At 48.4% G+C, this 118,511-nt stretch overlaps 2 protein-coding genes across 2 annotated transcripts; one reads left to right on the top strand and one right to left on the bottom strand.

The window, feature by feature from the left end:
* Positions 1-10,612: 10,612 nt before the first annotated feature.
* Positions 10,613-113,933, bottom strand: LOC119397270 (intraflagellar transport protein 88 homolog). Its single transcript, XM_049416509.1, has 23 exons — positions 113,925-113,933; positions 110,981-111,098; positions 102,405-102,486; positions 100,833-100,923; positions 99,679-99,783; positions 98,455-98,557; positions 97,603-97,717; positions 93,693-93,942; positions 93,253-93,323; positions 90,631-90,717; positions 87,704-87,803; positions 87,502-87,588; positions 86,251-86,320; positions 84,916-85,032; positions 44,302-44,410; positions 41,092-41,130; positions 32,958-33,069; positions 31,775-31,890; positions 31,094-31,212; positions 26,911-27,017; positions 18,396-18,474; positions 16,240-16,365; positions 10,613-11,198 (listed from the first exon to the last, which is right to left on the bottom strand). The coding sequence occupies exons 1-23, from the start codon at positions 113,931-113,933 to the stop codon at positions 11,074-11,076; spliced, it is 2,337 nt and encodes a 778-aa protein (XP_049272466.1). The 3' UTR covers positions 10,613-11,073.
* On the top strand, positions 75,992-76,615 carry LOC125758970 (SOSS complex subunit B2-like). The gene has a single exon (XM_049416771.1). The coding sequence runs from the start codon at positions 75,992-75,994 to the stop codon at positions 76,613-76,615; it is 624 nt and encodes a 207-aa protein (XP_049272728.1).
* Positions 113,934-118,511: the final 4,578 nt, after the last annotated feature.

The following is a 118,511-nucleotide window of genomic DNA, read 5'->3' as shown; positions in this document are numbered from 1 at the left end:
AAAAAAAAAAACATTGCAACGTATCGTCATATCTACAGAGAGCGCTGTTTGCGTAAGGTGCTCGTTCATTTGCGCTACTGCACTTATTCTCACCCCTCAGTGGTGAACAAATTGTGCAGGTGAAGTTTGCGTAAACTTTGTCCCGAAATGGCCAGCACTATTCGGCAAAAAAACGTTAAATAAAACTAAATTGAAAAAGAAAACGCAAGACCAGCACGGAACATAGAGCGCAGTCAGATTGAAAGTTGGAGGAGCAGCCCTTCAAGAACCCGTTGTAAACATTATTTGGGCAACTAGTGCAAGTACACTTCCAAGTACCCACTACGTCGTAAACCACCACAATTTTGCGATGTAGGGAAGTACCGACTATGCCATTATTGATTCTGCGGTAAAGCGAGATACCCACTATGCATCTCCAAAGCACTAGGTGCGCTTTGCTGATGAGGTGGCTGATGACGATGAAGAATCATGGTTGACCGTTTTGTAATGAGTGGGAATCATTAAACCACCCTCTCGTTGCGTAGTTCGCATTGTGTGACATCTGTTGCTGTGTTACTCTTCTACCACTCCATATTACGTCTGTGAACGTAGAGGAAGTACTAACGTGAAGCAAGAACTGTTACCGCCGCTCGCCGCAGGTCGCGCTGCAATGTTTTGGAGGCCTCGCGATTGTGGAAGATTGTTCTGTTACGATTACGCGCAGGGCTCGAGTAAGCTAGTTTATCAAAGAGCTAACACAAGCACCAGCATGACGGTGGAAGCTTTGATAAGGCACGCGTAAAAGACGACCCTCTTCACAGACAAGCCGTTGGTGCAGCCGTGTGCCTCATTCATGGCGGACCCATGAATGAGGGGAGACTTACACGACTGTCACGCTCACCTCGCCCCCCCCCCCCCAAACGTCGAGCATACACTGGTCCAACTCGGGGATGGCCACTTAGTTCGTATTCGGAAAACTAAACGTAGCAAGCGGTGGAGGTTTGGTTGCTACATTGATCGGTGATCAGTGGACCGTTTGCCACGAAGTTGAATAACGTGAAGAATAATTTCAGGGCTTGGAAGGCCCCGAAATCCACACAGCTAGGGGTAACCTAGTTACGTCAGTGCAAATCTTCACAGCAAGAGTCACCATTAACAACCGGAGTTCTCCAGCGAGCTTCGTAGTCCTACAGCAATGTTCTAGAGCAGTGGTTCTCAGCCATGGATGTGTCGGGGACCCCTTGTGGACAGGTGGAAGTGATGGGGGAGCCCTTGCAGCGGAGGGGAGGGAGGGGGGGGTACGTAGGTAAATTAACACAACTGGAGCGTGAAACAGGTGTCTTTTATTGCTACCAAAAACATCAAACAAACGTGCCACATCACTTCATTTTGGACATCAATACGTGGCACAGTCGCGCTTAAAGAGAGTTGCATATCTGCAGCCACATTCAACCTGTTTCGGTATTTACTTTTCAAGTATGCAAGTCTGGAAAAAGCATGCTCGCATGCATACGTCATAGAAAACTGTAACAGAAGCTTTACAGCAATCTCAACGAGAAGGGGGAACATTTCTGCATTCCCCAACCAAAATGCCTCAAGGATCACAGTGGCAAACTTTGCCTTCATCACTGTGTTTTCCTGGAGCTCCATCAGCTCATTTTCAGCTTCGACACATTCATATGTAAAGCAAGCTACGTCAGCCTCAAAAGGGGCCACAAGCCATGTGTCTGGGGCAGATTCTGGGAAGTAGTCCTTAATGTGGCACCTTAATGTGCTCAGATGGGCCGTGATTGTGGCTCTGTCACTTCCAGATACTGCCCCAGAGCCTACAAGTCCACCGAGCAGCTTAAATGAAGAATAGTCGCCTCTGTTCACCCGGCTCAACCAACTTTGAAGCTTTTTACAAAAGCCTCTCACCTTGTCCCCAGAAGAGACAACATTAGTGCCCATCCCCTGCATGCTGCTGTTAAGATGGTTCAGGTGCTCAAACAGGTCACACAGATAAGCAAACTTTGCCACAAAAGAAGAGTCCTGAAAAGGATCTCCGAGTGCCCTATCTTCTGCCAAAAAAGACTCAGCTCCTCTCTGAACACCCTTGCGAGCACTTTTCCGCGCGACAGCCAATGCACCTCGGTGTGCAGGAGCAGGTGTTGGTGCTCGGCACCCATCTCCTCGCACAGTACCTTGAAGAGGCGACTGGCCTTAGGCTTTGCCTTTACACTGTTCACGACTTTGACAACATGTTGCATAACACTCGCAAGCTCTGGACTCAACTCCTTTGATGCCAAAGCTTCCCTATGAAGCTTACAGTGTGTGAACGCTTTCTTAACGAGTCCTAAAAAACCTACAGAGTTTCCAACCATGGATCGAACGCCGTCGGTGCACACAGCTACACACATCTCCCAACGAAGACCGACGAAGCGGAGCGCGGCTTTGGTTAGGAAGAAGGCTGTTGCTAGGGTTACGTCCAGACGTAACTGTAGTCACCGCTTCCCTAGATTTCTTCCTGTTGAAGAGCAAGGAAAAATCTAGGGACTTTAGTTCGGATGTGGTTTTCCACACACGTGAGTACATTATTCTTCTGTTGCTCAGTGAAGGCCCTCTGCGCCCTTCGGGCGCGGAAAACTAATCGTGGCTTCGCCCTCGCTTCGCGAGTGCGGCCATTGAGCGATAGCGAAATGGCCGGTTGGCAGGGTCACGGTCACGCGCTACTGGCCGCTGTCGCGGCCACGCGCTGTTTAGCCCGCGCGCCTGCCCTGAAGGGGCAGGCGGAGGCGCACGTAACCCACGAGCCGCGTCGCGCTTCTCTGGCAACAGACTTCAGCAACACCTGAGACAAAAAAAAAGTTACCAGCAGCGAGGTTCGAACCAACGCCCTCGAAGTTCCGAGCACGACACGCTAGCCACTGCGCCACTGGGGCCAATCGGTTCGGTAGGTCTAACGGGCTGTATTTCTATCGTCACGCTGGACGTAACTTTTAAAGGCCAACTCCGGCGATTTTTTGGCCATGTCAAAGTAATGGTGCTTTTATGTTCCTGAGACGCTCCTGTTACGGTTCCGATAGCAGAAATACTCGGCAAATTGGAGAATAATTTTAAATAAGCAAAAAAGCGCAACACCGAAACCGAAACCCAACCGAGTGTACTGTCTACGTATGACGTAGACGTTGTTACGACCGAACCGGAAGTCGTGCAAGGCATGCCGGTCACGCCGGCGCGGAGTATGAAAACTGTGACAGCCAGGACGACCAGCGAAGCGCCAGCCAAACCAACGCTGTCTGTCGCCTTGTGCACAGCAGACGCTCGCTGTAGCGGCCTAAGCGCCGAAGTTAGCGGTTCCCTCGGCTGCGTCACTTCCGCCGCCTTGCCAATACTGACGTCACAGACGCAATGTTGCCAATAATTGTGGGAAGCCAGGAGGGCGTTTGCAGACAATATTTAAAATTCATTTGCAAACAATCTTCGCATGTCTCAAGCCTGTAATTTGGCATAAATGACAGAAACGTGCAAAGGAACGTACCCAGCGAATTTCACTGAGATCCATCGACCTCGAAAAATCGCCGGAGTTGGCCTTTAAGACTCGTTATTCTTACGTCCAGACGTAACTGCAACGGTCCTACTGTTGCGTCTAGACGTAACGCTAGACACTTCCTAGGAAGAAAGACCACACGACAGAAAAGACGCTGACTTGCAACTTAGATTATTCTAAAAAAACTTCACACCAAGAAAGCTTCTGCGCAGGCGCATTCGCAACAGCCACTGTCACAAAAAATTGCCGAATCGCCGCCGCCGCCATATCGGAGCCCGTCCTAGTCACCGGCCTTGATAAGAAGTTTCGTGATGTTCCGTTACCGCCGGGACATGCGGTAACAGTCTAAGACATCTTTAAGGAGGTTAAATATGATGAGTTTAAGCAATTAACTGCTGTGAAGGAAGCTTGTCTCCTTCATCTGAATCTGGTCCGCCTCAAGAATCTCTCTTTTGCGCCTTCCATTTGCTCTACTCATAATGTCTGCCTCCTCCAAAAGCGTTTAGCACCCGCACTTCCTGCAAGGTGCGCCCCATCATTCGGAGCCATCAGCGTAGTCGCGTGCTCTTTTAATCTGCCAACAAGATATCGGCCGGTTTGGCCGATGTAAACGTTACCATCACTGAGGGGGATTTTATATACCACTTCCGTATCACAAGGAACAAATCGCTCGCTGATTTCTTGGTTTGTTCACCGGCCAGAGCACACAAACGGGAAAGCTTAAAGGGTGCCGTGAAGACGAGGTTTACGCCGTGCTTTATTCCTACCCTCTTAAGGTTGTGTGAAATGGTGTTAATGTAGGGCATCATAACATACTTGTTAGGACTCTGTTGTGGTGAAACGGAAGGTGAACCACCCTTCTCTTTATGAAGGGAAGATGCAATGGCAACAAGCAAGATGGAAGGGAAACCCGAAGCTAAAACAATACTCGGAAAGGCTGCCGCTCCGGCGTCCCATGTAATTACGTCATCGACACCATCTTGAAATTTTGACTAGTTCGGCGGCTGCTTAAAAGGGCAGTAACTGAAGGCGCAAGTGGCGCTAGGGTCGATGGAGGTTCAAAATTAAAGCAGCCAATGGCAGCCTGCCGGGCCCGCCGCCGCGCCGACAAAGCCGTGCGCCCGGTGCCGGCCGCGCACATGCCGCGACGCGCACACGCCTCAGCGTACCCGCCTCGGCGTCATCCACGACTTCGGTCACGCTTCTTCTTTGTGGCTCCCAGCCCCACAAGAATGCCACACCTGTGGTGTTGATCGCAGTGGGGATCATTCAAGAATTATTACCCCAAGAATTAGCAATTTTGGTTTTGTTCCCGAGGTGCTAGGGGAAATTGACGACGCCAGGGCCGAAAGGGTTAAAGACGGCAGAGACGCGGCACAGAACAAAATTTTCATAGAGGAGACTCGTGCTTACCTTCGCAGAAGGCTGACGCGATTGGCACCCAGCAGCTGCCTGCATGGCGCCCTTCGCCACTCTACCAGAGAACATCGACTCTACCGACTCTACCACTCTGCGCGGGGCGCATGCAGCGTTTACACAACCGTTCCGTTCCAGCCGGTTTAGAGGCTGGGGAGACGCACGACGCTAGGGAAGGAACATAGGTGCGCAGCGGAGCTGGGAGCGAAAAGTACCTATAGCCTTTGTTCCCTATCGCGGCGCGCTGCGGCGCTGCAGTCAACCGGCTGGGCGGGTGAGGTTCCGTAAATGCGCTGCCGCGACGCCAGTTTTGAATTCCTCGAAAGTTCCGTTGTAGCACGAAGCGAGTGTTGAGCGTGGGCACCAGGCTAGCCGTGCAGGTAGGTTATGCTTGAGGGACACCTGCAAGTCTCCCGTTGAGGTTGGCGGGTCACTGTTCCTTCTTGAGACTTATCGGAGTGGTCGTTATGGTCAGCCGTGCTCCGCCGCCGCCATATCGGAGCCCGTCCTAGTCGCCGGCCTTGATAAGAATTTTCGTGATGTTCCGTTACATTAAGCGAGCATTGGCCGGCGTGTGCACTTTTTGCGGTGTTTGCGTGTTGTGCGCTCTTGCCGCAATGATGGTTAACGGCACGCACCATTCGTACATCATGCAACGGTGCACGGATACTTCAAGACCGGCCGAGTTCCGCAAGATACTTCCATGCTCCGAAAAACTAAAGGTGAGCATGCGGCTTGCTTTCGCAGCCACACATATACGAGGTGCAGCTGGACAACAGTTATTGCTTTTAAATATGGCTGAATCGTGAAGAGCACAGTGTTGCAGTTAATATCACGGTTCCTAGAAGCAGTGAAATTAAAGCACTTGAGAGTCATAGTTTAACTCTTGCATCTTTGACATGACATCGTGAACGAAGTGCGTTTTGCTTTTTTTGGCCTGTTTATCACTCGCCATCGTTTAAGTAGGCGTTTCCGAGACTCGATGTATCGCAGCTTGCATTGAGCCGAGACGAGGAAACTACGTTTGCGTGATGCGATTGCGTAATTTGTATCGTTGCAATTTCCAGTTTTCAATTGCTTTATTTCAGGACGGAAACGTTTTCGGAGTATTCTAGAAGGCAAGAACTGATGCGTTTGCCCATGGAGGCGTTAACAGTTGTGGTATCTGCTCTCCGCGCGCCAAGTCTCGATCCGCAACTCAAGTAGACCAGCTTTCTATCCTGCCCCCAGTGCTTTTTCTCGGTGCTTGAATATGCTATGTACTTACGGCTGAAGAAGTACTCTTCGTGTTTATGTATTATCTCTGTAATTACCTATGGAAAAACCGCTCTAAGAATTCATGTGTAGGCATGAGACTTGTCCTATATGCGGAATTTTACTGTTTGTGTTTATCACAAGGAAGTGCTCAGTGTATGTACCCGGCATGACGTCCTCCCTTCAGTGACGTTATATTCAGCTAGGCATTGTTTTCGCGGTGAAAGAAAAGCTGCGTGTAGGCTAATACCCTTGTTACACAGGCAAGCTAACCGCAGTTGCGACCAACCACGGTGAACCGCGTTGAACCACGGTTAGCGCCAACCACGGTTCGCCGATGTTACACGGCGCACAAGCGACCTCGGTTAAAGCGGACTTGCTTTGGCGTGAAGGCTCTGCGTCTGGCGGCAGTCCGGCGTTCAACTCGGCTGTTGTTGCCGCGTCCACTTTCGCATTCCTTGAGGTGATCCGCTAATTGTTTTCCCAAAGTCTAATCAGTCTTTCTGTGGTTCGTGCAGTCCAATTCGTTCGTTTTTCACGAACGCTCGCGGCGTACGTCCTCCATGGAGGCCGTCATTTTCTCGGTTAGCCGCGAAACCGAGGTCGCCAAGCTCGGTTTGGTACAACCGCAGTTAGCGGCATAACCGCGGTTTCGCATACCGTGTAACATAAGAGAACCGCGGTTACGCGTAACCGCTGTTACACTAACCGAGGTTTAGGCTGTCCGTGTAAAAAGGGTATTATTTCACCTGGTCGTTGAGTAATGCGCTTTTCTACGAGTGTTATGTGCTGCTGCATAAACTGCCCATTGCATGCATCTCGTTGCCACCAACTAACTCTCAAGTAGTGTTCAAGTACCATATAATGTGTATTTATCTTTTCAGGGCAATGTGCTACTTACTCTGTTAAATATGATCTTTTTCATTTTGTTAATGTAGTGCATGTGTCCAGCATTTCATGTATACTTGTGCAACATCTGAGCGAATATGTAACTGGTTGTTTTGCGTTTCGTATCAGTACAACGGCTAATAAGTATATCATTGCATTATTATTTCATATTTAGATATTTTGCGCTTCTTTATGTTTTTGCCATGAACTGACATTTGCATGAAAATTTGCGCTAAACTGAAAAGGACAACACAAAGAAGGAACACTTCAACAGATCGAGCGCACACTACCAACTGTTTTTATTGAACGTAGAGTTTTGGTTAAATAGGGAAACCCGAACTGCGCAGACGCCCCGTGGCTGCGCATAGCTGCACAGACACATCGAGGAACATCACGTGCTAACGCACCTTATTTATCAAAAAAGACACTTCTGCACCGTAGAGCGATACCGAGGCCTCACTCACACAGCTATCTCTTTTCCCGTTAATGAAGAACGCTTCCAAAACCTCCCGAGCACACGTGTTTTTGCTATGTCCCAGTATCTTAGTCTGTTGGAATCGTGCTTCGCATCCACAGGCAGCGCAGTGAGCTGGCAAATTCGCCACTTCTTTATTTTTGATCGACAGCTGGTGTTCACGTGCGCGGTCATTTACGCAGCGGCTTGTTTGGCCCACATAAGACCTGCCGCAGGAAAGCGGAATCTCGTACACCACTCCTACATCGCATTGCACAACCAGGTTGGCATGCTTTTTGCTACAAAGGCTACCGCGCTCTTCGCCGCTCGAAATGCGCGCGCACAGCTTCGAAAGCTTCTTAGGCGCAGAGAACACCATGCCAACTGTCTGCGCAGTTCGGGTTTCCCTAATTAACCGATGCTCTACGTTGAATAAAAACAGTTGGTAGTGTGCGCTCGATCTGTTGCAATGTTCCTTCTTTGTGTTGTCCTTTTCTAGTTTAGCGCAAATTTTCCTCCATAGTATGAACCAACTAGCCCCTCAAGACGTCCTGAGCACTGACATGTCTTTAAACTTCATGATTATCTCTCATCAGAGGCTCCTCTGCACTTTGTTCGGTATTGCACCAAATGAAGATCGTGTTCCTTATATCGCGGTGTATACGTCAAAGGGCCTACACATTTCAATGTGTCTGATTTTTTTAATTTGTAATTTCGAAACTTTACAATGAACTTTTGTGTTGCTTAGTCATGCACAGACTGTGCATTCTTTCCTCCTGGTCTTCTCCTGAACTTGTATCGTGACCCATTAGACGTAAATCTTCAGTTTCGGAAACAGAGAAATAAAAAGAGGTCACAGAAATGTTATAGGTGGATTCATTCTTTATGCTCTAGCACATGCTGGCAAACAGGAATGCGCGGCCAAGCACAGCACGCGTGCGAGCGCACGCGAAAAAAAAAAAAGAAAAAGGCGCGTGGAGTGGGAGAGTGAGCAGCGAGCGGCTGTTGTTACTGCTGCCCCGACGACGTAGGCAACGTAATCGCTACGTAATCGCCGCCATTGCCCGGCGTTCATCCGCAAGGGCCGCAATTCAGTAGGGCTCTTGGCGCGCTCGGCGCTAGCGTCGGCGGATCGTTTGAATTTGGCGTCCCTATGGGAGGTATACGAAGAGACACACCCTTCGCTAAAAGGCGTGAAATCTGGAAGTCGAAGCTATGGCTGGCTTTATGAGTGCATGACTTGGTCAGCGCCGAGTTGAGGCATGAGGATGCAATCCCCATTTTCACTAGTTTAGTATGAGATGAATCAAATGGTAAAATGGCTTTCTTTGACCGCGGTTTATACTCCCAGCAAATATGGGCGTCACAATAGGCCGATGCCTTAATGATAGATTAAGAGAGCATGCGACTACGCTGATGGCTCAGAACGACGGGGCGCACCTTCCTGCGCATTGCAGGGGCCCTTCGCTACGGCGTCTCTCATAGTGATATCGTGGTTTTGGGACATAAAAAAATTCGACAGATCCCACGTACCGTGGGAATCGATGTTATGCGAAGCATGCAGGGGATGGTGACTGTGGCGTAATTTTTCACATTGAGCGAAACGTTACGGAATGACGCTAGAGAAATGTGGTACTGGTATACGCACACTCATGTGTTGAAAGGTTGCATATGTATTAGATAACCAGTTGATTACAGCTGCGTAACGATGCCAACAGCAACATGGGTGTTACCAACACCAGACGCGGTAAGCTGATATGTAGTGCTTATATTATTCAATACTAGATAGTGCGAATCCGAACAAGACAAAGAAGGAACACATATGCGCAGGACAGGCGTTACTCGCAACTAAGCTTTATTCAGGAAAGTTTCCGAGTGGCACGCGCAGGCGCACTGCACACATGTTACAGTTGCAGTTGCTACAGTTGTTATGCCTATACTTGTCCGTTATGACGGAGAAGGTACGCACGCACAGGGAAGAAACACACGCACGCACGCACGAACCCGTGTGTATGTGTGGAAGGGGTTCTTGACAGTTCTTGAACAAGGTCATCATTACCGTGATGAGTGAGCTCCAGCAGCTGGTATTGGTATTCGGATCCGTTAATGATCGCGGCTACGATGCGTCTAAGCCCAGTGAACTGCGAGGTATAGGACAGCTGGTGGAAATCCTGGATGCCTCTCACGATGAAATGATCTATGATGCCTCCTGTCCTGGACGTGGCAGCGAGGTCTTTTGATGCCCTGTCCACATACAAGCCGTCTTTCACGCAGTATAAGGACCAGGCGTTGTTGGGTCTTGATAAAGTAATGTAGAAGTCACCGGTAATGATGGGAGGCCTGGTTTTCTCGGCAGATTTATTGTAGGAGGCATTGATCTTGGTTTTTGCGTAATCCACGTGGTGCACGTTGCGGGCCACGTGGACGAGTGGATGGTAGTTGAGCGTCTTCCATGACTGTTCTGTCTACAGCTTCCTCACTTTCCTTGCGTTCGCCGCGGTGGTGTAGCGGTTACGGTGCTCGGCTGCTGACCCAAAGGTCGTGAGTTCGATCCCGGCCGTGGCGGTCGAGCTTCGATGGAGGCAAAATGCTAGATGCCCGTGTACACTCTGTGATCTCGGTACACGTTAAAAAATACCAGATGGTCAAAATTTCCGCAACCCTTCGCTACGGCGTCTCTCATAATGATGTCGTGGTTTTGGGACATAAAACCCCAACAATTAATCGTATCATTTTCCTTGCGTGTCGGTGTATGTGTGTTCGCGGTTGCTGTGTTGGTTGAGACTCTGTATCACCTGTGGCACATACCCGAAAAACATGAACTCTGGTATGCGGGTATGTGCCACACGTGACTGAGAGGAAGGGTTTCGTGACGTACGCGACAGGTATTTTGCGTTATTCCCGTCATGACCAGTGGATCGTGTTCGTCATACACTGATCCCCTGCTATGCCAATTTTGGTATACTACAAGTTATCGAGACGACCTGGAGAGCGCCCAGACGTAGGCGGCTAGATAGATAGATAGATAGATAGATAGATAGAAACGGCCAAAGTGCCTGAGGTTCGCTAAGAAATGCTTTGCATTTAATACTTCTTCATAACGTCATGCTCTTGATGTTCTCACAAATGATGTCACGTTAAAAGATTACGTGCTACTTGATGCCCGCTGGCAAACAAAGAGTGTTCCACACTCGTCGTCATGGCTACGAGCGGCCCTGACTAAAACTCGGACGTTTCCATGCTAATAAATACCCGATGAAGTGGACGAGAAAACGACCGCCCCCGTAGCACAATTGGTAGAGCGTCGGGCTCGTTATCGGAAGGTTGCAGGTTCGGTCTCTGCCGACAACAAGTTTCCTTTTCGTCCACTTTACATTCTTCACATCTATATAAAAGTTACTACAATACACTCAAACAGACAGTACAATTAACGTCCCCTTTACCTTCCTTGGCTTAATTATATGTTAGTTTTTATTAGGGTGCATCAAACAGAGAAACGAGTCCTCAAAATTCCCATTTTTCATTCACCCTTTGTAAGCAATTCTACATCAGTTCATTCGGGCAGCATGTCATCGCCGAGTTCCTCATTGTCAAAGTCGTCCTCTACTTGGTTCCTTGTCCTCGCTGCTGTGCGGGGTCTCTCCTCCAAGGGGCCGAGGGGGTCTTCATACGAGGCGTCTGCAATAATTAATAGGTTGGTCGATTGCACTTCATTGCACGAACAAAGAATGTTTGTTCTGAGATTGCATAACAGAAGGTATAATAGTGAAAGAAAGAAAGAACGTGGCTACCGACTGTTCGATCGTCTCTGTTCTTTGCAGTGAAGTACGCATCTTGTAGCTAATGATGATAACAGGGGGGATCGAGGAAACGGGAGATGGGAGCTCGCGTAACATGAATTTATCCCACACCACTAGATTCTAGAACCTTGTTATCCCGAATTTTTACCTGCACCTCCTAATCTTTTTCTTTCCCTATCAGGTAACCAGTGATTTGCTCCATGTACCACTATCGATTCAGTCGGTTACGGTATCACCAACCGCATCTTCCGCTCACTGCCTGTTCCTTTACCCCACTGTTCATTTTTATTTAACCTTCAACAAGGATACCTCCCTTACCGGTCTCTTAGCGTTGTGTTAATTACCTTTCAAGTAGCACCTAATCGTCTTTTTTGTTCTTTATGGCGCGAAAGCTACCGCTAGATAGTCTTCTTTTGCGAACTGTAGCGCAGGCTATAGACTCCACAACCTCCATTTTGGTCTTGCAAAACATGTAATTATAACTAAACCATCCCAATACTTGCACACACCGTGATTGTCCCCTAAGATTGTTTTCACGCACATCTATTCACAGTAAAATGACAGAGATATTAAGAGGAAACTATTTTACTCTTCTATAGCGGGCGCATTTGCTTGTGCTTGACGACACAAAACAGTTATACATTAAAACCAAAAATTAAATATAATCGCATTCTGTTTTGGCAGTACATTCGTCAGACTTGCTGGTACATTTCCGGAGAAGGAAAAATGGTGAATTTTAGCAGAATATTTCGAGAAGTGCGTGGCATCTTCTTGAATATCCTTAAGGAATGTACAAAAAGAAAAATAGCAAGCGTGTCCTGGAAAGCGTACACATAAACTATCCCGCCTGCTTTAAATCCCACTCACGCGGGATTTTACTACATCGTGCACTGCGTAACATTTATGGATTGTAGGGGCCACCATTTTTTACAGGGGTCTGCTGTTACGGTGGAACGAACCACGATGATAGCATGCGGCTAGTGTTTATGGCATGCTTTCCGTTTGTGTTCGCTCGCCATCATTTGTGAAGTTACTAAACGCGCTTTTCCTTTGATAACAGGGGGCAACTAGTGCCATGATTATGCATGCTTACTCGAAATCACGCTTAGCATAAGAGAAAGCCGTGCTAGTTGGTAGGTACTCATGTTGAAAAGACAGGGCGTGCAAACAAGGCACAATAGAGAAGTGAAGACAATCTTGTGTTTCTGTTTACTGACCGTATCTTTTTAAGATAATAATATAAATAAACCACTGCCTACTATACTAATGGCCCACCCAGCGAGCAGAACATCGGGATGCATGTGCTAGCTCATCTTTCTGCTGTTACGAACTCTTTGGCGCTTAAATTACCCCTTCGCACAGCTGCTTTATATTCTTTTGGGCGCCACGTATACAGTAAGGCCACTCGAACGCCGCGCTACTCCTGTCGCCAATATTCGCGCCGGCAAGCGCCAGTATAGAGGCTAGCAAAAGTGATTTAACTGAGTAAAATTTTTCGTAGCAGTGCACTGCAGTGCTCAGTGAAGCACCTGCGAGGAAAACTGATCAAGGTACTTATTACATAGAAGTCTGTAATGAATTTCCTTCGCCCAGCCACAGTGGTCTAGTAGTTATGGCGCTCGACTGCTGACCCGAAGGTCGCGGGATCGAATCCCGGCCGCGGCGGCTGCATTTTCGATGGAGGCGAAAATGTTGGAGGCCCGTGTACTTAGATTTAGGTGCACGTTAAAGAACCCCAGGTGGTCGAAATTTCCGGAGCCCTCCACTACGGCGTCTCTCATAATCATATCGTGGTTTTGGGACGTTAAACCCCAGATATTATTATTACTACATGTGAGTCTTCGCGCTACTGCCAAAATTATGTACTACCAACTTATCCATCAGTCTGCCCTTTTGGGCATGTATACGTTTGGCATCGTACATTCTAGCGTTATAGCTAGAATGTGCCCACGGAAGGTAACTCAACTACTCGCTTTGGGCGGACAGTCTAATCAGAACATTCGAAAACGCACCAACACTGATTTTTGGGCGATTTGGTTTTCCATAGCAAGGACAGGACAGAGGGAGGCGATGACAACACATCATCACCTCCCTTCTTCATTGTTTGCGCGCGCTTAAATGTTCTGCATTCGAAAACACCCCGAAAAGCTTTCAATGCACTCTGGCGTGGCATGAGCCTAGTTATAGCACTTGTATGCGCTTTGGCCACTGAAATAAGCTTACAAAAAAGCCACAGTTTCGCCGCAACGGCGAAGCAATGAATGCGACAGCAACAAATTGGAATGTAACGCGAAGAAACAGAAAGCAGCTCGAAATTGCCAGCGCGTCGCTCAAGCCCAAAGAACGCACGAAAAGAACACACAAAGGACGAGCGCGAACTATCATACGTCACATCTCGACACATGAAGCGCGCTGCTCAGACATGAAGCAGGACGGACAAAACGAACGCACAGGTACACACAAGACGAGCGCGAACTAACAACTGTCACAGTTACTTATTTCTGTTTGAACAGCGCTCCTTTCGCAAACGCGGCCGCTGCAGCGAGCGAAGTGACGTTCGTACGCACGCTCTGTAACTTCAGCGTGGACATCGCGGTGAAAGAACAAGACATACACCCCCCCCCCCCCCATTCCTCGACATAAGCGCGCTTGCAGGCGACCACGCCCTCTAGGGCGAAGAGTATCGGCATATCAGGAGCGGGGCGACGACCTTTAAAGCGCGCCCCGCGCGCACTTCGCGTCACCTCGTTGGTGACCAAGAAAGCTTGCTGAAGTAAATGATGTATATAAATAGCTCGCCGTTAGCATGATGAAATGCGGTATTTCTCATGGCCTAGCCGTTTAACGCCGCGAGCTGCGCAGCGAGAGGTCGCCCGTTCGATTCCTCGCTTCGGAAAGAGTTTTTCTGAATTATGTTTCTTTGTGGCTTATATATATATTGTGGGAACCACAGCCACCGCCTATCTCAAGATAGCGCCTCTTGCTGCGCACTGTAGGTGCACGTGGCCCAGCTGCGCGGTTTAAAAGGGGCAGTCTGCACGCTGCCCTGGGGAGAGGTGCCTTGGCTGCCAGGAAGGACGTATGTTCCCACCCGAGCTGGCCGATAGCTGCTGCCGGAAGTCAGACACCTCATCAAACACGAAAATTTACCAGCATCCCGCGTCGGCGTCCACACAAGTGATGCAAAAACTCATCATCACGTGATGACATCACCATATGACGCCACCATGACGTCACAGATCCCCAAAATATGTGACGTCACCGTGACGTTACGTGATGTCGCATGATGACGTCATCACAAGCATCTCAGCTTGGTCAACGGTGGGCCGGATACAGAGGCAGTGCAAAACCAGGTGAGGTGCCTCCGATCACGGAGGCAATGCCAAACCACATTAGGTGCAGGAAGCTTTCGGAGGGTGGCATCGTAGGTGCGATACGTCGATTGGGAAGAAAAAGAAGGTGGCTTTCACCTTCCAGTCGTCCTAGGTGTGTGCATAAAGGGACCCTATGAGTTTTTTTTCTGAACGCTGCCCTCAATTTATAAAGAAAAAGTTAAGTGTTCGGACGTCAGATGGATCGGATATGATATACCCCCGCTAAATATACTACGCGCGTATCAACATTTTAGATGTGAAGCATCTTATAGCGGAGTTCAATCCGGTGGTGGTGGTGGTGGTAGTGGTGGTGTGCGGCGTGACCACCCTTACTGCGCATGCGCAAACCTTCTCCACTTCCCCTCTCCACTCCATCTCTCCCCTTTCCCTCTCCACATAACATCTTCCTTTCCCTTTCCCTCTTCCCTTTCCCCCTCTCTCCCCATCTCGCCTCCCCTCCTCTTCCCCCTCTCCACTCCTCTCCCCTCCCATCTCGTCTCCCCTCCTCTTCCCCCACACCCTGCCCCTCTCTCCTCCCTCTTTCCCCTTCTCCCCTCCCCCTCTCCACATCGCCTCTCCCCTTCCCCCTCCCCCATCCCCTTTCCCCTCCCCTCTCCATTTCTCCTCTCCATCCCCCTCTCCCCTTTCCCCCTCACCACTCCACCTCTGAAACGCGGGCTCTACATGCCGAAACACTGCTTCGCGTCGCCTCATGGTCCCCTTTAGCGGGAGATGGCGTGATTTTTTTTTAGCATTTCATGCCTCGTTCGAGCAGCAACTGTGAACTTTAAGTATAAGAGCGCGGTCGCAATTATTGGCGGCAGCCTGGCGCGCGCGCTGTCTCGGCAGGCATCAGCAGACGGCTCGTACACCCTTCTACGCGCTGCCTCTCAACGCGAAGAGACTCAGCGAAAACCGCTTCTCTCCCTGGAGCGTCCGTATGCTCTCACACCAGCGTTCTGTAGAGTGGCGCGAGATTAGATGCAAAATGTGTTAGCTGCCGACCTTACTTCATAGACCATTAGTACAATTGGTTGCTATCGCATTGATAGCTTCGCCATTGAGCTGGAACTGCAATTTTTTTTAGTTTCGTTCCGGTAGTCAAATGAGTGCTCGTGTTGTCAATGCTGTGTGCTGTTTCAATACCAACAGCCTATCAGTATTATTTCTACCTGCTTTCGCAGTACTTTTCTTATTTTCCGCAAGTCCACGCATTAAACAAATTTCAATGACAGCCCCGACGCCCGATCTACTAGCGACAGGCACCGCCTACGTATGACTAAGGGAAACAATCTAACATTTTCTCACACCGACTGCTTTTGGTGCTGGCCGTTCAGAGCAACGCAAATGTAAAAGGCATTGCTGCAGATCATTTGACATCTTGCGAGCTTCTATCACCGCACAATGAGCTGGTAAATCAATATACGTAAACGGCGCTCCCTCTGCACCATTACAGCAGTGGTTATCGGAATGGAGTAAGACGAAAGGAACTGCTTCAGAAATGAGCCAAATAATTAACTAAATATGTCATTAACTCTTGCATACCTATATCCCTACGTGAAGCCTGGTACGTTTCTTCCGCTTCCACCAGTGGTATCTTGGCACGAGCTCTGCCGCTGGTAGTGGATGCTCGAGCTTTTGTCACCGCAGGCTCCGACTGGACGCTAGTACCTGGTGATGAAACCAAGGACAAATCAGAGGAAAGGTCCAATGAGAGGACAGAGCTGGTGGTAGTGCCTGCCGGCTCTCTATGTCTAGCCTATGAAATGGAGAGTTTGCTTATTGGGCTCTTACACAACAGTCCGGCAGGTATATTAAGCGCTCTGTTTTCTTTTACATTCCAACAGTGCGGCGAATCCCCAATACTTCCACAAAACGTTGCGTGTGGGCAGGCGAAGGGACACCCGACGACGAAGTATCACATAAATTGCAGTCAAAACATAAACTTCATCGCACAGCTAGCTATTACCATCGCTTTTTACACGTCCGTGTTTATAGTTTTAAATATTCTAAAGCCGTAAAACGAGTATAGTATGTATTTTGTTTTGTTTTTTCCTTTAGGAGAATACGCGAACGAGATTCGTAAATTTAATCATTGCTTGCAACGCTACTGCACTTGCTCTCCATGCAGTTTCCAGGACACTGTGGAGAGATATGTGTAATGTTAACAGAGACTGACATGCTCCGTTTTTTGAATATCAGCCAAACCATCAAAAGAGACGGTGTAAACTTCCCAAGAGTTCCCTTCTATTACTCTGAAGTTTATTACCTGTGCACAAAACCTGTTATTTGTCACGGCTCGCGTGGTGTCTTTCCTGTCCCATGAAATTCCCTCAAAGCACTAGAACATGGATATTCGTGTACCTAAATGATCGATTACGGCGTTCATCTGTTCCCCATACTATACGCCAGTATATGAAGCTAAGCCGCTTTTCCTTGAGGACGCCAATAATTTTCCCAGATGCGTTCCCCGTTTTCTATGAACAAATCGCAGCAGAATAAGGAGGCTACAATAGCTAAAGACAACATCAATACGCTTGCCAAGAAAATACTATCATGTGCTCGTGACGCTGAAGTACACGAACTCAGGCCGGAAAAGAGGTAGCTCTTTATAGGACGGATATCTGCCCAGAAAAAAGAAGCACCATTCACAAGACAACGATAGCGGAAAGTACAGTAGTCGATGGTATACTAATGTGATAATCGTCGTAGCGTATCATCTTTTGTACATGAATGAAAAAAAAATTCCGGCGTTATCACTGAGGCTCGCATTAGCGCTAGAATAAACTCGACTACTCGCTCTAGCAACTGAAGGTTATTGGAGCATCCAGCATGAATTTCGAACTTGGACCATTTGACGTATGATATCGCACCATCGAGTTATGGAACACTTCCTTTCGCGACAAAGCAACTGACAAGCAGCTGTCACATGTGGCCCCTTGTTTGATTATATCTATTATCTCTCCCATGCTTCTATCTTTACGGCGGCTGATTATGCGGCAATCTGAAAATACTGGTTAGCAACCACAGTCACTGCAGTGTATCAAACGGTGCCCGTGTGTCGATAGGTGCAAAACCAGCCATCAAACAATTTTCACTAAATGCAGCGTGGGGGTGGTTTTTATACAATTACCACGCCTTGCAGGAACGTTTACATCGGCCAGATGGGGCGTGCTCCAATGAACGCCTCTAAAAACACGCTTACAATGTACGATCGGGCACAGCGGCAATCTGGTTTTGCGTGCGAAAAAATGCGACGGTTGCGACCCTTTATTTCACCCCACCAGTATCCTAAGCAGGGGGAGGTCAAAGACTGGGCGCGAACTCCTTGAGCCGTACCATATCAAAAAGAATGGCCAGGTTTGTTTCAGTGAACCTTCTGCGCTTATGACAGAAAAAGATTGGCTCTTTCTACCAGGGCGTGGATAACTACCAAGCAGCCGATAAGTCTCTGGCTATAGCTTGAGCGCTCGTGGATGCGCCAATAAATCGGCAGTAAATCCGGCGACGGTGTGTGAGTAAATATGCCTCCTTCTTCAGCCTTGTTTTGGGTATTCACTGGTTTTGCTTGTATCTGAATATGAACCAACTGGCCCAGATTTCAACAATTATAAAGAGGCAGTAGTGAGTGAGCAACGTTGGCTTCATATCCCCCCAATCTAAACCAGCGCGCCCATATTATACTGCAGACATTTGCTTACTGCTGCTGGCAGAACCATCCCTGGATAGGCGGCCGCTGCTTCGATGACTGCCGCTCCTGCTTCCACTGCTGCTTGTGCGCTGTAAAGCACGAATGATGCGGCACTTGTCAGCATAAGGTTACTCTTATTCGAGAAAGTACTGCACTTTCTGTATAGTACGATCATTCACGCTAAAAGTTTGAAGAAATAGAATGTTTAAAAAAATTAAAGCCAGTTCTACGAACGTAAAATCTGAGTAAATAGCGGAGCTGACAGGCAAGCGCCACCACTTGGCGAGCGCAGATTGAGGTCTTTGCTCAGCTTCTTTCTTTTATCCTTCTTTCTTTGTTTATCTCGCTTTATATTGCTCCTAGCTCCTCGTTTCCCCTCCTCCTAACCTTCCTGTCATTCCTCCTTACCCTCAGCTCTCTTGCCCACCCTTTCCTGTGCTATACTGTACTTAGCTATGCTATAGTTTACCCTCTCCCCTGCTCCTAAACTCCTCCTAGGCCTCCTCCTCAACCTTACGTCAGTCCTCGCGCGCACTAGCATTTTCCCATTCCCTCGCTAAACTATACAAGGCTATGCCATGCCTTACCCTCTCCCCTCTTTCTTTGCTCCCTCTTTACCTCGCCCTCATTTCCCCTTCCATCCCCTTGTTATACGATAATATGCATGGCTATACTAAGCTAAGAGCTGCTTCGCACATGCTCACTTTCTCACCTTCTCCTTTCCCTCCTCCTCGCCCTTACATCAGTAATCACTATTTACTTCCCTTTCTCATTGCTTTGCTATACTGTACTATACAAGGCTATACCATGGCTTACCTTCTCTCCTCCTCCTTTCCTTCCTTCTCACCTCACTCTCACTACCATTTCCCGCTTTCTTGCTATACCGTTGTATCCATGGCTATGCTATGCACTTTGCTGAACTATTGTCACGTAGTTGTGACGGTGAACAAGGCTGCAGCAAGGCTTGGAAACACGGAACTCTTTCTTTGGCGAACTTGCACCCTGAAAATTATAAGTCAATGTACAAGCACTTCACGCTGTACACTGACAGCGGCGAGAACAGCCGTCGGTTGTTGAGTGATCTCATGAGCAGGAAGGCGCGTTGGCATTTTTACATGTGGCATCGAAGATTCCAACCTTTTCGTTGGTGGCCGCGTTAGTCCCAAAATAAACTCCGCCATTCACGTTGCGCGCTAGAACTTCTTAGAACAGTTTAAAATAATCAGGAATTTCGACATGCCGGCGCGGCGCGCGAAAGCCAGTGGTTACGCGTGTAACATGTCGGTTACATGAAAATCAAAAAAAGAAGCGCGCGTGGCACTAAGGGAACCCGAACTCAAGTTTGTGCGCGACGCTCGCCCGGCCGAGCAATGCGTTGCTGGGGATAGACGCTGCCGGCGCGTAGGCGTTTATGCGTGTGGCATTGAAGATTCCAGCCTTATCGTTGGTGGTCGCGTTAGTTCCACAATCAACTGTACTGTTCGCCTTGCGCACTAAAGCTTATCAGAACAATCTAAAATAATGGAGAATGTTCGACATTCCGGCACGCCGCGTACAAGGCAGTGATTACACGTGTGACGGGTCGGTTACATGAAAATAAGAAAAGAAATATGGCGTGGCATTGCCCCCCCCCCCCCCCCTGAAGAAACATCATCCCGATGCTGCAAAAGAATACGAATTCGAAGTAAGAAAAGTATACATGAATATAGGGAAAGCACAAAAACAGGCGGAAAAATAAAGCTCTAAAATTTTGCTAGCGCACAAAGAATGACTCAATGTGCATTTCATGCACGACCTCAGGTCGTGCCCCGCTCCACTGAGAGTTCGTCAATCGGGAAAACCCGAGTAGGATAGCGCGCCAAGATGTCGAAGTGCCCCGTACGGTCCGAAGTATCGTCCAAGAAGCTTCTCGCTAAGTAGCGTCGGCGTATCGGCGTGCAGACCCACACACGTTCGATGGGTTGGTATTCCATCTGACGTCATCGAAGACTGCAGTGACGGCTGTCGATCATCTGCTGGTTCTTGATAGGCAGGCGGGCGAGCTGACGAGCTTCTTCAGTGCGTTGCAAATAAGCGGCGACGTCGAAATTTTCTTCATTGGTGGCACTTGGCAGCTTCCATATAGACCAGAACACAGCGAATTCCATGCGCATCGCCATATTTGCATCGCGCGTCGCACCATCTATCGCACACGCGACGAAACAACATGCGCGGGCTGCCACGCCAGCAGACGCTACACAGAGCGAACGTGAAACTCCCGAAACTCAGCCCGTCGGAGAGCGTGTTTCGCATCTTTTCTAGCCTGGACATTTTCGCTGATTTTAATGGAACATCAAGAACATCTTGCTCATGCAAGTCCACAATGTATACAGTACGTGCGGAGTGGGCTGCGGAAGCAACCTCGTCAGATACGTACGTACGCTGTTACATTTGTAATAAAACGCTCTCGCAGTAGTACGCGTGAATCGTAATTGCAGTGCAGCTCGCGAGAGAGTGAAACGATGTTTTGTGGCCCCATATTACAAGTTGTCCACAAAGTTTTGTGAAAGCTCATCATTTCAGCATGCATCGCGTAATAATTAGAGTATACGCTTTACGGGTAGTTTCGCGGAACGTAATTTTTGTTTCACGAGCGCTCTTACAATAATGCGTCTTGCTCACAAAAGCGTGCTATCAGAGAGTATAACCTGCAGTATCGTTCAGCGATCCCTTTTGGAAGCTACCTGCGCGATTTTATTCTTGTAACGATGGTGCTTTACAAGCGAAACCGCGCTACTCTTAATTAAGCCGGTTAGCTACGCCTGCGACGTGAAGGACACTGGCGCGAGTACTGTTCACTTACGTGCCAATATATGTATTATGTGCAGCTGGGTGCCTCGTGCCCAGATAAATTTGGGGACATCAAACACTGAAATGAAAACACGAAATTCTGGCGAGCTGTTGAGGAGCACCGTGCCATTTACTACCTTTTGAAGACGAAATCTCGAAGGCGTGGATGCCACCAAAAGCACTAAAGCTTAATACTACGTTGAAAGTGGCAAAGCATGCTGATTGTTTGTGCTTGAAAGCACTACGTTGCACTAGATTTTCGTCAAAGGAAACGCTCAAAGGTACGAAGTGCACCCCCACACGAAGCTCGCGTCTGCCTTCAACCCAGCTGCGTGTCATGCAAATTACGTTCGCAAAATGAAATAGGTGGGCATCACACTGCAGAATACACGCAGTTAGTGTACTTACTCGCGCATTTTCACTCGGCTCCTAGTTTTTCTGCTTGAATCACGGTTATCCATTCGCGGCGAAGCTGAAAACACCGCACCGGCACTATTTCCGTGGCGCGTCGTATACGTCGCAGACAACGCTAATATCCTCTTGTTGCGCTGCTTGTTTTGACGTCCAAAGACGACGCAGTAGTGCCCAGATCAGCTCTTATACGCTGAAGCGGCGTGAACGGGTACTTTTTCGCACTTTAAGGCCTCTGAACTGCAGCTTGCCCTGTTTACTTGGTGCAGCCCGGGCGCGCTTTGGCAACCCCGGTCAGCCCGGCGTCTGGGTGCGAGAGTATCCGCTCGGCTCGCCAGCAGCCTGGGTGCGAGACAGGCGTGCTCTGGTGTATACCAGCTTGAACGGCGTCATATGCGTTGTTTCTTGCACTGCCGCATTTTAGGCGAAAGTCACATGAGGAAGAATTTCGTCCCAAGTATTGCGTTCGAAATCGACGTATATTGCCAGCATGCTGGCTAGGGTTTTATTCAGATGCTCGGTGAGTCCATTCGTCTGCGGGTGGTACGCAATTTTCCTTCGGTGAGCTGTCTTGCGGTATTTCATAATTGCTTCGGATAGGTATGCCGTAAAAAGGGTACCCCTGTTGGTGGTAAGGACTTCTAGGGAGCCGTAATGTAGTAGGATGTTCTGGACGAAGAACTTCGCTACCTCATACGCACTACCTTTGGCAGGGCCATGGTTTTGGAGTAGCTGGTGAGGTATTCCATAGCTACGATGACCCACTTGTTGCCGGACGATTACGTCTGAAATGGCGGCAGCACGTCCATCCCGATCAGCTGGAAGGCTGAGCGAGGTGGATCGAATGACTGAAGAAATCCCGCTGGTCTTGTCGCGGCGGTGTCTAGCGTCGCTGAGAGTCCCAGCATGTTCTCACCAGGGTTGCCACTGACTTTCGAGTAAATGTCGCCAAACGACGATCAAAAAGTCGCCAAATGTCGCCATTTTTTTACAAATTTCGCCAAAAAAGTAGCCATTCTAGATATGTGCGGCATACCCAGTAATAAAAATTTACACTCACGTATAGCCCCGTAGAATACAGTACCATCCAAAACCCTTAAATTATATTGACGTTTCTCGATGCCAGTCGTATCGCCAGCTTCACCATGGGAGTGCATGGTGCTGCTTCTCCGACTAGCCGCAAGATGTGCGTGGTGGCTCAAGGGTAAATGAACGAAACGCTCATGGTATCCTTCCATCCCTGTCCTCTCGTTTCAAAGCTAAAAGTGTGGTATAAACCTTGGGGGAAAACCGTGAAAGCATTATTTGTAGACAGCTTTACGTACCCTTATATGAATTAAAAGGATTAAAAGGTTTATTGAAGGTAACGCGACAGAATTCTTACAGGTTCGAACCGATCATTAGTGAGTCTTACACCTTTTCAGTGTGAACTAATATGATACCGGACATCACCGATCCTTTCTTATAGTTACTTATATCTACACGCGTCAATCCGATGCGTTATTGCTGTATAACAATGTAAAATGGTATATAGCAATTGTTTTTATTGCACACGCTCACCGAGAACAGTGAAAAACGCCTCAATAAATAATTTTTATTGCAGAAATAGCCGCGTATCCGCCTCTCTTCGCTATTCCAAAACAGTCTTTGCGAGCTGAACTGGGGGTACTGCAACATTGAATAAGTCGCCAAGCTATTCAGAGCAGTTGGAGCTTTGGCGGAACAAATGGTCGGAACATGCGGCCAACCCGTCGTCTTGCCCCTTCAGATGCGAAACTTCAGATAAGCTTAAAGCACCTAAAGCCATAAACCTATAGTCAATCACTGCCCCCTCGGGGTATGCAAGGCAGTCCGCTGACTTTCATTTTGCTAGAATGTCGCTGGGGGACGTTCCAGTACCTCCTGCATCTAGATGGCATCCCGAACTAAGGATCCCACTCACTGATCTTATTTTCACAGAACATCAAATAAACGTTTTATTATCTCTCTAGATGAATTGAGGAGGTACACACGAGTTACAGGACGGACATACCGAATGACGCGTAATGTGCACATTCTACTCGTCGGTCTAAAACCAAGAAAAATACTGAGAATGTTGCCACTCATTCGTTGGGAAGACACTGAGCTTAGGATTCAAAACCCGGTGGAGACCTAAGCCGAAAATCGCCAAAAATTCGCCATGTCACCATTCATAATTTAGGTCGCCACGGGCCTCTCAAATTCGCCAATTCGGCGAAAAGTAGCCATCATTGGCAACCCTGGTTCTCACGGAACGAGCGACGTCGGTGGTAAGGCACGGACAGTAGTACTTGTGTTCTCGCGAGCGTGCGGGAACAGCCGAGGTGCCCAGTCGCTTCGTCGTGCAGGGCCCGCATAACTTCTGGTCGCAGTGACGAAGGTACAACAACGAGGCAGTTGGCTCGGGCAGGCGAGAAGTTGTTCTAAAGGAAGACGCCGTTTCCCAAGATAAATGACGCCAGTCCTCGAATATCTTCGGAACTGCTTGAATATCTTCGGAACTGCGGTGATCTTGCGCTCGAGGTATTTCACAAGGACCCTGAGTTCTGGGTCGGCTCGCTGTTGTTCAGCGAAGTCGTCAGTACGTATGGCATCCAAGAAGCAGTCATCGTCCTGGTCGTGCTGCGGCGGCGCATCGACGGAGGCGCGAGACGGACAGTCGGCATCACAGTGGTTTCGTCCGGACTTGTAAATGACGGTAATGCCGAATTCTTAGTGTCAAACTCCACTGTGCGAGGTGACATTAACGGTCCTTGGTGATAGCTAGCCAACGCAAAGCGTGGTGGTCGCTCACAACATTGAAGGGCCTGTCGTAGTGGTGGAGCCGAAACTTCAATGTAGCCCAAATGATGGAAAAGCACTCCTTTTCTGTTGTGAAATAGTTGGCTTGCGCCTTGGATAGCGACCGCCTAGCATAACTGATAACATCTTGAATGCATCAAACACGCAAAAGAACGATGACGAACAAAACAAACGACAGAACACGGCGCGTTTCTTTTTTTTTCGTCGTTCTTTCACGCGTTTTATGCATAAAGATGGAATCGTCCCCCCCCCCCCCCCAAACTTGCCCAGTTACACGTTCTAATGCATAACTGATAATCTTTTTTTGACCTTCCTTCCGTTGTACATTTACGGCGCAGGGATTTGGCCGAACAACAGCGAAGCTATCCGGAACTGACAAGTCCGGCGGAGTACTTGGAAGGCACGACCCCCGTTGCCCCGAAGATATTCAGGTGAAGATTGACGTCTTTTTTCTTGGAAAGCGACGTTCCCTTAAAGAAGAACTTCTCGCCGGTCCAAGCCAACTAGCCTGTCTTTGTACCTTCGGCGCTGCGACCAGAAATGCTGCAGGCCCTACATGATGACCCGACAGCTGGCCATCTAAGTTTTGGTCGCACGCTCGCAATAATACAAGAAAAGTGCAACTGGTCACGCCTTACCGCCGACGTCGCTATTTACGTGAGGACATGCCGGGACAGTCAGCCACGCAAAACAGCGCCGAGAAGGCTAGCAGGATTTCTGCAGTCAGTGGAACCACCTCGCCGACCCTTCCAGCAGATCGGGATGGACTTTTTGGGGCCATTTCCGGCGTCTACGTTCGGCAACAAGTAGCTCGTCATAGCTACGGACTACCTCACCCATCACACCTTAACCAGGGCCCAGCAAAAACGTAGTGCCGCCAATGTAGCAAATTCATCCCTTACTACTCAGGTAGCGAGTCCTTCATCGAGAACATCCTATTGCGTCACGGCGCCCCAGAAGACCTGATCACTGACATCGGTACGGATTTTACGGCTGACCTAACGCAAGCGATTTTGAGATACAGCCAGAGAGCTCAACAAACGAAAACTGCCAACCATACGCAGACGACTGGCCTCACCGAGCGTCTGAATAAAACCCTCGCCCGTAGGCTGATAATGAACGTCGACATTGAACGTAATAGTTGGGACGCCATCCTTCCGTAGAGGTTTCCAAAGCAATGTCGAGCGGCGCCACTGCTCTTTTCGCAACTGAGGGCATCCACGGTCACTATCTATCTATCTATCTATCTATCTATCTATCTATCTATCTATCTATCTATCTATCTATCTATCTATCTATCTATCTATCTATCTATCTATCTATCTATCTATCTATCTATCTATCTATCTATCTATCTATCTGTCTGTCTGTCTGTCTGTCTGTCTGTCTGTCTGTCTGTCTGTCTGTCTGTCTGTCTGTCTGTCTGTCTGTCTGTCTGTCTGTCTGTCTGTCTGTCTATCTATCTATCTATCTATCTATCTATCTATCTATCTATCTATCTATCTATCTATCTATCTATCTATCTATCTATCTATCTATCTATCTATCTATCTATCTATCTATCTATCTATCTATCTATCTATCTATCTATCTATCTATCTATCTATCTATCTATCTATCTATCTATCTATCTATCTATCTATCTATCTATCTATCTATCTATCTATCTATCTATCTATCTATCTATCTATCATCTCTGCCTGCCTGGCTGGCTGGCTGCCTACGTCGTTGTTCTGTCGCGGTCGTTTCGCTCTCTGCGAAACACAAAATATGCGTGGCATGAATAGAGTGCATGAGGGTCATAAAGAACAGACCACGACATGAATTAATGACACGCACTGCGTTAGCGTCACGTCATAAATGACAGGATGTCTTCGTGATGCAATGTTGGTCATTTCATTATCTTGATATAGACTAAAGTGAGTATCACATGATTGGTCTTTATGACAAACATCGATGACAGGTAATTACATGGAGAGAATAACATGCATGTCATTCATTAAGGCATAAATCATAAAAATGACAGCACGTATGCGTCAGGCAGAGAAGTTCAGTGGAAGATGGAAGCTTTAAGCGATGAAAAAATCCACGCCATCTCCACGAAGTGAATGCTGATGAGTGAGGCGCAGCTCCAACGCTAACTAGCGCGCGCGCCGAGTGTGCAGCGAAGCCCGGGAGTGCAGTAAAGCCCGAGTGCAGGTGTGTGCAGCGCCATCTAGCGGGCACCCTTTGAATTATAACACAGCCGCGCCTCTAGCGGGAGCAATGAGAACTAGCGTACACGGCGCGAGGGACCTAGCCGCGGCCAGAGGAGCTTCGCCTCTAAAACTCATTGACGACGGTGTGTTGCTGGAGCATCCTTTTGGAGAAGTGTTCTCGACTTCTTCAAGGCAGCTTGCCGAAACGTTGGCTCCAGCGACACCTCGTGTTCAAGGATGTACATGCATCAGGAATTTCTTTCTCACCTGCTCCTTCATCTCCTTCGCCTTCTCAGCCTTCTTCAGCTTTGCCGCATAGTCTGCAGATTCGCTCAGGCCGAGATCGTTAGTCAGTCTCACCAGAAAGCGCAGGCCTGCGCAATGCATAAGTCATAGATAGTACATCCATGGTTTCAAAAAGCTCTATTTAAAAAATGTTACAAAGAAGCAATTCCTAAATACGTCCATAATTTTAGTTTTGAAACATACACAGTGCTTTACCGTTGTTTAAAACGAAATAAGTGCATTCACATCCGTTGCGATCGCTCTTCAAAACTGTTTCATAAGACCACCGTCTATCTTGGTCCGTGCGCGCGCTTCTCAAAGGCACCACACCGTGTACGTCTTAAATTATGAACACCTGAGCCTGGTCAAAAGGACTAAATTAGGCAGTATTATAACGTCAGCGAAACTTGTAGCCCCGTTGCCGAGAAGTCATGCTTCACGATTGTTTTCCTTGCCGAAACACCATGCTTGTTCGGCCAATATTTCCTATTTACTTCTATAAATGCTAGTTGTTCAATGCAATTTTTGTTTTGCCAGCAGTGAAACAATTCAAGTCATCTCAATGCTAACATGTACCTCGCTATGACGCACTGCTATTGTTAAATTTAATTATGGAAAGGGTAGCGCTTGTGAACTTGAACTAAAGGTAGGCACACGGATACACAAACGCCTTTCTTAAGAGGGTAGCGAATTGGGCGAGTTGGAAAATGCTCATGATGGTTAGCGCAAACGGTACACGGACGAAAAGAAGAAAAAACGACGACACAAGCGCTTGTGCCGTCGTTTTTTTTCTTCTTTTCGCCCGCGTTCCGTTTGCACTAACCATCATGGGCCTTTCTGAACTTCAAAGACAGGAACGAAGAAGACACGTCAGACACGGACAAGCGCACACTCGCAACTAAATTTTATTCTTCCGAAAGCTTAGCTTAAGAACCCTCAAGCATGCGCGCAACACCACAAAAGCAAAATCAATCTCTCAAACCACCGCTTGATCAAAATCTATCCACCGAAAACTATATTCATTTTGATAAAGAATTACTGAAGGAACGCTGACACAAAGATCGCCAGCTTTCTGTATGTACATAGCCTCAGCCAATTCTCTTGCCATCATGTCTTTGTTTTTCTGCAAAATACACACGTTGCCCAGTAGTGGTTTACACGTGCAAGCCTTACACTGATGTGGAAAATGAGATCCGGTCCCATTCCTTACAGACAGGGCATGCTCTGCTAGTCGGTCATTAATACATCTGCCAGTCTGGCCGATGTACTACATCCGGCCGCAACTCAAAGGAATCTTATAAATAACACCAGCTGAACATTCCATAAGGCGCGTCTTCGTGTGTTCTTTCCCACACCCAGGACTCTTATCAGACGACACACGAGCACAAATACAAGAGAGTTTTTCATCGATAGTGCGTCCATGGTTTCACAACGCTTCACATAAAAAAGAAGAGACGGAGAAACAATTTGCAACTACGTCTATAATTTCAGTTTTAAACATACAGAGTGCTTTTTTGTTGTCAAAAAACGAAATAAGTGCATTCACATCTGTGCTTGAGGGTTCTTAAGCTAAGCTTTCGGAAGTATAAAATTTAGTTGCGAGTGTGCGCTTGTCCGTGTCTCACGTGTCTTCTTCGTTCCTGTCTTAACATTTGCGCCATCAAATGAAGTTCAGCTATGCACCAACTAGCCCGACAGCAAACGTTATTAATAATGGGCCTTCCTTAAGTCCGCGTTCACAAGCGCTACCCTTTTCAAAATGAATTTCCAACTCGCCCAAGAAACAGCACTGTTATTTATATTTATAATTAACCATTTGCCTCCCATTGACGAGTATAGTCGTTATCACATCTTGTATTAAAATGACCGATGACGACTATACTCGTCACAGTTCTGCTTCTTGACGCCGGGTGGCCATTCTTCTTCATAGTGTACCATTTACGTCACGGCTTGTATTGCCGCCTCCGATACTGCCACATGAAGCGTGGCTACCTCCTCGAAACGAGGCAATGAGTGAGCGCGTAAAAAGAAGTTCTAAATTAGTGCTCGTCAGACGACAGCTCTCTAGAGTTTTCTGCGGATACAGAAAGTGATGCGTTCTCGTCCGAGGATTCTGGGCACGGCGATTATGTAGATGAACCTGAGGGCCTTTCAGCTGCCCTTCAGTAGTTCCCCATCCACGTGTCAAATCCACCTTCTGTGTTAGGAGCTATGGATAATTAACCACTATAAACAAGTGAAATACAGGAACGCCATTGAACTGCGATAGCGGTGCCATTTTATTAAAGAAAAAATCTTTACAAATTTAGCGGAAAACAGACTACCGGTAAATTCGGTACAATATTCTTTTTCCACGGTTGACACTGGATATGGCTGATGCACAGAGCAACCAGGACACGGTAGCTGCAATTCAATAATGTGTAAAGCACTATTGCGATATCGTGAACGTGATCTTCAGCCTATAATATGTCTACAGCCACACAAAGGCCTTGCCCAATGATCACGATCTCACCGTATCCTGCGCGAGCTGATCGCATTTTAAGCCTGTAAATTTGTTAACTTAGTCGCTCCACTTAACCCCTTCCTGTCGTAGGCCGCCTTTCCCATTTCCACGGGCGCATGACCCTTAGCCAGGAACCACATGGTGCAGATCGTAGATAAATATATCAGCTGTGGTGGTGATGCTTATCTGACGTTGATTGTGGTTGCAGTGTTGGTTGTCCGCATTATAGCAATGTAATAAGCATTACAGATTTATTCTTATGACTCAGCAAGGTAGTAAAAGGAGAATAGTGTAATGTTGGACAAAGCAGCATCATTTCCCACATGGGTAGCTTTTGCGTAGTCTTTGTTTAATACATACAAGTATGAGCTCTTTAGTGTACATTATAGCATAAGACTTAATCGTGACGGCGTGTGTGATGCTTTAAATCCAGTATTTTGGTAATTTATTTCAGGTTAGTTTTGCCACTACGGGAGAGCTCACAGGCGTTTAGAGTACTAGTTGCGTCAGCCGCCATTTTCATGTGCTCCAATAGAAAACCAGCGAGGACATATGCACCTTAAGAAAACCGGCGGCGTCACACTTGTTGTGGAACATCAAATACAGCGTGCCTACCATACCAGTGTCGTGTTTGGACCGATACATCCCAAGAATAAAATCTTTGCTTCATCCTACAGCGTGCCATCTCTTGACATATACCTCATCGGGGCCCATGTCCGCAGCACACGATTAACCTAAAAATATTCAAAACTAAAAATTTTCAGCTAATCTTAACGCTAAATTTAACATTAGAGAATGCAGCCGTCTAATGGAAAAGAAACTAGGAAAACACCACAGTTACGCTTAAAGGCAAAGCAATGACTGCGATACGAACAAACTATATCGTTATACGAAGTAAAGCTACCACCTAGCACTTCTGAGTCCGATCTCGCGTAACTCAACAAAATGCTCGTGTAAGGGAATACGGCCGCTCCAGGGACAGAAGCGGTTTTCATGGTGTCAGTAGTACTCTGAACGCGAAGTAAGCGCTGAGAGCACAGCAAACTTACGAGACATTTCGTGATGCCTATCGACATAGCGCGCGCGAAAGCGACCGCGCCCATCCAGCGACGTAGCCCCCACTCCTCCCCTACGTCCCTTCATGCTCCTTACGAACGACGGGCTGATCGTTTCCTCTCTGCTTGATTAGGAATTGAGCGCAAGCCTTCGTGCGGCAGAGGCGGCCGGCTCGTTTCAACTCCGCTTCAGCCGCGTACGCCGCAAGCGCTCGCGAGCTTTTACTCGCGGGTAGAACATACGGTGTGCTGGGTGATGTTATCAATGTGAACATTATACGGAAAATAATATCTACGGGAACCGCAACGGCGACGCCAACGGCAAAAACCTGTCGAGACTGTCTGTATAATTGCTATCGTACGAAAAAGCATTGGGAATTGGGCCTTGCTTGTGCTAGAACACAATATGGCATGCCTGATGTTGGCATGCCTGATGACCTGCGTGTATTGCATTCTTGTGAGTGTTTTCGTCTGCGCCGTCCATCGAAGAATACATCGAAGACCCTGCCACCACACCAAGCGATAGGTCCTGTCTCACAGTGTTGTGACTCGAAAGTTCTTACAAAAAGTACACAACGGGAAAGGTTTTGCGCACTGCACTACGTACATTCGACGTTCTCTGGAAACCTCCGATGCAAGCTCCTGTAGGTGGCGAGTGCTTTCTGGTAGTTCCCACTCTTGTTATGGCAACTGGCCACCAGAAGAGGCCACTTAACCTGGCTGGGCCTGAAAAACAAGTCAAGCGATAAACAACATACACAACCCCTTGATCGAGTGGTTTCTGCGTCGTAATGAAATGGGCTAGAGAAACAAATGCAAGTTCATTTTCGGTAGTTTTGAAACTACGATAACCATAAAATGCGAAGAAATTTCTCAATGCACAAAGTATCTAAAAAAACAATAATATTGCGCTCCGCACAGCGTGGAACGCGATATTATTGTTTCTATTTAGATATTTTAATTGCACTCCGCAAACAAAAAGTCCGCGCTCCGCAGAGCATCCTGTGTAAAAGAGGACGTGTTCCGACGACCATCCGAGTACCGGCGGCCGACTGTAACCCTGCCATCACTGTAAGTTGCTTGTACTTTGACTGTTCATTTCCTGGGCACACATTCACCTAATAAAGAGTTTCGTCTGAAACAGTCTGACTGCCGCCTTTTTCACCGTCACCACCATGTGAAAATATATTTCCTTGGTATAGTGGGCAAATATATAAGTGATAGCGTGGAAACGCAGCAGCCCTGTGAACGGCATGGTTGAATATAGAAGCTTGAGCAGTTCACGTACTGAATAATTGCCGCCTTTTCGAAGTACTTGATGGCCTTCTCGTAAAGCTGAGATTCGATGTAGTATGCCCCCAGCCAGTCGATGATGTCGATGTTCGATGGGAAGTATCTGTAAGACTGAAAACAAAGGATATCTCAATCTGTGGCTCCTGTGCATGCGCGCATGATCGCTAAGAGCCTCTTGACACCCCCCCCCCCCCCTTCCTAGCTACGCCTAAGACTGTCGGCTTGGTATTCCAGCGATTCACGAGGAAGTAACTTCACTGAGCCCACTCGAAACAAGGAACGTGCATATTCCCTTGCGTTTAGCGGTGGTTGCTTCCGTGTTTCTATTACTTTCTGCAATCATGCTCGTAGATAACAAAACGAACCTCTTTACACGTTCACCAAGAGTTCCTACTGCGACGAACAGTAAATTTCACGACGCGCTGACTTCCCCTCTGGTCACGCGATCGTCTGTAGAATGCATTCATATCCTTCCCGTAAATTCACAATGCGCAACTAACAACGAGAGGCGCCGTAATGGAGTGCTTTGTATAATGTCAACCACGTGTGGTTCTTTAAGGTGCGCTGACGTTGCACTGTACACGGGCCTCTAGCATTGCCCCTTCATCGAAATGCGACCGCCGCGGTCGGGATCGAACCCACCTTTCGGGTCAACTGCCGAGCATCGTAGCCACTGCGCCACCGCGCCGGCCGTGTATACAGGGAGGGATAATATTATAAAATACTAAAGTACCGACCCTCGCGGTACCGTACGAAAAGTGAAGCGCTCCCCGCATAAGCCAAACTTGGAAACGTTGACGATAGAATTAGCGGCTTCAGGAAGGCGTGATGAAAGAGAATGCAAGCGCAAACGTCGTGATGGATCTTAGCAGTGACAGTCACTGGTATTCCTCATGCGCAGGCAAGAACACGGGGTAATTCGTGGAAATAGATTTTCAGTCTGTTGTTCTGCTTCTACGAGAACGTGTTTCGACCTCACGCGACGTCGCAGATGCATTGTTATCTTGGCAAGATCTATACTTATATAACGCAAAGAACCCTTGCATCTCATTTTGAAAAAACAGAACCAGAGCAGGCCCCTAATTTCAATCATAGTCGATTATTTTACCGCAGTACTTTGGCAAATGTCTCTATTATGTTCGCTATGAATGAGACCTCATCCATCGCGCTATACTCACGTCCGACTGGTATTGGAAAGCTAACTGCTTCTCCCCTTGCGAGTCGTAAATGTCTCCAATCTTCGACAGCAGATTTGGGTCTGTAGGCACTAACGTCGCCAACTGCTGGTACCTGCAACAATAGATTCTATAAAAGTGCATTCGATCCATTACAAAGGTCGACGCGCTAGACGAGAAGAGGTTGTTTACTTTCGCGTTTACAAAGACATGCTCTAAGTTGAAGCCAAGAAATATGATATCCCATCCTATCAGCATCAAACAGTTTTCGCACTAGCGGTAGACGATTGATTCGGCACAGTGCAGGCTGTAAACTCAATTCATATACCATTAGCACAACTGGCGGAGGAGAAAGCTGTCGTTTAGGCCATAGCAGCATCCCCTTACACACCTAATACATCCTGAGCTACTCCAAGTCAGCCACACGTAACTTGGCGCAATGCAGCATTCCCCTAACCCACAGCGAATTCTTACATCGAAGCCAATGCCGAGCTTTTACCACATCATCTGCACTCCGGCGCATGTCTCCCTACAGGAAACTAAGGCAGCTCACACTGCTGCGGCCACACGTTTTTTCAACGCTGTCTTGGGCTCAAATGGTAACAGAATCACTACACCCTTCTTCTGGCTACGCACTCTCCAGCCCCCGAATAAAAGTAACCTAATCCGATCTATTACACGCCTAACTATCATATACTTGTCGTACCTTTCCTCTGCGGTGTATACGAGTAAGTGCACATTTTGCTCCCGTCGTGAGTCCGTCCTACGCGCACACCCACGCGTCATGTGAATTACGCGGTAGGCAGCGGCGCTGCCCCATCCTGTACATGGCTCCAATGGCAGAATAACATTGCCCCGATCGTCGTATTTTCTATGTTAGTTAAAGCGTGCGAGTAAAGCCGAAGATTGCGTCTCAAAGGGCGAGGAAATGCGCTGGCCATCTTTCGTTGCACGGAAGGCGCATAAGGAGTGGGGGATGAGTGCTGTAAAGCAGGAGCTCTTCACAGCACTAATCCGCAACCCACCCAAGACCGTTGCAGAATTCCTCTCTGAGGCACCGGCAATCGAAAAGACACTGGACATTCGTAACCGGGAATACAATCGTCCTTCCCCGCTACACGTCATCGAAATCCAGGGGCTCTGCTCTGACAATCTGCGTGAGACAATAAGGCCTATTGAAGAACTACGCCACATATTCCTGTCCTCGCAGCCCCAAGTGAATTCGATCACCGGCATTGTTCGTGAGGAAGCCCGGCATTCGCTGGGAACTCCCTAACCACCGCAGCCTCAGCAGGAAGCGATGAGTTACGCTGCTGCAGCATGCCGCACCGTCACTGCTCCGCGCCCGAGTCAGGACCCCACGCCACCACTATTCCGTCGAATGCCATCGACGCCACCTCGCCCACCTGTCGATCAACGCTTCCCACCGATGAAGACGGACGTTTGGCGTTCCCCCGACAACCGCCCACACTGCTAGCACTGCTGGGAAGCCGGTCACACGTACCGCCTCCAGTACCGTGACATGTGTAGACTGCGAAGACTGCGTGGTTTTGCCGTGAACGTGCCGCGAACGCAGCCACGTGAACGACTTCGCGACATCACCGACTACATCGCCGGAGCCCAGCGGCAACGACGACGACCATCCCATTCACCGTCGCCCGGCCTCTACATCTCGCCGCATCACCGTCAGTACACCGGCCCAAGCCGGGGCCGATCTCTCAGCACTTATCCGAAAAGTAAGGGCAGCAACGGATCAAGGTGCGGTTACTGTAAGACGAAAGACCGAAGAACCTCCGCCACCGACGATGACGATTCCGGAATCATCAGATATCTCCTCTCTGCCTACCAAAAGAGTCTTCAAGAGGGCACCTCGCCGAAACAAGAACTAACACGACGCAGCATCTTCAGAGAACGTCGAAGCAGCCGTGATCCGACCCCACGACCAAACCGTAACGCAGGACAACAAACCACCGATATCTACATCGACGTGCTTACTGATGGCCAGAACGTCACCGCCCTGGTCGACACCGGAGCCGACTACTGCGTTGTCAGTGGCCCTAAGGTGCCCGTGGCCCTAAGGTCAGTGGTCCGTTCGCCGCCAAGCTGCCGAAAGGACAGTGTGGAAAGGCCCCCAAATCTTAACGGCTGGAAGACACTTGATAACGCCGACAACATTGATAACGTGCGCGGCAAGAGCCGCTGTTCGTTGCGGGACTGTTCATTACGGAACCTGTGAGACTCGCTGATTTGAAAGCATGCTCCCGAGACTCGATTCTCGGCATGGACTTCTAAAGCCAGCATGATGCTGTCATCCGCCTGAGATACAAGTCTATAACGCCATCCCCAGAACGAGCGTTACCGCAACACACGACGTCAGGAAACCTTTCCTTGAACGTGCTCGAAAACGAGGTCATCATTCTGCCTGACTCTAGCGTCATTATTTAATAATAATATCTGGGGTTTAACATCCCAAAACCACGATATTATTATGAGGGACGCCGTAGTGGAGGGCTCCGGAAATTTCGACCACCTGGGGTTCTTTAACGTGCACCTAAATCTAAGCACACGGGCTTCAAACATTTTCTCCTCCATCGAAAATGCAGCCGCCGCGGCCGGGATTCGATCCCGCGAACTTTGGGACAGGAGTCGAGCGCCATAACCACTAGACCACCGTGGCGTGACAGCGTCATTATATCCGTCAGCACTGAGAAATCGCAAGAGTTAGAAGGCGTCATCGAGGGCGATGATAGGGTATAGGTATAGCGGCGCTGCGTGGAGGGAAAGCGAAGGTGATGCTGAAGAACTTCCGCCACGCATACAAGCCCGTCAGCAAAGGCGCAACGGCCGCCTTCGTAGAAGAAATTGTGGAAGCCAGCAAAGCTTTCACCCTCACAGATTCCACCGAATCTACTCCGACGACCTGCGTTCCTGAACCCGCTTTCGATGTCAGCCTGAGTCTTCCCTCGCTTAGCAAAGACAGATCAAGGGCCGTCTTCGGCATTACAAGGACTGTTTCTCGTCATCATCGCGAATTCGACAAAGCCCTGTGGCCGAACACCGCATTAGAGTGAAGAATATGCTCGTCCGCTCCGTCCCTGAAAGCCCGTACCGAGATTGTGCACGTGAACGCGAGGCCATAAAACAAGTCTACGAAATGCTGTGCGGCGAAATCATACAGCCATCTAAGAGTCCGTGGGCATCTCCCGTTGTATGAGTGAAAACTAAGGAAGGGTCCCTGCGGTTTTTCGTCGAATTATCGTCGTTTGAACAAAATCACGAAGAAGGAATTGTACTCCCACCCACTAAAATGCAACACTTTGTACCGGTTGTGCAACGCAAGGTATTTCTCGTCGACGGATATGAAGAATGGCTAGTGGCAAATTGAAGTCGACGTAAGGGATCGTGAGAAGACTATCTTCATCACGTCAGATGTCCTGTTCAAATTTACGTTCATGCGTCGGGGCTTCGTCCCGCCCCTGCGACGTTCCAACACGTCATGGACACAGTAATGGCGGCCCTAATGTGGCAGTCTCGTCTCGTCTACCTGGATGACGTAGTCCTTTTTATAGCCACGGCCTGCCAAGAAGGGAGGCGTCCCTCTATCCGAGTCATGATACGGTCTAGCCTTTTAGTTGCGTCGTCAAACGATCATGAGTACGTTCTACGAACTAGACAGCTGTCGAAATTGACTCGACTATCTGTCAGGTATGGATGGCTTGCACTGACATCACTGAAACAGCCACGTTGCAGCACCTACATGGTGGGACGCGAACTTTGTGATGTCACGTTAGTGTTATCAGTTCATCGCATGCTGGTTCCTTCGTTATTCACCGTGGCCCAATAGCATTCGCAGTGATGCTACTGAGGACTTCTGACTTGGAGCAATTTTTGGAGCAGCAAAATTTCCGTTTTGGAGCACTTTGGAGCAGGAAAAATTTTCATCTTGGAGCACTTTGGAGCAGATAATTTTGCATCTGGGAGCACTCTGGAGCAGCAAATTTTACATCCTGGAGTGCACTAGAGAAGCGTATTGCAGTAACATTCAAGCACCTGAAAATTATTATGGGGCTCTTATGAAGGCTAGAAATATTTGGATTCATTGCAATTCTCACGAAAAAAATCATCTCAGGAGAACTCCATACTTCACTCGCTGATGAAAAAATAGAGAGAGAGAAATAGATTAAAAGGAAGAGGCAGGGAGGTTAACCTGGTGCGAGTGACCGGTTTGCTACCCTGCACAGGGGTGGGGATATAGGGGTCGGAAAGAGGACAGAGAGAGGGGGAGATAAAATAAAAACAAAGCAAAAAATGCACACATGCACACACATGCAGGACGTCCTATCAGAGCCGTTCCAATAGACCGGTTGAACGCAGAAAGCGCTTTAGCGCCTGCACAGCCTTCCTCTGTGACGTTAAGTCCTGTCGGTGGCGCAGGATTCTTTCTTCCGAAAGAGTTCGGTCGTCCAGTTTATCAAGCGCGTTGCAAAGCGACTGTCTTTGCGAACAGTATTGTGGACAGTCGCACAGAATATGCTCAATCGTTTCATCACTTCCGCAGTGGTCACAAGCTGCGGTGTCGGCCATTCCTATGCGGAACGCGTACGCGTAGGTAAATGCGAAACCCAACCATAACCTGCAAAAAATAAGGACTCATGCAGTTGAGTGTTCTGGATTAACCTCTTCGGCGATTATTTTCGACACTAGCAAGTAAACAGAATACCGGATAAATAAAATTGCAATTTATGAAATAAAACTCTAAATACATCTATGTGGTTATGAGCAGACGTGGTAGACAAACTCCGTGATGTACAGCAGTGCCTCAATGCCAAAGATCCACACTGTCCCTAATGCATTCCCCTAAGAAAACTCCAAGGCGAAAGCCAGGTTCTTTTTCTTCTCGATCGAAGGGTTGAATCTCCCCCTCCCTCTCTGCAAGCTTTCTGCACCTCACATGGTTTTGCACTACCTCCTTGATCGGTGCACCGATCACGGAAGCAGTGTAAAGCGACGATGTCATGTGATTACATCATCACGTGACATCACGATATATGACGCCATGCTGGCGTCACAAGTTTTGACTATGTATGACGTGATGATGACGACATCACACGATTATTTTTTACATCAATCGAACGCCGCCGACGGTCAGTTTTCGTGTTTGATAAAGCATCTAAGGCTTTCGCATTATTATTGCGTATTGAAAGTTAACAGCCTGGTCGTTAACAACCTGGCCTTACATACCAAACTGTCCTGCACCATGTCACCGTTGTGCCATGCGCGAAACGGCTTCGCTTACCATCCACTTCACAGCTCCTCAATTTTTTTTTAAATTTTTATTGTGATAGCAATTATATGGACACTCTAGGCGGATTTTTACCGTCGCTGTTGCCGTAATTTTCCGTATAAAGTCCAAATTAATAACATCACCACGCGCATTCTAGCTGCGGGTAAAAGCTCGCGAGCGCTGGCGACGAACGCAGCTGAAGCGGAGATTAAACTAGCCGGCCGTCTGTCTCCGTCGCACGGAGAGCGTATGAGATAACATCTTTTCCCGCTTGCGGGCCTGCCGTCGATTGCTCATCAAACATAGAGGACACGCCCCGCCCGTCTTTCGTAAGGAGCATGAAGGGACGCCAGGGGAGCAGAGGGGGGGGGGGGACAACCGCATCGTTCGAAAGGCACTGTCGCTTGCGCGCGCGCAATCTCGAGGCATCAGGAGACGGCTCGTAAACTTGCTGTGCTCTCAACGCTTACTTCGCGTTTAGAGAACTCAGAGCACGAAAACGCTTCGGTTCCTGGAGCGGCCATATCCCCTTAAACCAGCGTTTTGTTGAGTTACGCGAGATCGGATCCAAAAGAGTGAGCTGCTAGCCTTTCCGATGAAGTGGATGCGCTTGAAAGACGAGGACGAAGAAGAGACGGGACACACAGTGCGCAACTTACAACTTGTTTATTGGAAAAAGGGGGGTAGCGTCACTTATATACACTTAAGCACGTGACACAGGGCCTGCGCGTTACACGTTACTGAGCACTCAAAAATGCTATCTCTTTCTTAGATAATGTCAATGAAGCTATGCTGACACACGATTCTGCGCATTCTAAAATATATTTTGCTTCAACTACGAGCCTCGCCGATTGATTACGTTTGCGAGATAGGACTGTGCACTGCTCAAATTTCGGGGTGCAGGAGCACTTTTGGCAGTGAGTTGCGTGATGACCGTTGTTACCGTTCCTGACATTATTGCTGTGTTCTCTTAGACGCTCGTTTAGGCAGCGCCCAGTTTGTCCTATATATACCTTTCCACATGAAAGTGGAATGTTGTACACAACACCCTTCTGGCACTGAACGAATTTAGCAGTGCACAGTCCTATCTCGCAACCGTAATCTCGCAACCGTAATTTGAGCAGTGCACAGTCCTATCTCGCAACCGTAATCAATCGGCGAGGCTCGTAGTTGAAGCAAAATATATTTTAGAATGCGCAGAATCGTGTGTCAGCATAGCTTCATTGACATTATCTAAGAAAGAGATAGCATTTTTGAGTGCTCAGTAACGTGTAACGCGCAGGCCCTGTGTCACGTGCTTAAGTGTATATAAGTGACGCTACCCCCCTTTTTCCAATAAACAAGTTGTAAGTTGCGCACTGTGTGTCCCGTCTCTTCTTCGTCCTCGTCTTTCAAGCGCATCCACTTCATTGACATGCAGAACCAACTGGCCCAACTAAGTGCACTGCTAGCCTTACTTCGTTTAACAATACAATTTGTTGATATCGCATTCATTGCTTCGCCCTTAAGCGAAACTGAGTTTTTTTAACCGTCAGCTATTGACCCTCGAACGCGAGGGGCGGACGTGTAACATGGCGCAGCCGCTTCACTGTGGGCCGTCAGCAGGGGCGTAGCCAAGGGGGGGGGGGGGGTTGAAACTCCCCCCCCCCCGAAATTTTTCAGTTTTGGTTGCGTATATATACACGCACACATACAAACGCACGCACGAACATACATACAGTATGGTTGAACCCCCCCCCCCTCCCCGAAAAAAATTTCTGGCTACGCCCCTGGCCGTCAGCGACGGGCCCGCTATAGCTGCGCATTTGCGGCTGCTCCGACCAGGAGATATGCTTTTATTAATCAGATGACATGTTTAAAAAAGCAAGCAAAAAATTCGAATTGGAACCCTAGCTCGTGAGCTCGAAAGGGCAGGGCCTTTTAGGGGGTATTTACCGCAGAGTGATTACAAACTCGGATGTGCTAATGGAAGGAATTATGAAAAAGCTCTTCTGGATGAAGACCCATGGATAAAGTATATCTGAGGAAAAGTGTCAACGCGTTCCCACCGTTCGCGTGCTCTTCCATAAACGCGAAGCAAGGAAAATCCGAAATTGTTCCATATCTACTGCTAGCGATCCCAGATTTCATTCCGCGATGTCCAGAAGCAGAAGTGACAGACATTTTAGCGGCACGCATGTAGTTATTACTGAACATTGCTTTCCTTACGTGCCGTGCGACGCTTGAAACGAGCTATCAGCAGCGTTTCGGGAACAGACGACGTCCGCCGATGAATCGCCGTCGCAACTTTCTCGCTACCGATAGGCCTATAGACGTCACGAGCCTCTGCGGAGAGCGCATTTCGCTGTAGAACCGACTTGAAGAACAGAAGCTGCGTCGGCACCGTGCATGGCATCGTGGCTTACTCGGGACGCACGCACGAGCGCTATTTATTCAGCGGAATAATTCTTGGTCCATGGTTGCGACTTTGGCAGCCCCAAAATCAAGCTGCACATGTTCTGACGCGCCGGCGGTGCGATTGCCGGTGATAGACGCCCCCAAACCTGAGACTTTGGCGCAGATTGGCGCAATTTTCGTCGATATTATCAGGATGGCGCAGTAAATACAATTTGGCGCACTTTGGCGCAGTTGGCGCAGGAGTGGAATCACTGCATTCGATTGACGTCGTTATCATATTGAAGCAGGTTAATCTCCGCGTGATTACACTGCCTTGACGTCATCTAAGCCACCATGTTAGAGCCTTATTGGGCGTCCATGACGTCACGTGCAAGCTATCAATATTCTCTAGACTGTGCAAGCATGTCGCCCTCACACTGCAGTGTCTTCGCTAGAATGATATCAATGAGCACATACCATTCAAGCGCTTCATCCATATTTCCCTGCAGTTCATAGCTGTCTTCAAGTCAGGGATTGAAGCAAAATGGCGAGTTCGGCGTTTTAGTACATGTTTTCAAATTGCTGCAGTGCTAAAAACAGAGAAATAAACAAGATGACAAGGACAAGCCCTGAACTTCGAACAACATTTATTAAGGATTTGCACGTATATGCATAATGTCCAGTACAGCACGTCATTCTTGGCGCATGCGTTAAAACGCCATCTCTTTATCAGAAAGCATTATGGAGGCAACGCTTACGGAACCCTCCCAGACGCTCAGTTGCGACTATTTCTCGCCTCATGCGCATTTTGTTTTTCTTGATTGCAGAAGTGTGTTCCGATTGGGTGAGCAATCAATACAGCCTGAAAGCCTGAAGCCTTCGAAAGCCTGAAGCCTTCGAAAGCCTGAAGGGGGCGAAGAATGTTGCTTTCACATCGCACCTCCGGGCTAGCTTCTTAAAAATCTGTAACAGTGTGTGAGCGTAAGGAATCACAGCCATTCTTTACCTGCGCAGTGCGCTGTTCTAGCACGTTTGTGGGTGACTGCGCGTTTTCTTAAAGCGCCCTCTGCGGCGGCCGAAATGAGGAGGTCTTGGGGATACCCAGAGTTGAGCCTTTCCATTTGAAGGTTGAACGCCACTGAATTACAGTGCGGGCAAGATTTTCCAAGAACGTTCTTTAGGCACGACGTGGCAATAGCTCGTTTCACGAGCTTAGATGGGTTGGACTTGAAAGGCAAAAATGGTTCGTTGGCGCGCGGTGCACAGCACCAGCGGACGCCAGCAACTTTACACTAGAATCGGATCTCTAAAAAACCTATTTGGCCATTGACCGGGACTTCGTGCGTTCGATCTAACGGGCTGATTACATCTGAGAACAAATTGAGCAGCTTTTCGCATTCTAGTTCCGTGGCCTGCGGTTGACAATTTAACGCGGCTAAAAAGTCATCAAATTATCGGAACACATCAGTAAAGTTCTTACCAGAAAGCGAGATGTTAATCGGACTATTGATGATCAAGAAATAGGTCGCTAAGCACTGGGGCGATGCAAGGCTATCATGAGGCAATGCAAAAACGCATAAAAACTCCACAACGGACCACTGTCTCCGAAACTGAAACATGGCATAACTTCATGACGCTTTCTTGCGTCGTGTTAAGGTTTCATCGTCAGGCTACCCCTTAATCGTGACTAACTCTAATTAGGCTTTAGAATCTTCCTCCACTAATACTGAAAACTGCTGTCAGACATTCTCCCTTAATATTTAACAACTCTTTTATTCCCTCCCACATCATGTAATCCTCGAATTCGTTGAGAATTCCATAGACAGATACGGTTGCGTGACTTTTCAAGACTTGCTGGGTGTTACTGTTAGTGGTTTTTAGAATTCTTCAACTTTTATTTACGATCAACCTGCATTCGGTTCCAAGGGACCCCGCCCTTGCAAAAGCAGGGCGTATGCATTGGGTCTTGCAATGCTTAGCGATCTAACAGCGCGTGTGCTTGGGCATGTTGTTAGTTCATGTTCACTTTTTTAGCGCATTAAACGAACAAGGATGAAAAAGCACCGACGCGGACACAGCGCTTCGTTCGTGTCGTTTCCTTTCCAGCTTGTTCGTTTAGTGCGCTAAAAAAGTGAACATTAGCGACGTAGTGCTCGCTCATTTCGATCATCTGAATAACTCCTCGCTTTCCGTTTTGGGTGTTCTTAATGTGTTCCACTACGATAATGGCTTTTCAATTTTTCAATTGTGAACCGCAGGTCATTGAATTAGGATGAAAAAGGTGCTGCATTTGTTCTCAGATGGGAAAAGCCCACTTGACTAACCCAGGAGCTCCCGGTCAATGGCCAAATTCAATTTTTAGAAAACCAGCAACAGCGCGAACCACTGGACAACAGGAAAATGACGGACTGTGATTCGTGCCGTTTCTTGTTTTCTGTGGACATGTACAGACCGTACAACCTTGGGCCACACGAAGGCAGTTTGCAAGCTGATAAAGTCAGAATCACGGAGACACGTGCGCTTCTACTTTTACTGGCTCCGGGTAGTACTCGAAGATGACTGCTGCGAGGATACAGGCCAGCGTCAGTTCGCGAAGCACAAAAGAACGGCGAATCAAATGACAGAATCTTATAGTGGGCTTTCCTGCGAGGCCACGAGTCGCTTCAGCAGGCAACGCTTCCTTGAGAGACGCAAAGATCTCTGCAGCAGTGGAACGCGTCCTGAACAAGGGCCCGAAGTCTAGCTTCCAGTCCCGTTCCACGCGTCCTGAACCGTTGTCGCGTGTGCGTCGATTGGGTCAACATGTATTAACAGAGGGCCATTTGAGATGGACTAGACTGCCTGATGCGAACAGTGCGTGATCAGCAGGTGCCTAAGCCTCCCTTGAGGTTCGTCGTCGACGCACTTAAGGAAAGCAGTTTGGCGATTCTCATCTCGGACAAGGAGGGCGGGTTCGTGGTTCTGTCAGAAGGGATGTGCCAGAGCAAAGTACTAGACGCAGCGCACAAAAACTTAAAGGCGGTGCAATTTTTTCCCAGATAAACGGAAGAGTGAGGCCAAAACTTGTTGAGAGACTGCGCTCTATGCTCCTTGAATGCTGGTGATGACGGTGAGGATGAAAGCGTTGAACATGGCGTAAACGTGTTGATTACGGCGATAATCAACGATGAGAATGAACGTGTTGAATCAGCGAAGTTAGCAAGCGGAGGCCCCATGAAGGATAATGATGAATATGATACGAAAGATAAGCGCGTTGAACTGCTGATTAAGGCGTTCATTGTGATAAGTGGTGATAATGGTGATGATCGCGCTGAACGACGGAGAAGGACCATCAACCTTACAGTAACCAGTTTTGCCAGTGTCCAGTTATGTGGACACTTGAGCTCTTGTACATATAATTTTTTTCTGGTTATTCCCTCTTTGATCGGTATTGTACTGCATATATGCAAAAAGCAATTTTACTTACACAACTGGATTAGCATTGGGCTGGAAAGTGTTAAGATTAACGACATTAAGGTACGGCTTTTTTATTTGTTTTTTTTTTTCGCTGGCGTTGTGCACAATTGTAGTCTAGGCAAGTAACAGAGAACGCATGTGTACACAAATCTTACTAACATTAAATATTAAGAACTACCTTTTTCACATTCATCTTAGGCATAATCCAAATTCACAAAGGGAAAAGGATACGTCCGGCCGATCTGGTACAGGGCTTGTGGGATAGTTTTCACAATGGCCCTGAGCTTGAAGAAACAGTCCAAAGCCTCCTCCAGTGACCCAAGCTTTTGATAGGCAAGTCCTTCGTGACACATGGGTGCAGCAAAGCAGACCAACATCTCAGTTAGAAAGTAGCAGCTTCTTCTGCGTCTTTTAAGCGGGACATCAGCTGTGAATTCATTGTTCTCCCGACAGGTGCGATAACGACAAATAAGAGATGAAAGACATTTCTCGTCCTTGTGGAGAGTTTCACAAATTTCATATGAGGATACCTATGCTTCGTTAAAAATCTCGCCACAGTGCCCTATGGCATCGCACTACTAAGCATGAAAGCGTGCGTTCAAGTCCCAGTCACGACGACCGCATTCCTATGCAGGTAAAATGCGAAGACGTCTGTATACACGCGCACACGACAGAGCCGTAGCGGTCACAATTAAACCGCAGCGCACATTATAGCGTGCCCCATAAACGGTTCATTCTTATGGCAGGGAAAAACACCCTGAATATGATTTATTTATTTATTTCAGTACCTTCAGGGCCCGAAGGCGTTACAGAAGGGAGTGGGTAAGAGTATACATAGTAATATCAAAAATAAGAGTGAACAAAGAAAAATGCTGCTAAGAGTAAACATCGCATTCAACAGCAGCCTTAAAAGCAGTGACATCGGTCAATTGGGCAACAGAGGAGGGTAGGTGGTTCCATTCGTTCGAGGTAGTGGGAATAAAGGAATCGTGAAAGAACTTGGTATGTGAAAAAGGAATGTGTACTTTGTGGGGATGGTCACATCTATATGACATGTAGTGTGGTTTGGAAAGAAGGTCTTGTTTTAGTTGTGGATTGTGGTAAATTTTATAAAAAAGAACAAGACGAGACACTTTCCTGCGCGAACAAAGAAGTGGAAGGCCCAAAAATGTTTTCATAGATGATACACTACATGTGCGTGCACAGTCTGAAAGGATGAAACGTGCACTCCGATTTTGGACGGATTCTAAGGTTTCAACTAGTGTGTTAGTGCTGGGATCCCATACAGCGCTTGCATACTCGAGCTTAGGACGAACAAGGGTTTTATATCGTATGAGTTTAAGGGCTGAGGGCACCCTTGAAAAGTGTCTTCGTAGGTAGCCAAGAGTGCGATTGGCATTGTTAGCTACATGGGTGACATGAGTGTGCCATGAGAGATTAGAGGTAAATTTTAAGGAAAATTTCAAGTAAAATTTAAGAAATATTGATCCTAATAAATTCATTTTTATTTATTTATTTATTTATTTATTTATTTATTTATTTATTTATTTACGTGATGCTGCAGACTTTGTGGCCCAAGCTGGAAGGGTAGAAACAAAATATAGAAATAATGACATAGTTATGAATAAATATCATTTAAACAAAACATTTGCACATACATACATACATAATGGCATGTATGTATGTATGTATGTATGTATGTATGTATGTATGTATGTATGTATGTATGTATGTATGTATGTATGAGGTCATCATCAAACTGAACTGGCAAAGCTCTCTTACAGTGGCTGAAAATATTAACAGCGGAGCTACTAATAATAACAGTGGAGCATCATGAACCAGCACACGCTCTCTTCGTTCTCTTCTTCATCTTCTCCTTCGCTCCCGGAAAACATGCGTCGATTTGTCCGGCTAGGGATGCTACCTTAATTTTAATGAGGTCTTTTTTATAAGTCCTGCGACGTGAGAACCTCTTCAGGTAGGGAGCTCTAATCACAGATCGTTCTTGGAAAGAATGAATATATGTGGAAGTTTGTTTTTGCGAAATGAAGAGTCAATCTGTAGTTGTGCGACTACCGTGTTTTCCTTAAGGATGGTGTGGTGTAACGTGCTCCCGAAATACCAAGCTTACCATGTATCAAAGAGTGCAAAAATTCTAGCCTTGCTATCTTCCGTCGTGCACATAATGGTTTTTTGTGGTTCGCATCGATAAGGAGACATGGAAAATCGCAGTGTTTGTAACTCTTATACATGAAGCGCGCAGCACGCCTTTGGACCTTCTCTGCCCGTGTCATGTCGTTTTTTGTCCCACACTACGGCGGCGTACTCATGTTTTGGTCTAACAATTGGTTGATACGTTATTTTTTACACTACATGAAGCATTCCTGAGCTTGTGGCTTAGAAAGCCGTTATTTTTTTTTTCATTTCAGAAGTTATGTAGGGAATGTGATCACTTCCTACATAACTTTCTACATAACACTTCCTACACTTCCTTGATCACTTCCTACATAACATAACACTTCCTACATCAAACCGAGATTTACGCACAATGCAAGCTGATAACAACTATCAGTCGCACTAAAATGAGCGCACACAGCAAGGGTCATTTTGGCCCGTTATATCTCGTGAACAAAGCAAATGCGGACATATGATATTAAAACCGTGTGTTCACTGACATAAGCGCTCTTCGATAAAAAATTTTCGTCAAAATTGAGACCAGAGTTTTTCTGGTTCATTTTTTGAAAATGAACTTTTTTCAAAAAGCTCGCTTTTATACCTATTTTTTTCTTTTTTTTGCGCTGTGCGTAGGAAGATTACCTACCGTATAAATGTTGCAAAGGCTCTTTTCTATATTTGACACTGTTTTCAAGTTTCTGTTTGAAATAGGAAAGGCGCCAACGCGCCTCAAACTTAGCAAACTTTTTTTATTTCGGCCATGTTTGCCATTTTTGCACTTTTTTTTTTCCTTTTGAGGACGGCATAAAAAAAAGCATGGACGTAATTCACAGCAATGCGTATTAAAAGGAGCAAAAAAATTTTCGACACATCATTTATAGTTCGCGTTAAATTTGGCCGTGAAATCCGAAAACATTGCAGTGACCAAACACACAAGGCCCGCGCCGCCACCTTCAAATATTTTTTTGGCGTGCTGGGAGCGTTTCTTGGAAATAAAATTTTCGGTTCCGGGCACTTTGAATGTGCCCACATAACACATAAAGCCCAAGCAAAACAAAAATATCGTCCGGACAGGCATGTTCAATCTCTCCTGGAATCACCCATATGTTACTGATAGTGTTGTTAAAAAGGCATCTTCTCTCTTGTTATGCGTATAAGTAATGTTTTTAAAGATTTAGTGAAATCCCCCGTTTATTACACCAAGACGCAACATCTTTTAGTGCAGTATTAAGCAGGATTTGGTCTGAAACGAAACATTTTTGTTGGCCGAACATACAGTCATCGGAAAAAAAAAAACGCCAGGCCTGCGCGGAAAGCGCAGCACAGTCACAGCGAAAGCTGGAAGAGCGGCATTTCTAGAGCCCGTTATAAACTCTCCTGTGGCTACTAATACAGGTACATTAGCAACGTACCCACTACGCAACAAAGCGTAATTTTTGGGAAGTTGGGAAGCACCCAGCACGACATTATTCGTTGTTCTGCGGAGAAGCGAGGTACCATATGTAAGCGATTATGTGCAGTTTGTTGATGCGGCGGTTGATGACGATGAATAATTATGGTTGCGCCCTTTGTAATGGGTTGGAAGCTTTAAACGCCCCACTAGTTACGTAATGCATATTGTGTGACACCCGGTCGTTATTTAACTGTCCCACCACGCTTTATAACACACTTTAACCGGAGAAACGTAGAGCGAGAGAGAGAGAGAATTGACTTTATTGAGACCCTGAGGAAATGGATCATGGGAGCCTTATGGGCTTCCTTGGCAACCAACAGAAGTGCACTTGCGAGGAACGCACTACGCTATAAATCATTGTAATTTTTTAGAAGTAGGGCAGTAGGCACTGTGCCATTTTTCGTGATTCTACAGACAGCCGTGGTACCTGCTAAACGTATGTAAGGCATTATGCGCACTTTGTTGATGCTGTGCGTGATGACGATGAAGAATTATGGCAGAGCTCTTTGTAATGGGTTGGAAGCATTCAACAACCTACTCGTTGCGCAATTCGCATTGTGTGACGCCTGGTTACAGAATCCGCGTTGTGCGACGCTTGGTGCTTATTCTACTCTTTTACCACGCTATATTGCATATGCTAATGTGGTTCCTTCCCGACATGAAGCCTGTATAGGACCTTTTTGCGAAGCAGTTTCAAGCACCGGCATGGCTCAGAGGTTGAATACTGGGCTCCCTCGCAGAGGGCCCAGGTTCGAACCTTGTTCCATCCTGGAATTTTTTCTTATTTAGTTTTTTTTCTTATTTCGAGCGATACTGGTTACGGACACCGGCGGCGGCGGCGGCGGCAGCGGCCGCGGCGGCGGCGGCGGACAACTACGGCACCAAAAACGGCCGGTGAAATGATCTCATAACAGCTTTCGCTGTAAAAGGCTACCTTCAACATCTATGGAGGTGCCTGTCTTTGATATACACCAAGAATAATAAAGGCCCGAGTACACTGCCATGCAAGACGCGTGACGTAACGTCAAGCAGGTAGGAGGGGAATCCGTTCATTTCCAAATACTGCATATGGTGCTTCAAGTGAGCCGCAATCCAAGTTATGAGTGCAGCAGGTGCCCCCATTATTTTAAGCTTTAGAAGTAGTTTACTGTTGGGAACCTTATCGAATGTCTTTCTAAAACCTAGGTATATTACGTGAACTCGTCCAGATTGATATAATATTGCGCTAAAGGTGGGAATGACAGTTAATTGCGAAACAGTTGAAAACCCCGTTCTGAAACTATGCTGGCATGGACATAGGGATGTATTTGTACTAAGAATTTCTAACATATGATTTGCAACAACCTGTTTGATCAGTTTGCAGGAGGAAAAAGTTGAAGAGATAGTGCGGGAATTTCACCCAGAAAAGCGGATAGCATTTTTTTGTATAGGCACAATTCTAGCTGTGAGCCAATCAGAGGGCAAAGACAAGGACAACGACGATTTATGAAATATCTTATTACAAATTGGGTTGATGATTCTGCATAACGCCCCAAGGAAATATTCGGTATATCATCAGGACCAGCAGAAAGGTTCGGATCTAGTCTAAGGACGACGTCTCAATAACACACTAAAACAACAGGTCCACATGAAGGAACACAAACATTACTCATACCATCATAATATTCATCATCGCTACTGGAAAACACAGAATGGAAATAAGAATTAAAGTTTCGCGCCATTTCTTCAGGAAACGTGATGACTTTGTCAAAAAAAAACACTCTTAATAGGCTTTCTGTAATCCCAAATGTGATTCAAAAATTTATTTGGACTTTTTTTGCATAAACCGTGGGAGGGCTTCAGTAAAATAGTGTTTCCTAGCCGATTGAATACTTTTACATAATTTGGCCATCAATTTGTCTAAGAAACTAAAGTTACGACACTTCGTTCTCTTAAACGCTTAATTTTTCTCTTCAAATGAATAACCTGCCGCGTAAATTCATGGATTAGTCTTCTTTAATCGTACCTCTTTTACCGGGAAGTTAGTAATGCAATGCTGGCAGTGTTCCTCGCATGTTGCCCATAATAGCTGACACGTTATTTGATGTGAATTTTTCGAAGGCTATTTCTATGTAATCCAGAAGTGACTCATCCATAGCTTTTGAATAGACTTTTGCGATTTTGTCTTTGCCTGTGTTTGCCTAATGGACTATAGACAAAGGAAAATTAAGATACAAACACTATTTTATGTTCAGACATCATTTCGTATACTGTGATTGAAGTAACTGAAATTCAAAACCTAATAATAATGTGTTGTGTTTTACGCCCTAAAACCACGATATCATTATGAAGAACGCCGTAGAGGAGGGCTCCGTAATTTTCGACCATCTGGCGTTCTTTAACGTGTACAGACATCGTACAGTAAGCGGGCCTCTACCATTTCAGCTCCGCCGACATGCAAACGGCGGGGATCGAACCCGTGACCTTCGCGTGAGCAGCCGAACACCGTAACCACTGATCCACCGTGGCAGACAATCCAATAACTTGTAAATACTAGGTCTGGAATAGAGATTGCGGATCCGCGTATCCTAGTTGACTCCATCATAACTTGTTTACGTTGTGAGTGAACATATTGTCACAAAGAGGTCGCGTCAGGCACTGATCCTATGGCGAGCCATCAGCGTACGACGACGAAGTTACCCTTCAGCAGCTCAGCACGTTCGAGCCGAGCGCGACCGAAGCAGATCCCAGCAAGAGCAACAGCATACCAGGTTGTCCATGTTCGAATGACGATAAATAAAATATGTATTATAGGGAACGCCTCACGACCAGGGTTGATAGGTTTGGCTACTTTGCGCCAATCTGGCTAGTTTTCTAGGCCGGTGGCGGCAGAACAATTGTCTTGGCTACTTGGCTCCATTTCAGCAAAATTATCAATATCTGGTGACGTCGCAGCCGCACAGGGTAATGTGGACGCCGGGTCACATGGGGCTGCAAGGGAACCAGGAGGCAGACAGGCTGGCTCGAGGGTACACAACAGACCGAGCCCCCTATGACCCTGCCTCCAAGAAGCCTATCCCGGTCCCGTGTGAGTATGCGGCCATCATAAATCACTACAAGGGACTCAGGCGTATCTATTCCCTCCCCCATAAGAAGCCCACAAAGGAAGAAGCTGCCAGCTGGCGCTTAATTCAGACCGGAATGTATACAAATACACATCTTCTCAATAAAATGCACCCAGCAGAATACCCTGCGCGCTGCCCATGGTGCTCTGGGAAACCCACATTAATGCATACTACATGGACTTGCCGGGCCATCCCCGGCCTGCCCCCCATTGACCAAGCGAGTGTGGAGCGGTGGTAGGAGTTGCTGGCAAGCGATAGCCTTGACGATCAGATCAGCTTGATCGACAGGGCACTCAGGGCGGCAGTCGCCTGTGGCGTCCTGGACTGAAGGCAGCCAGCACTGCTAGATAGGACTTGCGGACTTAGCTCGCCCCGCACAACAAATCCCTTTCAGTTAATAAATGTCTTTCCTTCCAACTCCGAAAATTGAATTTGGCACTTTGATTACCCAGATGATGAACTTTAATGAAAAGGATGGCGCAGTGGCCTAAGCAGGCGTAAGGGTTAACGGTGGGGTCATAACACAAATATAAAAAAAACTACACGTTTATAACCCGCCAGACAAGCAGTCCTTGCGCGCAAACACACACAAAAAAACATGGTTGATCCCTCCGTCATAGGAATCGGAATAACACGAAAGTAAAGCGTGCCCTTACAGAAGTAACTGAATGTTTACTGTACATTGATATAAGAGAGTTTGCACAATGTATGTTGATGTCTGGCGGCTATAGCACCCTTTAACGTGGATGCAACCACTTTGATGATTGGTGGTACATCTCCATCCCGACGACTAACGTCCATGTTAAATGATTAAATAAACCCTTGATGTAGCTGTAATAAATTACACCATCTCCCGCTAAAGGGGACCATGAGGCGATGCGAAGCCGGAGCACTTGCACGATCGCGTTCCGTTGGCGTTCGTTGGGCATGCTACCGACCTCGCGTCGTGGAACGCGAAGAGGGACGCTACGTGCGTCGTATCTTCCATCTAGCCTGGCCGTTAATTCTCACAGGGCGAGCGGGGAACGCGGTCGACAGGCGGGCGAGAGGGGGGCAGTGTAGGAGAGGAGAGAGAAGGGGAGGGGACGCGCATGCGCTCGAGCTCATCGCGGCGTTGCGCAGGAGAGAGAGAGAGAGAGAAGTAACTTTATTGGCACCCGTCAAATAGATGACGGGGTAGAGGCGTCAGCCTAAACCCACACTCATCCTCCCTAACCGTCGACCGGAATCCCTTGGGACGTGACCCTCTTCGTTGAGACCGGGATCCCTCTTCGTTGAGTAGCAAGGACTCCCAGGACTCTCTGCATCTGTCTGGCTCATCAAAGTTAGGACAGCTCCAAACCATGTGGACTAAGTCCGCTCTACCATCGCAATGCCTACACCGAGGGATGCCACTTGCTCAACAATTGTGGGTTTGGAAATACCCCTGTTTGTAACTTGAATTTCGGCATGTCTAGCGGTCTAGCCCGCGTATCAGAGGAAGATTGGGTAGGGGAGAGGGGAAGTGGAGAGGGGAAGGGGAGAGGGGTAGAGGACATGGGGAATGGTGAGGGGGAGTGGAGAGGAGGTGTGTGGAGAGGGTATGCGCATGCGCAGTAAGGGTGGTCACCCGCACACCACCACCACCGGATTGAGCTCCGCCTTAAGACTTCGCATCTAATAGTTAACTGTGAAAGCGTAATCAGAGAACGAGGTGTGATAGCCAGATGAGCGTCGCATATTGAACGCACAACTTGGTCACCATCCCGCGGCATCTTAAAATGTGATGGAACACCTCGGCCAGACTAGAGGGAAACGCCCCGGTAGCCCGGCCGCGATATTTCTCGGGGCGAGCGCGTGAGCCGGGAACGCGGTGTTACAGTCAGGTGAGGCAGGCGCGCGTCGCAGAGCTATTTTTGGTTTGGATTAGCGTGATGCTATGAGCGAGACGGACGCTTTTACGACGCTTGGGCTAATGTCGCCCCCTCGCGGTGTGTTAAGGCATTGACAAAATTGAACTTCTATTGAAAACGCGCCGAATGGGACGGACGTGTCACGCGTTGCAGGTGCTAATCGCGGAGGCCATAGTAATGACGAATTACTTTACCTAACCGCTCCCAGAGGGCAACACCACCCCGCCGACCGGGAGAGTGGTAGATATAAAAGGCGCGTTTGTAAAGCCTCTAGGGTATGTGACCGTGGCGCAGTGGATAGCGTGCCCGGCATCTGTTGTTGCGGACCGAAGGGTCGTGGGTTCGATGCCCGCTGACGGAACCATTTTTTTCTTTGCCTTCTAATTGTGTAAATTTTTCGACGTCATTTCCGTGACGGAAATACGTCACTGATGTCTTGGTGGACCCCGGCATAAAACAGTTTCGTGTTAAAAATATGGTTGATCCCTCTGTCATAGGAATCGGTATAACACGAACGTGAAATGTGTCTTCACAGACGTAGTCGAGCGTTTGTTGTGCATTATTTCGCCCCAAGGGCGAAGGAATGAATGCTATAGCATTAAATTGTAATGTCACGCGAAGAATGGCAAGCACCTCTAAACTCGCAACGCGCTGCTTAAGCAGAAAGGACGCACGAAACGAACGTACAGAGGATGAGCACGAACTAAATGTCACAGCTGTAACTTCTTTCTTTGTGAGCAGTGCGCTCCTTTCGCAAAAGCGGCCGCTGCAGTGAGCGACGTGACGTTGGTGCTCTCAACGCAAACTTGCGGTGAGAGCACAAGGCGTACAAACCACCGCCATCACGAGATAAGCGCGCGAACGAACGACCACGCCCTGTAGAGGCGCGCGGTAATTACAACGCGTGGGGCGACGATCTTTAAAGCGCGCTCTTCTAGAGCCACTAGAAAAATTTCAGAGTATCGCATCTGTTTTCCGCGCGCCGCCGCCGACGCGATTGGCTTACTCGCATCACGTGACCTCTCGCCGCCATATCCCTTCCAAGCGCTTTGGGTGCAGGCGCGTTCAATGCAGAGCGTGGCCGGACATTTTGCGGTACCATGGTCCCTATAAGTACTTCGTCGCATTTTTAAACGCGTCATGCAGACAGGGGCGCAAGAAATTTTTTCGGGAGGCGAGGGGAGGGGTGGGCACCTCCTCGATCTGAAGTGGCGGCCTGGCAGGCAGATGTGGTCGCGTGGCATTTCGTGCTTTGTATGCCGCGGCAAAAAAAATTTCGGGTGGGGGGGGGGGGCACGGGCTTCGGTGTGCCACCCCCTGGCTACGCCAGTGCATACAGATGCCAGAGAGTAGCTCACCAGCAATCGAACGCTACTGGTGAGCTACTCTGAGAATCTCGTTTATTTTTGCATGCCGTGTGGGAAAAATTAATGTCAAAGAGCGCCGTTCTACGTGGCTGCACAGTTGGCCGGAATGAATTCGCCCCCCTCGAAGAACACACCTTCCTGCAGTGAACTATACAAACTTTTCTGGATAAGATTTCATGCGACAGGATACTTCGCCTTTTCGGTTCGCTATGGTTAGCGATATTGAAAACTATAGATACCTTCCTATTTGCTCGGTTGTTTATATCTCGGTCTGTTGAACAGATTACGCATTCTATTCGAATTATAAGCGCGTCACGCACGAGAACGAAATTGAAGATTTATTAAAATAATAACTGTTTACTGGTATACCTTGAAGGCAATTGTGGCATGATCATTTGCCATTGCGCAAAACAGAAGCGTGGAACTCTGTTGATAAACTTGGTATAAGGCAATGTTATCAAGCGTATTTTTGAATTAGTTGCAAAAAAAATGTTGCTAATGCTGCATTGTGCCGAGAGTACCCCTAAAATACTGTTTAGAGGGTGAGAAATGGTCACAGCAAAAAAAAAAAAAAGAAAGATTCCACGCATTGCGGGAGTCGATTTTATGCGAGCCCTACATCTATATACATACTGTGTTGCAGTAACACTCGCTTTAAAAATTTCCGCAATGTGCTATTTTTGATCAAAAGAACATAAAGCACCGGGCCGAGGAAGTTTTAAAAAGAGTGCATAATGAAAAAAAAAAAGTTCAGCAGTGCAGAAACCGAACCCCAGCTGTTTACGCGCTGGCAACGCAAAAAAAAAACTGTCGGAACACAGCAAAATATTTGCAAATGCACTGCAACTTTGGGAATATTAAGGAGACGCCGATTCGCCCGTGCGTTTGGCTGCTGGCAATCTGAGTCAAGACAAAAGTACGTCGCGCACAACTTCCAATTACCGTACACACACAACTTCTATTACACATATCTACCAGTTGAACAGCAAGCATGGTGCGCAAGCAAGGTATGCGTCAGCGATCAGTCAGTCGAAGGATGCAGCGTTGAATGTTCTCGATGTTGTTCTATAACGTTCTCGAGTGCAGTGAACCTGAACACCGACTGCAAAGCTAGCGCAAACAGTCAAGATTCACCAAATGTCGAAGTAAATGGCATCTCGCACGATGTCACTGCGCTAATGCAACCATGTTTACAGCTCCGGACCTAGCAAGCACACCCGGGCGTGACACGAAAAGAGACCGAGGAAGCCATGAAGCGAGTTCCCGAGCACATGGCAACATTCGCCGCACGTTTCATTAGTTACACCGCTAACCGCGCAGTCGATCCATAACTGTCGATGACTCGAAATCACTCCTAATATCCTCTTGAAGAAACACACACACATAATGCCATTCCGGCGAGCGTAACTCTGCACCGAGGCGAAAAGATCGGTCACTTCTCAACACACGCAAGCAACGCGCCGGACGGTCTGGAAGGGAAATGGCCGCCGCCGCCCAATGTTGCCCGCGTGCAGCCTACCTTTGCGGTACTCTGATTTTCCAGTGACTCTACGCTCTTCGAGCCCTTCGCGCCATCTCGCTAGTGATAACGAAAACACGCTGATGTAACACCGATCTCTGAGTACCGCCACCGGCAAATGGTGTATATAAATAGCTCGCGGTTAGCACTGCACACGAACATGCCGTTTGTGGCCGAATCGTTTCGCGCCGCGCGGTGCGGAGCGAGGGTTCGTAAGTTCGACTCCATGTGATGGAACTTTTTCTTCTAGTTTTTTTCTTTGCCATCTCTTAGTCTTTATATTTTACAACGTCATATCCGTGACGGAAATACTGCAGTGGAGCCGTGATGGACCCCGGCATAAAACACTTTCGCGTTAAAAAAGATTCTTTTGGATACGTGGCTGGATCTCAGCAAGAACAGCTGCATGGAGCCTCATTTTGCAGATCACCCAATGCTAAACGCGGCTTTAAACCATAATTGGAAGTGAACAGGAGCCGAAAGCGCTCCACGTCCAGCACGCTCTGCACTCATCAACATTAGAAATCGGATATCCGACATTTGAAGTTAGCACTAAAAAACCAGGACATAGAGGTAAAGACTGTAAAACAAGCGCTGACTAACAACAGTTCTTAGTGAGCACTTATGTCGCCTGCTTTGCATGTGCCCTGGTTTTTTCATGACGTATTTCATGACATCATGACTTTCATGACGTATTTCCGTCACGGAAGTACGTCAGCAAAATGAATGCCATCAGATGGCAAAGAAAAAAACTATAAGAAAAAGTCCCGTTGACGGTTGTCGACCCCAAGACCTCTCGGTCCGCCACGACGGCTGGCGGGCGTTTAGCCCACTGAGCTACCACCAAACGTATTACGAAGGCTACATGAACGCATCTTTTATCTTTTGCACTTTCCTCTCACAGTGCTCTTCGATGGATGGATGGATGCTATGAGCGTCCCCTTTATAACAGGGTGATGACATCTTTGCCACCAGGCTCGAAAAAAAAAACACGCCGTTGCTACGACCGTCCCATTCGGCGCGTTCCAATACAAGTTTAATTTCGTCAACGCTTTAACACACCATGAATTAGCGGCTTTAGCCAAAGCCTCGCTCATAGCATTCATGCATATCGAAAAGCAGCTTTCCGACGGTCGCCTGGCTGTCGCACCGTGTTCCCCGCTCGCCCAGTGAGAAGAAACGGCCAGGCTAGAGGGAAGCCACGACGCGCGTAGCGTTTCTTTTCGCATTTCACGACGCTCTGAAGGAGTGCATATCGAGTATCAGTGTTTATTATGTGCTTGTTGATGCCATCTTTGCGCGGGATTCACCATATGCGGTGTTCACGTATATGTTAAGAACTTCAGCTACCGGAAGGGTTAAATCATGACCATGGGCGTTTGTCGTCGGTACGGAGATGTGCCACCAGGCGTCAACGTGAGTGCGATGCGTCCACATCAAGCGGTGCTATATCTGCCAAACAACAGTAGACATTGTACAAGCTCTCATATACCAATGCACTATGAATAATAAACTACTTCTGTGACGACACGTTTCACTTTCGTGTTATACCGATTCCTATGACGGAGGGAGCAACCATCTTTTCTTTCAACTTTATGACTATTTTGTGTCTTTTCGACCTGGCAACCCGCCTCACGACTTCCCACAAGTGGTGACCCGGGCGTCGAACGGTAAGGCCCTACCTGCTCGTCCTTTCTCCAACGCACCCAGTGTTCACGGACACCCTCGTTTCTTGGGTGGCCAAGGAAAAGACCTTCAGCCCCATTCATTCCGGCACACCATGGACGCCACACCTAACGGCGATGCGACGCCGAATCCCACGCTACCCGACCCTGTTGTCGCTACTCAGGCTACCAGAGTTCTGGCAGTCGCATTCAGAACTCTGGTTTCTGAGCATCGAGCCACTATTTCGACGAAACAAAGTCACATCGCAAACAGCAAACCCCTACGATACTCTAAAAGGAGACCGGAAAACTGAGTCAGAACAGCGTAGGCTGCAGGAGATGTTCACTGCGGTGGAAGCCGGTGAATTGAACGCGTTGCGCGCGTCTCCCTCCCTACATTAGTGGGGGCGGATTGTGGCCGGGCTACACGGGGTACGCGTTCGCGCGTCTGCTTTCTGCGTGCCCCTAACGACCAATGTCAGCGAACTTGGGACGGGCCAGTGTGAACAACGCAGCTCCCTCTGGTCAGTGCACGGTGCCTGCACTATCGTGGTTACTGGTTCCTGAAATAAGCTAAATTAGCACCAACTGCGCCCATTCGCCTATGCCTCATCTCCTATTCTCCATGTCACACATCTGGTGCAACGCTGTGGAGGCTATCTATGAAGTTCGGTCAGCGAAATGTGAAAGTCCGCGCGTCTCCCGCTTGGCTTTCATCGTTGTAAACATGGAGGAATAAAAAATGGTTGTAAACGCTCGTGCGAGCCGATGGCCGAGCACGAGCCCGTGTGGCAGGTGTCGCGACGGGCTGCAAATGCAGCTTGGCGAATGAAACACACAAAAAACACGAAAACAAAGAGACGCTAAGCGATGAAGAAAAACGTATTGAACCCATATGGCAGGGTTTGCGTGTTTTAGGGGCGAAGCTCCTTAAGGCGGCACCCGTTCGTCCCTCGTCGTGCTCGTAGTAGTGAGTAACAAGTCTTACCCTTTGACCTCCAAGGTGGTGCCGGTGGGAGATTTCTCCTGTGCGTTGTTGAACAATAAAAAATTCGCAGCGTGCGCGTTAACTAAAAGCCGAATTCTTCTGTCTCTGTAGAAGTGTAAGTGTTAGCTAAAAGCCGACTTCTTCTGTCTCTCATTCCCATTAGCAGCCATTGTTTACCTCCAAGGTAGTGCCTGGTGAGATTTCTCCTGTGCGTGATTAAACAATAAAAATTTTGTTCAAAACGCCGTTGATTGATGAAATAAACCAACGAAAGACGCCAGATGTTTTGTAAAAACAAAACGAAAGAACGCCAGATGTTTCTAAAGCAAAACGAAAAAGACGCCAGCTGCTTAACGAAAGACGCAAGGTGTTTTCTAAAGCAATGGTTTTCTAAACAATGAAAATTCACAGCGTACATGTAAAATTAAAGTGAGCTGCAAGTCGTCATAACTCATCGAACCTTTAGTATAAACGCGCCCGATCTCACGTCGGTGATGATGTACTGGGCAGAATTCACGGAAGATTCACGGTTTACCGATGAACCTCCGCAGCTTCGCCCACTCATCATCATTCACTCCGTGGATATGCTGTGATTTTTTTAGGGCACAACGCCCTTTCATTTATTACGCCACGGCCGCTACATAATTATGTTGCGGCCGTGGCCATGCACAGAACGCGCTGGCTTCAGGAGTGTCAACGCAGAGCGCGTCTGATTGCGAGCGTTGCGGCTTGTAGTATCACCCGCTTCGGGCCCTGCTTGCTTGCTCGGGCGGCTTTTGAGCGCTTTGCAGGCTTGAATCCTTAGTAAACCACTGCCATGGGACGGAAATAATCTCAAGTAATGCACAAGTGCTAAACTCACCATTGCGATCAATGCCCTGTTACTGACACCATCCACGTAAAAACACTACAAGCACTTCTGTACTACGACGGATGGGCACTGCATATGTTTAGACTTCCAGACAGAACAAATATCGTCCCACTTGCTTCTGTATACAATTCATTGTCGTATTTCACGTTAGCTTTTGCATGATCAATCCCTCGGACCTCTTCCACTACGCCGCTCCAAGCATTACCGCCCTGGTACGCACTACCGGGAGAATCGCAAGATAGTGCTTTCTTTTTAGCGCCAAACGATATCACATGACCGAAGACAGGACACAGCGCTACTATAAATTATGTTTAGAGTACCGCTTTGTCCTATCTTGGGGCGTCGTTCTGCGCTACAAAAAGCGCTATGGATGTGCACCAACTAGCCCACCAACGCATTCTATTAAACTATAGAATCACACGAAGCCATATTTTCCGCCAAGAGCCACGTGCATCTATCTCCACTAACTTCATTTACAGTCTACAAAGCGCACGAGGCCTTCGAGGTGATTGGCCACTGACATTAACATAGCTACTTTCAGGGGAGTTATACTAGAAGTGGCTGTAAAGAGATAGGGACGCCGTTGGCAATGCAATACATTTAGTGACTTTGCCATTGCTAAGGGCATATGTTATTTTCCGAAAAAGATACATTGTATAAAGCACGAAGAGGTATCGACGGTACGCTAGAGTATGACGAGATATGACAAGATCAGCGCTCGATTCTACGACAGTTTGTCGTCTGTTTCTTTTAGGGGCGAAGCTCCTTAGGGTCGAGGCTTGTCCGTTGTCGCGCCGTTGTAGCCACGCTGGTACTCGCCGCTCGCGCCAAAGAGAAGTCTTCTTCCTCTTGTTAGAGTGACCTAGAATAGGGGGAGTGTCCAAAGCGCCGCGCAAATACATGGGAGGAGCGAGGGCCTTTTGCGGTGAACTTCCGCGCCGCGGCGCTGCCATGCCGCACCCGTGGGCTTTCTCCGCGGCGGAAGCCGCGTGAAAGCAGCGAGCGTCTGCTACGCGCCTGATATTTTGGCCGTTATTAGCTGAAATTGCAGAAATTTGGGCAACATTTAATACTGCGTCACTGCAACATAATACTGCAGCGACTCATCACAGAGAGCGCGTTTGTGTGTTGTGAAACGGGGTTTTTGTATATATCCTTGCAGCTGGTTTCTCACCGCATTGGTCCACACTTCCGCGGCTGTTTGATTAACGCATCCTGCGCGCACTTCATCATGAGAAAAGGCGCTTAGCTTACTTTCGTGTCGAATGACGAACGTGAACTTGCTGCAGGAGAGAATAAACTGGAGATAACCAGGAGAACGTAACACATATGTACGTAGTAACTAGCTCATGCATGCTAACGCGTTTGCACCCTTCATATCCTAGCTTTTGTTTCGTGCATTCGATTTGTTTTACAAGGCTGTCTCTGGCGCTCTGCTGTTTCAAGCCATTTCATGCGAAGCCGAATGTATCAGTCGGCGTGGCCGCGGTACCAAAAGAGAAAAATTACTCGCGTAACTCGCGTTTCGTTCACTTGGTATACACGAAAATTCGCATGGAGGGGCACGAATGTACGTATGCCCAACACGACCGACAGGTCATGGCATCACTAACTTGACATGCTTGCCATTTGCGTAACGACTGAGAATAATAATATTGTGTATGGCGCGCAAACCCGCTTTCAGCCAGAAATAATTCTGACGATGTGTGGTCTGACGATTTGTTTCCGTCAAGTTATAAAAAAAGTGGTGGTCACCAATATCGATGTCAACATGTTAGACTTACCCATACATATTGAAGAACTGACCGCGTAGGTAAAATGTATGCGAAAAAATTACATGAAAAAAAACATGGTCTCTTATGCATTCGCCGATCACTCCAAAACGAAAGCTAGCTTTTTCGTCACTCGATGCATTGATCCTCCCACGCCCCTCTCCGAAAGCTTTCTGCACATAACGTGGTTTCGGACTGCCGACAGGATCGAAGGCATTGCAAGCTTTCTGCACCTCATCTGCTTTTACATTGCCTACATCGGGGGCCGATCACGGAGGCAATGGAAAGCGACCATGTCGTGATGGCGTCATCGTATGACGTCACGTTTAATGACGTCATAGTGACGTCACAAGTTCTGTCGACGTCATCGCGTGATGATTTTGTGCATCACTCGTGTTGGCTACGCGGGACGCCGGCGGTCAATTTTCGTGTTTGATGAGACATCTAAGGCTTTAGCGTTAAAAAAAGACAAACAAAAAAATATGAAATGATAACAGCGCAACATCATGTATGCCTCGCTTCATGTTACAGGCGATCGCCCGAAAACAAACGTGATTTTCAGTTCAGAGCAGCTGATTGCACGCGTCTGCGGGACAAAAGAGGCTTGCTTTACCCGTCTGGTCATCTCTTTATATTTATTCAAGAGATGAGCAGACTCGCTATTTAAGTACTCCGGAGCTTCAGCACGACATTGTGGTGGACGCTATATTGAGGTCATCAGGAAAAAGCGGGAAATTGCGGTCGGGTGCCGTGTTGGCGTGCACTCAACTGCCGCAGAAACAATTGTATTTTATGTAACTACCCATCCACATCTTTTCGTAAAGTCTGTGACCCGGGCGAACGCTAACCTTCGAGAACCGTGAAAATAATTGAAGTTGAGAATGAGTTGTTTGAAACTGTTTTCATTTCGTATGGTGAATGCTTGAAGCAAACACGCGTCTCACGCGAATGATTCATACTGACGTTCAGCGATGCAATTCAACATGCGATAATATATATATATATAAGTATGGGAGGTGGCACTTCAAGAACACTTCATTTATTACGTCGACGTTTCGGTCAGAGTTCTCAAGGTCAGGCTCTGACCTAAACGTCAACGTAATAAATGTTTTCTTGAAGTGCCACCTCTCATACTTATACGGCAACCAAAGGCAACCACTGCTTCAACTATATATATATATATATATATATATATATATATATATATATATATATATATATATATATATATTGTTAAGCTGTTTATTGGACAGCACTCGGCGACAATGAGCTATGGCGACAGTCAAGGCAAAGGCACGGGGCCCGAGCGCGAGCGACGTTTAGAAGAGGACGACCCACTAGGAGCCGCTGGAGAGCGCAACTGTTAAACAGTACCATTTGCTTCGCCACAATTACCCCGGGTACGAAAAGGGAGCCGTCCGGCGACCTAACAGCTCGTCACTATGAGTAGGTCATAGTAGGCCTTGAGGCGCTCCACGTTGACTATGTCGCGCCCTCGACGGCGCATGTCCGAAGCTGGTTCAATGGGTTCGATCAGGTAGTTGACCGGGGATGTTCGCTCGACGACCCGGTAGGGGCCTTCGTATTTCGGCAGTAGTTTTGACCAGAGACCAGTTGGAGTGGTAGGGACCGAGAGCCATACGAGCGCTCCGGGGAGGAACATGGACTCAGAAGTGGTGGTGCCACCGCGAAGGCTCTTCTGACGCTCTTGTTCGTGCGTTGTAAAGGACTTTGCAAGCTCGCGACACTCTTGAGCAAGCCTGGCTGTGTCAGAAATAGGCGCACAATCAGATGGATCCGGCTTGTAGGGTAGTATCGTGTCAATGGTGTGCGACGGGTGCCTTCCGTACAACAGGAAAAAGGGTGAAAAACCAGTAGTGCTTTGAGGGGCGGTATTATAGGCGTAGGTGACGAAGGGCAGAATGGCATCCCAATTTGTGTGATCGGCGGCGACGTACATTGAGAGCATGTCGCCGAGCGTGCGGTTAAAGCGTTCGGTTAGGCCATTCGTCTGCGGGTGGTAAGCAGTAGTTTTGCGGTGAACAGCATGGCACTCTTTGAGAATGGCTTCGATGACCTCCGATAAGAAGACACGGCCTCGATCGCTGAGAAGCTCCTGGGGTGGACCGTGACGCAGCATGAATCGGTGTAGCAGGAAGGAGGCAACATCGCGCACTGTAGCCGCTGGGAGGGCAGCGGTTTCGGCGTATCGCGTTAGATGGTCGACGGCGACGATGGCCCAACGGTTACCAGCAGAAGTCAGAGGAAGTGGTCCATACAAATCGATGCCCACGCGCCCGAACGGACGGTTAGGGCAAGGTAATGGTTGTAGACCTGCTGGCGACACGTGCGTTGCAGGTTTTCGGCGTTGGCAATCGAGGCAGGAGCGGACGAATTTCTGCACGTAGCGATACATCCCTCGCCAGAAGTATCGTTGTCGAATGCGCTGGGAAGTTTTCGATACCCCAGAGTGCGCACATTGCGGATCAGAGTAGAAGGACTCGCATATTTCAGCACGCAGGCTTCGGGGTATCACAAGTAGCCACTGGCGGCCGTCCGCGTTGTAATTGCGTCGGTGCAGTAGGTCGTCACGAATGGCGAAATGGTGGGCTTGACGACGCAACGCGCGAGTGCTTGGTGTTGCCGACGGATCAGTGAGCAAGTCTATCAGCGAGGCGATCCATTTATCCTTGCGCTGCTCGGTAGCGATGGTGTGAACATCGATAGAAGAAACAGCAATGTGAGATACTGAGCAGGAGGCATTGTCGTCAGGCAAGGGGGAGCGCGAGAGGGCGTCGGCGTCAGCATGCTGGCGTCCGTTGCGGTACAGCACGCGGATGTCGTAGTCTTGCAGGCGAAGTTCCCAGCGGGCAAGACGGCCCGAGGGATCCTTCAATGACGACAGCCAGCATAGTGTATGATGATCGGTGACGACATCAAACGGGCGACCATACAAATAAGGTCGGAATTTTGTAAGAGCCCAGATGATCGCCAGGCACTCCTTTTCCGTGACGGTGTAATTGGTTAATTGGTCTCGGCTCTAGTAAGCGTACGACTTGCGTATGCTACGACATATTCGGGGAACCCTGGTTTGCGCTGCGGAAGAACAGCGCCGAGGCCTACACCACTCGCGTCCGTGTGTACCTCCGTTGGGGCCGTAGGGTCGTAGTGACGTAGTATGGGAGGAGACGTCAACAAACGACGGAGCTTGGCGAATGCGTCGTCGCATTCGGACGACCACGAATGTAGGGGCCCGTTACTCCCAAGGAGCTTCGTCAGCGGCGATATCATGGTGGCGAAGTTGCGTATGAAACGTCGAAAATATGAGCACAGTCCGACGAAACTGCGCAGTTCTTTGACGGACGTGGGTTTGGGAAATTCGGCCACGGCCCGAAGCTTGGCCGGATCGGGAAGGATTCCGTCCTTAGACACGACGTAGCCTAGGATTGTCAGCTGCCGTGCTGCAAATCGGCGCTTCTTCAGATTCAGTTGGAGGCCGGCGTTGCTCAAACGCGTCAGAACATGCCGCAGACGTTGAAGATGCGTGGAGAAGTCCGGAGCGAAAACGACGACGTCGTCCAGGTAACACAAGCAGGTGTGCCATTTCAAGTTGCGCAGAACGGTGTCCATCATGCGCTCGAAGGTCGCGGGCGCATTGCACAGACCAAACGGCATGACGTTGAACTCGTACAAGCCGTCGGGCGTGACAAAGGCAGTCTTCGGTCGAGCATCATCAACCATGGGTACTTGCCAGTACCCCGAGCGCAAATCGAGAGATGAAAAGTATTCTGCTCCTTGGAGGCTGTCAATCGCGTCGTCGATGCGCGGCAGCGGATAAACATCCTTCCGAGTGATCTTGTTGAGACTTCGGTAGTCCACACAGAACCGCACAGAACCGTCCTTCTTGGCAACGAGAACAACAGGAGACGCCCATGGGCTGTCCGAGGGGTCGCGTCGAAGCATATCGTCGACTTGCTCATTAATTACCCGTCGTTCTGTGGGAGACACGCGATATGGACGTTGCCGCAGTGGTGGTTGGGCGCCAGTGTCGATGCGATGCGTAACAGCGGACGTGCGGCCGAGAGAAGTTTGCCCGACATCGAAAGAAGAACGAAATTCTTCCAACAGGCACAGAAGCTGGGAACGCTGGACCGACGTAAGGTTGTCAGCAATGGCGGGACCAAATACATTCGCGGGTGATGAATCAGACGTGGAAACGGCACTGATGGTACGGGAACCGGTGCAGTGCGAGTCATCGGTTGCGTCCAGAACTTGTGCGTCTTCGATGGGCTCCACTCTGCCGAGACATTCCCCTCGCACCAACGTAACAATGTGCGGGGATGGGTTGGTAACACAAATAGCGGTGCTACCCTGAGTGACTTGCACGGTCGCGAAAGGTACCAGCAACCCTTTCCTAGTGCAAACGCGGTCAGATGGCGAAAGGAGTGCAACTGTGTCGCAGAGACCGGCGCAGTAAACTGGCACGGCCGCCGACGAGTTTGGGGGAACTTTGGTATCGTCTTTGACGAGGATCTTGGCGCATGCCGATGGACTGTCTGCCGGCGTCAAATGTGAGAACGGTGAGAGTTTGAGGGCGTCTGGTGCGCAGTGAATTATGGCGTCGTGGCGGGAAAGAAAATCCCATCCCAGGATGACGTCGTGGGAGCATGCAGCAATTACGATGAACTCGACGTCGTACAGAGCGTCCTGGATGACGACGCGAGAAGTGCATACTGCTGTAGGCCTAATACTCTGGGAGCTGGCGGTACGGAGGGACATCCCAGAAAGTGGCGTCGTCACTTTTCGGAGTAAGCGGCTAAGTTTTGCGTCCATAACTGATACGGCGGCTCCGGTGTCGATAAGGGCAGATGCGCGAACACCGTCCACAAACACGTCTATGACATTCGATGGACTTCGCTGAGGGCTTTTACAGTTCGATAGCGTCGCAGCCCTTGCCTCGTGGACTGCGACGACTAGTTTTCCTGCTCTCGTGCGACAGAACGTGGTTGCATGGGTGACAGTGAGCGACGTCGTGGAGACGAAGAGCGGCGAGTGGATGGAGCTGGGCGTGACGTCGGTGACATAGGCGGGTCGCAGAATGCACGGCTGGACTGGCTGCTGGTGGGTGACGCGACTCGAGGCGGCTGCACGTGATGGCAGTAACGTGCCACGTGACCGGCATAACCGCATGCAAAGCAGATGGGCCGATTGTCGGGTGTGCGCCATCGGTTCGCCGGGCGCACACCCATATATATATATATATATATATATATATATATATATATATATATATATATATATATATATATATTGTCACGTGGTCGTGACGTCGACGAAGACAGCAGTCGGTGTTTGCAGAATGAAACTGTTTATTTGGCCGAACTTGTGGCCGGGAAAATGAGAACTAGAACTACAGCAATACACGCTGTACAATGATCGCGGCGAACAGGGCGTCGTCCGTCGATCAACTGACAAGCAGTCAAGCGCGTCGGCTTTTATACAGGCGCTATCGAACTTTCCAGCGATGTCGCTGGTGGCGGCGTTATCTCTCGACAAAGCTGGAACATTCTCGTGCGGCGCGCACTCTTAACAGATTGTTCCAAAACAATCGCGAAGCTTCCTACACATCACGGCGAGGCCTGCGCAGCGCGTTGACCACAGTCTTTGTGGGTGAAGCTTACACATGAAATATAAGACTCGCGGCAATGCCCCCCTCTGAAAAAGCATCGTCCCGATGCTTAAAAACAGAACATGAATACATGCAATACTAAAGAAAACTAATAAGAAAGCAAACATTAGTCCTCAGGTGCGCTAACGAGCATAGTACGGTTTAAGGCGCACCACATGCACGACCTTGGGTCGAGCTCGGCGCCTCTGGGAGTTCGTGATGCCGTCGGGGACAACCTCGTAGCTGAGTGCGCCGAGACGTCGAAGTACCCTGTACGGTCCGAAGTATCGTCGAAGAAGCTTCTCGATCAGTCCGCGTCGTCGTATCGGCGTCCAGACCCAGACACGGTCGCCGGGCTGGTACTCGACGAAGCTTCGTCGAAGATTGTAGCGACGGCTGTCGGTGTGCTGCTGGGTCTTGATGCGCAGGCGGGCCAGCTGTCGAGCTTCTTCGGCACGTTGTAAGTAAGCGGCGGCGTCGACATTTTCTTCGTCGGTGACGTTGGGTAACATGGCGTCGAGCGTCGTCGCCGGGCTCCTTCCGTAGACCAACTTGTACGGCGTCATCTGCGTCGTTTCTTGGACGGCCGTGTTGTAAGCGAAGGTCACGTACGGAAGGACGGCGTCCCACGTCTTGTGCTCAACGTCGACGTACATGGCGAGCATGTCGGCGATGGTCTTATTTAGACGCTCGGTGAGGCCATTGGTCTGCGGGTGGTAGGCGGTGGTGCGGCGGTGGCTCGTCTCGCTGTACTTCAAGATCGCCTGAGTTAGGTCCGCAGTAAAGGCGGTACCTCTATCTGTGATAACGACCTCTGGGGCGCCATGACGCAAGACGATGTTCTCCACGAAGATCTTGGCTACCTCGGAGGCACTGCCTTTGGCCAAGGCCTTTGTCTCGGCGTAGCGGGTGAGGTAGTCAGTCACTACGACAATCCACTTGTTGCCGGAAGTCGACGTCGGGAACGGCCCCAGTAGGTCCATCCCGATTTGCTGCAACGGCCGGTGCGGTGGTTCGACTGGCTGCAGAAGTCCCGCTGGCTTAGTCGGCGGTGTCTTCCGTCGCTGGCAATCTCGGCAAGTCTTGACGCAGTGGGCGACCTCGGGAGCAAGGCGTGGCCAGTAGTATTTTTCCTGTATTCTGGCGAGCGTGCGGGAAACACCGAGGTGTCCAGCCGTCGGGTCGTCGTGTAGGGCCTGGAGGACTTCTGGTCGCAATGATGAGGGCACTACAAGAAGGTAGTCCGTTCGCAGTGGCGAGAAGTTCTTTTTCAGGAGAACGCCGTTACGTAAGAAAAACGACGGCAGTCCTCGCTTGAATATCCTCGGAACAACGGCGGTCTTGCACTCGAGGTACTCAATAAGGCCCCCCAGTTCCGCGTCGGCCCGTTGCCTTTCGGCGAAGTCGTCGGCAGTTATAGTTCCGAGGAAGCAGTCATCGTCGTCGTCTTGCGGCGGCGCTTCGACGGGGGCACGAGACAGGCAGTCGGCGTCAGAGTGTTTTCGTCCGGACTTGTACACGACGGTAATGTCGAATTCTTGCAGCCTCAGACTCCATCGTGCGAGACGACCCGAAAGGTCCTTCAAGTTAGCTAGCCTACATAAGGCGTGATGGTCACTGACAACTTTAAGGGCCTGCCATAGAGCTAGGGGCGAAACTTTGACGTAGCCCAGAGGATGGCAAGGCATTCCTTTTCTGTTGTGGAATAGTTTGCTTCTGCCTTGGACAGTGACCGGCTAGCATAACTGATAACCCTTGCAAGCCCGTCAGTCTTTTGTACTAGGACGGCACCGAGTCCTACGCTGCTTGCGTCGGTGTGTATTTCCGTATCGGCGCAATCGTCGAAATGCGCAAGTATGGGTGGCGTCTGCAGGCGTCGTTTAAGTTCTTGAAAGGCTTGCACTTGCGCCGTTTCCCACCTGAATTCCACGTCATTCTTCGTGAGAAGCGTCAGTGGTTCGGCGATCCGTGAAAAGTTTTTGACGATGCGTCTGTAATAGGCGCATAAGCCGAGAAATCGGCGCACGGCCTTCTTGTCGGTGGGTGGCGCGAAGTCGGCGATGGCAGCTGTTTTCCGCGGGTCTGGGCGCACTCCAGACTTGCTGATCACATGACCCAGAAACAAGAGCTCGTCGTACGCGAATCGGCACTTTTCTGGCTTCAGGGTCAGTCCAGAGGCCTTGATTGCTTGAAGTACTGCCTCAAGCCGCCGGAGATGCTCGTCGAAGGTCGAGGAAAACACGACGACGTCGTCCAAATACACAAGGCACGTCTGCCACTTCAATCCGGCCAGTACGGTGTCCATGACACGCTGGAACGTCGCAGTTGCCGAGCAAAGACCGAAAGGCATGACCTTGAACTCAAAGAGGCCGTCGGGTGTTATAACGGCAGTCTTTTCTCGGTCTCTCTCGTCGACTTCGATTTGCCAGTAGCCGGTCTTGAGGTCCATCGACGAAAAGTACGTCGCGTTGTGAAGTCGATCCAGGGTGTCGTCTATTCGTGGGAGGGGTTATACGTCCTTCTTCGTGATTTTGTTCAGGCGCCGATAATCAACGCAGAAGCGCAGTGTCCCGTCCTTCTTCTTCACTAACACCACGGGTGACGCCCACGGACTCTTGGACGGCTGGATGATGTTGTCGCGTAGCATCTCGTCGACTTGTTTCTTTATCGCGTCGCGCTCTCGAGTCGAAACTCTGTAGGGGCTCTGACGGAGGGGCCTCGCACTTTCCTCCGTTATAACTCGGTGTTTCGCCACCGGACTTTGTCGAATTCGTGATGACGACGAGAAGCAGTCCTTGTATTGCAGGAGCAGGGTTTTCAGCTGGTCTTGCTTGACCTTCGGGAGGCTCCGGTTGACGTTGAAATCTGGTTCGGGACCTCGATTCGTTGAAGCAGGTTCGGCAGCATCGAAGAGGGCGAAAGCATTGCTGGCGGTCACACATTCGTCGATGTAGGCGACCGTCGTACCAATGTTGAGGTGCCTATATTCGTGGCTGAAATTTGTCAGCACTACCTTCGCTTTACCGTCACGCAGTTCGGCTATACCTCTTGCGACGCAAATTTGACGATTCAAGAGTAGTTGCTGATCGCTCTCGATGACGCCTTCAATGTTCGCAGGTTTTTCGGTGCCAACGGAAATAATGACGCTGGAGCGCGGCGGGACGGTCACCTGCTCTTCTATCACATTCAATGCATGGTTCCCTGGCGTCGCGTGGGGCGGGAGCGCTTTGTCTGAGGTTAGCGTTATCGACTCAGACCTCAGGTCGATGACGGCGCCGTGGTCACTTAGGAAGTCCATTCCAAGTATCACATCCCTAGAGCAATTTTGTAGGATTACAAAGCTCGCAGGATAAGTCCGGTTATTGATGGTGACTCGCCGTGCAGACACCAATCGGCGTTATCAGGTGGCCTCCAGCTGTCCGGATTTCGGGTCCACTCCAAGCGGTTTTTACTTTCTTCAGCTTGGTGGCGAACAATCCACTGAAGACAGAATAGTCGGCTCCGGTGTCGACAAGAGCTGTGACGCTGTGGCCGTCGATAAGAACGTCGAGGTCACTAGTTCGTCGTCTCGCGTTGCAGTTAGGTCGTGGCGTGAGGTCACGGCTGCGTCGGTGTGTTCCGCTGCTTCCATTTTGCGTCGTCGGGTCTTCTTCAGTCCGCGAGATTTCGTCGTCAGGGGTCTGTCTGGTTCCCGTCGTGTTCTGAAGGTTTCGTCGCGGCGTCGTCGTCGGCGGCGGAGGATCTTCGGTAGTTCGTCGTACAGCACCGCACCTCCATCGGTTGCTGCTCTTAGTTTTCCGGATACGGGCTAGGCGACCGGCCCCGGTTTGGGCCAGTGTACGGCCGGCGGTGCGGTGACATGTAGCGGCCGGGCGACGGCGAGCGGGAAGGTCGTCGTTCTTGCCACTGTGTTCCGGTGAGGTAGTCGTTGATGTCGCGCGGCCGTTCGCCTGGCTGCGGGCGCGTCGCGTTGATAGCGAATCCGCGTAGTCCCATCTGTCGGTACTGCCACCGGTGGTAGGTGCAAGTGACCAGCTTCTCCGCAGTGGTAGCAGAGCGGGCGGTTGTCGGGGGCACGCCAAACATCGGTATTCCTCGGGGTGTTGCGCTGGCCGACAGGTGGTCGGTAGGGCGTCGGTGGCGGCGGCGGCGTCTGGCGACGGTACTGCGGCGGTGTGGCGTCTTGGCGGGGGCGTGGAGGAGGGGCATGACGGCGGGCTGCAGCAGCATAGCTAATGGCTTGCGGCTGCGGCTCTGCTAGCTGAGGCGCGCCGAGTGAAGGCTGGATCTCCTGGCGCACGACGTCGGCGATGGACTGTACTTGAGGTTGCGACGGAGGTACAATTTTTCGTAACTCCTCTTGCACGATTGCTCGAATCGTCTCACGCAGGTCGGCGGGTCCTAGGGCTTGAACGTCGGCGTAGCTTGTAGCCGAGAAGCTGCTGTTGTATTGCCGCGTTCGCATCTCAAGCGTTTTCTCGATCGTGGAAGCCTCTGATGCAAATTCAGCGACCGTCTTCGGCGGGTTCCTTATCAATCCAGCGAAGAGTTCCTGTTTGACACCCCGCATGAGGAACCTCACTATCTTCTCTTCGGGCACACTTGGGTCGGCGTGTCGAAACAGGCGATTCATCTCCTCCGTGTAGATGGCAATATTTTCGTTGGGCAGCTACACACGGGTCTCCAGCATAGCCGCGGCCCGTTCCTTGCGGACCACGCTCGTGAACGTGCTTAGGAACGTCGTCCGAAAGAGATCCCATGTTTGTAGGGCGGATTCTCGGTTCTCGAACCACGTCCTCGCGGCGTCTTCTAGGTAGAAGTATACGTGGCGCAGCTTGTCCTCGCAGTTCCAGTTATTAAATGTTGAGACCCTTTCGAAGGTCTCGAGCCAAGTCTCGGGGTCTTCACATGGCGAACCACGGAACGTCGGCGGCTCCCTGGGTGGCTGCATCACGATCGCCGTAGGGGGCACTGCGTCAGTCATCGTCTCGGCGGTCGATGTCACCGTCTTCGGCTGCCTGGCGTTTTCGGGAAGGAGCCCGTACTCTGGTTGCAGTCCCTTCGTCTTCTTCGCGGCTTGGGCTTAGGTCAGCGCTCCGCGGTGGCGTCCGGATCATGAAGCAGCACCTCCACCAGATGTCACGTGGTCGTGACGTCGACGAAGACAGCAGTCGGCGTTTGCAGAATGAAACTGTTTATTTGGCCGAACTTGTGGCCGGGAAAATGAGAACTAGAACTACAGCAATATACGCTGTACAATGATAGCGGCGAACAGGGCGTCGTCCGTCGATCAACTGACAAGCAGTCAAGCGCGTCGGCTTTTATACAGGCGCTATCGAACTTTCCAGCGATATCGCTGGTGGCGGCGTTATCTCTCGACAAAGCTGGAACATTCTCGTGCGGCGCGCACTCTTAACAGATTGTTCCAAAACAATCGCGAAGCTTCCTACACATCACGGCGAGGCCTGCGCAGCGCGTTGACCACAGTCTTTGTGGGTGAAGCTTACACTCATGAAATATAAGACTCGCGGCAATATATATATATATATATATATATATATATATATATATACATATATGTATATATATGTATATATATACATATATATATATATGTATATATATATATATATATATATATATATATATATATATATGTATATATACATATATATATATATATATATATATATATATATATATATATATATATATATATATATATATATATACTATATATATATATATATATATATATATATATATATATATATAATATATATATATATATATATATATATATATATATATATATATATATATATATATAATATATATATATATATATATATATATATATATATATATATATATATATATATATATATATATACGTGTACATATATATATTTCTTCTTACCGTGTTTTCGTTCAGGCAGCTTGTACAGCAAGAATGGGGGTATTTGCAACTTTGTTTCACGATATCTGGATATTTGTAAAGCATTTTCTATATTACGCCTTTTATGCAAGAACTTGTGGAATAAGGTTAGTTCACCTGGCACTGCTTTTCTTTCAAATGTTTGCGCACGGTGAGCTTTTTTGTACGCTACCTCAGAAACAAAAATAAGCCAACAGCATTGCGGTCGTATGGCCGTCTCTACTCTTTTTTATCTTTTTTTATTTCCCTTGCGTCTTCCCGGTGTGCTCCGTACATAATAAAGAGCTTGTGGAGACTAATGAATTGTCAAATAAAGCAGTGTGCATATGGCTAGCAAACCAGTGGCGACTATGAGTAAAAAAATTCGGCAGATCCCACGTACCGTGGGAGTCGATGTTATGCGAAGCATGCGGCGGGTAGGTGACTGTGGCGTAACTTTTTTTTACTTAGCGACACGCTACAAAATGACGCTAAACATGTGTATAAATGTTATGCGCACACACATATATATGTTGAAGAGCCGCATATGTGTTCTATAACCAGTTGTTTACGGTTGGGTAACGCTGCCAATGGCAACGTGGGTATTACCAACACCAGAAGGGGTAAGCGATATGTAGTGCTTATACGTGTCCCGAGAACACACGCACGTTTCACGAACCCGTGTGCATGTGTGCAAGAAGTTCTTGACAGTTCTTGAACAAGGGCATCATCACCGTGATCAGTGAGCACCAACAGTTGGTCAAGACTTGTTATAGGATCCGGTCGTGATCGTGGTGACGAGGTGTCCGTGTATAGTGATGTATGTGGTATAGTAGAGCTGTTGGAATTCATGGATGCCTCAGTCATTTCGTCGACAAATTGTCTGTCCATAAAGCCGGCGACATGTCGCAACCTGAAGCCACCCTTCGCGTTGGTGAGGTATAGGCCGTGAAGGCTGGTAGGCCTGGATAGTGCTACGTCGACCATCAGTGGATGGTGTTTGTCGTATTCGTAGACAACCTGGACATATGTGGCCTACGTAGCCTACTCTACAATGCGGCTGTCAATCAATCTGGCATCATCCTCGGTCAGCATGATGCCATCGCCCAGCCTCGTAAGAAATGGAGAGGACACTGCGTCGTTCTGGTGGACGAAGTGCACCTTACGGTGCGGTGATGTGGATATGTTATGTAACTTTCGTTAATGTATATCTCCGGGGTCGAGCAATGCTTCAATATAGCTTACTGAATCATAGAAATACAAACATAATGTTTATTAGACTGCTATGAAAGCGGAGCCAACACTTGAACTAGAGACGTTAATCTGATATGACGCCTGTATCGTAGGAGTATCATGTCGTGTTTATTGCTTTCTTGTAAAATTAGATAGCCAGCACCACAGCCACAATTTACGTTGCACCGTTATTACGCCTGCGTAGGCTGTTTTTCCAAACCAGTTTATAGACCTGGCCTGGCTCAGTGGTAGAATACCTGATTGCCACGCAAAATACTTCGGTTCGATTCCTGCTGGGATCCTAATTTTCATTCTTTCCATTCAATGAGTCGACGCTGCCGATGTTGGTTTTCCTTAACGCTCTAGCATTTAACTTACCAATGCCTGTTCTCGCCGTTCCTGGGTAGATATAAACTGTCAATCACCTGTGGCGCATACCCGTCCACCGCAGCCCGTGGTAAACGGGTATGTGCCACACGTGTCTAGTGGAAAGGGTTTGACGACGTACGCGACAGGATTTCAACGTTATTCATGTCATGACCCGGCAATCATATTTGTCAAATCCTCTTACCCTCCCGGGCAAATTTTGGTCTATACCAAGTTAAGGAGGCGATCATGAGAGCACCGAGACGTAGGCGGCTAGATAGATAGATAGATAGATAGATAGATACGTAGATAGAAACGCTCAAAGTGCCAGAGGTTCGCTAAGAAATGCTTGGCATTTAAAAGCTCGTGAAGTCACTGCGCGCAAGTATTTCAGCTGACTGCGCGTGCAATTTACTTTTTTTGCTATTGCCCGATTACTCGTGCGAATAACGTTTTTTTTTTCGTTTCTTGCTTGTGCGTGTCCGTTTTGCGCGTTTTTACACACGCACCAACGTTCTCGATCTCTGTGACCGGAACTAGGCCACGCTGATGCCGCTTGACACATGATTTTTTGCATTCTGATGTTGCCCCAGCACTAACACAATGCTTAAAGATGGATAAGCTCCATTCCGCACCGCATTATGAAAGTTAAGTAGGCTTCAAGTGCCCTGTGTGGAAACGCGGCGCAAAAAACTACAGCGCGTAGCAGACGCCCCCCGCTTTCCGCGCGCTTCCCGAGCGCGGAAAGCCCACGGGTCCGGCGCAGCAGCGGCGCGGCGCGGGAGTTCACGGCAAAAGGCCCACGCGGGAGCCGGCGCTTTGGACACTCCCCCTATTCTAGGTCACTCTACTCTTGTTCTTCGAGCGCCTTGATGATGATGCCATTGAGCAAAATCTCACAATCACAGCATATCCACGAAGTGAATGATTACGAGTGCGCGCAGGCAAAACCACATATAAGAATTGCAAATGAGGAAGCAAGCGAAAAATAGAGAGAAAGAAATAAAAAATAGGAAGGAAAATAGAAATGAAGATAAATAAAGAGGAAAAAAGCGAAATGAGAAAAACAGAGGAGGAAAGAAAGAGAAAACGGAAGATAAACAAAGGCTGCCCAGCTCCGCACTTCCTTCGGGCTCGATCAGAGGGACTTGCATTGACCTCGTCTTCTCAAATTTCAGGTGGGATCTCATAAAAGAACCTTTGGCTTTACATTTTACGTATCATAAGGCGGTCATAATAAAAGGAAGACGCCGGCCACATCTCAACACGACATACGCCGTGTGATTAATAAAGAACTTTGTATATACTGTACACGCGTGTCGTCACGTCTTTTCATGACTGAGTGGCCAATGTACGGGGGCATTCACGGTTATTAATCCCCCGGAGCTTCGCCCACTCGTCATCATTCACTTCGTGGATATGCTGTGATTATTTTTGGGTGCTTGAGTAGGTTGTGCAAGTAAGTGGACTTAAACGCAACACGTCATACACGTGAGCTGCAGCCTTTAGCGATTTATTTTAAGCAAGCTTCGTCTCTGCGGTCACATCCACATTTTAGGCCACACGTCACTCAAAGGCAGTCGATACAAACATATGGCCTTGCAAAGGAATGTATCGTCATCGTCATTTATACGGCACAGCGCTCGATGGGAAACGCGCATCGACGGTGGCGCCACATTTGCCTCTAGAAACCCTGTTATCTATTTTTTGGAGACGAACAGAGCCAGCGATACTCGTGGCTGGGACCACGACCTCTTCCTAAGCGTTTCTGAGCTTTCCCGACGCCAGCAACCAGCCGGTAAGCGTTGGGGCGCCGCAGACTGCGTTCGAGCGCGACGGTGCCTGTCATACGACGCATACGGCCGCTTCCGCGTTGCTGGACGCGCCCATCGACATCCAGGGCTGACTGAGCGTTCTATCCGCCCTACTGCCATGGAGCCGACAATACGAGAATTGAAGATGGGAATGAAAAGCCTCAGCATTACGTTCATCGTCTTAGACATAGGGCGACCAAACATGACCAAAGAAGGCCACGAAGTACGAACGTGCAAGGTGGCTGACCGATCAGGATCGATTAATCTGTCCCTTTGGGATGAACCAGGAACATGCATCCAGGAGGGTGACATCTGCAAGCTTACCAAGGGATATGTTTCACTGTGGAAGGGCTGCCTCACTTTGTATACCGGAAAAGGTGGCACCATACAGAAGATAGGAGAGTTCTGTCTGCCCTTCAGTGAAACACCATTTATGAGCGAACCGAACCCGGAATACATGAAGCAACTGACGGCGAAACTTAATGGCACTGTGGACCAGCGACGGGCACCGACATCGCAGAGTGGTGGGAGTAGTGGTGACACCTTAGGCGCTGCCCTTCTGCCCACGCCATCAGCCGGCGGCGACGACCCTAGTGGGCTGGGTTATTCCCAGCGAGGAGGAGGTCTCCAAGAGACGCTGCGTTACGGTTTCATGAGCATCCCCTTGACAAGCTACAACAATGGTTTTAGCATCAATGAAGGACTGCACAGTGCCAAGTCTGCGAGACCGAACCGGAGGTAGCGACTGCACTGCTTTCAGCAACTTCTCTCTAGTGGACCACGGAGTGCGATCGCGCTGTTATCATTTCATCACCAGCAAGCATCGGAGTTGTTTCCTTTGTGTGTGTGAATCTTGTTCTGCTTTGTACACTCATGTGCTTAGTATGCAAGTTTCACTTTCACGCAAGCGTAGTTGCACAGTTGACAACGTGAAGGAATAGCCACCACTTAACCACCCTTGTACCGCACAGAATAAATGCAGTCATATCCATTCACATTGAGTCACGTTTTTTGTCACCCAACGTTTGACATCTCCACATAAAGTGGCCGAGGGAAACAGTACGATGGCAATGTTTATGGGACGCGCTTGCTTTGTCTTCAAGATTTAGATGATGCTCAAGGACTGCCCCGGCGTCGTCAGTTAAGGACCCTAGTCCTTAACTTAGTGGCTGGCAGTGGCACTCGCCCGACGGCGTTCGTGTGTCCTAGTTCCCAAGAAGACATCGGCGGCGTTACGCGTTCGACACCGGTGAGCCCACTACCCTACTTCTAGCTTATACTGCAGCACGGCACACCAAAAAGCAGCTGGGGACATAAGCAGGTGAACCGACGCTGTCGGAGAAGAAGAAGCCGCACGCGCAAGCGCGTCCTTTCCACGGCCGCACTGAACCAGAAGAGGGGTAGTTGGCTCACTGCGCGGCAACGGCCACGGGTGAGGTGAGACGCTGATGTTACCTGTGGTCAAAGCGACGCTACATAGCGACACTTCATTTATTTATTGATTTATTTGTTTCAATACCTTAAAGGGCCCCTCACCATGTGACCTAACGAATTTTAGTTAGACATTGCAAGTTGTTGCGAGCCCAATAAAGAGCATTTTGCCACAAGAATTTTTCTAATCGGTCGGTTAGAAGCTGAGAAAAAAATCACAGCATATCCACGGGGTGAATGATGATGAGTGGGGCGAAGCTACGGAGGGAATCATCTGTAAACCGTGAAACTCTTCCGTGAAATGCGCCCGGTACATAATATAAAGAGCGTGAAACATCGTGTATATATTAAACATCAAACTTTTATTGTACTGCTGGTTTACGTGGTCCCTTCATTATCACTTGTGATCGGTGAAATGCAAGGAAGAAGTCCGCTCCCGAGCGAAAGAGCGCCAAGAGCGACCGCATTCCCCGCTCGCCCTGTGCGAATTAAAGGCAAGGCTAGAGGGTAGACAGGACGCGCGTTCCACGACGCGAGGTCGGTAGCATGCCCAACGAAAGCCAACGGAACGCGATCGTGCAAGTGCTCCGGCTTCGCATCGCCTCATGGTTCCATTTAGCGTCCCAAAACCAAACATATTGCTCAAGGTGTGCCTTGCGTTTTTCGTAGAAATAATTTCTTTATCATGTACATTAAGACGAAAAGTTGAAAGCTCACTAGAGTGTATCGCCCGCAAAGTATGTCTTTTAGTGTGATTTAACTCTCGTACGGCAGGGTCCTCGCGCCGCTGCCGGTCCACCTCGCCCGTTGACGATCGGGCGAGGTGGCTAAATACAACTACTACTACTACTACACTTTAAGAAAAACATCTGGCGTTCTTTCGTTCTGCTTTTACAAAACATCTGGCGTCTTTCGTTGGTTTATTTCATCAATCAACGGCGTTCTGAACAAAATTTTTATTGTTTAATCACGCACAGGAGAAATCTCACCAGGCACTACCTTGGAGGTAAACAATGGCTGCTAATGGCAATGAGAGACAGAAGAAGTCGGCTTTTAGCTAACACTTACACTTCTACTTCTACTAACGTTTCCTAGTGGAACATGCCAATGGCTGCTAATGGGGAATGAGAGACAGAAGAATTCGGCTTTTAGTTAACGCGCACGCTGCGAATTTTTTATTGTTCAACAACGCACAGGAGAAATCTCCCACCGGCACCACATTGGAGGTCAAAGCGTAAGACTTGTTACTCACTACTACGACCACGACGACTACGAGGGACGAACGGGTGCCGCCTTAACGAGCTTCGCCCCTAAAACAATAATTTGTAGCGGCGCGAAACCATGATGCGAGGAGGCGAGCTGCAAACCCTTGCCGCTCGCTCCGTGTAGCCTTCGCAAGCCAAATCCCTTCCCTGCCCTCTTCGGCACGCGAGCGGAAGGATCACATAACGCATACGCATGAACACGTCATGCGCACAAAATGTCACGAGCGCATGACGCGCCCGAACCAGCCCGAGCCCCCGAGACGCGAGCGGTGTTGTGGCGGCGTTGTTTGCGCTTCATCTCTGCAAGTTATGCCGAATGCACCCTCGCCGATCACTTGGCTTTCAACCTATTACTGGGCGCGAAAGCTGCAACATTTGTACGGACGCGAGACTAGCGGTGTGCCGCATGAACATCTAGTTAGACGCGGGAGGATAAATGAGCCTAATGAGCGCTGGAACGCGGTAGAATATTAGTTTCGTTGTAAAGGGTGGCGTCTGCACGATGCGCAAAGCGCGAGAACACGAACGCGTGCGAAACGGAGGTAGATTAGTCTCGAATCTCGCTGCGATTCGCAGTAAAAACTAAAAAAGAAAACGCACACATTCAGTTTGTGTGTTTTATTATTGCTCTCAAGTTTTATTCATCCATTCAAGCAAAAAATTACAGAAACTACACGTCGTGTCAAATAATTATCGCAGTGTCATGTGCTACTGTTGGCGACGTCAGAGCACAGTCGTCTACGTAGAGGAGCGACGTCACAGCACTACTACCTACGCAGGGCCATTCTCTCATGTACGTCATCCCCTCATTCTCTGGGCGCGCGGCCGCGAGAAGAAGGGCAGGCAGCGTTCAGCTTGAAATTTGACCCATTTACGCGGCGCGCAGCTTTGCAAATTTTGGCAGACGTAATCGTGAACGCCTAGTGCATGCATTGCGCTCGTCGGCTCAAAATTGTCAAACCTGGTGAGGGGCCCTTTAAATGCCAAAAGGCGTTACAGAAAGGTGTGATAGTTAAAAGAAAACACTGCACATCTCTTAGCCGCTAGTTCAAACACTAATTTTCAGCAGCAGACATAAATGAAGAAACACTTGCCCGGGTGACAATGGAGATGGGCAAGTGGTTGTATTGTTTCGCTGTCTTGGCATGAACAAAACATTGAATACAAGTTAATACGACAAAAAGGGACTTCAGCTTTATGGCGGTGATTAGTACGACCAGACAAATACAATGGCTCAATAATAAGTTCATTCTTCAGGCGTGACTCATGAAAAATCTTATGAAATATTGATATACAAGACACTTTCCTGTGGAGAGAAATATTAGGAAGTTGCAGAGTATGTTTCAAGGATGATACACAGGGAACGCGGGAATAATTACACAAAATCTTGGCGGGCGTTTGAGCTTCACTTTCAAGAGTAGAACGCGATAGCGTAAGTGGACCGTATTCAAATCGCCTTCCCAAGCGCTAGCCTGGCTCGGCTCGTCGGTTGTCACCTAAACCATGCGGCAAGGAACGCCAAGTGCGGACGCTCGCCGGCTCCCATATCCATGCATGTGGTGCGAGGGAACACGGAAAGCGCTCCCGTGGGCCCTTTGCGCCATCTTGCGAGATTTCCGTCAAGCCACTGAAGAACCTCGGAGATGTTCGTACCACCAACGCTAAATGGTGCATATAAAGAGCTAGCCGTTAGTATGTTAAAGGACGTATGCGTGGTGGCCGTCCGGCTAAATGTATCGCGCAATGGAGCCAGGGATCGCGGCTTCGAATACCCGATCCCGTTTGAACCGAAGACTTTTAGATGCGAAGCAGCTTTTGCTTGGGGCTGTGTCCGTCCTTCCCTCACGCGTCCGCTCCCCCACGTGCATGCGCCAACTCTCCCCCCTCTCCTCGAATGATCGCGAGGAGGTGAGGTGGAGGAGGTCGCGTGAGCGCTGCCTCCGCTTCGCTTCTCCTCTCCCGTTTCTCTCTCTCCGCCACAGCTGTGCGCTCCTATATAATGCGGCGCGCGCTCGCTCTCTTTGCACACTCCTTCGCAACAGCGCTGTGGACGCTGGCGAAGCTGAACGTAAACGGCAATGCCGGCAAGCGCATCTCGAAGCTGCGAGACAACGCGAAGGCGAAGCGCAACGGAAACGAGCTGAGGGGGTTACATAAGCGGTACACAACATATACACAACTCCACACACAAATGAAACATACACGGAAACAAATGGAACAACAATGGAAACACAAGTGAACACCTAGCGCTGCTTAGCATCCCCACATGGTTCCCTTTAGTGCGTGATGGCGTAATTTTTTTGTTATTTCTTTATTTTAGGGGTGTGCGAATATTCGAAAGTTTCGAATATTCGTCGAATATTACATTCGAAATATTCGTATTCGATTCGGAAATCGTGCATTCGAAAAGTTCGAAACTCACAGCAGCACACGATCGTGCCACCCGCGTGGGCGCTGCATACTTCCGTTGCCCCAAGGAACAGTGGCGGTGCAGTGAACCGAACTTACGGGCCCGCGCCCAGGCACGCCGCGAACGCTCAACATAAATTTTTGTTTCTCGCCAAAAACAAAAAACACTCCGATGAAACTTTCACAAATAAATCTCCTTTGTTTACTCTTCCCAACGACACCAAGCGTGCATTTTTACTTGGACTGCATCACCACTCTACATGTGCCTAAACGTGGAGCATTTCACACATTTTTCAATGTTTGCGCCCCTTCAACTTCGAAACTACTAGGTCATCGACTACAATACTTCTTTGACACGCTTACTGCGAATTATCCAGCCATGTAATATAGTCCTATTTTGTCTGTAATATTCGTAGAATTTTTAAAAAAAATTATCAAAATGGGCGCAGAATTGCAGCATTGCTTCACCACAAAGCACATCGTGAGACAAAGTAGTGGCCGTCAATGGGTGATAGTAAGATAGTGCCATTCCTTTTCAAGTAAACAGCAGATATTTAAGGCGTTCCGTAAAGTATTGTATTTTTAGAGTATTTTTTCGCAACCTATGTTTCACCCACTACGGCAAAATTCAAATCAATGTAACAGACAAGAAATTTTTTTTTCCAAAAAATGCTTTCCCAGGGCAAATAGTGCACTGATATGAACGTCCACAATTTTTTACAATACAATTGGAGAGGGTCGAGCGCAATGTCTGGGACGTTTGGCGTGGAATGACCCTGTTTTTTTTTTTCAAATAGCTACATGTTAAATAAAATATTGTTACTGTGGAGGCATTTTTCCTTTGATATTCGATATTCGATTCGATATTCGAAGGTGGACATTCGTATTCGATTCGTATTCGAAAATTTTGATATTCGCACACCCCTACTTTATTTCCGTCTACCTAGAATTTTCGCTCGCAACCAAAATCGCCGCCGCCGACACCACCACCGGAACTTCTGCGGAACAAGCTCTTTAACGCGATCGCGTTAAAATGAAACACGCACTATCATTTTGCATTGACTCTAATGAGTTAATAAGGAATTGTTTAGTTGGATCCCACAAAAGCACATGCATATTCACGCTCACAGCTTATATGAGTTTTATATAACGGTATTTAAGATATGATGGTGCCTTTGAGAAGTTATGGAGTCAGTAACCTAACGTGTTCTTAGCACGATTAACGATGTAGTTTATATGGGCTTGCCAAGACAGTTTTGCAGTTATGGGAACACCAAGATACCTATATGAAGTCACTTTGTCCAGTACAGAGCTGTAAATGTGATAAAGAGATAAATATTGCTCTCGATGGTCGCGTCACCTGGTGCGCGTCACCTGTAAGGGAGACGCGACGCGAAGAAAGAAAGGGTGCTTACACTACAGTACACAACGTGTCTCAATCGTCGAAATCAATGTAGCGTTGTTTACGAAAACGGCGCCACAGAGAAGGCGAAAAGACTTTTCAAACACACGGGGTCAGCACGCGAACCATTGTGGCTCTATAAAATGCGGCTTGCCGCGACACTAGTAGGCGCGAATTGCGATACTGATTCTAATATTGAACTAAACCGAATTTGCTAGCGATCGCAAATGCTTGTGTGAAGCGATGTTGAGACTCTCCACACGACAGTATGTGTTTCCTCATGGGCGTACAGAAGAGATGTTTCTAATGCTCCTCAAGAGTTTAAATGATAGCTCGTGATCGGTGTACCCAGTGACATTCATCTCAGGGCGTTGTTTGCCGGAGCACGCTGCAGCACCATGCGCGGAGTGGCTCGCTAGCAGCCGGTGTGTAATCGGTCACATTCTGTTCGTTAACCTGCATTGCACTTCAAAACGATGTTTATGTTTTCCACGACTGTTCCCCACATACTGTTAGCGGTGAGGCCGATACAGGATGGATTAATTATGAAAAATTCGGCAGATTCCACGTACCGTGGGAGTCGATGGTATGCGAAGCATGCGGGAGGTAGGTGACTGTGGCGTAACTTTTTACTGAGCGACACGTTACAAAATGACGCTAGAGATTTGTATAAATTTGATACGCACACATATATATGTTGAAGAGCCGCATATGTGTTATATAACCAGTTGTTTACGTTTGGGTAACGCTGCCAATGGCAACGTGGGTATTACCAACACCAGAAGCGGTAAGCTGGTATGTAGTGCTTATACGTGCCCCGAGAACACACGCACGTTTCACGAACCCGTGTGCATGTGTGCAAAAAGTTCTTGACAGTTCTTGAACAAGGGCATCATCACTGTGACCAGTGAGCACCAGCAGCTGGTCATGACTTGCTATAGGATCTGGTCGTGATCGTGGTGACGAGGGGCCCATGTGTAGTGAAGTATGTGGTATACTAGAGATGTTGGAATTTGTGGATGCCTCAGTCATTTCGTCGACAAATTCTCTGTCGACAGAGCCGGCGACATGCCGGAACCTACAGCCACCCTTCGCGTTGGTGAGGTATAGGCCGTCGAGGCTGGTAGGCCTGAATAGTGCTACGTAGACCAACATCAGTGGATGGTGTTTGTCGTATTCGTAGACTACCTGGGCGTATGTGGCCTACGTAGCCTAGTCTACAAAGCGGCTGTCAATCAATCTGGCATCATCCTCGGTCAGCATGATGCCATCGCCCAGCCTCGTAAGAAATGAAGAGGACACTGCGTCGTTCCGGTGGCCGAAGTGCACTTTACGGTGCGGTGATGTGGATAATATATGTAACTTTCGTTAATGTATTCCTCCGGGATCGAGCAATGCTTCAATATAGCTTGCTGAATCATAGGAATACAAACGTGTTTGTTAGACTGCTATAAAAGCGGAGCCAACACTGGAACTACAGACGTTAATCTGATATGACACCTGTATTTTAGAAGTACACATCGTAGGAGTATCGTGTAGTGTTTATTGCTTTCTTGTAAAATTAGATAGCCAGCACCACAACCACAATGGACGTTGCACCGATATTACGCCTGCGTAGGCTGTTTTTCCAAACCAGTTTATACACCTGGCGTGGCTCAGTGGTAGAATACCTGATTGCCACTCAGAATGCTTGGGTTCGATTCCTGCCGAGATCCTAATTTTCATTCTTTCCATTCATTGAGTCAACGCTGCCGAGGTTGGTTTTCCTTAACGCTCTAGCCTTTAAATTACCAGTGTCTGTTCTCGCCGTTCCTAGGTAGATATAAACTGTCAATCACCTGTGGCGCATACCCGTACACCGCGACCCGTAGTAAACGGGTATGTGCCACACGTGTCTAGTGGAAAGGGTTTGACGACGTACGCGACAGGATTTTAAGGTTATTCATGTCATGACCTGGCAATCATATTCGTCAAATCCTCTTACCCTCCCATGCAAATTTTGGTCTACACCATGTTAAGGAGGCGATCATGAGAGCACCCAGACGTAGGCGGCTAGATAGATACATAGATAGATAGATAGATAGATAGATAGATACGTAGATAGAAACGCTCAAAGTGCCAGAGGTTCGCTAAGAAATGCTTCGCATTTAATAAGCTTTCAAGATCGTTACAGGCACCAGCGCTACACAATCAAATCAGAAAGTACAACACTTCTGCCAGTATTACAAAAAGCTATAGCAATCAGACTACACAGATCACAAGACAGAAATCAAGGCACGTAAGTGAATGCCAGTTTGTCACAATAGTCCCCAACAATGAGCACCACTCCAAATGTTACAGTCAACACCAGCTGTACCATATGAGTTAAAATTTCGAACATTTTACACTTCAACATTCAGACCAACCACGTCCTCCTCCAGGAATTGCCCTTTACACGTTTCTTTTAATACTTTATTGCACAATATCTGCTTTTAATTTGCGGGCTGCAGCGGGGTGTGCAGCGTTTACTTTCGTCGATATACACCATTCGCTCACCTTGATTGTACAGGGCCTCGACGCAGCTGGCCTCTGTGGTCAGGGCCTCACGATAGTACTGGACCGCGCGGTCCAAGTCATTGTTGGCGAAGCAGCAGTTGCCTTTGTTCACTAGAGCTGCAACGAGCAACGGGTCACCTTAAGAGATCGTTCTCAGAATCAACACAGATTGACCCAGCATCGAAATTCTAGAGCTCTTTATTTCCTATTCATCTCAACTGCAGGACATTCCACAAAACCTGCAGCGCAAGCACAGAAGTGCTGAAAAAAGGTGTGCTTCCCTCCTTGGCTTTCTTCCTTCACTGTGTTACCTGTCTTTGAGCACTTACTCGCGCTGCAGCTTCTGTCAACTGTACGTAAACCAACTCGCCCACATCGCCGCTCTTCCACTGCAGGAGGAGGGGTCCCTGCCGGTAATGTGAAATAACCCTTATCTTTGTGCAGTTCACCCCATATTACGCTTGCAAATTTATTCGCTTTCTTATATCACCCAATTTCCCGCCATCCTCGACAACGTTTCCCGTACCATGGTGCCCGCAACTCCAATCAGCCGCCGACTATGTGTTCCATGCCTAACATGTCCTGCACAGCTTTTTCTGTTTTTCCTTCTTATGTCCCATGAGACATCGGATGCCCTTCTGCGCGGTTTAAATCACCCTGCTGTGTTGCTGCCTGTTATCATTAGGCCTAGTATTTTTATTCCGTACTTTAAAGGTACACTAAAAAGCTAAACAATTTTTCTCGTACTAGTAAACTACTCTTACACGATAACAAAGACACCACGCTTGCTACGAGAAGACGCTTAGTAAGCAAGAAATCGGACAAAAAGAAAATGTGGGTGGCGACGCCACCTTGAAGTTTCCGCACCATTCGCGGTGACGTCATACTGTGACGGCGCATTCTAGTGCCTACATAGTTCCTTAAGGTAAAAATGAAGTACACTGTCCTCTGAGAGGGCCATAGAGTTAACATACCAAGTTTGAGGAAATTAATTGAGGCAATGGCGCTAGGATACGATAAATACATTTTGAAATCCGTGACGTCACGCGTGCAGCATTTGGTGCGAAATTTAAAAATGGAACTTTGAATTTCACTTTCTCCTTTATTATTACACCTATGATGGTGAAATAACGACATTATAGTTCTCAAATACAATTTATCGATCTAAACCGATTCATTCTTTCTCTTTAGTGTCTCTTTAAACAAACTCGATCCGCGCCAGCTCATACGGGCAAACCGAATACTTTGTGGTAGTAATAAAACAGCAACAAAAAATATAAATGTCGCCAGCTATGCCTCTGCGACCGACGCAGTTTTTACATTTTGCTTAGTTACCTGCTGCGTTGTATCTGTCCGCTTGGACGGCGTGGTCTGCGTACTTGTCCGCTTGAGACAGCTCATTTTGCTGCGCAGTTTTCAACATTTGGTCATTCAGTGAGAACGAAATATTTGGCTTACATATTGGCAGAGAATTCTAGACTCAAAGAGTTTATTAGTGACAAAGCGCAGCTGGATTCTTCCTAATTCGTTGCTTCGTCATGTGCACATGTCGCTATTTCCAGTGTCAAATCTCTCGCGCTCAATTGCTTTAAATTAGTAATAACGTTAAGGTGTTTATTCGACGGCACTCAGCGAAAATACGTAATCGCGAAAGTCACGGTAAAGCACGGACTCTCAGCGCGAGACGCGTCCTTTCAAGAAAAGCAAAGGGGACGACCCACTAGAAGGCGCTGGAGAGCGCAACCCATTACTAAGTTCCAAGGCTAACAACAACAACAACAACAACAACAACAACAACAACAACAACAATAATAATAATAATAATAATAATAATAATAATAATAATAATAATAATAATAATAATAATATAACGGTGAGCGAAAGAAGAGAAATAAGTTCGGAAAAGCAGAGGAGAAGGGGCAGACGAAGAAGAATCTGGTTCGCGACCTTTGAATGTCCGGATTCGTAGGGCAAGTGTCCCTTCGCTGACCTGGTTTTGTATTACCAGCACGTGCAGTGTCTCGAAAATATTAAGTACAAATCTAAGAACTGTAACTTGTCACCATCCGGCAGTTCAGTCAATTGCAAACCTTCATGCGCCTTGGCGAATAGATCCAACACTTCTCTGCGCTTATTGCATTAAATTGATCATGCGTGAAACAGACAAGGAAATCGTCAACATATCTGAAGCATTTCCCGGCCTCCGCTTGCCCGAACACGTTCGCAATTCTGCCGAAGTTGCCGCATACTTCAGTTATACGGAATTTGTGAGGTGCCTATCAGTACACGCTAAAGACCTCTTTTACAACATTCCTCACGATGAAGTCGTGCCGGCAGTTGACGAAAGTATTGACTGTTATGGAAACATCAAGTTCCAGAGTGAGAGTGGCATAAGTGTCAGAGACTGTCTTGAACTTTTAAGACTAACTCAAATCCTTGTTCGTTTGCTTCCAAGGATATTTTGAAGCGCAAAAAGCAGGAATATGCATTTGGCCGAATGTTGCACTCGTTTTGGTAAACGCTCAGTCTATGTTTCGCTCCACACAGATTGGCGAGAACATGGACATATTCATAGGCAATGCTCACCAGGTAGTACAGGAACGAAAGGTTTGTGGCCGCAGTGCTGGCAACCTTGGTGTCCTTTTTCTCGAAGGCCTTGAGGGTTTCGATTGCCTGCAGTGTTTGAGAACAACATGGCAGCACGGTATTACAGTGCATGCTTGGCAAGGTCGTCGTGCGGGCTGCATTATCGCAACGACCGCTGCTCGAGTGCGAAGTTCGCGCCAACCTGATTGAATTCCCGTTTCCTCAGGTAAGCGACAGCTTTGCTAATTTCCAGATCATTGGCGATGTACGCATAGGCCGATGATTTTATCTGTTCCAGGCACCTGCATCAAAAGAGAAGGAAAAATATGTTGTTCTTATGTAGCAATTAGTGTAGTTCTAAATTCTGCAATAAATGCAGCTCCACTGCTGTGAGATCAGAGAAAGTGCGACGCGCACCCAGCGATCCCCGTTCGTTGAGTTCCCATTGCTCCGTTTAACAATCCGTCAATGACGCCAGGGTTTGAAGTAAGCATGTAGGTGTTCTCCGGCACGAGTAGAATCTTGTTAGAGACATTCGCAAACTCGGTGTGCCGCATGCGCGCGACCTTTCGCTGCAATTTAACGACTTCTTGCTTGTTACGGCAGCTAGACTCGTGTCGTCTGCAGCGAGTTCCGTCAGCCTGTTTCCCTCTCAGATGTGGCGTCGGAGAAACACATGTCTGAGGAGCAATCGTGCGCCTAGCGAGGCGGTGGCGGTGGCGGAAAGCAAGTTTCCGACGTGTTTTTAGCGATGTTAATTTAATTACTGCGAGAACGGAAATCTGGGCCAGTTTTTAAGAATTCATCATGGAGTAGGTAGCACTCGTCTGGTGTTGATGTTGCTTTCATGTGTCCCCGTAGGTTTTGCGCTACCTGCTCTATAATTACTGGGATTACTACTTGGTTATTTCTGTGAATTCTATTCTTTTATACCTCGCTAGTTTATTTTACCGCAGTTTTGAGCATCGCTAGCCTTGTTTTAGACCTGTATTGACCACTTGATTTCGAGCGTGATCACGCCCCATGAGATCTATGGATGGACGACAAGCCGGGCCCGTAAAGTGCCACGCACTTAGAAAGAGAACAAAAATTGTGTAGAAACATCGCACGCAGTCTCGGTTACGGCATATTCTAGCATGTAATGCATTACATTTGTACTGACTTCTAGCAAAAATAGTGGCTATGTGACCATATCTGACATGCAACATTTCAGTCCTGTACTCCCGACACACTTTCACTGCTTCACCATACTGAAGAATGGGTAGCGTGCTTAACAGCCAGAATTTTCTAGAACGGGAGCCCGTGAGGTCACTGGTTCTTAGGCTCAGCCTTGGCCGCGTGTGCTGCGCCGTGGAAAATTGCATGTGTGATGTTGCTATTTCTTCAGATGTTCATGTGAAAGCATGCTTATGCAAAACACAATCCGTCATATCTTTATTCACAATTTGTTACATTGAAAGACTTTCGCAGAGCGATGTCACATATCTAGACTTCTCGAAAGCCTTCGATCGCGTTTCGAATCATCGCTTGATGAGTAAACTTGCATTCCTCTCCCTCGAACCCTTAGTTTAATCTTAGATTCAGAGTTTCCTCTTCAACCGCAGGCAATTCACAGTAGTGGACAGTCATGTATTTAGCTCAACCAGCATTATGTCCAGTGTGCGGCAAGGCTCAGTTCTTGGCCTTCTGTTTGTCGACTTCATTAACAATCTTCCGGACGGCCTCCGCTCTTGCATTCGACTTTTCCAGGACGACTGCGTTGTTACGGCAGATGATAAACATTTACTCCAAGTTACCTTAACGCGGTAACTAAGTAGTGCTCTCGATGGCAGATGAAACTATAAGCACGTCAAAATGCAGATTCACTCAGGTATCTAGGAAACGATCTAATCTCACCTTCAGGCTTCCCCCTAACTAAAAAGAACTTGAACACGTAGACTCGTATCTGTATTTTGGCGTCATAATAACAAACTCGCTGAACTGGAGTGATCACGTGTTAAAATATGCGCTCCTCTAGTACATGGCGCGGCCGCTGGACGCAGCTGTTTGTGCAAAACGCACTAAATTTATTATTTTCCGCTAGCTTCTCTCTTGAAACAAAGGTTGTATCTACCAATTTCAGCACCCAGTCTTTCAGTCTGGCTGCAGATCACGGCGGGAAAAAAATTTTGTCCGGTATCCTTTTAAGGAGACTGACAACCAAGTTTCAAGGCGCACATTTTTCCGAGTGCAATGGAAAGGTTACCGGTTAGTAATTACGCGGAAAACGCTATAAAACATAAACTTGAAATTCTTATCAAAACCATTATATTTTGTAATGGGTGCCTTCCTCAACACACGGCGACTTCCCCCATGACGAGCGTCGCCGTCTGGGAGGGTCTGTAGTGCAAAGCAAATGTTCCTTAAGAGCACTTCGCAAAGTGGTTCCGCTTACGACTGGGTGGACACTTCAATGTTGAAGTACACGATTACGAGAGGCCATGTCTCGGGAGAAGGCGGTCGCAATGAAAAACGGTCGCAGCGCGAATGGTACTTAGCCAAGGATAGGCTGAATATATCAAAACGCGACAGCTGCGATTTACTTTCGAATTGTCATTAGCATATTTCAGCAATATCCTATGTTAAGCAGATAGTTGCTGTCCTTTAGAAATATTTTCAGCCGCACAGCTTTCGCCTGTCTGCTCCCATAACCGTTTAACTGCGATATATATTTCGAGAAGAATGCTGTCTTTTTTTCCAGAAAGACCGCGAAAAGGATACAATGGCGCACGCTCAGCGCAAATGTGAGTTTTTCCGTAGCATGTTCGGCCTCTTGGCGCAGTTTGAAGAAGCAATCACATCACTTTCCCTGTTGCCAGGTTTCTAATAAACGGGATGACTGCAAGCTCTTTCCTTCTTTTCAGTTACTTAGCCCATTAAGCTAAGCAAATTCAATGCAGAATAGGCATGAAAACTATACCGTGGGCAGGGATGCTATTACTCACGTACAAGGTTACCAGGTCATTAGTAGCAATACGAGACAAGTCATATTGTTATTGAAATAACTGTGATTCAGTACTACAATGAAGCCAGAAACGTCACAAAGGCTACATATTTACAATTCGGCATCAATGTATATCCGTATCTTACCACTCGTAACCTTCTGAAAACGAACTGCTGATAACAGGAGCGATGAGCTTGGCGGCTGTAGATATGCACCATTCGGCCTCGTGTCTTCTGTAATAGGGAGAGAGAGAGAGTGGTTCGTGAAAGAAGAAATGAAACAAAACAATGCGTGCTATAGGACTCTCTGTCCTGAAGCCCACTCACTCACGTGCACAGGTTCATAGTAGTACATGGAAATGAGAAATTCAGCTAATGTCTCCAGTAATAGTAATGCTGCAGTTATGAAACAGCAGCTCGCCCGAGCAGCACCCCTTCTGTCAACTCAACCGATATATCTGGATATAATGTTTTTAATGTCGCACTTCACCCGCCGTACATAGAGGGAGAATGGGAGAAATACAAGGAAGTCCAGTTTGCTGCCCTACACGTGGCGTGGGTTGGAGACGGAGAGAGAAAGCATGGGTGCGGGCATTTCACAATACCCATGCATAGTGTAGCGCAGCAACAGGCGAGCACCTAAAGGGACGTTGAACAAAGGATATAAAGGTGAATAAAGGCAATAAAGTGCTCTTGGCCGGAACACTGCTAGAGCTCACGAGTCTTTAAGAGTCCTATGCGACCTCTTACGGCCGCGTGGTGTCTCGCAGCCGAGGGCACCAACACAGCCACTTGAGGTTTTCACCTTACAAATCAGGGAAGCATCAACGTTCTGAAGAGGCGGTTGTTCGGATACTCAGTATATTTCTAAACGTGTGGCTGTATTTCGGAGTTTACGAGCGCGCTAAGGCCAGTGCGTGAGGGGCCGCGCGCCAGCGGCTGTGACGTAATGTAAGCGTCCCCTGTCTCCCGCATTGCCATTTTCTGCGGTAATCCAAGTGTGCGAGCGGCGGACGCTCGTCGGCAGCTGTCGAGCACACCAGTTTCCGGCGAAGGCAGAGTCACTTCTTTGAGGCCATGGAGCGGCCGCGGTAGTTTGTGAAAAACGCATTCGATTAAATATCTATGGCTAGTTTCTGCCTGAAAACAAGGTTCTGTCAACCACTTTCGGCGCTCAAGCTTTGTCTTGGACTAAAAATCTCAGCGGCAAAAATTGTGTTCAGTAGCCCTGTAAGTCGCCTGCAAGAACCGCAGAAGAGACTGAATGCTTTCTGGGCGATGAGCTCTGAGGCGAGGCTCCCAAAATCTTGATGACACGCAACTTAGCACTCCCGTATTCACGCACACATTCACGCTTGCATGTGCAAGCAGCGTACACTCAAGAAAAACAGCGCTCACTACCAACTTTTTTATGTGCGTAAGGAAACCTATATGTACTTACAGTGATGCGCGTGGGCAATGACCAATAGCAGTGATACATATGTGCAAACTTAAGGCATAAAAATAATACAAGCACTTAAATTCTCTCAAAAAATGGGATCGGTGTATGCAGATAAGAAGGGACACGATGTCTCGGACACCACGCCCGACTTTGGTTAAATTTACTCCAGGTGCAGGTCTTATACCCAGAACAGCAATTTCGAAGTGAGTTTTCAAAAAAAAACTTTTTCCGCCTAAAAAATATAAAAATTTGCACAGCAAGAAACACTTTACAGCCAATTTAGCAATTTATTACCTTTGAGCGCACCTAGCGAAGAACGGTGTACTTCTTGGTCACAGTATTTATTCCCGTCAGAGTTAGAGTGAGATGCAATGTTATGAGTGTTTTATTTCACTTTGTTGCCGTACGACTTTTGAGAAAGAAAATCACCAACATGGTAAACGGCAGAAAATAGCTGTGATTTCAGGAATTTATTCCCGTAGAGAGTTGAAACTAACAGCAATAAGACTCGGCACGGGATAGTTGTACGCGACATGATCATGATGCAGCTTTTCTAAAAGAACAAATGCGGAGCCATGTTGCATGGTGCGGCATGTTTTGTCTTAATTGTGATCAGCCGCTTGAGAAACTTGAGCAGGTCACCGGTAGCAGCGGCCGCTCAGATTACATCAGTGCCACATCGACTGCGCTTGAAAACAACGCCTAGTTAGTGGATGAGGCAAAGTATCACTGTGAAAAGTAAGAGCTGTTAATTGCCAACAAAGTCCACATTATGCAACGAAAACTCTGCCAGTAATTATGCAGTGAGCGCTTTGAGTACAGCACGCATGTATTTCTTCCTCTGCTCCTTTAGCCCGAAGCAGCAAACCATGTATTGTGATGCAATAACGTCGAAGTCTGGGTCAGTTGGTACATGACGCTGAGGCAAAAACCAGTCAAAAAGACGCCGGACAAGGGGAAGAAGTCGTTGTGTGTGTCACTTCTTCCCCTTGTCCGGCGTCTTTTTGACTGGTTTTTGCCTCAGCGTCATGTATTGTGATGAACGTGCGACTTGTGTTGAAGATCATGTCTGCAGAGGCACAAGAATCCAGTATTGGTGCGATAGCGTTAAAGTGCTCGTTTAGCAGAGATCCAGCGTCGCCGTTGAAGCAAAACATGGGCGTTGTCAATGAGCAAGACGTCGCGAAAATGCAAATAATAAAATTCAGGACTCTGAGCCGGAATCAAACCTGGGCGTTTTGCGTCGCAAGCAGGTGTCCCACTCCTACCACAGAGCCACACCGGTGCTTGAAAGAATAGCGAAAAAGCCGTCAAATACTGGCGCTCACCTCTCTCGCTCGATCTGTTGCAGTGAGTCATTCTTGATCTCCTCATAGTAAAGCATTTCGGCTGGGTCACCCTGGAAGTGACAAGCACAGTAGACGGATGACTCAGCGTCATTCATTTGTACACGCAACGCTATTTCCTTCTTCAGCGCTCTACTGTACTGTCTCGAACGGTTGTTTTTCAAAATGTTACAATTTTTTGTAAATGTTGTCTTTCGCCTGAATGAAATCAAAGATTGTGCACTCATCCTGCCCAAACAAACAGTTCTTTAAAGCAATTGTGGGGCTGAGCATCAGCTCACGGGCCGCCTCAGCGGGCCTCATTGCACGGGTGGCCAATATTAAACCATAGTCTCCAAGTGTGACGTTTGTGTAACATGTTGTGCACTTACTCAACACTAATTAGAGCTATCCTTGAAGAAAACTATACGACCAAGCAATACCTGGGACGGCTCGTACTTGTCGTCGATCTGCTCCGGGGCCACGTCAAGTAGTTTGAGAAAGCTGCGGCGAACCTTGTCGTGGCCGCCTCCGGCTGCCGAGCCGGCGGCGAGGTGATACTGACACACCACCAGGTGCAGCGCCGTGCGGAAGTCTGCCCGTTCGGCCATAATGTACTCGAGCGAGGTGACAGCATCCACCAGGTGTCCCATACGCACGAAGGCTAATGCGATGTTCTTCATGATTTTTAACCTGTAGCGTAAATTCGGGTGTCAAGGTCCTCACAAGGAAAACAGTGAATGCTTCCATAGCACTCGCAAACACGCAAAAAGACTACACGGAAGACACTGGACAACCACCAGACTTCAACTGATTTTTAATCGAGATAAAGGCGAGATACATGGATGTCATTGCGCATACGCAGTCCCACGTCAGAGACGGAATTTCTCAAAAGAATTTCAGACAGGGCGTGTAAAGGCGAACACAAGAGAGAAGTCAAGACACCACAAACGCAGACTAACAACCGAAAAGGCGCAGAGCAGCAGAAAAGAAAGTAGACACAAAAAAACTTAACTGCGCAGGCCCAGACAAAAGTTCATACCTATCAACTCAGCGTGCGGGGTGATCTAATATATATATATATATATATATATATATATATATATATATATATATATATATATATATATATATATATATATATATATATATATATATATCGACGGTTTCGCTGTTTACAAACACAGACCCTGGACGGCTTCCGGTTTCGTGCACTGACGTAGCACTGGCGGGGAACAAAAGCCTTGGCGGGTAGCCCACAGATTTTCAACACTTCTCACCCTGTGCCTAGCCAAATATTTCAAATAAAGATGATTCTAATCTATACCCAACATTATAAGAGTTAGTCCTTAACGCATGCGTCGTCCTTTTATCTGAAGGCGGAAAAACGGTCTTTCCTTACTTTGACATAACTTAAAGACACGCTTTCCGCTTCGGTGTTACAGAGCGATAAATGAAGAACCGAAAGTTCCTTGGGGTACAACACGGGCTGCTACTATCGCAGTCTTTAAACCGTCTATATTAGAGATAACTCTTCAGGAATTTCATTTGTTCTTTATGCAACTTAATCGACGGCTGGCCCACGCATGCGCTACTACTACTGATATGCCAGGCCTCAACCATCAGACGCGTTTCTTCATTCCTGCGCCTGTGCGAAACTGCGCATTCATCGAATTGAGGCGTGTTCGCAAGCCATGTCTTTTAAGATGAATACGTATCAACTAGCTCAATTCTTTGTTATTCTAAGTTTATACACTGGCTATTTGCGGCTAGTGGCGTTGCCGTGAAGGTGTCAGAATTTTCAATCGTGTGCGGAAAATTTGTAGCTGTGTCATCATTATTATTGACGCGTGTTGGCATATCCCAACCGACGTTATAGTTTTCTCACAACAGCCCACCGTCCCCCTACATTAACGCGATAGCGCTAAAAGCTCGTTTAAAAAAAAATACGGTGCCGGCGGTTGTGAGCGAGAAATCGGCGTTGTTTACGAGCGAAAATTCGAGACAGGTGCAAATAAATTAATAACAAAAATCTTCGGTCCGAGTGAAAATCGAACCCAGGTCTTCTGCGTGGCAGCCAGGTGTTCTACCACGGAGCGACGCCAGCGCTTAAAACTGCTTTATAAAAAAAAATGCTATAAGAATTTCATGTAGCGGGAGGAGTCTCTTTGGCGCATGCATTATTGCGTTAAGGAAACGCCGCCTTAACGCAGAATTGAAGAATGCCACCAGGCGTCAAAACATGTGAATTGCGCAACGAGTGGGTGATTTATAACTGCCCACTCATGACAAAGTGGGCAGATGCGCTTGGCGCTTTACGGGCGCGTAGTGGGTACTACGTCAACTGCAAAATTAAGAATTATGGCGTAGTTGGCACTGGGCTTTCTAGGGTAGTTTGAAACGGCCAATGTTACGCGCACCATTATGACCGATGGATACATGACAACACATTCCACAAGACACTTCACTTCATACACAACACCGGCCTAACGGCGCACATTTAATACAAATATACACAACAAATAGTATGCCTTAAGGGAAAGTCTATGTCGCAAATAAAAAAAAATGTTCCTTCCTTTTGCGCCATGGTTGACAGCGATGCGCACGGGGCCCAGTTACGCTATCTCGTTCTACTCTTTACAGCGCCGCGTCCTGTATGTTGTCTTTACCTTGTCCGTTTTGTCTCTCTTTGCGCTGATTATTTATGTCTGAAGCCAATTCGCCCCAACTAGCCCAACTCGCTCCTCTAATTCTACTCTTGAAGGCGAAGATCAAGCGTCCTCCAAGTTTGTTTGCTTTTTTTTCATGCAACACCTTTATAGAATTTATCGGTTATAACAATGAGATTTTAGTGGCACTTGAGTATTGTTATAGGTGAGTTTGACTGTAGCGCCTTACTAACATCATCTAAAGCTACGCTTGGGAATTCGATGTCATGTTCGGCTTTGCAATCACTTAAAACACGGCGACTTATATTTAAGCTGTACAGCTCAGACTGGAAGTCCCCAACCAACTTCACTACATCATTAAGCTTGCTTCGGATCCCAGCAACCGAAAGGGTCATTTTTCATGCACTTTGATTCATTCCAGTTCCCTATGCTTTCCCTGGCCTAATTGTCTCTCGGATTTATTCGGTTGTGTTTAACAAAGATAGGAGCCCCTCAACAAAATTCTGATTGTTTCGTTCAATGGCTACGTTACAGGGGACGGTGGCACCAAAACCATGTGGACCGCTAAGAATCCTTTTCTTCTTGTCATGCTCTTACTCAGACTCCTGCGCACTGTGAGCTGCACAGATCAGCCCACGGTCAACGTTACTACGCATGTCCCCTGCGGCATCCGCAATCACGCAACCGGAAATCTGATCTTGGCACCATTCTCCAGGCTGCCAGGCCACCCTACGTCAACAGGACCACAGGACTACGCGCGTGGGCTGTGCGGAGTCGCACCATCCTGGGAACCTACGGAGAGCCATTCCTTATACTGCTCAGTCACTGGGCACGGTGGCAACGAAACTATGTGGTTCGCTGAAAGCCCTTTTCTTCATGCCGTACAAGTGAGAAAACACTATGGCAAACGTTTTCGTTCAAGCGAGACCTTCCTGGTGCTGCCCTCCCTGCAGCCGAGTTGTTTGCTGCATGCTGTTAGTTTTTCTCCCAGAAAGTTGGTACTTCTGACCGTGTACAATGAATCCAACACAATTCGTTATCTCACATTTCAAAGCAGCTGAACGAAATAGCAAGTGACATTAAGTAAACTAAAGAGAAGCGGCTGGTTGAAATGGCAAAAAAATAGTGGCAGCTACGCACAAGTGGTGCGAAGACATGAAACAGCGAAGCTGGTGCCCTCCCCCTCCTCCTCTTCCTCTACTTGCTATACTATACATTATATAATATACGTTTCTCCCTTCCTTGCTATACTGTACTTTATATGGCTATGCTATGCCTTACCCTCTCCCCTCCTCCTCATCTTCACATCACTACTCGACATCATTGCCTTGTGGCTGTGACAGCGTTAAGTCAGGTGACAGCATTACATCTCAAAGTGAGATGTTATGCATTCTAAACGGTAATCACATCATGCAAATGACTAATACATAGCGGTATATTTACTTATACCATCCGAGGTTTCACCGTTTCAGGATTCCGGCTCGCCACGAGCTGACGTCATGCACATCGCTACGAAGCTTCGCGCTCACATCGTTTCGCATGCACATCACGCCGGTTTTACCCGCCTAGCCTTGTGAACGTAGTTTTAATATGCGTTCCGTAGTACTTATCTTGCGAGCAAACAGAGACAGAGATGTCGAAAAACAGTAGTACTTTTCCTGAAAGATGCATGCTTCGCTGATACCTCATGTCCTTGTGAGTGTTCGGCACCTGATCCAGTGCCATACGAAAGAACTTGATGGCCTTGGAGTAGTTTCCTTGGTAGAAGTAGATGTCGCCCATGTTCACTTTTAAGCGACCTGAAATAGACGACAGGAATAACAGTGTGTTTACATTGTATATTTTGTTTACTGCGGCTTCACGTGAGATGTAGCCGTTGCCGCCATATTCTGGAAAAGTACCCACACCAACCGTGGCCGATGTGCGGTGCCTGCGGGAACGCTCCGTTAAACTGCATTATGCATTAGAAAATATGGAACTGCAGAGCGTGTGATTTTTCTGCGTCGAATTCGTGGGTCAAAGGTGCCCCTTAATTAGTGCAACATTGACCAGTTAGTCACGATATATTATCGTGACTAACTGGTCACTAGAATGCATCGAATGTACTCGTCATTTGTTGCATTATGTGCTCTTCACTGCTTCAACATATGAATGAGCTTCTCATGTAGGCATTAACTGCTGTAGTTCTATCTCGAATGCTTTCCGTTCATAGCGTCGGTTTCCTATCGAGAGCCGGCCGTCTTCGCTAGTATAATATGCCCAACAACTGGAATGCTGGCATATCTAACGGGCGAATTTTGTGAAAGAATGCTTCTCTTTGTCTATTCTGTAAGTGGGGCTCTTGTTTAGACGACGCTCGTTCTTTGTCTAGGAAATAAAGTTCAGAGGACGAGTGGTACACACATACATCTTGTAGAGTTTACATGTAGAGAATTCATAGCAGAAGCTCTTTTGCGTATACCCTTTGATGAAAGAGAATATATTTACACGGCTGTACAAAGTCGGATCGCTAGGGAAATGAATGGCCGACATTTACCTGCGTTCGAGAATGCCTTGTTTTTGACAATGAGCTGGTACGTGCTGAGAGCCTCGGTGTACATTTGGTTGTTCGTGTATTGCACAGCAAGATTGAACAGCGCCTGTAAGGAAGACCGTCTTCTTTATCCACAGTTCATAAATATTCCATTAATAGTAAAGCAACAGGACCATTTGAAAATCAACAAGAGAGCATAAACGTTTCTTGTAGGGCGTATAATTTTCAAACCCTCAATAAAGAAGGTTCAACCCTTCTACAACCTTTCACCTTCCATCGCCGCCTGAAGTAATAAAGCATGCGGGCATTGTGCATATACTTATTTGCTCTTTCTTTCCTCGTAGTACACGTAGTTTTTTTTATTATCAAAAGAGTGTTTTTCAGCCAAAGGCCAGGCACTTCAATACTGACACGCGTACTTCCTTTTTCTTTAACGGGGACCGCCTTTTTCGCTTTTTTGTGAAAAAAGCGATCGCATTTGGCACAGGCCGCGCTTCTACTCGCATGCTGCTTCACAATGACGCCGACTGTTCTACAATCATTACATACCTGACGCGTATGTTTGAAACCTTCGAAACTGTACGAGAGCATCAACGATAACGCAAAAGTGCACTGCGACGCAGATGCAAAGGATGACCCATTCCTTCGCCGATCAGTTTTTCGATTGCCGACAATCGACGATTGTCCTCGGGATTATTGGTGCACTGAGTGTGTCATTTCCTTTCTTCCTGGGCACAAGTTCGCCCAATAAAGTGTTTCATCCTTGCCTTCTGGAGTTCTGCTTGCTTCACCGTCACAACCACGAAAAAAATATCTCTTTCAAGCTTCATTCTCGTTGACACATTGAAGGAATGAAGGATGAGAAATGCGTATAGGGAAGCTAGCTAACTTTCTAATTATTTCAGTACGCAGAGCATTAAATACGCGTTTGTTAGAGAAACTTCTCATTTTCACCATGACTTCCCATAAACATTTTTTTTTCAGTGCAGAAGCACATGTACTTTGCATATCAAGATTTCGTGGATGTCACGAAAGAACACGAGGCTTCAGCAGGCGTGCAGCACGTGGCCAGGCCAACGTGGCTCTCGAATGTCCTTCCGCACAATGCAACGTTGCTTCGCGCCGCCAAATCGACCCTCAATTTTTTCGTTCCAACCACTAAAGACTACTTAACTGCCACAGAATGAGTGTCAAGAGAACGCGAAATGCGTGCGTGTACATGCTTACGCAGTACATAAGGTCCAGGTTCGGCGGCACCTCGGAGGCTGCCTGCTCTCGCTGTCGTGACAGGTTCCTCTCCTTGGCCACAGCTTCCTTAGCCTGGTCCAGGGCCTGCGATTAAAAATAGCAATGGAACCATCATAGACGCATTCCAGCAACAGTTTCAAAGAAGGCAAAACAAAATTGTGCAGTTTCACTCAACGTGAAAGCTGTAGGAAGTACGGGGCAGTGATTCGCCTGCCCTTCAGCGACGCTGACATTAGCGGGCAAGCAAGCGCTGGCGTTCCAAACGTGCAGCCTGCTTCGGCGTCCATGGCGGAAAGCAAACCTTCATTTGTGATGCAGTGGCGCCCTCTCCCCCCTCTTCCTTTCCCTCTCCTCCTCACCCTCACATCACTCATTATCATCCTCACTTCCCTTTCCCATCTCCATGCTATACTTTACTACGCACGGCTATGCTACGCATTACCTCCTTCTCCTTCGTTCCCTCCTCCTCAGGTTTCACGGTACTGCATTAAGCGCAGGATTTAGAACTACATTAAGACCTACACAAGAACGACAATAGCGCAGGACTTAGGATGTACATCAAGACCAACGCAAGAACTACGTCAGCGCTGCATTAACCATAGAATTAACGCTGGATTAGAGCAGAATTAGCGCTACTTTAAGTACTCGATTTCGAACCTTTTTTTTTGCCGGCCCTGTGCGCGTTCAGTCACACTCCTATGCCCCCCCCTCTCTCTCTCTCTCTCACACACACACACGCTCTGTTTCTTTTTTCTTTGTTCTGGCTTCACCCCATGTCGCGTGCGAACAAATTGCGACAGAGTGTGTATCTATTTATGTTTTACTGGAATATGCATTTCAACTCGATCGCAATAAATTCGATCTTTGAGAAACGGCGGTCCTCCTTGGAAACATCCGAATAAATTTTCTTTTTCACTTTCACTTTGAGGTTATATATATATATATATATATATATATATATATATATATATATATATATATATATATATATATATATCTCAAAGTGTTGCTTTGCGCTAAAAATGGCATTCTTAGAGGAGAGCCAGTCATTTTGTAACATTTGAGCTGAGATGCACGTCGAGTGTGAACAGCGAGTTTGTTTTCTTAGAATCCTATCTTTGGTCTCCACCCACCAGTTTCCATTGCTGCTTCGAAGCGGAGATGGAGCTCTGCTCCACCAGCTCCATGACAGCGCTTTCCAGCTGCTTCTGCCTCTCCTCGGGGCTGCATTCAAAGTAGAAAGCACTGTACAAGGCTCGATTACAGCCACATTCGATGCGTTCGAGAAATCTTATGCCATTTTTTATCCCGCTCTGCAATCAAAAGGCGATTGCAATCTCGGTTGGTCTTCGAAATTCACATCTTTGTCGAAAGACAGCGTTTTCGTACATGCGGGTGTCGTTTCTATTTGCTGCCAGATTATTGTGCAGTGTAAGAGGTTTGTGCATTCTTTGTCACACATTTCGTCTAGACGGCAGACTAGAGGAGCTGAATTTTCTTCCTGGTGTTATGAGCGGCTCTCGTCGACACCGTCCAACCGCCTACCGCATCGCAGATCTCTTGTCATCGCTTGAATATGCTCGAGAAAACAGTCACTCTGCATATGCGCTATTCCTGGACATAGAGTAAGCGTTTGATTCACATCGCGTTCACATCACCATAGGCGTGCGCAGGGTTCTCCATCAGGGGGGCAAAGGTTCACCGCAGCGCCCCCCCCCCCACCCTACTAAGTCAATGTATGTGGCAGATTTTGCGCCCCCTCCCCCCGCTCTTAGGTGACTAGAAGGGTCAATGTTCGGGGCAGAATTTGCGCCCCCCCCCCTTTTAGGTGATTAGGGGGGGGCGCCCCCCCTGCCCCCCTGTTCGCACGCCTATGCACATCACAGCACAAATCACTGAGCGATGTCGCAGCATTCTCAGGAAAAGTTATCTGTGGCTTGTAAGGTGGTTTCACGTAACCAGCATAAAAAAAAGGCGAGAATAGGTGCTTACGACGAGAGCTATGAAAAATAGACATTTCACTCGCAAGCCTGGATAAGTTCATGTTGGCACCGCATAAACCTAGTTGTACTTCATTTTTTGCAGTCGGTAATTCTGTTTCAGAATTTACTTACGGTCAGCTATATTGCCACGTGGTCGTGACGGTGTAGAAGGTGGCAGTTGGGCTGTTAGAGACGGAACCTTATTGGGCGAACTTGTGCCCAGGAAATAAAAAGTCCAGTGCGCAAACGTACGTCACGCAGATCGGTGACAAAGCACAGCGCCTGTTGTGTATCACCTTTCTTCGTGGTGTCGCTTTGTGCGCTGTATTTTTCCTATAATGTATTACCACCTCGCCCAACTTTCAGTCTCTCTTCAATTAACAGTCAAACTACATACATGCAATACAAGCTGTACACTGATAGCGACTATCACAATCGGCGGCCGTCGGTATTGATCGCTGGCGGGACGCGTCGTATTTTATGCATCAGTGTTTCAACCTTCCAGCGTTATCGCTGGTGAACAGACTCGGTTACACGTGTCCTGCGCGTAATCTTAACAGAACAGTCTGACACTATCACAAAGTTTCCAAACATGGCTGTGCGACCTGTGACGAGAGGTGGTAACAGTTTTTTGTGGTTGAAGACCGATCACATTAAAATAAAGGAAATAAGCGTGCGTGGCAATATGCGTCTGCTCAAAGGCTAGTACGAAAGCAGCCTCACCTAGCGCTTTCTTTTGAGCTGCTGAAAGATGGCGCCGATGACTTGGCCTGGGCCAGAGGATCGAACACGCTACCCACCGGACCTGAAAAACATGACGTGGTACGGAATCGCATCCATTGCTTGCCAAGTGGGCCCAGAGATTTGCAAAGTGCTTTAACATAGCAAATTGTTCCTTATGAGTAGATCGCAGAAAACATCTTAACGGGTATGTGCCACAGAATTTGTGTAGATCCCACTACTCACCGCTACGGCGTGGCCTGTAATAACTCTGAGAACGAGTACAGAGAGAGAGAGAGAGAAAAAAAAGAGAGGAACCGACAGAGGGAAAGAGAGAAAGATATAATAAATAACCGAGAAGAGAAAAGCTCTTGCCGAAAAAAAATCTTCCCGGGGCGGAATTCGAACTCGCATACCCTCAATCCGAAGGCGAGCGTCCTAACCACTCGGATAATTATTGTAACTGCGCAAAAAATACAATAAGTATGGATCATTACCAACTAGCCCAACTTACCACTCTTCTGCACTCGGATCAAAATTGATTACAACTTCATTGGAGACGCTTCGTTAGTGTTGTCACGCAAACTGGGCAACAATAAACCACAGGAAAATCTAGTTACTCCCCGCGAGGACGAAAAAGTTGACGTTTGCTGGGAAACGCCATTTTCAAACCCGCTGTGCGTCACAGATGTCCGACATGGCGCGTCATCTCGTTGAGCTTAGTTAAGTAAAATAATGCTCTCCAACGCGAGAAATTCTAGTTGAAGGTAAAAAATATTTGCTTCAGTATTAGCTGCGTTTGCTCGAAGCAATGGCCCCTAGTGGGTCACTGGGACTGAAGAAGCTAGAAGAAGGGGGCGCGAAAGGCGCTGAGCGACGCCACCTCACTCCGTTTCAACCAAATGGTTTCTTGGTCTTTGTGCCGGGCACAGGACCGTAGCCTTGACCTGGTCGCACCAAACAGGCTGAGCTGTTCGGATTGATGGCAGGTCTCGAGCTCCGTGGTGTTGCTGAAGTCGGTGTGCTTCCACTTGTGGACCGCATCCTTGCCGCCGACGTCTTTCCTTGGTAGCCACATGGGCCGTAGCAGGGAGTCTTGCTTCAGAACTCTGGTTCTTCGTTGTCCTATCAAAAGCTGTGTCGGATTGAAGCCGTCGACTCCTGGAGTATCCTGGTAGCTTAACAGGGCCATATGAGGGTCCTTTGACTTGCGCAATATGTCCTTAACTGTCGGAACCATTCCCTCCGCCTCTCCGGTGCATTGCGGTCCGCTGGTTACATGGTCTGAGTTGTGCGACGCTGCATACGCCACGAACTCTTGTGATGACGGCGGTGGGACGTTGGCAACGGCCTGACCACTAATCCCGGAAAAACTAAAGCGGTGTTATTTCATACTAAAAACAGGCATGTTACTTTTGAAGAAGATCTAGTACTGAAGAATGCCAAAATTGAACTGTAAAATCTTTAGGTGTAATGCCTGATCAGAGTATGACTTGGTGTAGTCATATTGATTTTCGTGTCGGTAAGCTTTCGCAAATCACAGGAATCCTTGGTTCCTTGAACTACTTTCCTCGTTGTATGAAATGCCTTATACACAATTCACTTTTTTTGAGCCATTTAAATTATTGTTGCCTAGTCCGGGGAAAGACTTTCGAAAGCAATATAAACAGGCTGTATGTTCAGCAAAAAAAGGCTGTCCGAGCTATTTCTCATAAACCATATGATTTCTCCTCAGAACCTTTATTTCAGGGTCTTAAGGTGCCGAAAGTCATGGTTAAAGTATCGTTTAGTACTTGCGTACAAAAATGAGCAGGAAAATAAACGTCTCAGACATCGCTAGCATGGCTGACCTGACACAACATGAAGCTGCTTATACTACTGGAGGACCAAAATATTGGCGGGTACCACAATCTCGTACTGGCTACGGATCTCAAATGTTGCGCTCAAGATTAGGTCGTCTACTAAACGACCTGATCGTTGGTAATACTGATATTTTGTCTTGTTGTTCTCATGCTATTCTTGATTTTTTTTTCTCTTGTATGTAACGAACATTCCTTCATTTATGTTATGTAGTTCAGTTCAGAGATACGTTTTTTTTGTGTTGTACGGTACAGGGGCGTAGCCAGAAATTTTTTTCGGGGGGGGTTCAACCATACTTTATGTACGTTCGTGCGTGCGTTTGTATGTGTGCGTGTATATATACGCAAGCAAAATTGAAAAATTTCGGGGGGGGTTTGAACCCCCCCAACCCCCCCCTTGGCTACGCCCTTGGTACGGTATATAACATATATCTATGTGTAATATGTAATCTGCTGGAAAAAATGCATTTCCGCTCCAGTGCTCCTCTATAACTTTTTATGGGTTGTGGGGCTGGTCAAGCCGTTATGAGCCGCTCTTTTCTCCATTCGTCCTCTGCAACTCTGTATTGGTTCTTTGGAAAATAAAGCATACATACATACATACATACATACATACATACATACATACATACATACATACATACATACATACATACATACATACATACATACATACAGACAGACAGACAGACAGACAGACAGACAGACAGACAGATCGGACCTCTCGTGGGATTCCACGGCGGGCAAATATGCTCTTAATTCAGAGCGTCAATGACTGCCTGAGCTGTCATACTCCTTAGGGTCACTACTTGTGGGAACCTTGAATAATAGTCTACCATAAGGCTAAATGTCTGGCCCCTGGGATGGAACAAGTCCACCCCGAGAAATTACCACGAATGTCCAGGTAGTAGCATGGAGACCAAGGGCTCTGCAACTACCAGGAGACCAAGTTCACACGGGGGAAGGCCCACTGCTCGCAGTTGGCGACGAGAGAGGCGGTGGGTGCCGATATGCCGGACGACCAAACTGACTCCCGAGCCAGGGCTTAGAACCTCCTTAGGTCATCAGGGCTTAGGTTCATGCTCAGATTACTTTCGTACAACAGCGTCAAGACTGCCGACCGAAGGGACGGTGGGATCGCTACCTGGGCGCCTTTCAGCGGAACACTGTCGCAGACAGAAAGCTTGTCTGCTACCGAGGCGGAGGGGTAAAGCGACAGCTTGGACGTCTGTGGCCAAGCCTGCTAGCAGAAGGAGGTGAGGGCCTTGCACTCGCCATCAGACTCTCGCGCCTGTCGCGCGTCTTTAGGGCTAAGCGGCAGGACTTCCGAAGTGCAGCCGTCTAGTTGTGCTACGTAGAATTCCACTGAGTCAGCGCACTGGATACCTTGTGGGTGGTGATGATATGTGATGTTTATTGGCGCAAGGGCCATTTTTGGCCAAAGAGCGCCAGGACATGATAACGAATGTGAAAAATGATTATGGTAAGTGGCTGTAAAAGGGCCTTGAAGGGCCCCTCACCAGGTTTGACAATTTTGAGCTAACGAGCGCAATGCATACTCTGGGCGTTCACGATCATGTCTGGCAAAATTTGCAACGCTACGCGCTGCGGAAATGGGTCAAATTTCAAGGTGAACGCTGCTTGCCCTTCCTCTCGCGGGCGCGCGCTTTAGAGAATGAGGGGATGACGTACATGAGAAAATGGCCCTACGTAGATGGTAGTGCTGTGACGTCGATCCTCTACGTAGATGACTGTGCTCTGACGTCGCCAACAGTAGCACGTGACACTGCGATAACTATTTGACACGACATGTGTAGTTTGTGTAATTTGTTGCTAGAATAGATTAATAAAACTTGAGAGAAGTAATGAGACACACAAAGGGAATGTGTGCGTCTTTTTCATTTTTTTTTTTTTCGTGAATTGCAATGAGATACGGGGCTAATGTGCCTCCCTTTCCCATGCGTTCGTGTCCCCGCGGTTAGCGCATCGAGCAGACGCCAGCCCTGGAAACGAAAGTAATGTTCTGGTATAGTTCTGGCGCGTTCGAGCACTCATTATGTTCAGTTATTCTACCGCGTCCAAGTAAACGTTTATGCGGCACTGGCTCATGATACCGCCACTCTCGTGCCCGTACAAATGTCTCAACTTTCATGCCCGTCCCGCAGAAACAGGCAGTACACCACAGAGAACGCCGACAAAACGCCCACGGCCGCTACATAAAAAAAAAGTAGCGGCCGTGCAACGCCGCTCGCGTGCTCGGGCTGGCTAGGGCACGTCATGCGCACGTGGCCATGCATGCGCATGACGTGTTCATGCGTATGTGTCAAGTGAAGAGGGCAGGGAAGGGATTTGGCTTGCTAAAGCTACACGGGGCGAATGGCAAGGGTTTGAATCTCGCCTCCTCGCATCATGGTTTCGCGCCACTACAAATTATTGTTTTTCTCAGCTCGTAATGAACCGATTTGAAAAGTTCTTGCGGCATACTACTCTTCATTCGGCACACAACAACTTCCACCGTCTAACTAAAATTTGCTATGTGGCCTGGTGAGGGGCCCTTTAAGGTTCCTCACGCAAAAGGCGGGTAAACCATATAACTATTAAAATCATGCGAGTGACGTGAAATGTATGCGTAATGAGAATGAATGGCGAGTAGTAGTAATAATCAAACTACGGGTACACGGCACGAGCACGAATGCCTCGTCAACGCCTTCGAGTCCAAGGGATGCGAGGCAGGTGCTTTCATTAAGTGTAACAACCGCAGCAGCAGCCTCTGTTAGGAGGCCGTGCTACGGAATGCCCGGGTAAATCACGTGAAAGTCATGTACATCTTTTAAAAACGAAAACAATGGCTGATAATTAGAAACTAGTTCCCTACCTGTGAACATCGATGGATGAAGAGGTACTTGCTGTCGGTAGGGTAATGGAAAATATTTTCTTCGAACACTGTCTAGTTCCTTGTGGGTGATGCGCGACAATGTATCTACCATAGCCTTCAGCCGTAATCTCATCGAATATTCGGATAACGCAAGTCGTTGGAAAAGCTTCTTTTTCGGTCCGGCTGTGACGCTGTTTGGTCTCCGTCATTGAGCTCGAAGGAAATGAAACTGAGTGGCGCTCTCCAGAGGGTTGCGCCTGTAGCGAGATCGCACCGAGTTTGAACAAGCTTCCATCTTCAGAAAGAGTGGTGACATACGACGGGTGGCACATGGCCATGCACCAGTCTGACGTCAAGGGCGACATCAGACTTCGACAGTAGGGGACACGTCGTCTGTACCTCATAAATTGATGGACGAAGATAGACAAGTCGTCGGCATGGTCAGTATTCTAGTCAGTGGTATTCGTGTGCTACTGAGCAAGATGCAGAAACCGATAGCTCGAAGCGTGTTGCGAGTGCTAGACACCATCATTCCAGTTCTCGAAAGCTTTCACTAGAAAGAACACTAGAAGCACCACCATGGCTCAACAAGCTTTTGGGTGCATGGTAGCGCGCATACAAGTTGCATAAAGCAACGAATGCACTGCTCTAATTTCTGCCATGAGATTGACCCACCGCCTGCGATTTCAAGCGCGGGACTGCTGTTACGTCGACGGCAACAGCGGCTTTTCTGTCCTCCTCTCTAACTTTTATTCCCCTTACCACCTTCCCCAGTGCAGGGTAGCATACCGACTCAGCCCTGGTCAAGGGCGTAGCCAGAATTTTTTTTTTTTTGGGGGGGGGGGGGAGGGTTCAACCATGCTTTATGTATGTTCGTGCGTGCGTTTGCATGTGCGCGTGTATATATACGCAAGCAAAACTGAAAAATTTCGGGGGGGTTTGAACCCCCCAATCCCCCCCCCCCTGGCTACGCCCCTGGCCCTGGTTAACCTCCCTGCTTTTCTTTTATCTTTGCTCTCTCTCTCTCTCTCTCGGAAGCTGTCCTTTGTAATGCTATAACACAAAACTCGCAGACTTATTCAGCAGGGCTCTCATGGGTCCTGTGGTGTCCGAAATGTCTGGCAAGAACCTGGCGAGATGATTATCTTTCCTAGAAGCCGTCTTACGCCGGTGACGTCCGCAGGAGCTCCCATGGCTGTGACACATTCGACCTTGCCTGGATCTAGCCTGATGCTCAGCGCTCAAACGAAGACTCCGAAGAAGGGAACCTCAGATACCCCAAAATGACACTTGCCCTGGTTCAACGTGATGCCTGCTTTTGCAAGGTGAGAGCACCTTGCTCAGCCTGGTGTCATGATCGTGGCGCGTGCGTCCAGAAACCAGGAGGCCATCTATCATACCGGCGACTCCTCGGACTTTCAAGATTCTGGCATGAGTTTTTTAGAAGTACACAGCCGCGCAGTTGATGCCAAAAGGGAATCGGCAAAAACAGTATTGAGCTTACGGGGCGATGAACGTCGTAAGTACTTGAGAGCCCGCAGGAAGGTTCACGTGGTGGAAGCTCGCGGTAGCACACAGCTTTCAATAAAATATGGTGTCGCCGAGGACGCCAAGAACTTGCTCAACAGTTGGCAAAATGTAGCGTTCCTGGAGAACGACCATGTTTAGTTGAGTCAAGTCAACGCACAACCAGTAGGAACCAGCGTCTTTCCGGACGACGACAAGACCGGAGCACCACGGTGTTGCCTTGATGATTCTGCTGATCACGCCTACGCTCTCCAATTTTCCAGCTCGTGGCAGTCGACCACGAGCAGCAAAATGGGAACCTTTCGAGGGACGCTTTGCGAGACATGCAAGCGTCAGGTTTCAGCCGGACGATGTACTCGTCCTCGAGAGTACCCAACCCCGAAAGAGCTCGGCTTGCAACGTTAGTTTCGGAGTCTTGAGTTTGTCAAGCAATCTTACTATTGGAGGGCTTGTAGCGCTGGTAGTACAAACAATGAAAGAGAGGATCACGTACAGGCGTACAGAGCCCGTTTTCCCCAGCCACCGAAGTCGTGCCAAATGCGAGCCTAGCAGGTGCAGTGGCTGTTCTTTAGAGCCGGTGAGCAGAGTGTTCACTTGGTCGAGCTTGGCAGGCAATGTGCGGAAGTCGCTTGGAACAGCAAATACATGGCTCCGGAGTCGGCCTTGAACTGTGCAGTGTAGTGGCCAATGGTGACGTCGACCAACTTGACCGCGGCCGGCGTTCGGACGACGTGCAGGGGAATGGAGCCGAGCTTCTTCTGCTTGAACTTCCTCGTGCGGCACACTTCCGCCAAGTGGCCTTCCTTATTGCAGACGTTGCTAGTGCAACGCCGTGCCGGACAGTCCAAACGTGGATGAGGCGCGCTGCCGCAGAACTAACATGAGGACGGCTTGCGTGAGCGCTCCGCGTATGGCTGCGTCGAACGAGGCTTGGCGTCGCAGCAGCTACGACCGGCGAACTTGTTAGGTTTTGTTGCGTCGAGTTGGAGCTCACAGAAGTATCCTGTGCGGTTTTGGGAAAGCGTGTTTTCTTATCGGCGTCTTCGGATTGACGGGCCTGTGTTTATTCCTCAGTGAATGTTAACCTTGCGTTTCAGCTCTGCCAGTCCGATACGCGGAGGCCAACGACGAACCGGTCGCGTCCGAGCCTTTGCTCCATATCAGCTGAAGGTAGTTACAGCAATTCATCATCCTGCACAGTTCTGCGTAGTACGTGTCGACGCTTTTGTAGGGCAGCTGAACACATCTATTGGATCGCGACGATCGCTTCGTAGGGCTCGTTTGCCCGGTGCACGAAGTGGTCAGTGAAGCGGGCGGCAACCACTTGTTATGAGGCGAGCAACGGAGCGCACGAGCGAGAAGCTCTCCAGAAGCGGGCGGGCCTCCGGGCTATGCAGTGCAAGAGCAAGCGTACCTGCATGTCTTCCGATGCTTGCGTCACTCTTGAAACCGCCGAGAAACGCTCGATCGACTGGGACATCTCGGAGAGCATCAGAGACATCGGGAGATCGACCACCGGGCCACGCCCCGCCATCACGATCCTGCCCTGCTTGTCCGGACCTCATCCCGGCTTCCACGATCACGAGGTGTTACTAAGCTGGGCATCGTCCCACGGACCTGTTCCCGGCGGCTGTCTCCGGTGTCGTTCCTGGCGGCTGGCCTGTCGCCGTACCTGGCACTGTTCGAGGCGCTCTTAGTGGTGCTCTTCGTGCCTCCCTTCTTCACGTTGTTTCAGGCGCTGTTCCAGGCGCTGTCGTTGCTGAGCCGGGATTCTCTTTGGCACATCTCCGCTGGGACGGGCCAGGCCTCGGCAATGAATTGAAGAAGCTGAACCCGACCCGCCTCCTGGCGCTGACTCAGCGCACGGGGTCCTGATGCTGAAACAACTTCACGGCGTTCATCGCCGACTTGGGCCCTGAGTGCAAGTTCGACTCGTCTTCTGTTCGGGCCACCGCAGACGAGTGGTAGGAGCTCATATGTCTTCGACTCAAAAACGGCTGATACACGTAGTTGTGCTGAAGTGGGTTGTGAGTGCCGAAAACCTTTAATGCTACTCACAATATAGCATTTGAACGTACATGTGTATTTGTGTGTGCAGTATTGGCCTATTTCTAAAGACCTCTATAAAAAGATGTGCCTCTTTGCCTCTGGGTGCTTCCTGTGCACATCTGGCTGACCTGCGTCCTACATTTGTCTACAGTCACCATGAAGACGTTTGTTGATCCAGTCCGAATTGCTTCTGATGCGTGGATTCTACTGCGCATGAATACTGAATCTAGGCCCACGTACTCATCGAATTAGCAGCATTGAGTGTATACCTTGCATTGTGGCCGAAATGTATCCTGCCCCACGCACTGCAGTCATTGGCCGCGAGGCGTAGCTGGTGGCGGCGGTGTTCAGCCGAGAAGGGGGCACCACCGACGTCTGGCCACGGAACTGCAGTCGTACCACGGACAAAAATGAATGGCTGAAGCAAGGAATCCATAATTATTAACAATAATAATAATTGCTCTCCTGTAATCGAGAGTAGACGTAAGCGTTACATGGCTACCGGCAGAGCAGATTGGTTGGAGATAATACTATAACTCGGTTAAAACTACAACCTATGAAAAAAATTTCAGCTCTGCCCACAGTACCGCGGCGCGCTCGCCCTTCACCTGTGAAAGACAGCCGTGCTAGCTCGTTTTCGCTCGTACCGCAAGTCCTTCTTGCTCGACTAATTTACGCATATTCTCACGTGGTTGTGACCGTGAAGAAACCAAAACTGAGCAGGTAAAGACGAAACTCTTTATTGGGAGAACTTGTACCCAGTAGAACAGGTACGTAGCACTCAAAAGTGCAGCGAAAGCGGTAAGCACAGACGTCGGCCGTCGGTAATCTGATCTGCGGTAAGGCGCGTGGGCATTTACACGTGGCATCGAAGAATCTAGCGTTATCGTTAGTGGTTGCGTTAGTTCCCTATAAACTGTACTGTTCGCGTTACGCCCTCAAGCTTATCAGAACAATCTAAAATAATCAGGAATGTTCGACGTTCCGGCGCGGCGGACGCAAGGCAACAAGGTTACACGTTTCACATTGTAGCGAAAAACAGCGCGAGAAGACCAGGACGGAGGGGGGCACACACACGAGCGCCGCTCACGACTAATCTCATTTTCAGCAGTGCGTGAAATATATAACATACACAAGAAAATAAAGAAATGTTTGACAACCACGTGCACTTGTCCACTCGTTACAACTGCTATAGGTCATCTAGCTATACATATCAAGAAACCGTTTTTATTTCTCGGTCAGGGCTAGTGTCGCCATGCTTACACATGCATCATCCTGTTTTTCTATGTTTGCAGCATATATTTTTAATCTGTTCACATTGTCGGATGAGCGGCTAAGCACGGTCGTACTTTCAAAGCGTGGAAAGCATCAACAATCCTTGCAGTGTAATCCTAAATGACCGGAAATAGCTGCGTTGACGTCACAGCAATGCTCCTTGAGCGTCTCGTTCAGGCACCTGCCAGTATGGCCGATATATGCTGGACCGCATGACAAGGGTATCTAATATACTAGATTGCGCGTGAATTTTACAAAACGTCTGCGGTGCTGCATGGAGCAAGTAGCCACTGCCCCATTTTTTTTTTTGTTGTTGTTTACGCGCCTGAAGACGCTCAGGGGCCAGAAAACACCACATGTACTCCCGCACTACCCCCTATATTCTTAGGTTTCTGGAAGCGCCATCCCACTGTGTGCTCCAACCTTGCATCTCCTCTGCAAACCATTAGCCACTGAAATTAGTATTGGTGCAGGGTAGCCAGTTCCTCCCAGGGTTTAGCTTGCCTTAGTAGGCTATCTTCTACCTTCACAAGATCCTAGGATTTATTTGGTGCATTGTCAAAACAAGAGCACGTTTCACCAACCTAGAGTGGACAGATTTAAATGGAAGCGCAGGTTTCTTGTCCCTTGGCTCGAAACAGCCCCTCCCCCTCCCAGGTACTTTTGTCTCAGAAAAGCGGCCTTAAACCTAAAAAGCTGATGAAGCTCTCAAGAGAAACTTCATATCCCCCCCCTCCTGTAAAAGAATTGTCCCGATACTGCAAAAGAACACGAATTCAAAGAAAGAAACGTACACATGAATATTCGCCGCGAGATCGGGCTAGAGGTAGCAGCACCGTCACCGCGTTAGCGTTAATATATGTGGTCAGCGGCACGCATAATGTACACAGCGGTGCTGGAACGTGCCATTGACTGCAAAGAGCAATTAAGCGAGATGGTGTGTGCCCTCCTACACACCCTGCTTTGCCACATTAATGCACGACGCCGGTCTAACGTTCCTTTAGCAAAGCCTTGGAAACCTGCAGTGGGTCGTCCTCTCCAGCGACTTCGAGTGGGTCACCCTCTTCGGCTCCTTTCTGGGAGAACGCCGCTCGTGCTGAGAGTCCGCGCAGCGCCTTGACTGTCGCCGTTGGGCATCGTCGCCGAGTGCCCACCAATAAACGCCTTTACAATTTGGTAGAGATGCTGTACCCTCAAGACAACTTCGGTACACATTCGATGCCCCCGGAGCTTCGATCACGAGCTGTGCCATCTACCATGCCTCACGACGCCGCCCGGCAAGCGCCTTCTCCTACAGCGACGGCATGTCCCGGTGTCCTCCGCACCGCGACCCTCCTGTATTCATCGGCGTGGATGGCACCTTCGTGAAGATCTGGCTCGCGATTTACGAGCGCGTGAGCGTACCCAATAAATGGGACGAGGCAGACATACTGAGCAACCTGGTTTTCTACCTCGCGGGTGTGGCAAGCCTATGGTACAACAACCACGCATCCGATTTCTCTATGTGGTCCGATTTCAAGACTGCCATCATCGACGTATTTGGCCGCCCTGCCGTTCGTAAGCTAGCGTTTACGTGAACGAGCTCAGCCATCCAGTTACTCCTTCACGAGTTACAGCGAAGACGTCCTCGACTTGTGCAAGACAGCCGACGCAACCATGTCTGAGTCATACAAGATCCGAAGCGTTATGAAAGGCATAGACGAAGATGCCTTCACCATGCTGATCGCCAAAAACCATCGCACTGTGGCAGAGGTCATAACACTGCCGAAGCTACGAGGAGCTGCGCCGGCAGCGGCTGATGACGCGTAGACGTCCATCACGCGATGCCGATCTCACTGGCTTGTCGGCCAGTTCGGACTACTCCTCTTGCTCGCTGAAATAAAGTCATTCGTGAGCGAGGAAATTGCCCACCAGTACTCTGTACTGGCCTTCGCTCACCCGCAGCATGTTCAACAGCCGTCGTCCACACTGCTGCCTCCCCTACGCCGAGCTATTGAGAAGGCAATCGCAGAGGCGATGCCCTAATACCACCAGCCCCCTCCGGCTCCTACGCTGCTCAATTACGTGCAAGCTGTAGCCAGGCAGCTCCCAGCGATTCCTGTGGTTCCCCCACTTACTTACGCGGAAGCCGTCGCCAGTCCTCAGGCCTTCAAAGTGAGTGTGCCGGCTGCGTACGCCGACGTCATCCATACGCCCCGACTGCAGCCCACCATACAGTCATATCAGCAGCTGTCCCGTCCCTCGCGTCCTGCGACATGGATAGGACCGACCCCGGCAAACCGATGGTGCACTTCCGACAACCGCTCCACCTGCTTTGCGTGCTGTTGCGCCGGTCACGTCGCCCTCTATTGCAATCGCGTGAAGCGGGGATACGGGAGATACGGGGGACACCGGGACGAGCGGCCGGTGCGGGAGGCGGCGTTTGCTGGGCGGCGTCTTGCGGCATGGTAGATGGCACAGTACGGGATCGAAGCTCCAGGGGCATTGAACGGAGACCGAAGTTGTGACGGTACAGCACTCTCCACCACTTTGTAAAGGCGTTTATTGACAGCACTAGGCGACGATGCACAACGGCGAGAGTCACGACGGAGCGCAGACTCTCAGCACGAGGGGCGTGCTCTCAGAGAAGAGCGGAAGAGGACGACCCATTACAGAGTTCCAACGCTTCTCTACAGCACCATTTAAAACATTGGTGGTGGGCACATCTCGGAGGTTCTTCACCGGCTTGACAAACACCGCGAGATGGCGCAAAGGGCCCACGGCTGCGCTTTTAAACGGCATGGCCCCACCGTGTGGCTGTTTTGTCGCGCCGCATGCATGGATATTGAACCCAGAGGGCTTCCGGAATTTGGTTTACCTTGCGGCATGGTTTAGGTCTCCACCGAGAAGCGAAGCCAGGATGTCGATTGGGAAGACAATACGAACACTGTCCGATAACGCTATCGCGTTCTACTCTTGAAAGCGGGGCTCAAGCGTCCTTCAAGTTTTTTTTTTGTCAATACTTACACCTGTACTCGTGCTTGGCATGCCAGCGTGAAAACCGGAACTGGTCTGAAAGAAAAATGAAACATTTGTAAGCTGCAATTTCTGTGAAGATTAGTTATTGGCTGAGTTTTCGCACTGGGAGCAATTCCGAGCATAGAAGGAAGCAGTATTTAATACCACTCGCGTTTTTGAAAAAAAGCATTCGTACATTTTGATGATATGTCGTTTAAGCACAAAAAAAAAAGGTTTTGGGAGAGGTACGAAATGAATGCGGCACACACTGAATGTGTGTGTCGCACATTTCGTTTCTCTTCCCGGTCGTGCGCCTTGCTAAGTTGCAGACTTCGCTCTCTCAATCATCAAACTAGGGGCGTAGCCAGAAATTTTTGTCGGGGGGGGGGGGGAGGGCTCAACTATACTTTATGCATGTTCGTGCGTGCGTTTGTATGTGTGGGTGTATATACGCAAGCAAACCTGAAAAATTTCGGGGGGGGGGGGGGGAGTTGAACCCCAACCCCCCCCCCCCCCCTTGGCTACGCCCCTGCATCAAACCGACAGCACTGTTGCTTTCTCGTTCTTTTGAATGCGAAGTATTCTTGCTTACCAAAGGCACTTCAACCGTTTCTATCTATCTATCAGGAGCGTCGCCAGGGGGAACCCCCCTCCCCTACCCCCGAAATTTTTTCACTTTTGCTTGCGTATATATACACATGCACATACAAACGCACGCACGAACATACATAAAGTATAGTTGAACCCCCCCCCCCCCCCGAAAAACATTTCTGGTTACGCCCCTGCTATCTATCTATCTATCTATCTATCTATCTATCTATCTATCTATCTATCTATCTATCTATCTATCTATCTATCTATCTATCTATATAATAATAATGAGAACTAACAGACAATGGAGGAGCAGGAGGAAGAGGAAAAGAAAAACGGAAGGGCAGGGAGGTTAGCCAGTTCTCAGACCAGCTGGCTACCCTGTGCTGGGGAAAGGGGTAAGGGGAATAAAAGATGATAGAAAAGAGATGTTACAAAAAAGGAGAGAAAAAAAAGAACAATAATACGATAAACTTAAAGTCTGTCCCTGATACTATAATCCCAAAGAAAGTATAGGGGATGTTATTTGTAATAATTGGGTTATAAATGTGAAGAAATTAAAGTGGACGAAAAGACGCATTATTCGAAGGTCGCAGGTTCGGTCCCTGCCGGCGGCAAGTTATCTTATCGCCCACTTTACTTTCTTCACATTTATATCCCAATGATTACAAATAACATCCCCTATACTTTCCTTGGCACTGTCCGTTAGTTCTCATTAGTATTGTGTATAACAAAGAAAAACGAGCCCTTAAAAGCCACATTCTTTCCTTTACCTATCTATCTTGTCGCCTACGTACGTCTGGGCGCTCTCGCTAGTGGGGGCGATAAGGCCACCCTTCGTCGGGCGCGCCTCGCTTACGTGCAAGATGGGATACCACCGGCAGGCTTCTCATAAGGTTTGGCTGTCGGCGCTCTACGAAAACGCCACGTGGAAGCCCTCCTAGACATTTCTGTAAATGCTTTCAAAACGAGGTAAGCCAAAATAATGATCTTAGGCAAAAAGAAAGATTAGTATTGCTTATAGACGATACCTGTTTGCAGAATACGTGCAGTTTTAGTTTATATTGTGGCGAAGCAATTGGTACTACTTAACGGTAGCGCTCTCCAGCGGCTCCTAGTGGGTCGTCCTCTTCTAAACGCCGCTCGCGCTCGGAGCCTGTGCTTTTGCCTTGACTGTCGCCATAGTGCATTGTCGCCGAGTGCCGTCCAATAAACAGCTTAACAAATTGGTGGAGAGTGCTGTGCTCCCATTCAATGCCCCTGGAGCTTCGTTCCCGTACTCTGCCATCTACCATGCCCCAAGACGCCGCTCAGCAAACGCCGCCTCCCACACCGACCACATGTCCCGGTGTCCCACGCATCCGCGATCCACCTATCTTCACTGGCGCCGATGGCACCGACGTGGAGGACTGGCTCGCAATTTACGAGCGCGTGAGCGTACCCAACAAATGGCACGAAGCAGGCAAGTTGAGCAACTTGGTCTTCTACCTCGCGGGAGTAGCAAGCTTGTGGTACAACAACCACGCGTCCGATTTTGCTACTTGGTCGGATTTCAAGACCGCCGTCATCAACGTTTTTGGCCGCCCTGCAGGTCGTAAGCTGCAAGCAGAACAGCGCTTACGCGAGCGAGCTCAGCAGGCCGGTGAATCTTTCACCAGTTATATCGAAGACGTCCTGGACTTGTGTAAGAAAGCCAACGGCACCATGTCTGAGTCTGACAAGATCCGGAACATTATGAAGGGCATTGACGACGATGCCTTCACCATGTTGCTCGCTAAAAACCCTTCCACCGTGGCCGAGGTCATAACACTGTGCCAGAGCTACGAGGAGCTCCGCCGGCAACGTTCGATGACCCGTCGCTCTCCATCACGCGACGAAGAGCTTGCTGGCTTGGCGGCCATACCAGACCAGGCCACGCTGCTGGCAGAAATGAAGGCATTCGTGCGCGAGGAAATCGCACGCCAGTTCTCTCTCCTGGCCTTCGCCCACCCGCCGCACGTTCAACTGTCGTCGACGACCCTTCTTCCTCCCATCCGCCGAGCGACTGAGCAGGAAATCGCGGAGGTGATGCCTGAGTACCACCAGCAACCTCCGGCTCCTGCGCCACAGAGTTACGTTCAGGTTGTCGCCAGGACGCACCAGGCAATCCCTGCGGCTGCACCGTTGAGTTACGCCGAAGCCGCCGCTAGACCTCCGTCTTTCGAAGCGGGCGTGCCGGCTACGTATGCTGCCGTCATCCCTAGGCCCCGACTGCAACCCACCTTGCAGTCATTTCAGCAGCCGCCCCGTCAATCGCATCCTGCGACGTGGGCGGGACCTGCCCCGGCGAACCGATGGCGCACACCCGACAATCGGCCCATCTGCTTTGCATGCGGTTATGCCGGTCACGTGGCCCGTTACTGCCATCGCGTGCAGCCGCCTCGAGTCGCGTCAACCACAACCAGCCAGTCCAGCCGTGCATTCTACGACCCGCCTATGTCGCCGACGTCACGCCCAGCTCCATCCACTCGCCGCTCTCCGTCTCCACACCGTCGCTCACTATCACCAATGCGACCACGTTCTGTCGCACGAGAGCAGGAAAACTAGTCGTCGCAGTCCACGAGGCAAGGGCTGCGACGCTATCGAACTGTCCATCGCGAAGTCCATCGAATGTCATAGACGTGTTTGTGGACGGTGTTCGCGCATCTGCCCTTGTCGACACTGGAGCCACCGTATCCGTTATGGACGCAATACTTAGCCGCTTACTTCGAAAAGTGACGACGCCGCTTTCTGGGATGTCCCTCCGTACCGCCAGCTCCCAGAGTATTAGGCCTACAGCAGTATGCACTTCTCGCGTCGCCATTCAGGACGTTCTGTACGACGTTGAGTTCATCATAATTGCTGTATGCTCCCACGGCGTCATCCTGGGTTGGGATTTTCTCTCCCGCCACGACGTCA

The sequence above is a fragment of the Rhipicephalus sanguineus genome, chromosome 6, assembly GCF_013339695.2.
Source record: "Rhipicephalus sanguineus isolate Rsan-2018 chromosome 6, BIME_Rsan_1.4, whole genome shotgun sequence".
Lineage (NCBI taxonomy): Eukaryota > Metazoa > Arthropoda > Arachnida > Ixodida > Ixodidae > Rhipicephalus > Rhipicephalus sanguineus.
This window is presented reverse-complemented; position numbering and strand designations above follow the sequence as displayed.

Excerpts from the sequence above, each read along its gene's own strand:
- LOC125758970 (XM_049416771.1), top strand. The coding sequence starts at position 75,992 with ATGGAGCCGACAATACGAGAATTGAAGATGGGAATGAAAAGCCTCAGC.
- LOC119397270 (XM_049416509.1), bottom strand. Across the intron at positions 86,321-87,501 it reads TTTCGTTCCTGTACTACCTG|CAAAATGAGCTGTCTCAAGC; the intron begins GTGAGCATTGCC and ends AAAACTGCGCAG. Across the intron at positions 31,213-31,774 it reads GAAAAGGCGGCAATTATTCA|GCCCAGCCAGGTTAAGTGGC; the intron begins GTACGTGAACTG and ends CTTGTTTTTCAG.